At 35.1% G+C, this 112,552-nt stretch overlaps 2 protein-coding genes across 6 annotated transcripts; one reads left to right on the top strand and one right to left on the bottom strand.

The window, feature by feature from the left end:
* The first annotated feature begins 10,152 nt into the window (after positions 1-10,152).
* On the top strand, positions 10,153-41,378 carry LOC145668584 (cytochrome P450 6k1-like). The gene is made up of 5 exons (XM_081736594.1): positions 10,153-10,309; positions 19,215-20,176; positions 30,015-30,248; positions 39,975-40,226; positions 40,746-41,378. The coding sequence occupies exons 2-5, from the start codon at positions 19,261-19,263 to the stop codon at positions 40,913-40,915; spliced, it is 1,572 nt and encodes a 523-aa protein (XP_081592720.1). The 5' UTR covers positions 10,153-10,309; positions 19,215-19,260; the 3' UTR covers positions 40,916-41,378.
* Positions 41,379-47,533: 6,155 nt separating this feature from the next.
* On the bottom strand, positions 47,534-84,489 carry myd (stromal cell derived factor mayday). Of its 5 annotated transcripts, none has more exons than XM_081736593.1 (7): positions 84,288-84,489; positions 71,025-71,486; positions 69,533-69,672; positions 63,226-63,339; positions 61,161-61,310; positions 58,275-58,447; positions 47,534-53,182 (listed from the first exon to the last, which is right to left on the bottom strand). In XM_081736593.1, the coding sequence occupies exons 2-7, from the start codon at positions 71,378-71,380 to the stop codon at positions 53,006-53,008; spliced, it is 1,110 nt and encodes a 369-aa protein (XP_081592719.1). In that variant the 5' UTR covers positions 71,381-71,486; positions 84,288-84,489; the 3' UTR covers positions 47,534-53,005. The 5 variants fall into 5 exon arrangements, with proteins under 5 accessions (XP_081592719.1, XP_081592715.1, XP_081592717.1 ...); XM_081736589.1 differs by lacking the exon at positions 84,288-84,489 and adding an exon at positions 78,132-78,271; XM_081736591.1 differs by lacking the exon at positions 84,288-84,489 and adding an exon at positions 78,168-78,242.
* Between the last annotated feature and the right edge of the window lie 28,063 nt (positions 84,490-112,552).

Raw genomic sequence — 112,552 nt, 5'->3', positions numbered from 1 at the left:
TTTGATAGATAATACAAAGCCAATCAGGAAAGAAACCATCTCCGCCTACGGACCCCTCTATTTTCACCCGTCACTATCCTGTGCCGTGTGAAAGAAGTAACACTTGGAACAAAACGGGCTTACTTCCCTCTCCAAAGGAGAATTATTCGAAATATTCGGGTTATTCTTAATCGCCGACCTTTTGATCGTCGAGGAGACGGAGAAGTCCCCCAGGGAGCAGACACCCGTCTGCTACCCTTTGGGTTATTCTCTATTTAGCTCCTTGGACGTTCGCAACGAATACTTGTGCTCTCCGATCTCCAAGCGCTAGGACGAAAATTGTAAGAGTCTCTTCAACCGTACTTCGTCCGGGAGACTAAACTCTTACCTCGCATCGAGACCGCCCTTGAACTTGCTTTCTTCGATGTCTCGTGCATCTTCTGTCATTGAAGTTCTTTTCGTCCTGTATAGTCGCCGTACCGACTAACTACACCCTAAACGTCGGGATTTACATCCTAGTGGTGACTGTGTTGAGATACCATCTTTCTCAACTAAAAGAACGACTGAGTGTGTGTTATTCTCTCTCCGCATAACAGTGTTCAGTTATTTCACCGATACTCTCACTCCACGTTCTATGTACTGTCCATCACTAAGACTGACTCGTGTTAAACACCTTCGATTATCCATTAACTCATCTGTTTGGAACCAACGGCTTCCTTGATCGTATCACAGTGTTACTAAATTGCCTCTTAGTTCAATTACGATCCCATGCCGGAAGCGCTTGTTTTGTACCAAATTAAAAGACTGAGACGAGTCATGAATAAACCTTCTCTCAATTAGAACTTTGTTTCACGTCATTCCAACACTACTAACCCTCAACCGAATCTCGCCAGTTTTTCTCTCTCTTTTTGGTTTATATCTAATCTAAATTGGAAGCGTCCATCGGCGCAGAAACATTGCTGTCTAGTGGATGACCAGACTCCCGGTGAGACGTTCTTCATTCGAAGCCCGCTCTAACCTGGACCTGACTCTTCCTTTCGTCACACACTACGACTTTTGACATCTATCCAGAGAAGACCAGCGTGTGCGATGTCAGAATACCAAGAAGACATCTAACCCAGTACGAAGCCTTGAAGATCTCTGTTCGTACGCCCACTTGGGAATTTCGTCTCTCTCTCGCTCCACTTCGTGTTTCAGCCGCTCGAGACACAAGTGCGTAAATTATTGTTTTAGTGTGATCTATTAGTGTTGTTCAATCCTGCGAGCAGGTGTGTGTATGAAACGGCTGCAGTGGCGTCGACACAACCCAAGGGAACTCCGTCATCTGGTTCTTTGAGCGACTTGTGGTAGGACATAGTTACTCAGGTGGGTTGTCATTTAATTAATTACCTTCTAAGCTATTATCACTCGCATTCGTATAACATCTCAAGTCTTAACTGTAAAGGGGATCACCTCCCAAGTGATGCTGAAATTATAATGTAACCTTGTTTTATTTTACAGACGTAATTCATGTGAACGGTTCTGAAAGCTCTCCTTTTCTAGTTATTGAATTTGTTTAATCTCTTAGAATATTAAGTATCTCTTTTGAATCCGAGCGATATCATTGTGATTTTATTGTAAATTGTATATTTGAACTTGACTGGCCGATAGCAGTGGTATTCCAACTGTCGACGCCCTTAATTTGACTTACTATATTTGAAATCCAATTAGCTCTCTAATTTACTATTGTATTAATCGCTCTTGACTTGCATACCAACAACGCTCGTCTTTTGTACCTCTAATCGCCTCTTATTCTAATTGTATTGTCAGGACTTCAACTCCGTCCCTGACGAGTGTTAGTTTTGAGATAGCCCTACATTGTAGATGACATTGGCACCTCCTATAATTTAGATTTACTGTCACCTCAATTGAATTATAACAACTATTCTTTATTTAGAGCCTTACAGCTCGTGGATGTTGTTGGACTAAGTTAAGTCCTTGTATAAACAGTCTTTTTCAAGACTATTAGCTAGTGTCAATCCGGACTAAGTTAAGTCCTCATATAAACAGTCTTTTTCAAGACTAATTGCTGTGTTTTTTACTTTGTTGCTTAATGTGCAACCTCGCGACATCATTAGGTGGTACTGTTAACAATACCACTTAGTTAGGTGACTGATCGGTGACAAACCATCTCTCTTTGATAGCTGCATTATTCAGTAGCAGCGTAGAAACGAAACATAAATAAGGTGCTAGTTAATGGATGACAACCTCCCCACTAATCAATTGTGGGCTCGTAGTGTAATACGACCCTAACCAAACAACAATTGGTGACCTTTACCTGGCGGTACTTCTATTCTTTTGTTATTGGCTATCCTCCTTTTGGCGACCTAACGCCCTGTTGGTATGCCCTTCAAACAGTTAAGCATTCTCAGTCATAAATAATTAGATTCTGATATACGGTGAGCTTGATCTATTCTTGTAACTTGGGAGTGTGACTAACTATTCCGTATCTTTTGAATGCCAGTGATAGGAGCAGTATATTATTCTCTCATAAAAACGAAATTCATACCAGTCGGACACGAAGGGCTTGTTCCCCGAAGCCTCTCCTTCGTGCCGCGACGCGACAATACGAAAATGCTCAAAAACCGACTTTTATATCAACAATTTTTAAACAATTTCCTACAGGAGAACTCCCGAACAACCTACTCAACTAAGGGACATTCCAAACCCCCGGACGGTCCACCCCACAGCAGACAATCTCTAAATCCCCCATTCTCAAAACATATCATTTATATGCATTAAAGGAAGAAGACACACATACATAAGAAAAAAGAATTGGATATGGCACAACAAAATATAAAACCGGATATAAACTAGGTGAACTTCTTTGTAGACACCGCATTTTTAAAACAAAAGGTAGGAAAAAATAACAAAAATGACGGTGTTGGCATCTTAGAAATTATTTCTACATAAGAAAGAGCATACTTTTACATGCGAAGATATTCGTCAATTACTGTGTATAAAAAATGGATTTATTACGAGTATATTAGTATCCACTTTTCAGTAACGGTATGTCTTGATCATTGAAAAACCAGAGTCGGTATGGCATACCACAGCATACCGTCTCACTTCGATCACTGGTCTCAGGTCATCCTAGCGTTGTCCTGTAACAGGAGGACCCCTTTGCGATTCAAAAGTTCTTGCTCCAGCTTTGAGTTTTTCTTGAACACAGCACAACTGCAGACAGTACACAGTTGCATTGATGCTCTGACCAGCTGTTAGCAGTTTCCAATACACGATGCTACGAGCAATCTACCAAACATCAGGAAGGCTTTCTTCTGGCGCAGTCCCAATTTCGGCTGTTTTGAAACTGGTTCATGGTATGCTAACCAATGATGACGGCACCGTGGAGCTTCGTACAGGACCCACTTCTCATCAGATGTCAACTCCTTGTCCACAAATGCTCCTTCCTCAGACGAGACAGCAAAGAAACACAGATTTCTGCTCGCGTTGCCTTCTGGCCCGGAATCAAATCATGTGGGACCCATCGACTCAACTTGTAGTCCTTCCTAAATTGATAAAGGTAGTGCCGAATGGTTTCTCCACTCACACTAAATTGTAGTCCCAGTTCCTCATATTTCTGACTACTGTTCGTCTCAATTCATTTGAAGATATTCATTTGAAGATATTCATTTTGTCCATACTTGGTTTTCCGGCATGTGATACATCTTCGAGTGTTTCGTCACCGTCCTTAAACTTGTTAAACCACCGCTGCACTGTCCGCGTAGTCACGACACCCTCACAAAAATTCTGGCATACCTTCCGCCCAACTGCAGCGTGGTTTGATCCAGTTTGAACTCGTACAGAATACAAGTCCTTATAACGCTTTGTTGAGGTCCCATGTTCACTCTGTCCTTCAGCAAGTTCACGGTGTAACTGAACTGCCACAACCAGGTAGTATGTTGAATATACCCGCACCAAAACTGACCTTCGCCTTATCTTCATTCGCATTCAGCTCACGGTGTGAGGGCCAATTGAAACAGACTTTATCGGAAGCCGGATTACTTTGTGATAGCCACGGCATCTTCTTGTCCTTAGGATGGAAAACTGTCGCAAGATGAGGATGAACCACATGGTGGTCAACGGCATGGAGATGTGGAAGGAGAATAGGAACACTACATTATTTTTTTCTAGAAAGGACGAAGAAGGAGAATAAATACAAAATTATTGTTCTTGCAGAGGTAAAACATTCCTGAAGTCAAATAGTAGTTCGGATCTCCGGGTGAAACTACTCCGAGAAGAGTCGTCAGAGGAGAAAATAATGATAACTTTCATTTCAGCATAGGAACCTGGAACGTAAGAAGTTTGAGTGTGAATAAACTCGAAAATTTAAAAGTCCAAATGAATAAGTGTAAAATGAACATAGTGGGTTTGAGTAAAGTGAGATGGGCAGGAAGAGGTGAGATATTATCACGGAATTACACAATATTCTATTCGGGTGCAATTAAGGTCGATAATGGTTTAGTGATAACAATAAGGAACGAAGTAGCAAGAAGCGTATCCAAAGTGGAATGCTGAGTGACCGCTTGATATTTGTAAAGCTAAGCGCAAAACCATAGAACATTGTGATAATACAAGTGTATATGCTAACAACTGACCGTGAAGACCGTGAAGTAGAAATAATATATGACGATATTAATTATATATTGTATCAGGAAGAAAGAGGTAAGATCAACATCATAGTATTGGAATACTTCAACAGCGTAGCGGAAGCTGCGAACAAGATGGTGCAACCATTTGGACTAGATAGAAGAAACACACGGGGTTAAATGCTTATCGACTTCTGTAGGCAACATGATATGGTGGTAATGAATACGTGGTTTAAGGAAAGAAAAAACAAGCTGCACACGTGGAGAAGTCCAGGAGATAAGGCACGCTACCAAATCGATTACATTCTTATCAAGCAACATTTCTGGAAACAAACATTGATTCAAATCACAATCTTCTAGTGGTGGAAGTGCAAATCTAGTAAAAGTCAATCAAGAAAATGGGAAGAAAATCGAAATGGAGCTTAGATCAACTAAGAAGTATGAACAGTGATGTGAAGGAAGAGGTTGAGAAAAATTCTGTTAAATGGGCGAGATGATAGACAATGTAGAAAATAATTGGAGGAAAAATAAACAGAGATACTCCACAATACCATTGGCAGGAGGAAAGAGCACCGACGAAACCATGGGTAACTGTAGCAATGCTTAAGAAGATGGAGGAACGCAGAAGGGCGAAAACCATGAACATCAATGAATACAGAAGGCTGAATAATGAATTGAAAAGAAAGACGGACAAAGCCAAATGAAGTATATGAAACAGATATGTGAAGAAATAATGAAATTTCAACTTTGCGGCAGATATGATCGCACAAGAATTAGGAGGGAAGACAAACAAAAATATATGCAAGTTTCGAATCGAAGATCAACAAGGTTATATAGTCATTGGCTATCAAAGAATTCTTAGAATCTGGAAGGAATACATAAAGGATCTGTATATTCAGAAGAACTGTTCAAAAGATATTGTGATCGAAGCAGAGGAAGAGGTGGGTGGTGAAGAAAAGGGATCCAGTATATTGAAAAGTGAAGTAGTACAAGCCATAAAAGACATGCGAAGGAGGAAAGCCAGTAGAGACGACGATATACCAGCTGATTTGCTCAAGGGATTAAAGGACAATGGAATGAAAGCGCTGATTCATTTATTAGCAAGATCTACCTGAGTGTAGAATGACCAGGATTTTCTTGATGTTACAATGGTTGCATTATCTCAGAAAAACAAACAAAAACTGCAATGATCACAGAACCATTAGCCTTATTTCCTACATTACAAAAAATATTGCGCGCATACTGAACAGGCAGCTGAAAAAAACCAACAAACCATACATAGCATAACAAAGACAGTCTATGTTCTGCTTTCACGTCCCCCGACGAGAATGAAACAATTGTTAATATTTATGGTCATGCTATCGTAATCCTCTCCCTGGAACTGTCAGTGGTGACAAACAAACGTCTCTCAGAATATCATACTGTATATTGTTCCGATATCTTGACTTGAAGGCCCTTATTCCAATCAATGTTCCTTTACAAAAGAACTTCGAGCTTAATAACTACTCAAGCACGACACCAGTTTCAAGTAAACTGACGGAAGGGAGAGTATTTGTAGTTTGGACTCTTCAGTCAAAAGGTCATTGGTATTTAGTCACCTAAGACAAAAGAGCGAATACAATAACCTGAATTGATTAAAGACAGTCAATATTGTACAAAGAAAAAGATTGTGAATGATTTCCGTGATTTCCTGAGGAACTGTTATCAAAAGAGAATAGGGCAACGTATGCTCATTTTCAAAAACCGTAACAAACCTTCACAAAGTTACAATCCTGATTGTAGTGGTTTTGTTATGTCGATCTATCAAATCCTGCTGTTTACAAAACTGCTGTCCTAGTCGAAGACATCCCTGAACATTCGTACTTTGATAATTTACAAAATAATATCTGTAAATAATTTCCCGGTATCTCAGCTTAAGGAATTAGTTCGTACTGAATAATGTTGTTTTGATCTGACAGAAACTCTTCAATGAAAAATAATAATTTTTCATACAACTTCTTGAAATCTATAGTATACTTCATAAATTTTGACTTCGTTCCCTAATTGGTCTCAAGCTATTTCTGATTTCCTCATGTTTGTTTCCCACTTCCTTGTCATTTTGCTCACAAACTTTATAATTAGGTGAGCACGCTATTAGCATACTGACAAGGACCTGTGACATAAAACTGCAGTCGAATCTCACCCGACGGAACACGTTCCAGTTATGTGTTCCTCGATCCTAGTTTAGCAAATTTTTGTTACACTTAATGTGTTCTGTTATATTTTGTAATTTAAAACTAGAGGTATTTTATTATTTATTTTTGAAATATGTCTGATCTGAGATTTTATGTAATATTAAATTCACGTCTCAAGAAGTTGTTCGAGCTCCCATGTAGCTATGTGAATAGCATACGCGCCCATGGCGTTGAGACCCGAGTTCGATTCCCGGCAGGAGCTTATGTGGTTCGGACCCCATGTTAAGTTGTAGGTCCACATGTCGTGCTAAACTCAAAAAAAATAATTTAAAAAATAGTTAAATATAATTTCCATACTTTTATATTAATAAATAATTGAATGATTATAGTTCAATGGGTACGTCAGCAGTCACACTATTTTTCTCTCCTTACGATAAGGTCAATGACCGTCATATACTGTACATTAAATATTCATAATAAAACTTAATTTAAAAATATGAATCATAGTACTACAAAATAAGACATTAAAAGAGAAAAACTATAAATTAATTAAAAGAGAGATCATAAAAAGACAAATAGAACAAAATGTAAAATATGTAGAAAGAAAAACATTCAAAAACAGCAATAATTCAAGAAAAACTGTTATCACTTTTGGCAACTGAAAGCAAGACTTATTAATAACACAAAACACGAAAGAAAAACTAGTAAGTTTTATGTTAATATAAAAGTGAATCATTTAAATCAGTGAATCATGTAAGTGTATTATCTATTGGATTTAATCAAATAAATTTAATATACAATTTCGTATCAATTTCGAAAACAAGTAATTCTTTTTAACTTCGCTCTGGCAATACTCTTCGAGCATTCTCAACTGGTTAATCTTATAAATTTTAAAAAAAATGTTCAAATTTTGTGACATTGATCAAAATAGAACCAGACTAACAGGTCAACTCAGTATATATATATATATATATATATATATATATATATATATATATATATATATATATATATTGTTCAAATGGCATTACGTCAAGTTATTACATATTTCAAATTTACATATCAAACGAAAAAGTTATACCACCCTTATTGGTCAATGTTGCAAACAAAGCAAAGTACGGTACAACATAAACAACGAAAAATATTCAAACTTTGGAATCCTGTATATGACAGTAATGACGCAAGTGAGATGAACGGAACAATGCGACATTAGTGCCGAATACTATGATCGTTATATAAAATATCTTAAGTAAACATGAACAAAGGTACAAGGGTTAGAAAATTCTCCTTTTTTTTTCAAAAAGCTTTATCTCGATAAAGGACCATAAATAAGTAACACAACCAACAATATGGATATTTTTTTAAAAAGAGATAAAGATCACAGTCCTATTATAGCAATTTGATATCTCAAAACTTTCCGGAGGTACAGTGAACATTAATAAAGTTTGAATACTACTTAGAAGCATGTAATTCGGAGAACTTCTTGTAATTACAGTTACTAAAACATGTTATTGTAATGTCAAAGAAACAAACGAAAGCATGCACCATTTCAAAAATTTCCCATAAATATGCCATTTTAAGCAGTATAGCAATCTCTCTCTCTCTCTCTGCCCATGGTTTTAGTCGGTTGTTTTCAACAGTTAATTTGTTATAAAATAAACTATAAGGAATAATATCGGGAAATCGTTACCTGCTTTCTCTTTCTCATTAGAATTGGAAGTTTTGCTCCATAAAGTAACTTTACAGTAAACAGTAATTAAACAACACAAAATAAAAACAAATATTTGCAGTTTTATAACATCATTTGTAGGAAGAACACGCAATGAATATGGATTTGGGCATCTTCATTGCGAAACTATATATATATATTCATAAGATCATTACAACGAACAGTGCTCTTTATATCTAAATTATTGTTCGTCACTTGGTGACCAAAGTCCAAATCACAAATCATAAATAAAATCCAATTCTAGATAAGTAATGAAATAAATTAAAATTACCTACATGTCCAAACAATAGTTAGACGTCTTAAATATACTGTAGTATTTGCTTGTTACCCACATTTATATACAGTAAGATAAATAGTTCTAAATGTCGAAACCAAAAATTACTTTTATGCACTAAAAACATAAATGAGCTTTTCAAGTAACTTGTTTCACTGCCGTGTGCTACTATTTATAGTAAGCAAATCCCTTGATAAAATGGCTTCAGGAGGGCTTTAGGTGCAATGTTCCTTGGTATATCCTTTTCCCGGAATGAGCGATTTCCAATACATGTTACGGAACATCAATTCATCATCATCTTTGTGTTTTACGTCCCACGGTTATGCCGGTTAGGCTAAAGGAGACGGTGATGATGAGTAATGAATGAAATGGTGGAATAAAGAAAGTGGGAGGAAACGGGAGAACCCCGAGAAAACCCACGCACGCGGTGTTTGTCCACCACAAAGTTCACTTGGCAACATCAATTCGAACATACATTGCATAGTTAAATATAATTTTCCCATTTTTATATTAATATAGGTAGTTAAAAAAACGTTCGTCCAAAACATAAAGTTGCTGTTCTTATGTAAAATCAGCTGACTGTAAATGTGTGTGAAACCGTCAAGTTCTCAATTAAAGATAAACTAATCGCTGGGCAAAGCAAACCAATTTATTATTATAAAACTAATAGCTTTATTATAGATAGATATATATATATAGATAGATAGATAGATATACGTATATATTTGTTCCTTTGTTCAGAGATTAGTTTAGTTTTAATTGTAGTAGATAATAGGCAAAGCTGGTACAATGGAGAACACTACAAGTTCTCACTTAAGTATTTATAACGGAATATCTCACAGTCTCCTGGTATATTTCATAGTTACACATTAATAACATTGTGATAATTTTTAGTCTTTGTACTGGTAACACTGTTTCTTTTTTTTAATTATCTGCTGGCAAACTTTTGTCAAAATCATCCTAACCATAAGTCTTTATCATCTTCTCTAGATGACCTCTGGTAGGTTGCAATTTTACCAATAAATCTGGATTGGTTGGTTTCCTCTGCGCGTCTGTCGAACAAGAAAACATACATCATATGACCTTCATCTTTTTTTTCTTTTTCCTATGATACGCGTTCATAATTAGCGATACTTGAACAATTTTATTGTTGTTGATACCTATTGCTAAACATAAAATTAAATGAAATTGTGCATAAAAATTAATATCTCCAAGAATTGGTCCAATTAGTTAAAATAATGTGTTAACGGCGTGGTTTTGGAAATTGTGTTCCTTTAGGTGATAGGATGACTTTGTATAGCACTGATTTGAAGGGCATACACCCAAATAGATAAGCTTCGATAACAAGATTGTTTGTAAAGAAACCACTAATAAGAAAACAACAAAATCTTGGATAGTTGCTTACTTAGTTAAAATTAGAATTGTTTGCCAAAGTGTACAGTTCAGTACATAATTCATGTTAGTGCTGTGAAAGAAAAATTTTTGGAATACTCTTTTTACGTAATTTTTAGAATTTATCTGCTTTGTAAGTACATATTATTTTTTAAAAAAGTTATATAATCAATTAAATTTGATAACCTTTTACCAACGTTACTACAAAAAGGGAAAATTAGTAAAAGATACATTGGTTGCTAGATACAGAATAAAATAGTCACAAGCAGAAAGCTGTATGGTATGTCTCGCACATACTCTTAGTCGTTAGCTAGCCCTGACTTGATTCTTTAGTCAAACGTAGTTCAATTATTAAGTATCTAACTATTGTGCCAGTCACAATGGATCAAGTTGTTTGTCAAGTTGATAAAGTTGTCCTGCTCTATAATCAGAGCCGTAGCTAGAGAATTCGGCGCCCCTACACTCACTTTCCAAGATTTTTTAAAACTATAAGTAAAGCAGCTTTTGTTGTTATGCTATGCTGAATTCTTATCTAGCTGCTTGGGCAGACCATTGAAACAGTCAAAAGAGCTCATTATGTATTCTTTCACAAATAAGAGCTGTTTTCAAGAAGCTTATTTTTGGACTTTTTGTTAAATCTAACAAACCTGTCTTTGGTTGTATACAAATCCACTTGGAGAACAGTTAATGAAATTTACAACTATTTACAACGTTTCATACTATCGATAAGAATAGAAATTTTAATACATTAGAACTAGTGCTTTTAAAATGTCCGAAATGGGTGACAGCATTAATTTCCAGTAATAATTTTAAATTTCTCTAATTTTATTGTGTGCGCAACCACACAAATAGCATTACAAGTTCGATTCTTTTAATTTTTTTGTGAAATGTAACGGAAATTCAGAAGAAGCCTTCTTTCTGAATTACTCGAAGCCATCATTCTCACCGTCATAATTTATCTGATTGAGTAGAAAAGCGTGATTATTTAAGCAAACTCATCAAAACACCGAACAGGTATTTCAGACTTTGACCGCTTCTGATTTTGAAAACGCTTCTGTGTAGACTATAAGTCATTACTTGGCACCTTGTATATCACACCGTCATTAGTAAACAACATACAATAACTTTTTAAGGTAATGAGTAAAAACTTGTTGTGACTTTTATTGAAACGTTTGGGTTGCGAGAGGAACGAGCAAGAAAATTTTTACCAAATGTATTTCTTTGCAAACCGACAACAATATTGATTTAATAGGGCGCCAATTCTTTTTAGGGAGATACGCGTCGTGTACTCATTTCCAACACTTTTTCTTTCTCCTTGCTCAATCGGCGCCCTCTTGCTATCAGCGCCCGGGGCAACCGCTCCCCCCCCCAGCTACGACTCTGTCAATAATATCGTCTGTATGTCTAGGTACTAAGTTCTTAGTCTTCCACTTTTCTCTTCCCTGAGTACTTAATTAAAGGACTAATCATGCTACTCCTTTTTCACTATCGTGGCAAAACGAACGTGGACTTTTTTTTCTTTTGGTTCCTTTACTAATCATAGTAATTAGATATAATTTCGTTCTCTTGTTTTGCACAATTTCCTTTACTCGGGAGGTGGGATTCTTCGAAATCAAGGACGAGTCCTCATTATCTGAACTACCGATTCTCTAAAGTAGTACTTCTATAACTGTGGTCCTCCAATGTGTTCCTTGTGATCATGGGCGGAGTTAGGAAGTGTCTCCTGTGGAGCAGACCTTTTTTCTGCTGGGTTACACGGTAAATACAAATGAAAATGGAAGGATCTTATAGGTGGCATTTTTATTTTTCGTCAAAAAGTTGGGGAGGTAATGTCCCCCTATGCCCCCCTCCATATCTCCGTCTATGTTGTGGTCCTCTTGGGCTGAAGAGGGGCCGCGGTGGCTCAATAGTAGAGCGTTTGCCGCCTCCAGTGCTTGGAGTCTCTGGTTCGATCCCAACTAGCGCCAAGTGGGCTTTGTGGTGAACAAACACCGTGATTGTGGGTTTTCTCAGGCTTCTCTCGTTTCTTCCCATTGTATCCATTCAACCATTTCATTTATTTCTCATCATCACCGTCTCCTTTAGCCTAACCGGCATAGCAGTAAAGCTAAAAGATTTCATTTCTTGGACTGAAGTTAGCCGAAAAAGACTATACTACTACTACTACTACTACTACTACTACTACTACTACTACTACTACTACTACTACTACTACTACAGAAGAAGAAGAAGAAGAAGAAGAAGAAGAAGAAGTGAATTGCATAGACTATCACACGTTATTGTTGAGAATCGGAAACCGGTATGGTTTATACAATTAAATATGGTAACAGGTTATTTTTTGTTTCTCAGATTAAAACATACGGTAGACTCCCAAACAATGTGAATTCAATACTCAGACTTGAAGTAGTACATTTATAACTACGGTTGCAATAGGCCCATAAGATCAAAGACAAAACCTGTTCTTCGGACGTTGAATCCATATGAAGAAACCTTTAGACCTAACCCGCTATCCCTTACTGCTTTTCTTCTGCGGCGATAAATGTTGAAACCGGAAATCGTTAATTTGAACTACTTTCGTATGAATAAAGGGTTAAAAGAGAAGATAGAACCTTTTCTTAAGACGCTGTATCGATTGCCAAAAAAAAAGTTACTTCTTGATATTTCTTATAGTTTTTGTTCTATGGAAACCACTATTGAAACCGGAAATACTAGTAAATATCGACCACTTTTCGTTTCGGCGGAATGTTGCGGGTTGTCAAAATATATTCTCTTGAGACGCGAATTCGATTGCAGAAAACTGTTTGTCGCAATGTATTACCGTTTGTTCTATTGTAGTAAATGTCTAAACACGAAATAGTTAATTTGAACAACTTCCAGTTTAATTAGAGGGTTAACGAATGAGATGGAACCTATTCTTGGGACACTGAATAGGTTGCAAGAAACCGCATCTCGACGTCTCTTACCGTTTTTGCTCTATGGAAATCAGTATTCAAACCAGAAGTAGTAGTAAATTTTAGATACTTCCGGTTCCATAGGATGTTGGGGTTGTGACGATATATTCTCTTGAAACACTGATTCGGTCGCGGGAAACCGTTTGTCACTTTTTTATTACCGTTTCTGTTCTATGGCGGTAAATATTTAAACCGGAAATGGTTAATTTGAACCACTTAACATAGAGGGTTAACGGAGGTAATGGAATCTATCTTTGGAACCTGAATCGATTACAAAAAATTGTGACTCGATATGTCTGGCCGGTTTTATCCTATGGAATTAGTATTGAAACCGGAAATAGTTGTAAATTACAAACATTTCCGGTTCGGTAGAGTGTTGTTGGTTATGACGACAGTTATAACGGATTCAAAAGTTGTAAATGGATTCTACTGGGTTTCGGTTCTGGATCGAAAACCGATTTTCTCAGAACCATTTTTGTGATAAAATCGGTTGCGGTTCCAGAACTTACATTCTCAAACATATTGGTTTAGTTTCCAGAACCAGAAGCGTTTTTAACATATAAAATCTATTTCGGTGAGTTTGTGTGAGATCGAATAATGTAATAACTACAAAATCAATTAAAGTACTACTTGGCATTATTTTCAATCTTAGACTTCCCAAGGATCTAATGATATTACTTTGACAATTTTCACCATGAAGGTTGAGAGGGATGGCAAGTGTTATCATGCAAAATTAATAGAAAACGACCGATATTAGTGTCCCAATCCATAGTTTTCGAAGATACTGAGATTAATAATGATGCTCCATATAGTGTTCAAGTCCAAATTTATCCCCTATCGGAATGAGTGGTGGGAAGTTGAGGGTGGGAAGGAGAAACGTAAAAATAATCGAAAGAGACAGATATTAGTGTCCAATCCATAGTTTTCGTGGTTGTTGAGATGAATAGTGACACTTCCGATGACGTTTAATCCGAGTTCAGCCCCATTGGCAGTGGAATGGGAAGGGGATATTACGGATTTGTCAGTTAATATTGACGACAGACTTATAAAGTGTCTACTTTGACGACAGTATTATTTGATACTTTGAACTCCACTCCCTGTGGGAAGGTCATTACTCATTAGTAGGTTTGTTGATCTTAAGTTTAGAGCCATTTTTCAGCATCCAATTCGTAAAATCATCATCCTGTACTTCATTTCCAATAATAATAATAATAATAATAATAATAATAATAATAATAATAATAATAATAATAATAATAATAATAATAATAATAATAATAATAATAATAATAATAATAATAATAAATTCCCTGACGTTACAGCCCCGAACTATGGTTTACCAAACGATTTTCAGGTGAGCAGTATATGGTGAGCACAACGACCCCAAACGGGATTTTTACTGGATTTCTAGAATAACCAGATTGCATTTAACTTAGTTAAATTTTGTATATATCACATTGCCCCAAACGCGATTGTTACTGAGATTCTAGGCCTACCAGAATGGTTTTAGTTGAGTAATGTGTGGTCAACATATCGACCCAACGCAATTGTTACTGGGGTTTCTCTGCCTACCAGACGGTTTTTAATTGAGTGATGTGTTGTCAGAACATTGTTACTGGATATCTGGTCCTACCAGGCGCTTATAGTTAAGTGATATGTGGTCAGCACATGGGCGCGAATTTGATTGTCACTGAGGTTTCTAGGTATAACAGATGGCTTTTAGTTGAGTCGAGGAGGGACCCAAAAGAAACCGCATTGAAAGAGCGCTGCCGTTCCTAGGCGTAGTAGAGTTCTCCTGCTAGGTGGGTCTAGTAGAGACCTTCCCAGATCAGTTGGCCAAGCGGCGTCTGCGTAGGAGGTTAATGTTTGATCGTATTATTGTTTTTCTCAACTGTTCTCGTTTGCCGCTTGTGAAATCGTTATGTCAGATTCAATGGAACAAGGAGTGTGTTTGCTTCCTACTTGGAAAATCGGAAACGAAAACTTACCAAATACTTCAACAGGGTTTCAAGAAGGATACTATGAACCGCACACAATTTTTGAGTGGTTTGGGCGCTTTAAGTGTGGTGAGATGAGTGTTGAAAATCATGTTCGTTCTGGGTGCTCATCATCATTTCGAAACGACGAAAACGTCGAACAAATCTGCCCCAAAATCAGCGAGGATCGTCGTTTCATGATCGATGATATTTTAAAACAGACAGGAGTGAGTTGGAGCTCGTGCCAGCGTGAGGTTTTGCAAATGAGACATGTCGCCGCTAAGTTTGCTTCTCGCCTGTTCACACAGGATCAAATCATTCGTCTGAATTTGAGCCAGGACTTGAAAAATCAGATTGAAAGTGATCCAAACTTTTTGACCAACAAGGATGACATTTTCCGAGAATTAAACAAAATCTAAAAGGAAAATGTTTTGATGGAGTAGAGGCTGTAAAAAGATCTTCGCAGAGCGCATTGAACGATATAAAAGTTCCGAAGTTCCAGAGGTGCTTCAAACAGTGTGAAAGAACATGGGAGAAATGAATCGCATTTAACGGAGAATACTTTAAAGGTGACTGAAAAAAAAATGTTTAAATAATGTAATAAATTACTTTTTTAGAACGAAAGTCCGGTTTCTTTTGGGTCCTCCCTCGTATGGTCCCTACATCGACCCTCAACTTGCTTGTTACTGGTTTTCTAGGCCTACGAGAATAATTTTAGTTAAATGATGTGTGGTCAGCACACTAATCCTAATGCTTTTGTTACTGAGCTTCCTAAGTCTACCAGATTGCTTTCACTCGAGTGATGTGTGCTTAGCACATGAATCTCAACTACAACATAAATGGGCTTCTAGGTCTACCACATGGTCTTGGAAATTAGAGAAACCATCCATTTTACACTATCACTGTCTGTTCACTGCACACTGACGTGCTACTCTTCCTTACGTAATACGAGATTTGTCCTAACATACTACTACCAACAGCCGCGACCGTTGCCAACCCAAACTTTTGACGTGTTTAAATTTCTAGAGTATTCAATCATATATACGAGGGGTATGACAAAAGTTTTTAGACACTTTAAAAAATTAATTTATTTACATAAAACTTTTTACAATTTCTCAAAATAGTCCACACAAGCATCAACACATTTTTTATATTTTTAAAAACCACGAGTCAAATATCTTTAAAAATTCGTTTTGAGGAATTTGAGAAATGTCATTATTAGGCGCTGCGATAGCCTCTTGTTTAAAAGCGGCGGCGTTGAAGCTTTTTCTTGAGCTTTTGGAAGAACGCAATCACACGGTGCTAAATGTGGAAAATAAGCTGGATACAGTAAAATATGGACTCCGCTTTCCTGTAGAAACTCCAAAATTTGTTGCTGTGTGTGGCTGTGCACTGTCGTGATGATGAAGAAAGTGAGACAGTGGAGACTTTTAGTGGGCAGATCTCCAGGCTTAAAAGACACTCGGAAGGGAATAAGTAACGTACCACTCTGCTGCCACTGTACATCGATCATCTAACTGTGTACTTGGTAATTGCCGGTCCTAGAAAAAAAGATGCCACCATAACTTAACCAACGCTCCGTGCTCGTTTAACTTTCGAAAGTGGACTTTCATTTTGAAAACACCATACTATCGACTGCTGTTTTGTTTCGGTGTCATAGTTGAAAATTCATATTTCGTTATCTATGACGATATTATAAACGCCTTTACTTTGCTCCTGTGAAAATCGCTTAAGCATATATCGGCATCACTCCACGCGGCCATCTTTCTGCTCAGGCGTAAACACATGTGGAACCCAACGACTTCAATGTTTGGAAAGACCGAGATATTTTTTTTATTATTATTATTACTATGGACTGGGCTGCAGTTGATCCAATCTTCAAGAAATGACTGAATTTCTTCGTGTGAGATATGGCGATCCTCTATCACAAGATTTCTTACTGCTCTTACTGTAACTGTGGTGTTAGGGCGTCCAGAGCGAGGCTCATCTGTGAGGCTTTGTCAGCAGCATTTAAATTCCGGCAGCAAGGGAAGAAATTTTACGAGTGTCGTGGGCAAAAGTAGTTCACCCAAGTGTGTTTCAATGTTTCATAAACACTGTAAATTGATCAAGTTATTATACGAACGCTATGAAGAGCATGCATCAACGTTTAAACACATGCAAGTCATTACATGTCCGTCGAGACTAATTTCCTGAAATCAGCAGGGTTGAATTTAACTATAACTCTAGTTGAAAAAAAATCAAATTTATAAAATTCACCGGTGTGCGAATTAAATATTTTTCCCAAGAAGGATAAATATGAATGTTAGCCAGCCTCATACACAGACATCATGTATTGTTATAATATTAGTATTATTATCTTCATGTTACAAATATATAGATGTTTTAGGTGACACTAGATCATTACCCGTTTGAGTGAATGTTGTGACACTGACAGACCATACGTGGATACTTCTCCAGGAATTGCAGGACTGAGCATTTGGTAACCTTTCCATTCCGTTCGACCTCTTTAGCTTGTTCCTAAGACAAAAAATGTTCTTCCATTTAAATAGATAAGTATTTCAAGAAACAAAAATGTATGATTCTAAAGACTACAGAAAGGTTGAGAAATGATATGTTTTATAAACTTTCAAATCAAATAACAAAATAGTTTGGCTACACTAAATAAAAGTTTTTCCCTGTTGCATGACCACTCGAAAAATAAATTCTAGAGGGAGAAAAAGTTGCCCATTTCAAAGATGAAAATTCTTTTCTCCAAGAGGGATAAAATATTGTCAGGGAAGGGGAAATCCCCAGCATCTCTCCCGTCAATTCGCACTCTAAAACACACAAGGAAAATCTCAAAAACCTATCAAATCTTTATCAAATACAGAATTGTCCTTGCACTTATCACTCGTATATTTCTGCAAACAATGATAATAATGCGTTTCCTCCCTATAAGGTTTGGCTTCAAGTTGCGGGAAAATAAAGGACATAATGTCATTAAAATTCAAATCAAAATAAAAGAGAAAATTACAAGAACCCGTCCTATTTAGTTAATTAATTCCACTCCAGCAAAATCGGCATAGTTTGATCTTCATATTCTTATAACAGAAAGATATGAAAACAAAGTCTCCAGGGTAATGTGATAAAGAGGCACTACTAGTACGTAACATAGTAACAATGTTATTTATTTTTTTAACCGACTTTTGCAGGTTCCAAGAAGTTTGATTAGGATCTGACTACAGTTTTTGGAGTTAGAACATGAAACTCCTCAAAAGATGATAGTGTTAATACCGTCTGTATAGGGCCGGATTAAAGGGGGACCGTAGCCCCGGGCTTTCAGGTGGACAGGGGTCTCTACTCTGATAAAAATCTCAACTGACTATTTAAAAAGAATCATAAAGATACAATCGTAATCATAAAATAAAATATGACCGAACACATGAAGCATATTCCCTTAACTTTCCAACTATACTTTCACAGAAAAGTATTAAGCGAAGTCAGCAGGGGCCACATATTTTTTTCTAGCCCCGGTCCTCCAATGAGTTAATCCGGTCCTGCGGCTGTATGTGCACGTATAATTCGGTAACGCGTATAGACCGATTAATATAGATGAACATGCATTTATCGTAACCCGACCCATTTTATAGGAAGTTAGTGTCTTCATTTAGTTTACGTATCTAATTAAACTACTGGGGTAATGAAGAAATGGAAAAAAATAATTAAACTTAAAGAACAATAACGGACTTCAAAAACACCCTAAAAAGCAGAAAATAAAAACTTTAAAAAACAATATTAACCGACTTGAACACAAGCACCAAAAGTATGTAGAAAATTATTTTTAAAAAGCGCTAAACGCAGAAAATAATAGTAATAAAGAGCTTAAAAGGACAAATTTTAAGTCTGTGCCAAATCAAACAACCTAATGCCTCATAAAATTACTAATTTTATATTAGGCATTAATATATTTGGCTTAGCACATACTTCATCTTTTTAAATATACAATAATAATGAATTATTTTCAACTTTTTATCGCTTTTATCATCAGTCTATATACACATCAAATTATATTGTAAATTGTTCGAAACTTAAATTACTCTTCACATTAACAGTTATTCTTTCATTCCAGCTCTGATTCGCCAAATTTACTCCGCCAACTGCGTGAATCATAAAACATGATTGATCTTCTAATAGGACTTACAGCATTGATCATCGCACTATACCTGTATCTTACATGGAATTTCGACTATTGGGCAAAACGAAACGTGCCCCATGACAAGCCTGTTCTTTTAGCTGGTAGCTTAAGTGATGTTATGTTGATCAAAGAATCAATTGGAGAGCATCAAAAGAAAATATATGACAAATTTGAAGGGCATCCCTTTGTTGGATTTTTCCTATTTAGACAACCAGCTGTTCTAATTCGAGATCCTGCCCTAGTGAAATCAGTTTTGGTGAAAGATTTTGAGCATTTCTTTGACAGAAACTTCGAGGCTGACGAAGATAATGATCCTTTAGTGGGAAGAGGCTTGTTCGGTTCGAAAGGAAATAAATGGAAATATCTCCGAAGCAAACTTACACCAACTTTTACCTCTGGGAAAATGAAGATGATGTTTCCATTAGTGGCAGAGTGTTCAGAGGAGTTTGGTGACTTAATTCTGAATCATGCCAAGAATGGTGACATCGTAGAAATAAAAGAAATAGCTGCAAGATATACCACAGATGTAATAGCGACTTGTGCTTTTGGCATTCAGTGTCATAGCTTAAAGAATCCAAATGCTGAATTCCGTGAAATAGGTAGAAAAGTATTGGCTCCAACAATTAGAAACATATTAATTGGCATTATACTCACATTTTGTCCACAAATAGGAAAATTCTTCCGTGTGAAATTTATCTCGACATGTTGTGAGACATTTCTGCGCTCTGCTTTCACTGATACAATGGAATTTAGAGAACGAAACAGCATTCATCGACCAGACTTTCTTCAGCTTCTTTTGGAATTGAAAAACAGAGGAATTGTTGATGATGATGGTCAAGAAGACAATGACAAAGAAGAAACAAATGATGTACAATATTCAAAGATTAATGGAAATGGTAAGTACCTAGTTTGATTGTTGGAGACGAGATATGGCGAGTGGTAGTGAGAAAGTGAATTTAATGAACATATTATAAGTTAAATAAGAGTTAGTGGTGCAATTTCATCACTTGTGCAGAAAAAACTGAACAGTTTGGTGAGATCTGTCCACATTTCTTGCAAATGTGGTTCTTTTAATCGACTTATGCTTGTTAGTTGTTATATTTAGGTGTTGTTATAAGTTAGGCCTAATTTTATTGATATCAATTTCTAAGTATATGAACAATTGTTCTTCTTCATTAGAATTCTTCATTAGATTCTTAACTCTCCTGAAATCATGGATATTTCTAACGAGGTTGAAATCTCCAATAATGACACTCAACCTCAGCAGGATTCGGAAACGGTACTTATAGATAACGTAAATAAAGGTAATTCTAAGGACATTCCACTATATACAAAACATCAAGATTATGAGGTTAACCTCTATGGTAATCATCACTCTGCATCGTTCTTTGTATTTCTGAAAGGTAACAACATGGAAATAGGAAAAAAGCATATTATGACAATAAGCAGGAAACTTTACTTAGCAGAAATTTCTGGTATCACTAAAATACAACCAATAGGTAGAAACCTCCTCAAAATCTCATTTAACACAGCTATTGAGGCAAATCAATTTTTAACTCATCCTATTCATAAAATGCAAGATTGGTCATCATTTATACCTAATCACGCCTTGTATTCCACGGGCGTAATCAAAGATGTGGACATAGACATATCTACAGAAGATTTATTGCAAGATCTTGACTCTGAAATACCGATAACATCGGCGAGACGAATTCTTCGTAAAGGGGAAAATGACACAAGAATTCCTACTAAAACAATTATACTCACTTTCAATTCTAGACAGTTACCAGCAGAAGTCAATCTTTATTTTCTCAAACTTCCAGTAGAACCATATATACCGGCAATCAGACAATGCCTAGGCTGTTTAAAATATGGTCATACGATACGTTCGTGTAAAGCTAGGATCCAATTATGCATAAATTGTGGCCAAAATCATACATCGAATGAATGCACCAACTCCCTACAATGTTACCATTGTAAATCGAATCATAAAGCAAATTTTGATCAATGTCCGGAACGACTCCGACAGAAAAGAATTGTACAATTAATGGCTAATTTACATATATCTTTTAATGAAGCAAGTACCTTAACAACTCTTCCAAAACAAACTCATACTTCTACAAGTGTCATGTCACATCATACACTTTATAGTGAAATGCTAAGACAATCTGTTGTTGACAATGTATCTTCAACGCCTAACAAAGGAATTACAAATCATTCATCTGCTTCTTCTACCGGCTCCGAAAATCATATTCATCCAAATTTTGACTCCTCCTCTACTACTTCAGCACCGCCGGAAAAAAGACGGAAAGGCACTAATAATGAACAATTTCCGCATTCTCAATCTAATTTAAACAGTAAAAGAAGTCACTTGCTCCCTGCAACGGTGCCTTCTACCTCTAATCTTCCATCTTACCATTTTCCACCCTTGAAGCATAATTCATCTAAATTTATATCTGATAACAAAAGTTCCTTTCGCATAAAAGGTAAAACACCTTTTCGCAATCTGCACGTACAAACTAGTCCGACTGAAGTAGTACACTCTGTTGACAATAACATTGTCGGTATTAATACTTCGGAATCTTCATCTGGCACAATTAACAAACGTCAAAATCATAGCACTCTTACTGAAACGGAACAACGTGCTCAGTTAGAGAATCGGGAATTATCCCGTCTTAATGACATTCTCAACAATCAAATAAAAGCTATAAAACAACTTCTTACAACAGCCTCTCTTAGTTTTACTAATGAACCTAATCCTAAAATATTGGATAATTTAATACAACAAGTTACTAGTATACTCAACACTAAATAACTTCTTAATGGCTTTACAATATTTTGAAAATCTATTACTTCTTCAATGGAATATGCAAAGTGCAAAAGGGAAGGGTTATGCATTGAATCATCTCATAAATTTATTTCATCCACATTTATTAATGTTACAAGAGACCTGGTCTAAACCTCATTTTATGCTACGTATTAAAAACTACCGGATCATCGAACAACTTCGTGAAGATGGGTATGGAGGTATTGCCATTGGCATCCGTCATGATATACCCTATACTGAACTCCCAATACATTTAACTCATAAACCTCATACCGTCCAAGTTTTAGGATTACAAGTACAAAATTTTAATTTTGCCAACATTTATATTCCTTCTTCGGTCACTGTTCAGTTAGATTTCTGGCAAGAACTATTTCATAATAATAATTTTGATGTCATAACTGGTGACACCAATACCCAAGGAATATGGTGGGGTGGAGTCCGTACTAACACAGCTGGACGACAATTAATCAAAGCTTTATCAACAAGTGATTATCTTCTTCTAAACGATGGTACACCTACTCGCATCTCGTATAATTTAGCTAGTGCTCCAGATATTTCCCTTATTAAAACAACTCATTACATTCATTCCTCATGGTATGTTTTTTACGACGCCCTAGGAAGTGACCATTTTCCCACTCTAACGGAAATATCAAGTTGTAAATTACCTTCTACTGAAATTAATCACATGTCTCTTTTCAAATCGAAATTATCTTATATTACCACAGCTGTACATTGGTGTTCATATGGCGAGTTTATTACTTCTTATTTACAAAACAATCAGTTGGTTTTCAATTTTCTTTTAGACAAACAGAAAGCAGCAAGAAATTTTGATAGTCTCCTTAAAATGGCAGTTTGTCATTCCAAACTTCAGTCAACAAATTCTTCTAAATTATTGCCTATTCGACGTCCTCTAACCAAACCTCCTTGGTGGACATTAGAATGCCAACAATGCATTAACCTCAGACAAAGAGCCTGGAAAACATTTCTGCACACCAAAGAAAAAGTTCATTTTATAGAATATAAAAAAGCGAATGCACTTACTAAAAGAATACTTCGTCAAACACAACGTCAACATTGGCAAGAATTCTGCAACAACCTTTCTTATCAAACTCCTAAAACTAAAATCTGGAAATTTATCAAACACTGTAAAAAACAATCTATTTCATCTGCACCAAATAAAATACAGCTCTCAGGAAATGCTTGGATCGAGGAATTTCATCAACAATTGACACCGCCTTCTGTGAATAATAATCGCCTCGACTTAATAACATATTTTTCTTCTCGCTCACACTCTATATTAGAACAGCCGTTTACAATGGAGGAACTGATTTCAGTTCTAAAATCATTAAAAGCAGACACAACCCCAGGTCTGGATGGAATTCATTTTAAACATTTAACATCTCTTCCTCCCGAGGGAATTGCAGCATTGTTGGAATTATACAATATAGTTTGGAAAACGTCACAAATACCGACCATGTGGAAACAAGTTTTGATTACTCCTATTAAAAAACATAACAAACCCATTGGCAAAGCAACTAGTTACAGACCGATAGCATTACTATCATGCTATTTAAAAACACTAGAACAGCTGATCCTCACCCGCTTACAATGGTATCTGGAACACAACCAGCTCTTACCCTCCAATATGACTGGTTTTAGAAAACATATATCAACAATAGATGCTATCAGCCCACTTATATTAGACATATGGACTACTTTCCAACATCGTCAATATCTTATGGCTGTAAGTATAGATCTTCAACAAGCATACGATTTAGTACAACTAGATATATTGATTAAAAAAATGGCACATCTAAACATTCCGGCCTCATATATCCGATTTGTGCACAATGTTCTTATAAATAGACAAATATATATTAAAATGAACAAGACATATAGTACCTCTAGACAAACTTCTCTTGGCCTTTTACAAGGCAGCAAACTCAGTCCTACTCTATTTAATATTTATATGGTGGACTTACTTCAAGCTCTCACAGGAATTGTTTCTGCGTATCTATATGCGGATGACCTACTTGTTTACGTAATCACTGATAATTTGCATAGTGGACGAAAAAAGCTGGAGCATACGTTGGGAAAAATTTCAGACTGGTGTCAGGAAAACGGTTTACTAATTAATTGGACCAAAACTAAATATATTGTTTTCACCAGAAAAAAAAAAAATAATAATAATTTTCCACCTCTACGACTTTCAAATTTTGAACTACATAGTACAACATATATCAAATATTTAGGATTATATCTTGACTATAGATTAACTTGGAAAAATCACCTTACTCAAGTTCTACAAGAATGCAAGAAAGTACAGGACATTCTTCGCAGCTTAAGTTCGAAAAAATGGGGCATTCATCCACATACATTATATACCATTTTTCAACAATGTATTGAAGCTAAGATTCTCTACGGAAGTATTATTTACTCCATTACAGCACCTCAGTTCTATATAGCTCTAGCAAAACTGCAGCATTCCACATTAAAAATCATACTTGCACAGCCTCAATTCTGTCCAAACAATGTTATCTTGGAAGAAACAAGTAGGTGAGAGGGGGGTACATTTGAACATCTGTTTTCGAATATTCGTTTTTGCTTCCAAACACTCAGTAAATTTCCTTATAGAACTGTAGCAAAAGCTAAAAATAATATACATTATATTTGCCACAAAATAGAGTAATTTGTTTGATCTTGTCATTCTATGCAAGGGCGCAGGGGGTGTCGTTCAAATGTACCCCCTTGGGGGGTAGATTGAAACAAGCATGGGGTAGATTTGAACATACGTGGGGCAGTTTTGAACAAACCATTATTTTACTACAATAATCGTTATTTTCAGCATTAATTCGTTTACGAACAACAAGGCTAATGTAACAAAGCAGCATTAACGGTTTAAGGTACAAGAATTAACCAATCGCGTATGGCAAGGAAATAATAATAATAGTAATAATTGCTGAAACATGTGTGCAGGCCCGTATTTGTATATTGTGCGCCTCTGTGCTCTAAATAATTTGCCTCCCCCTTCGGAAACACATCTGAATTAAGCTGAATTCATAGTTTTTGGGGTCGCTGATGTGAATAGTGACAGTTTTAATCCAATTCAACTTCAAGGTCATACTCAACTCCCGCTTGAGGCGGGCGAGAGTTTAAAAGTAATCGAAAACGACAGATATTAGTGTTGAATTCATAGTATTCGAGGTCGCTGAGTTTAACGGTATCAGTTTTCATGATGTTCAAATTCATCCTCATCCCTTTGGATGGAGGCGGGAAAGGATGACTTTTTTAAAATAATCAGATAAGCTAGCTAATTAGTAACTACTGTAATTAGAGCGAATTAAACATTTTCTCGCTTTTGCGCGGGACTCTGAGTGGAGTAGTGTTAAATATAAATTTATTGTGAATCTTAAAAAAAAAAATCCAAAATTTTGCCGCCCCCTAAATTGTGACGTTCTGTGCTCGAGACAGAATAGCAGTTACCTAAATACGAGCCTGCATATATGATGTACGTTATACGTTACACACACACATACATAAAAAGGATATGTGGACAACATATCTATAGGCGTAGGTGTGAAGAATTTTTTTTTTTAAATATGATCATCGAAGCATATCTGTGAAAATATGATTATGATTCACTTTTTAATTTAGCTCGTCATACCTGATAGGCTTAATGGAAAACCTATTACTACTAGCAATCTAAGAGATCTAAGAAATTACATTTTTTTCACTACTAACCGGGTACTGGACACAAAATTTATTCTACCCTAAAATTCTGCAAATCAACATGAAATGTCAGAATTTTTGCAGTACGCTTTGTCTCTCCAGAAGTTGTAGGGTTAGAAAGTCTACACACAATATCAGCAGTTGGCACTGAACATTTGTCTTCCTTGTCTGAGAACACAAACATGTTGCTGGTACTTATAAGTTTCAGAAAAGTATAGGTAGAACAATGTTCAAATGTGCCCCCTAATTTTTGTTCAAAACTGCCCCAACCGGCATGACCAAGCGCAATTTGGTAATACCCAGATAGTACAAACTATTGTGAAATACAAAGGGCAACATTAGATAAGTAAATTAATGTACTTGTTTCTGCAATGAATGGGAGATAATATCAAAATACAGGCTTCTGGCAAAAGTCTTACAAAACTTCAGAAAAATTCCAACTTTCCATCCCATAAATGTAAGAAAGTACTGCTGTTCATCAACAGTTACACTAAAATTGCAGATAACAGTTGACCGTCACGCAACGCAATTTAGCCAAACTAAAAATTTTGAAACCACCAGATATGCTATTATTTCTAGCCTGTTATCTTAAATGTTCAAAGGTACCCCTTGTTCAAATGTACCCCCCTCTCCCCTACGCTTCTTTTACCTATAAAAATGTTCAAATTGGCATGTAAATATCTTTTACTCAGACTCACTATTACTAATTCTCAGCTCTTCAAAAAATTGGACAAATTAGAAGTACAGAATAAACATAACAAGCTACCATATGGCTCCAAACTACCATGGCTCTATAAAGCTTTTCTATTTTTAAAAATCTTGCGTTCGAAAATTATCAAGCTTCCGAATCTACCATGCTTCAGTTTTGCATATGAAACCAATACGACTACTATCAAACCTATTTTTCCACCTTATGTTGATACTAAGAATAAACAGCTCTCTCAAAACTTAAATAAAAATATCTGGTATAGTGTTATAGATCGGTTTTCACCGAATATTGTTTTTCTACACAGATGCATCAAAAGTTGAACATAAACCTGTTGGTGTAGCAGTTTTTATTCCTCAACTAAAAATCACTAATCAACTGAAACTTCCAGTTTCAACAACCATTTTCGAGGGCGAAGCCTTCGGTATACGGCATGCATTATTACTGATACAACGTCATAATATCCAGCACGCATGTATATGTACGGATTCTTATAGTGTGTTGAAGGCACTTTCTTCTATTCATTGGAATATCAAATCTACTTGGACTTTACTTAACATCAAATCTATTTATCGCAAATTACTATCCATGGGTTATACAATAGAATTCATTCACGTTCTCAGTCATATAAACATAAAATCAAATGAAATCATTGATAACCTATCTAAAAAAGCAAGAGACTCAGGAATTATTGCCAATATCAAACTTCCCCCTTTAAATTTTAAATATTACATTGATCAGATGATTTCTGAACAATCAGACATATGGAAAAACAAAAACCGAACAGGTCCTGGAACTTATTATTGGGAAATTAATCCTGTTCGCTCTAACAAGTGGAAGGACCTGCGTTCTTGGTCTAGATCCAAAATTATTCTATATTATAGACTCAGGTTCAATACAGCAATCACACCTTACCTCTTGTACAAAATTCGTAAGAATACTTCACCTTTATGTTGGTGTAATGAACAAGTAGGCACTTTGGATCATCTTCTCTTTCACTGCTCTCTATTATCTAAACATAGGACAATAGTTATGAAAGTTTTACATCAACGCTATGGCTACGGCCCATTCTCAATTAAACAACTTTTGACAATAAATGATTTAGATATTTTACACTACATCATAATCTTTCTTCAAGATAATGGTCTTGCACTCTGAAAAATTGTAGTATGCTAATCCGGAATCTAATAGTAAATATTATAATTCAACATATAAATGTTTAAGCATTTTTTCTTCCGGTGGAAAAAAAAACGCTTAATTACACTGTACAAAGACTTATATTCTTACAAACATAATAGCAGAATTTTATTAACAAAATGAACCGTTACCCAAACTTATTCTCTCAATTTCACCGGAAAAGGCCTAATAACACACCTTGCAACTAACAAGCATAATTTTACATCGTTTTCTATATTAAGGACGTGGGTGAAACAGACTTAAGTCTGCACTCTTCAATTTTTAACACCTACTGTTAGGTGAAGTGGAAGTGGAAGTGGAAGTACCTAGTTGAATCTGTCATAAGAAAAAGAAATGTGATATTTTCGTGGAAATTGAGCTAAAGTTGTTTCTGTTCTACGTAAATAAGTGCATTTTTCTGTGTACAATATAGACAAGTTTAGAACCAGCACGGTTACCGAAGTGTAAGTGTTGCCAAGTAATTTTATATTTAGCTATGAGAAGGGCAAGTCTTTACTTTAGGCAAGGCAGTGACAACAACCGCTTCATCTGAACCGGTTCCCGCAGTTACCGTTACAGTTCTCAAGAATGAAAGGCAGAAAACAACATGCCCTGCGGGGCTCTAACCCGCTTTCACTCACTGACGCTCGCTCGGCAATACTATGTACGATCAGGATATGACTCCCTTGTCCAAAGTAAAGAGTTACCATCACGGGTACTCGTTCTTTGCATGGACTGAAGAATATACAAGAACACAGTGTATTTCGGGTTGTCTAACTTGGAGGGGTTCTGAGATATCCTACACTTGAAAGCAAATATCTTCCAGCCATTTATATCTACCGGATAAAATTAAAACTTCTAGTTCGTGATTCTTTTTGCTTTGTAACTACCAGAATTTATTATTATTTTCTGCTGAATTCAACAGACTCGATTTTTTATGATTATCTTCAGGGATTCTAGCGAACAGGCATAGTCCACAGAAATTGACCAAAAATTTCTCAAAGTAACAAGTCTTGTAATATATTTCTTACTAGTCGTAAATTGTCATGAACTAGAAATACTAATATAATAGTAAAAGTCATTTCTAAATACTAATGCTGATACCTCTAACTTCTCACGATTTTATGATATATACAATTGTACAATATCTGATTTAGAAAACTTTTGCACTAGTATTACAAGACGTCAGGGGCAGATCCAGGACGGACTTCTGGGGGGAGGGCGGTGGATTGTAATACTGCTACTTAGAGCCACTTTTAAGAGTTCCAAACTCTGAGATGGGTTTTATTAATATATAAAATAAAAAACTTTCGAAAGTTTTGCAATCGCCCCGATCGCCCCCCCCCCTGGATCCGCCACTGAGACAAGTAGTTTTGAGAAATCAGCTCCAGAAGAAGTTACAGCGAGAAACATCTCGTCAAAGAAAAGCCGGGATCGATTTCTATGGAAGTGCATATAGTTTAGATCCCAGGTAAAACTGTAGCTTCAAGTCCCATGTCGCCTCGAAGCTATAAAGAGAAGTTAAATGTTTAAACAAACGAGCAACCAAACGAAAGCTACAAGGAATAAATTTTCAAGTGTATGATGTTGTTTAACTCCATTTAATTAGATACGAAGCAGGCGTGGACTGACTCCATGAGAAGGGCGGTAGCACAGGTATTGAGAGGGTGCCATGCCAATTGGTCAGAGAGAGATATTATGTCATTTATACAGCGTGAATCATTAATACATACAAAAAATTTAAAAGTGGGTGCCTGAGGTGAAAACAAGGAGAGCAATCCTCTGCAACTTTACCTGTATCGGCATAGTTTTGGAGCTACAAGATGCTGAAAGCTTGGGAAAATGAACTTTACAGGTGTTTATTTCGACTATCAACAAATGCACTGCTAGCGGTCACTTAAATTTATAAAGAAGTAATCCTCCTCTTTCCAAAAATGCTCATTATAATATTAAGTAATGTGGAATAAAGGGATTCCCTAAAGGAAGGGAGAGATTCCTGGTTATTTTTTCAGATAAAGGTAGGTCGAAATGAGCTTGTATTGAAGCTCACAACACAACAGGCAACACTAATTCGTTTGAGCCAACTCGATATTTGAAATTACATTCTGGGATTTTTAGGATTTTGTGTCGTGTTGTGTATCGTTGCATAATTTTCATTAACTACGATACTCAAGCTTTTAACAAATGCGTGTGCCCCCTTTCTATTATTGAAGATATACTGTACATAATTAAAAATATATGTATCAAAGTTGTAATATTTATTAATATCTATGTCTTTGTTTTCTGTAAATATTAGCAGATACAACAAAACTGCAGATAGATGATCTTTTAGCACAAGCAGTTGGATTCTTTCTTGCTGGCTTCGAAACATCTTCCATTACAATGTGCTTTGCTCTCTACGAACTAGCAATTAACCTTGATATTCAGAAGCGTCTTCGACAGGAAATAAATACTGTTTTGGAAAATCATGAAAATAAATTATGCTACGAAGCCATTCAGGAAATGAAATATTTAGATCTTGTTGTTGCAGGTAAGAATAGTATATATGTACTTAGGATGTATAGAATAAAATGAAAATATGACTTACGAAGAAATTTGGCAGAGCATAAGTTATTGTTTTCGTAGTTGAAAACTTTTTCTGAATCAGATTTCAACTTTGCAAAAAGAATAAAATGTATGGGGCCATCCCATTAAACTCTTTCCCTCTCATTTCTTATATTAAATCATGTAATGCATAATTATAGTATTACCAAAACATATACAGGATGTTTCAAATTAATGTATACACTCTTAAAAATAAAATATGCCTTGTATCACTAATAAAAGCAGACAAGTATACAACCTCTGGTTGAAGTGAACCTTACGAACGTAAATGTTCAAAATAGCCATCTCTCACCGCAACACATAGTAGATAACGACGTATACAGAACAGAACGACAAATTGATTGTGTTCTCTTGATACAGCATCACAGACCTGCTCAATTTGCTTTCTAATATCTTCCAATGTTTTTGGCTTTCCGCTGTGCACTGTGTTCTTTACAGTTTTACAAAGTCTAAGAAGATAAAATCCAGAGATCGAGTAATTAGTCAGCAGGACTGCCTCTTCACTCTATCCATGTACCAGCAGGGATGTAATGGAGGGTATACGCGGGTATACGGCGTATACCCACCTCCAAGTTTAGGAAACTATCGTATAGCCACCTACAACTTAGGAAGTACGTGGGTATACGCTAAATTCGACTCATAGTAAACTGACTCAATTGGAAAACACTACTACTTTTCATGTGCTCTATTTCAAAACAAAAAATTTCACTGAACAGCTGGTCGTCAGGCTGTGGTCGCGAATTATGTCTATTAAAAAAAAAGTTTGCGTTTTCGGGGTGTGGGAATCGAGTTTTCTGATAATCCCTTCTATAATGGAAAATATCACTCTGAACCTGCAGTGGTTTTTACTCACGATGTCACATGTGCTGTCCTTACCTTCTGAAAGCTGACCTCTGGTACTATAATAAAATAAAGCCAAGCTCTTTCTAAATGTTTTTCTTGGAAACTCTTTTGTTTCTAAAGATCAGTGGGAGATAGAGTTGAGTGGTGAGGAAGATAAGGAGTAGGGCGTATAACTAGGTGGTGACATTGACGTTGTTCTATTTTGACATAGCAATGACCACAGTTTTCATGCCCTCTATAATCCAAATTCAAAGTCTACCTCTTGGATACAATTTGTGCAAGGCAATACGGCATGGAACTAGTTCATTTCCAATCTTGTAAGGAGGTTCCTAAAAAATGAGTCTTTACTTTAGTTTAAGGGTTAAGAGGAAATTAAATGAACATATTTGCACCAAGAAATCGTTGGCTCTCATAAAAATAACAGAACAACGTAACCTATCGTCAGTCTAGCTGAAGCTTTCACCGTCGTTCCCAATACCATCAAATACAACAGCGAACTTCGGATTAGTACTACTCATTTGTAGCCGCAATTGACATCGAAGAAAGTGGTGATTGATTTTCATATATACTCAGCAGCTAGTACTAGTAGTAGTTTTTCTGCAATCTACCGGGCAAAACAACAACAACAAAAAAGGATGGGGCAAAAATAAAAATGTTTCTTTGTTGTTTCGTTTTCGTTCAGATAAAAAAAAAAATTGAAGAAAATTTGTTAACAGGAGGGGGTAGAAAACAAAAGTCAGGAAAGACCTAGCGTATGAGCATGTCAGAGCAATCTTCGAACATTTCAGGAGAGCCGTCACTTGTAGTAGCCGAACTTCATTTGCTTAATAGTGTTTAAACTTGGGGGGGGGGGGGTTGGCGAGTGCTAGAAAATTGGTTAAAAAGGAAGACAGGCAATAGCTGTGTGAATTCCGTTGACGATAACGTAAAAGCAAAGATATCGAGAAATAGGGAAGAAAAATCCAAAGAACAAGTTAATTTGCTAACTACTACTTCAGAAAAAGACGTAAGTACATTTATTTATTAATTTATCGATTTCACATTATAAAGGTTGTTATGGCATCTCCGACTTGATGACGAAGATGTCAGAGGGATAATGTCCTTCGTTAAAGACATTGCAAAGGAGACTAATTGGGACCTATAAGTTAGTTAGGCACTATTCCGATATTTGCGTGGTGCGAATGAAGAAAATACTTTCAAGATAGCTGATCTGCAAAGGGATTACCACACCTTCACCGATTTATTATTATTATTATTATTATTATTATTATTATTATTATTATTATTATTATTATTATTATTATTATTATTATTATTATTATTATTATTATTATTATAGGAATTTACAACTGTGTGAACGACCCAGTTTTAAATTTAGCTAGAAACAACTGTGCGAGTAATTCTATTTTTAAAAAAAATTGATAGCCGGCCATCCTTACTGTTCTTTCCAAGCTTTTCTTTGACAGATTAAGTGAATGCTGGAATAGTACATCAGCTTATAACTTCGGGCAGCATCCTTTTCAAATCCTTTTGTCTGACAGTGTACTCAAGGTTTAATAAGATGTGAGACTTATCAATCTGAGAAAATGTTTGATCACGGAAATTGTAATCTACCTAGAAAAGCCAGACTTGTGGGTTTTCTTATTTGCTTCCTCGGTTTTAATTTAAAAAAAAAAATCTTAAAAATTCTAATTTGAATTTAAAAAGTGGAAAAGCTCCCATTTTTTAGTTTACAACTTTATTTCTTTTAGGAAAGACTTTTAGGAGGAAAGCATTTTTTTGCCTTTATCTATTTTTCGTTTTTTTTTCCCCAGGGTGTATATTTATTTTATTTTATTTCATTTATTTAACAATCACCAGATACAGCTAAGAGGCCATTTTATATTGGATACCTAACAACAATAACAACAATGGAAAGGATTTGGGAAGATATTGGTCATGGCCTGTTTAGTACGTACTATCCCGGGATTTGCCTGGTGGGACTGAGGAAAACCAGTCAGGATGATCGACAGTGGGAATTGAACCCACGACCTCCCAAATGCGATGCGAACGCTTTAGCAGTTGAGCTATTTCGCTCAGCAAAATTGTCGTTTGTGATTTTTTCTTTTTGAATTGCTCCTGCGGAAAACTTGAACTTCGACCCGAAAGAAATTACTGGACTAAAGTTTTAGATGGGTATATCGATACTACCCGACTCTTAACTTCGGAGGAGTTTTAGATGGGTATATCGATACTACCCGACTCTGGCATCAGGGCTTAATTCAGCCATACATTGGCTTCGAATTGGAAGAACAACCATTTCTACAACCTGACCTACTTCCGCAGAGTTAGATACGGTCTTAAATTAACCTATGATACTGTAAGTAATCTTTTTCTTAGTCCCTGGTTAGTAGGTTAAATGGCTCGATAACTATTCTCCAAAATGTAGCTCTCCACCCAGATTTTTATTTTTGTTACTTCATATGCATATTCTGCTTGTTCAAACCTTAATAGCGCAAAGGCAAATAAGTGTTAGAGAAAGCGTTGTGGTGAATTTAAGATAAAACCACACCTGTCAGGAAATACCAAATTCAAGAGTATGGAGAAAGTAGATACAGTATTTCACAAATTAAGTTAAGGTCTCATACATAATTGTGGATTAAATGGAGCAAGGTACAGTATTTCACAAATTAAGTTAAGGTCTCATACATAATTGTGGATTAAATGGAGCAAGGTTTAATTAAGTCTTGCGTTATTTCCCGAATATCTTGAATGTGGTATTTTTCGAAAATACAAGTATGGTTTCTCCTGAAATTCACCATACTACAGCTTCTTCTAACACTATTAATATTTGAGCAATTAATGCTCAAAATTCAATTTTCTGCACTTTCCGGCGCTCGTAACTCGAAAAGAGCGCCGCTTTCGACTTCGGGGTAAAACTTCCTTTTTGCTTGTTTTCGTGTCTAGTTTCAATCCCCAAACGCTGTAATAGAAATTATGAAACACCCTATATTATATATATATATATATATATATATATATATATATATATATATATATATATATATACGAGGGCTATCCAGAAAGTAGATTACGTTTTCGTCTGTGTCCGCTAGGGGCGGGGCTAGCGCGGCCATCTTGGGGTCAGAGCGTTGCGCAGTTCAGTCGGCATCTAGTCGTGCTAGTGAGAGGTTCGTGCTGTGCTCCGTTAAGATACTGTGACGGTTTGAAATGTCTGCGTTAATTGAAAATCCCGCGAGCTGCGAGGTGCGTGCAGTAATAAGGTTTCTGACAGCAAAAAACTGTAAACCGATAGAAATCTATCGGCAGCTGTGTGAAGTGTATGGGGACAACATTATCACTGAAGGTGGAGTGCGACAGTGGGTCATAAGATTTAAAAATGGCCGAACCAATGTTCACGACGAAGATCGAAGTGGGAGACCCAGCAAAGTGACTGCCGAACTTGTCGAAAAAGTCGATGTTAAAGTCCGTGAAAATCGAAAGTTCACAATAACGGAACTTTCTTTGAGTTTTCCACAAATTTCGCGAAGTTTGTTGCACGAAATCATCAGCGAAAAGCTTGGTTACCACAAGTTTTGTGCAAGATGGATTCCAAAAATCTTGACAGAGGACCACAAAAATCAGCGAATGGCTGCAGCGTTGCACTTTTTGGACGCCTACAATAAGGATGGTGACTCTTTACTCGATCGCATCGTTACTGGTGACGAAACATGGGTGAAACACGTGAACTGTGAAACGAAATTGCAATCAATGCAGTGGGGGCACACAGGTTCTCCCCAAAAACCCAAGAAATGCATGCAAACAATGTCGGCAAGGAAGATGATGGCGACTGTTTTTTGGGACAGAAAAGGTGTGATTTTGGTGGACTTCCTGGAAAGAGGCACTACAATAAACGCTCAAAGGTATTGCCAAACTCTGCAAAACCTCAGAAGAGCAATTCAAAACAAGCGCAGAGGAATGTTGAGCTCTAAGATCTTGTTGATTCACGACAACGCCCGGCCCCACACGGCAAATGTCACGCGTGAAGTTCTTGAATCTTTTCAGTGGGAGTTATTTCCTCATCCGCCGTACAGTCCCGACCTGGCGCCGAGCGACTTCCACCTATTCCCAGCAATGAAGAAGTGGCTGGCTATGCAGCGTTTTGATGACGACGAACAGCTGCAAGAAGAGGTAACGAAGTGGTTGAAGTCGCAGGCGGCCGAATTTTTCGACGAAGGAATTTCCAAGCTCGTACATCGCTACGATAAATGCCTTAATTTGAATGGTGACTATGTCGAAAAGTAGTATTTGTGTGTGGCTTTCATCTGTATATAATAAAATTTGTTTCCTATACTTTGTTGATTTTTTATTCCAAAACGTAATCTACTTTCTGGATAGCCCTCGTATATATATATATATATATATATATATATATATATAAAGTGTGTGTGTGTGTAACAAAGGATGGAGCGTATACCCATCTAAAATATTAGCATTACATCACTGTGTACCAGGAAATGTGCCGTCAAGAAAATCTTTCACATCAAGATAAAAACGGAGTAATGCTCCATCCTGTTGAAGGTAGTACCCATGGTGGAAAGACTACACCATGGTAGTACCTATCATCACTGTCAAAAAAAAAAAAAAAAAGAATTGGTGTCTTTAAGGTATACAACACTACAAAAATTGTATACCTATTTGCTTTAATACCGAAATATTCTGTTTTAAATAGTGCATACTTTAATTTGAGATAGCCTGTATTTATGAAATGTAAACAAAATTACAATAGTTTCTGGAAATCTTAGTCCGAATAATGAAATATTGAATTTCTGAAATATTACCAAACACTGAATAATCTGCGATGTGTCATCCAAAATCAGCGGAGAGGGATGTTACGCTCTGAAATTCTTTAATTCATGATAATGTCCGCCCAAATAAAGCTGCTCGTACTGTTGAGATAATTCAAAGATTTTGATGTGATATATTCAATCAACCCCCCCCCCTTACAATCCCGACCTTCCCCCACCGATTTCTTTCTTTTTCTTCAATTGACCAAGTGGTTTACATCGAAGCAAAGCAGTACGTCAATTCTGGACTGACTGCACTCTCAGACGGCAGATTTTTACACAGAGTGTATACGAAAGCTTGTGCCACGTTATCATAAACGTCTGGAAGTTCATGATGACTGCTTCGAAAAATAGTCAAGTTATGAACTTGTATATCAACCACAATAAATGTCTTCTATCATTTTCTTATTTTTAAAAAATGGCCATTTTTCTTGACATGCGACTAGTATTAAAATACACCAAACAGTTCACTACATAAAATCTAAAATGTGTTTAATTATATTCATCATGAAAGCTTAAGTAACATGGTATCTTAATAAATTTACAACAATAGCTACCAACAATAAGTTTATATATTTCATCCAAAAAATAATGCACATCATCAGAACAGAAGCTAAAATAAATAAACACATCCGTATATATATTAATGAAAGCAGGAAACAACCGCTTTATTTTACACGTCACAATCTTCTGTAGGTGCGAATTAAACAAGTTACAAAGAGTGAAAAAGTGGACTGACTAGACCCAGACTCGAACTCGGAAATGAAATGAAATCTTTAAGTTTTACGTCCCACGGTTATGCCGGTTAGGCTAAAGGAGACGGTGATGATGAGAGATGAGTGAAACGGTGGAATGAAGAAAGTGGGAGGAAACGGGAGAACCCCGAGAAAACCCACGAGCACGGTGTTTGTCCACCACAAAGTTCACTTGGCGGGGGCTGGGATCGAACCCGGGACCCCAAGCACCAGAGGTGAACGCTCTACCACTGAGCCACCGCGCCCCCCTAGACTCGAACTCGGGATCTCCGGCATACCCAGTCCGCGGTCTGAATAGAGAGCACCGACCGCAGGAGTGAGAGTGTGTTTGGCTGCTCTGGGAAGCGTAGTGGTTAACGCGTCGGCACGGTATGTCGGAGATTCCAGGTTCGAGTCCCGGTCCAGTCAGGCTACGTTTTCACTCTTAGTAAGTTGTTTACATCTGTATATACTTGAGAAAAAAAAGACAGAAAAAAAACGAAACAATTAGGGACTCAAGAGAAATACTTGAATGCATTGCGTTAAGATGAACAGTTCATTATTTTTACATCTAAGATCAAATGGGCAACTTGGGTGTCAAGTGGTCTAAGGCCGAAAAATGGATTCGCTTCTATACATGGGGGCCTTTTGTAAAAGGTATTGTAAACAGCAATTTATTACACCACAAACTTCATAATTATGAATCTGATTGTCAACATAACAGAAATACGAATTTTCTTAAAATGATAGACTTCAAATTTCTCTCCTGGAAAAAAATTCCAGTTTTGGACTTAGGCTACTTTGTAATGAATCGTCTTAAATAGTTTGAAAAGCTCGAAATATATGAGCCTTTGCGTGCTATTTTGGTATGCTTATTGCGCTTCGTCATTCCTAAGTAACTGATTACACTCGCGCATTATCTCGTATACCCAAAACTCGACCCAGTGGATCCATAAAATAATAATAATAAGAAGAAAAGATACTTTTCACTTTCTTCAGTAGCCGGCATACTCATATATATATCTATACATAGGTTGTTTCAAAACAACACCGACAACGTTTGGGAGTGACACCAAGATAAGACAAAAAGTATAGACCAACTTGGGTGCGGGTGCACAAATGCTTCCTTTCGGAGTTATAGGCTGCCGAAAACATGAAAAAAAAAAAAAAAAAAATGAAATTTAAATGTCTATAGCTCCAATGCTATGGGACCTACCGCAATCGGGTCAAGACTACACTTAGAAATTAATATGTGCGCTATCCAAAAATATTTGTTTCGGAATCCTTAGGTACTCGTGCAAGAATTTTTATAGAAGCAGTTTGGCTACAGGCATATAATTTAAAGCACTCACTAACTACCTTTATAAAAAGTTTTGCGAAAGTACTACAGGATTCTAAAACAAGGATACTTGGATAGGGCACATACTAGTTCCTACGTGAAGACTTGACCGACTACGGTAGGTCCCATAGTTTTGGAGCTATGGACCTTTAAAGTTCATTTTTTCACGTTTTCGGAAGCCTATAACTACGAAAGGAAGCATTTGTGCACCCAAGTTGGTCTATACTTTTTGTCTTATCTTGGTGTCAGAAATCACCTCCCAAACGTTGTCGGTGTTCTTTTGAAACACCATATATATATATATTAATTCTGTAACACTCTCAAGCAAGCTATTAGGTAAGTTGTTATTGCGAACCATGTAACATACAAATACAAAATCTGGAACTAATGATAAGGATTCCTTCATCTGTTGCGACTTCTTTAGTATTTCAATATCATAATCACTCTTGGAACCAACCTCAAGCAAGAACTCAAATGCCGTGGCCAGATTTTCGTACTCGAACAAAGTTTAAGAGTTTGTTACAAGAATTTCTTAATATTGGCATCAGTGCCTTGCTTGCTTGAGTGTTACAGAATGAATATATATATATATATATATATATATATATATATATATATATATATATATACATGGTGTTTCAAAACAACACCGGCAACGTTTGGGACGTGATTCCTGACACCAAGATAAGACAAAAAGTATAGACCAACTTGGGTGCACGAATGCTTCCTTTCGGAGTTATAGGCTGCCGAAAACGTGAAAAAAATGAACTTTAAAGGTCCATAGCTCCAAAACTATGGGACCTACCGTAGTCGGGTCAAGACTTCACTTAGGAACTATTATGTGCCCTATCCAAATATCCTTGTTTCAGAATCCTGTAGTACTTCCGCAACAACAATAAATTGAGAAGCAGCATGATGTGCTATATAATAGAGATGTCTTTTCGGTTAGTTTTGGTGTTAAACTTCTCGTTCTTCTAATCATTTGTAATATCCAAAAGATTGGAGAAAGTTCCCATTTGTTAGGATGTAAGAACAGTAGATATATAATTTATAATACACATTTAAACAGAAATAGAATATCATCGGCATATCACAAACGATGGATGAACTTAATTGTTTTTGCTTCCAATAACTGCCACTTACAATTATATAACTGAATAATAATGCATAATATCTAAGACAAAATAGTCTTTATATCTACGTCTGTTATAATGATTCTCCCATTGCCAATCCATCATAATGTTTATAAAACATCACCTTAGGTTTTTTTTTTTTAAAAAAAAATAAATAAAAGTATCGAACCTCTAACAACTAATTATTTCAAAAGCCGATCTCTTACGTTATAATAGGAGAGATAAAGTTCAATTGAGGCCGACTCTAACGGCATTGAAAGACATTATTACTAACCCAGATCATTTAGATTAAAGTTCATTAATGATTCGGAAAAGTAAATTCTATTTCCATCTATTAGAAAAATACTATTACGGTAACCACCTCTGAACCCAGAATCATGCCAAATAGCACACAAATAAGTTGCTGTTATACTTGTGCTTCTCTGGGAAAAAAAAAAAAAAAAACTTCTTTTTAGTTTTTATTCTTCGTACTTTTGTCTTCCTTCTTTCCTAAGGATAAGCATAGATTTTTGCCAAAATATGTTGGCTATGGTGTTATTTTAAGTCTATTAAAAGACTATGTTGTTTTGGTTTCATCATTAGTTTGCGTCTTTATATCACAATGCAACTTGACTGCCTCACACATTTTACTAAGAATAACAGTCACTAACATTTGTAAGTACCTGGGATTTTCCCAATGCACACAATTAAGATTAGGGGTTGCTAATATTGACTGAAATATTTTTATGTGATTTTTTCTCTTGATAACTTCTTTCATATTTATGTTTATGATTACAGAAACCCTTAGGAAATATCCACCACTTCCCTTCCTGGATCGAGTATGTACGAAGGATTACAAAATCCCTGGAAGTAAAATTGTACTTTCTAAAGGGTTTCCTATATACTTACCTATTCTTGGAATCCATTTTGATTCTAAATATTATCCAGATCCTCAAAGATTTGACCCTGAAAGATTTACTGAGGAAAACAAGAAAACCAGACCCAATTACACATATATGCCTTTTGGAGAAGGGCCTAGGAATTGCGTAGGTAAGTTTTTGTTGTTTTCTCATGATGCAGCTAATACGCGTTAAATTTAGGAATATTAACCAATTATTTTCGAGTTTCAATCTAGAGGTCTTAGAAAGATTATTGATCCACGTTTGATTTCGCAAATCTTAATTTCAGGATTGCATTTCGTAAATATCCCTATTAAACAATGAGGAAAGAAATCTTTATAATTAAAAAAAAAAAAAAAAAAGTTTACGTGTAAGTTCTGTTAAAATTAAAACGATTCATTTCTTCTAATGTACACAATCTTCTCATAGAAATATTACCAGTATCAATTCTTTGTTTCGTAGTTTTTTTTTTTTTTTTTTTTTTTTTGAAAGATATATTTCTGTCAGTATATCTCAAATTACAAATGTTACTTACAAGGTAATAAAAATCTATAAACAGTATTGTGATTTCAATATTCCTTAAAAAATATGATGAATGATAAGTCAGTAACTAATGACAATCACACATGATTAAGTAAGCGATTTACCCTTTGTAATTGTTTCTTATTAGGTAATCGTTTTGGTTTGATGCAGACCAAAGTAGGACTTGTGAGTGTTTTGAGAAGATGTGAAGTCGTGATGAGTCATAAGACTCAGAAACCACTTGTCTTCGACAAAAAATCATTTTTGTTATCGCCTGAGAAAGGATTATTTCTAGGACTTAAACCTCTAAACATTTAGTACATAAAGACTTTTACAATCATATTTCAACTGAATTTGAATCTCGCCTCACGATGTAAAGCATCCTACTTATAAGTGTATATCGGACAGCGTGAGTATACACGTTTGACTGTAGACCCAAACTGACATAGAAGGAACATATTGGTATAGGATATATATCCAAGGACAGTATCACACATAGGAAGAAATGGATTCAAGTGCTCGACTATCATTTGAATAACATTTTTTGATGTTACAATAATTTCATTTTACATCGGTTTGCAAGTATATATATATATATATATAAACCGAAAGAAGGCGGAAGTTGAACTCCGAAATCCAGGTCCTTTGAGTGCGATCCTATCATAGGACAGTTCTATTGTCACAAAAACAATTATGACTACATTACAACGGAAATGTATAAACTAGAATTTGTGTGTATGTGATAATATTTTGATGTACAAATAAAATTCATGTTTTGCAATTTTGTTTATGTAGGAGTAAATACATCAAATATTAAAGTTATATGGTCAAATCAAAATACAGCAACATTTACGTCACTTTTCGAAATTAGCATCGTTTTTTTTTTTTTTTTTTTTTTTTTTTTTTTTTTTTTTTTTTTTTTTTAAGTTTAAATCTGTGCAAATAATAAATACTAATTAAATGTAACTTAAAGACTTTTCAAAGTACTATTTCTTTCTTTAAGAAGCTAAACTGACGTATGACAAGTATTAACTTGGACTAAGCTTGGTATACGTCTATCATTGCCAAAATTTTCAATGAGAACTTTAATCTTCCTCAACAGTGTTTTCTTAAAGCACCGCCTTCAATATTTGGCATCAATTGTTATAGTAAAGAAGTACAAAACAAAAACCTTTCTTCTAGAAATAAAAATATATACCTCGCCATTATCAGTATTAAAAGTTACACTCTCATATATCTGAACTTTCATAAAACCACTCTCAATTTATCCACTAAAAATTTGGCCTTCAACTTAAGGTATCAGTAGTTTTTCTTTTCTTATTTTTGCGATGTTCATTTACCAAATAACAATTTGGTTTAAACATTCTCTGTTTTACAGTTACAGACAAATACATGGAAAAATGACTTTATAGGCGTTCCAATTAACACACTGTGTAAAATAACTAGTGGAAGTGTATCACCAATTATATCATGTGTTAAGTGAGGAAAAGGAATATTAGTTTGTCAATATAAAAGCAGTAGGAAATCTATTGAAATAGGAGTGCATCACACTATTCACAAATGGAAGATTTAGTACTGTTTATTATTCTCAAGGTTGCAACGTATAGTACATCTGCATGAATTTGAAAGTATAACTTTTACAGAACCACTCTGAACTTCTTATTGAAATTACTCAAAACTTTCAAATTCAGAGGAATTTGCATATACAAAGTGGATACAAAGTTGTTTTCTTCAATATGTGAAAAAATGTTTGTTTTGGGGTATGCGACTTTCTGCTCAACCCGTATTTTTATATCAAGAAGAAAAGTTTTTGTGTGATACTTCTATACCATAACGATTGATGCCATGTAATGTGATTAGGAGATTGGAGGCAATGTTTCAAGCAAATGCCACTGAATAAGATGGAGTTCCCACTGGATATTTTGGCAATTATTAAATGATAGACGTACATATCAAGGTTAGTCTAAGTTAATACTGTATATTCCTGTTTTGGAATATACTACTTTTTTGAAAAAAAGAAACTGCCACAACTAAATTGGTCATAGTAAAAACAAAATATGTGACAGTGACACTATCGCAGGAATTTAGCATCAATGGATTTAATTCTGTTTACTTACCTAAACCAGGGGTTTTCAAACTTTTTGCAGTTGAGGCTCCCCTCAACCACCAAAATCTGAACGCGCCTTCCCAGTCTAAAACGAAACGTATCAACAACATAAATACATGTGTCCCTAAAAGAAAGATTATCACTATGATAAACTATGTTTCATTTGTTAATCACTAATGGAAATATCTCATTAGCACATTGGAGATATATTGTACACTGACTACATTTTTTAATGTTATTAGCCAGTGTTAATAATTATAAATTGTGGTTAGTCAAATATTGATGTTAAAATTGAAAAATACGAGCAGAGAAGGAATTTAAATAATAAAAACCGACACATTTAAATGTTGAGCAAAGACAATGAGATGTATGAGTTTGTTTTGAGTCACTCAATTTTGGCGTATATTTTGAAATGTCAAGACGCAAGACGGCTTCGACCAATGAAAATAAAACAAATAAGACTATTTGTGAATGGCGGTAGTACTTTAGAAAGGATTAAGACTCAAGAATCACCCCAAAAATAATAACAGAAAATTACGAAAAAGAAAATATCAGCTCTCATGGCGTCATGCGAAATTTCAGAGACATACTATTCTACAGAGAGAAACTAGATGATCGTTAGTGGCCATCTAACAAGCATTATACACGTTTAAGCTAAAGGTGAGAGGGTCATCCCTGATTTTATGTGGAACAGAGGTGATACAAAGAGGGAGATACACTATGTATTACTAAAGAAGAAGGGTGTAGAGTTAAGTATGAGTGTTGCATTATAAATATGTTCCTTTGTAGAATCTGTTTTAAAAGTCCTCATGCCGCCCCTGACAGGGAGGTGCGCCGCACAGTTGGAAAACCCCTGACCTAAACAGATGAATTTTTCAGTGTTAGTTTTTCTGATGTTAAAACACTATTTTTCATACACTTGTCTGTCTGTTCACCGCTCGCTAGTCGTTCCAAATAACGTCTGCTTAGTGATCGCAAATACTCCATCGTTAGTTATACGTTTTATCGAAAATGTTTACCAGACAAGTTATAGATGCTGCTCATTTATCTATAAATCTATTAAAATAACTGTAATGACTGAGAAAAACAAAGTTTTGTTTTGTTTCTGACTGAAAAAAAAAAAAAAAAACAATCTGGTAGGATTAGAATTAGGGATTTCTGGGTTTTCGACATCTATGACCATGTTATCCGTCACACTACCCGGGTAATTCGGAAAAAGAAAGGAATGGGGAAGGAAGGAAGCGGCATGAAACCATTATTAGATACCATCCGGGTATTTGCATGGTGTGAATGAGGAAAACTTCACTCAGGATGACGCCTGAAAAAGCGTTTCACACTTTTTCGACTGTCCCCCCACCGGAATCGAAGCCGGGACTGCTTGCACCAAAGGACAAAGCGTTAGTGATTACGCTACGCGTGACATTTTGTAACTATTGGAATTCTTATACAAGATTGGAATCGCATATATATATATATATATATATATATATATATATATATATATATATATATATATATATATATTACTTGAAAAAAACTGGGCATGCTTCTCTAATTTAAAATAAGATTTGTTTAATAAATTCCACACTATGATACACCGGTAATTCCGGTGCCTCTCCAAGATTTTTTTAAAAGTAATTTCTCCTAGCGTAGCGTCTTCGCCCGTAACGTTGAGATCACGTTTGATTCAGGGTTGTTAATGGTACCGCAACCAATAGGCGTAAAAGGTTCTACTGGGTTTCGATTTCTAATCGAAACCGATTTTCCTGAAAGAAAAACGATCCTCGGTGCGGAACAAAAACAATTTTCTGATTTTTTTTTAACTATTTCGAACCTAGTGCTGAAACCAATTTTCGGAGAAAATTTGCCCTGGTTCTAGAACCGAAACCAATATTGAAGTGAAAGTAAAATTACCGAAGAAAGAAAAATAGAATTTCTAACAAAAACCACTGAAGATCGTTCCCTTGAGTTACTATTTCACAGTTTTCAACATCGTGTGCAGCTTGTAACATTCTCAGGCTAAAGGTATTTGCGAATGGTGATGTCAAAATGTATTTCAGTTTTCTTCTCTCGAAACACATCGAATTATAGTGTTTCTGTTCCGTGAACACAACCGGTATGTTGACATGTATTTCGGTTCTCTTCCCACAGCAGACCGGAACACTTTTCAGTTTCGTGACAAGAATCAATATGTTGAAATATATTGCGGGTCTCTTCCCGGAGCAACCCTAATTAAAATATTTATTTAGATTCCTTTATCATTAACAATCCTAGTTTGATACCTGGCGAATGTACGTCACGTCTCATGTTCAGGAACTTCAATAGTAAAAAGGAAATTATAATTAAGCAATCAATCAACTTTCAAAGAGAAGGTTGGTGGCTAGATTTTTTCTTTAAAACATAACTTGCCATATACAAGTGCTATCGTTTAATATTCTTCATATCTAAAAGTAATTATTTAATCAATAAACACTTGTAACAGCAAATTGATATATTTACAAAATAAATCATTATCCTCAACAAAAGTTGTAAAAATAGAAATATAAAGTAATAAATAGCTCTAATACAAATATAACAAAATACCAACACTTTTCAATAGAGAAACAGTACATTTTGGTTTAAAAAATACGCAAGCAGTAGTATACAAAAAATATATGCATGAAGATTTATACAATTAAATAACAGATTAAAACTAAAAACTAATTCAACAAAATAGTTCGTGGTAACTTAAAACTTCGTGTTATACACAGTCCTGATGTCTGATATGCAATTATACAGGAAAAAAGTAACATCTACATAGTGTGATGAATCAAGTCTTCCCCAGGCCATTCGTGTTCGCGGTGACTATTAGCCTTTTACTTACATAATTTCTAATTATTATCACCGCTAGCAATATAGTGATAATATTAGTGTTCATGTTTAGTTTTGTATTGCAATGATTGCCTCTTCTTTAGTATTTGCTCTGTGAATGCACATAATCGATAATGAGTAATTTGTATTAGCTTTCAATGATTTCATTTGAAACTCCAACCTATCACTACAACTAACTGACTTGTAAATTACTTTTGCACACAGCAGATCGTGATCTACAAACAAAATTAATCAAGCTCATAAGACAAGCAATAAAACCTGTTCATAATTAAAACACTTAACGTATGCTTGTATAAGATTCTATATAACTGGCGAGAAAAAAGTAATTGTTCGTTAAATATTCTAATATTTTAGATATTAAATATGCTTCCTATATTTCCAATATTAAATTAGTGAAGAATCATCAAAGGAAGTAAAGAAATTAGTGAAGAATCGTCGAACTACCTTCAATTAAAACATTTTTTTCTTTAATATCCCAATGGAGCTTTTTAAAAAGGATTTGACAGAGAGGTAATGGTGTTTTGCTCAAGAAACACTCTACGTTTCAAGTCCATAACTATGTAAGATTTAAATAAGAAATTACTTCAGTTTTCAAACTAACAACTGTAAGCTAAAATTTTCTGAAATATTCAAAAGTACCTCCGCCAAAAAAGAACAAGCGAAAATCTTCCTTTCCTAAACTACTATTTAATAAGCGAGAGAAACTTACGTAACTCAATAATATCGCAATTAAAACCATTTCTACACTAATAAATGAGTTTATACATAGCTTAGTATGTTTTAATATTATACCAAAACGTACATATTATGCCAATGGATGACAACGGCACAAAAATTCTATTGATTTCGCCTACCGGAAATATACAATGTAAAGTAAAATAATAGAGGTAGCACTCGATTAAAAAAGAATTTAGCTAAATTACCATCAACACTACTCTAGTACTGGTCTTTAACAACTTATATCTGATAAAACGATCAGGTTAGTTTCTTCTACTGATATGTAAACAAGACATCACAATAGCTCTTAATAGATATACACTGAAATTAGTAATAATAATACGGATTGATATTAATAATGTGATGTACAAAAGGCAAATAAATAAATATAAAATGGATTTGATAACTAAAAATATAATAAAAGTAAAAATTGCATCATATTTTGTAAGAAGTTGCAATTCAACTATCATTACCAATACCGAGTCCGCCAGAAAAATGTACACACTCTCTGTCATCCAGTATCAAGATACTGGCATTGACAATTGTTCTGAAATTTAAGTATATTGTAGTATGTTTTATCGCCCATCACATGTTGGCATTGTCAATTGTTTTCAGTTAAAATTGTTGTTGTAGGTTTTTTGCTCAACAGATGCCGGGACTGTCAGCACGGTTAGTGAGATACAAAAATGGCAGGTGAACGCTTGACGTTCGATTGTTAGGCGGGTTGGTGGTTCAGTACCAAACTTCACTCTCTACTGACGCTGAACTTCGATGACAGCGTCACCCAAACCTGATAAAACACTTCAAAACATACTTACGCTGCCATTTTCTTATCACGTACAGTATCAGAACAATTGTCAATGCCACTCTGCTGATACAGGATAACAAAGAATGTATACATTTTTTGACGGACTCTGTATGTAAGTTAAGAAAAGATATATTAGATATCTACTCTATGTGAAATGAAGTTCTTCTATCATATTCCTTATCTTACCAAAATTATAATTACTTTCTTATGTCAGGAGTTCGAGGGTCAATTGAATTGTTTCAGACTTTGGTTTACAATGCACTGAGTATGACAAAGGAATCTAGAATTATTTTCTATCTATAGTACCACATTACACAACGGGTAAAAAGTATAATATATATACATAAATACATTCTGCTCAACACACTATCTGCCAATTTCAAAATTTACTTGTACATCACAACCATGGTATTCTTATAATAAAACAATGAAACATGGGAGATGATTTATTCAACTTTCAACATCCAAATATCCTCGACTAGCTCTTTCTTTTGTCACTCCTGAACAGGAAGCTAATTACAATCATTATGTGTCTTCATTTAATTAATTGTTTACCTTGAAATAATAATAATATAAGCAAAATACATTACACAAATACAACAATTTCACGTGCCAAATATTGGCTACTAAGGACAGTTTTTTAATGATAATACAAATCATAGACACTTAATACATTCGACAACACAATACAATTTATTCATCACATTTAAGCCTGTTCTTAAAATATATATGGCCAAATGCTTCTACAGACGCTCATAAAAACAGAATTAGACCATTCAACATATTCACATGTTTACTTATGATAGTAAAAAATAATTTGCTGCACTATCTAAATGACATCCATAAAAGAGAATACTAATATGCAAACTGCGAGAAAATTGCATAAATATATCAAAATTTCATATTATATACTTTTTGTTTCCCCACAACCTTACACTTGTGTTTGTACTAATGTTAATCCCACCCTACTCTCAGCATGGAATTATCACAGACTTTCTGCTATAAGGACTTGTGCTGGAAAATTGACATATACTGCATTATGTGCAACAAGTCTTATTTGTGCTTCGTGAGTATTAAGAAAGAAAAAAAATCCACAGATCTGGAATTAGGGTAAGTGCAAACGGTACCTCTCACAAGCTGCCAAAACAACCATTGAATTCTTTTCTCATTTAATTATTTGAAAATAAGAAAGCTTTCCAAATGAGCTCGGGAACGAAAGAATTTATAAACTTCAATTTATGAGCTGCACACGAAACTCTCAACCACCTTGCTAGTTGAATACGTGAAACCAAGAAAAATGAGAATACTATTGAGCACCATTCTCCCTAAGTTCAGACCTGAGCTTATCTTTTCTATACACAGAGTGATGTTTATGATTTAATGAAAGAATTCAACCTTTATCATACTTTTTCATTTAGCATAACACATTTACACTACCCTTCCTATTAGGTTGAAGAAAACAGTGATAAATATACTGCGGAAGGAATTCATTTGGAACTAACGATTATAGTTTCGTAACAACTGTAGCAATGTAGCATACCAGCCACTTACGAAATCTACGTAAGTCATGAAAAGAGATCATAGTTGTTGCACTAATACATGTTCACATGAACAAATTGGTCTCATAATATTCTGCCTTACTACATGAAAAACGAGTTGTGAACAGTAAAAAAGTCTCTCCCGAAATATAAATACCAAAATTAAACTAATAGACTAAAAGATAAGTTAAACTAACATATGGTATGTGAGTCATTACATTAACGATACAAAGTTGTCATTTACATGGTGGAGTCACTTATTATATGACTCTTGCATTCATAAAGAACTAGTTACTTAAGGTTAAGTATACCAAAAAAAAAGCTTCTGATACGGCTGTAAACGTAAGTCAACATTTCTTGCAACACTCATGCTCATTTAACAAAGGAATTACAAAATATGATAAAGCATACACACGAACAAACAATAATGCTACGTAATTTGTGAAGTTTCTAAGTAGATAAACATTGATAAATTGAAATGGTTCTTGGTAACTTACTTGTATTTTATTCAGCTTTATCCATTTCACTGACTGACAAAATAAATCTGTTTATATACAGACTAATAGCAGCATAAGTTGGATTTTCTATTTGGTCTTAACTTAAAACACAGTTTATACTATTGTGTCACAAAATAGCACGTACTTCATCTAAAACTATTATTCAAAAATGAATAGCATAAAATCTAAATGGCGACTGCTTTCCATTTGTTGTTTACATACAGTATATAAAGAAATTAACAATAAACTGTCAAAAGCAAAGCAGCTAATATGTTGATTTTCACCCAGAACTGACGTAAACATTTTTCTTTCTTTAAGATTATCAAACTGGAACTTTTTCTTCTTTCTCAGTATTTTGTTTGCTAGATATATGAAAATGATGAGGAATTGCTCACAGGTGTCAAATCTTGATAAGATGATTTTAAGATGGTTGTCCAAGGGATGCTATTGTCAAGCAAGCGACGACCCCATGAATGGTCAGGAAATATTGCAGAGATCGTTTGATGTAGAAATGAATGAGTGTTTTTTAAGGTATTGCACGCTATTTTTGTATTCGTCTATCTCTGAATTTAGAGAGCTATTACTGAGTAACACTAATCAAGGATGAAGAAAAAATTTAGGAGCACGCGGTACTTATAAAACATTTTGGAAATGAGAAAAACCGTAACATATTTATCCTCTCATTAAGAAAATTTCCATCACCATTTCCTTCTACTTATCACTGTCTTCTTTAGCTTGGTCATTAAAACGTATGCGTCTGTGCTTTGGCGAGTATATTTTTTCTGATTATAACACCGAACGTTAAATTAAAAATGTTATAGTGATGAACGCGAACAGCAAATATTGTACTCATGTTCTCCAGTGATATATTACACCGACCTTCTGGAACAGATCTAAATATTAATTACACAATAACTAAATTACAGACATTGGTTCATTTATATTGAGCCGAAGTCAATGTACAACTGTACTCCACCTGCGCAACCGATTGCCGTGAGATTGCCACGAGGCAAGCAACAGCATCTCGTTAGCAGTGTGGTCGAACGTAGTCTGATGCAGCCGAAACTGAAAAGATTCTGGGAGGGGTTCATTATTGCCATTTCCAACACTAAGTTCACGGTGTCGTTCATTGTAGAAATGTGTCATGTGCGAAATTTTCGTGGTCGTGCCACTGTGAATCGTATTATACGGAAATATACGGTACAGAATCCTGGGTCCACCACATCGACGCGAGCAGCTAGAAACCGGCGTCCTGTGAAGAGGACCTCGCCACTCTTATGTGTAGTTCGGTGTATGGCGACCTCCGAAAATCCCCACACATAGCGTGCGATAGTCAGCAAATATCGCATATCGCAGGCAACAATAAACCACGCCATTCATAGGAATTTACGCCTAACGATCGTTCGCAAGAGTAGTGTGCACACCCTGAAAGCATGTCATGTGGCTGAGCGAAGGAGGAGTTGAGTTGAGTTTATTTTGAGTTTAACGTCCCGTTCAGCAGCAAGGCTATATTAGACGTGGACCTACTGATTAACGTGGACTCCAAACCACTTGAGCTCCCGCCGGGAATCAAACCCGGGTCTCCCGCGCCAAGGGCGCGTACGCTAACCGCTTAGCCACGAAGGAGCTCTCAACGAAAAAAAATTGCAGGAAGCTGTATAACGTAATTTCGCAGGTGATAGGTGGAAGTTTGTTGTTATCCTTGATGAGAGTACATTTACCTCACAGACTATGGTAAAGTTCGTGCCATTACATACGAATCTGTTGACGCGAAGGACTGGAGACACAAAGTTTCTCAAAAGGGTTCATGCTTGTAGCCGGCTTCTCGTAAAGGGATAAACTGCATCTCCGAAAGATGAAGCGAAACGTAAAAATCGATGAAGCATATTACCAGATCCATGTCCTGACTGAAATATTCCAATATGGAATCCCAATACGAACAAGACGTGAACCAGGTTGAACTGCACTAAGCCAAGACATCCAGCCACACGACGAAAACATCGCTGGAATTCTATCACCGTATGAAACAGGAAACTGGAATTGCGGCAATCCGCTTCTCTAACATTCCTGTCAAAAGTCCACATGCCAGCCCAATGGACTATTGTGTGCTTTTGGACTCCTCAAGCGGCGCCTATCCCATTGTCGAGCCCGCACCGTCTCCAGCTTATGGAAAGCCTTTAAAGAGGAGTGGGATGCAATATCCATGCTCCACATGCAATAGAAATTCCCATGCCATACAACAGCCAGTAGAGGTGGCCTGTACACCGAACACAACCAGTGATGGAAACACGGCTTTTCCTAGATAAGCGGCATATTCAAATTCAGCTCAATATAAATTAATCACCCTCTATAGACTCCTCAGGTTTACGGATAAATACGAAAGAAATATTTTGTAAGTTTATCTAATGTAACTAAATTTTTTTAAATCTAAAATATTCCAGAAAAAGTGTATCATTTCTTCACAAATGCAAGGATTTTAAAGATTTAAAGGATGTGAATATAACATTTCTAAATATTTCATTAGAAAAAATCATCATAATAAGTATTTGCCATTATTGGCAGCTCAGTTGCCGCAACTGAGAAGTTTCCATACCTCATGGCCTTCTGCTATCTCTTTGTCTTCATGTACTTTTCTGTTTTGATATCATACATCAATTGTAGTCTCCTTCGTCTCCTCCCTCTCTTTCCTACCATCATACCCTTTAGCACGTCCCTCATAATGCAATTCCTTCTTAGCCAATGTCCCAAACTCATTCTTTATATTTATACGGAAATATCAATGCAAAATGAGATTATTCAAGTGCTACGTTGAACTATGTGCAGTTCAAGCTGTTTTATTTTCTACTTATTTATTTATTGTTATTTAATTATTTTCTTAATATTCTTCTATAAATGAAAAAGTAACTAAACTAAGCTCCGCGGCATAACAGCCCACGGCCTATCAGCTGGGTTTGGCACTCGTGTCTTGGGAATGATGTCTGGAGAAGTATACGATTCTCCCTCGGTGTGAATGCTAGTTTCATAACTGGAAAGGGAAGAAGTATTTTAGTTTTATGATTAAACAAATTCTTTACAATAAAAGATCTTTCAAATCTTTATATTAAAATACGTAACGCTTAACATACATATACTCAATTTCTTTTTCATATACATACATAAAAATGTGTGGAAAATAAGTTCCCACGTAAAAATTTATAAATAAATAAGCTAAACAGCCTTTAAATGAAATACTACTGAACTTGTATCCGTAAAAAAGTTAACCTCTTTATTAAATTGATTTAGCAGTCTCTGCTACTTTCTCCAGTAATTTCTCGAACTGCTACTGCTACACTAGAACCATTGTAAATTTTACAGCGTAGCGTGTCAAACTGAAGCATAGTTGCCTTGGCTTGCAACCAGTCCAAATATTTGTTTGCAGTTCAAGAGGTTACTGAAGAAAGTACCAGAGACTACTGAAATAAATATTATATATATATATTCAGATACAAGATTAATAGTATTTCATTTACAAACATGTATTCTATAGCGTCCATAAAATTAGTTAATTTATAATGTAAGTATGTCGAAGTTAAATTACTACTTTTAGTATTATTTTTCAATTCCTCAAATATCACCTTTAAAATGGCTCATTATTTCGCTAGCAAATAAGCAGCAGTTATATAGTTATAAAATACATCAACAAGATAAAAATTTATCATATATTGTAGTAAATGCTATGGATGACAATTTCCTGGTACGCACATACAAAAATACATTTATTTTACATAAAGTACAGTGCATATAGAAAAATAATTGTTAAGCACGAGAAAACTGGTGAGAAAAATTAATATAAATTAAAAATTATTGGGAGATCTTGTTTGGACGTGTGATTCAGAATTCATCGTGAAAACTTTTCGCTGTGTTGACCATTTTACTTCCTAAGAAAAGGTCCATCTTATTTAGAATCTCTTTCAAAGATAAGTTGCCATCATGATCTGTATCTGATAAAACCATCAACGTTTCAGCTTCTTCTTTCGCATGGCGTGGATTTCGGGGATCAATGTACATCTGAAAATATATAAGAGTAGACATAATGAAAAGAAGAATCAACTAATGCTCTTACAAAAGAATCAATGAAAATGTTCCTTATATTCTACTTTACAACAGCTACAAATAATGAGGATTGTTTTGTGAAATCTCCAATAGTCACAGAGAGGAAACTGGATTTTGGCATTTGTTTTTTCAACAAAAATATGATTATAAGTCAGAGTACGCAACTGACACATGTTGCATATTATGAAAATAAAGATACGCTTACGTAACGAGTTGTTATTTTGAATCTGTTCCGAAACAGTTTCGACGATCACTTCTGTCTTTTTCCACCAGCAACTCTTCATGTTAATAGTATCCACATTCCTCTTCTATATATTTATCTATTTGTTTCTATTGTACATTGTTTGCTTAATGTTATATGCTAAGTCAAACTCTTCCCTAAAATAATGTATATTAGAGGCTGGAAATTACGAAATAAAAATTACATATACAAAATACTACGTACACGTTTTTTACTGCTGCACCTAGCACAGATATGTATACTACCCGTCGGATATCAGAGTTGCCAAATCATATTCTAGGTAGCAGTAACACGTGTAAACAATATTTTGTGTATATATAATTTTTGTTTCTTAATTAAGCTCTATCTGTCGTTAAACAAGGCTACTAACTAAATCCAAGCGAAGAGAAAGAACGTTTTTTCCTATAAAAATGTCAATCATAAAACATGCGAACTAAAATGAATCAAAAATTACAATCTCCTCGGAATACTAAAATAGTTCAATTGACACAACAAAACGCACTGAAAATCAACTTTCTATTAAATTTTATGTATTTAGCATTTAAAAAATCTTGCTTTTTTATATTAAAAAAAAAAATTAGTTTAAACGGGTTAAATCAATACTTCTCAACGTGGGCATTAACGCCCCCACAGAGCGTTCTTGTTTCAACAGGACATGCTAAAACAAAAAGGGGCTATTAGACGACGATATATTATTTAGGGGGCGTTTGAGATTTCACAGATCTACTGCTACTTTAATTTGTTTTTTTTTTCCTAAATTTATTTATTATTATTTAATATTTAACATGCAAAAATTGTGAACAGTAGTTTGTGCTTCAGTATTTCTTTTGATCAGCCGCGTAATATAATCTAAATTTCTGCTGCATTTATAGCGAATTTTATAAATTTTGTAATGATGAAAGACATCCAATCGACATGAAAGTTCGGTTATTATAATCAGTAAAAGAAATACTCGTTGGCCCCTGTGTTTTGGAAAGTGACGTGGACAAGTGTATATTAAAAAAATAAATAAATAAAATAAACGTAAATGCAAATAACTGCATCTTCTCGTGTAAAATGTTAAGGAAAAGACGGCAAATATAAGACAAATTATAGAAAATAAAATTCCTTTCACTTCATATATATATATATATATATATATAGAGAGAGAGAGAGAGAGAGAGAGGACAAGTATCAAATGTGGAATACCACTTTGGTTTCGGATTGCATTTTCTATATTAAAATTGTATACCACAAAAAAAAAAAAAAAAAAAAAAATGTTAACACAGTAAACATTTGCGTGTTATGAGGAACTGAGAAAGTTCACGCAGAAGCGATCTTTCGTTAACAGTGCTGACTTGTGTGAAATCATGCGTAACTGTGAGTCCGAAAACTGTATACACAATGTGGAGTACCTTAAATATGCTTGATATATTAAATGTTTGAACTATTAATCATCAAAATCACAAATATACACTATCCTTCTCGGCACTAAATAGTCAACGTGACTCCAGCCATCGTACAAAATACATTGTACCCACTGTTCTCCTAGAACATCATTAAAGAGGCCACCACAGAACAGAAAAGTAAATCTTTGTCTTCACTTGGGTTTCTTGTGCATATGGTAAAACCTACCACAATCATCCACTACGAAAAGAAATGTCAGATCTATTTTCTCCCGATTGCTGCTGATTAAGTACATAATCAATTACGATAATCACCCTATTAAGGACAAAGATCACATAAGAACTCTTCAAGTCTTGAATAGCCAACGTGACTCCAGCCTTCGCAGGAAATACATTGTACCCACTGTTCTCGTTGAGTATCTTCAATAAAGAAGCCAGCACAGAATAGAAAATGCACACCTACATCACGAGAAATACGTTTCAAAAGTAGAATATGCATTTCAATTACATTCCTGAACTAGAATACTAGTATTCTACTTTAGAGACAACTACCATATTATTTTTCGGCATGCACTTACGAAGTAAAAGTAAGTTTACGATTCGTATCATTACACAGAGTTTGATGATACTGTATCTCATCTAAACCATTACAATAAACTGGTAGTTAACTAGCTACATAATAGTACTGAAGCGTTATAAACATATCGCTAGAAAACTCCATCAGATGAAATATCAAACGAACACAATAGTTTCCTTCATATAGCACCAACAAGCTGCAACTAATTGGTAAATATGAAAGAGTATCATCTCTTTACTCACAACAACTTCATGCAGGGTTTCTAGTTCTCAGCGGAAAATTATTGTGGTATTCCACTTCAAGTACGTATTCCATATTCCACATTTGGGATTTTTTTTTCTCTTTCTCTCAATATATATACGCGTATATTATAATCTATTCTGCCTGTTGGCAGGTCCTGGGATTAATACGAGATGTCTCCTCCCCCCGCACTCTTCGTTACGTTAGGGCCTGGAAATCTTCCTTCCACGTTTCTCGAGCTTCAGCTGTCCTCTAACTTCCATTTTTATATATTCTTCAATTTTAAGTTTGATTTAAGAGTTGAAGCCTCTTTCCAGTTCTTAACTGTTTCGTCCAAGTCTTACGTTCAGCCTTGTGCATGAGTGCATTGAGTTTAGAGAACGGGGGGCACTTAGGACAATCGCATTCACCCAAGGGGACGCTAGGCTCGAAAGACTGAGAACCACTCGTTCAAATCATAGTGATTTACACCACTGAACAATGCACAGCAAATCTTTAATTTAAGTAACAATCTGGCAGTGTAACTAAAAAAAAAAAATAATAAAAAAAAAACATCGTTCTCAACAAAACTCAAATTCGCTGAACTCACAGACGGCGACAGGTTAAGTCGGACAAAAAAAAATATATAAGGACCGATCTTTCGAGTCCAAACTGAGAATTCATGTCTTTATACACAAGAGGTAATCATGTAAATGGTTGGCAATTCAGGAATCTCAGACGATAAAGTTGTAATCCTAATCCTACAACTCAACTGTTATATTTAATGACCTTGTAATTCGATAAGTACAGATTTCTCATAAGTTTACTTACGAAATGAAATGAAATTTCTCGTTTAACGCCCCACGATTATGCTCGAAAGCTAAGGGAGATGGTAATGATGATTATTAGGGTTAGGTTTAATATTGCTCTAAAAAGTGCTATGGAGTCTTAAATATCAACATAACATTACTCATAATACTGTGCCTTTATTTTCAGAATTATAGTTTAAAAAGAATATTTATGAAAATCGATTCAGTACTCTTTTGTATTATTATTTTTGTGCGGTGTGTATGGTGCAGCGTCCGTTACAACTAACAACACATTTTCATACTGAACGGAATCAGGCCATAAGAGATGCATTGACTTGTCAAACAATTTGCTAATGGTAAAATAATTCATCAGAATGTCACAGTTTAGAACAAATATTTTACCAGCCCCATGATGTTGCATCACACAAATAACATTAACAATATTGAGTCTTAGTGAATCAAATGTTTCATTCACAAACAATCATATTCTCATTGCTTTCACTTATGACTAATATTCGACATTGTTTTTTCATAAATCCTTTTCACGTAATTCTTCTTTAATGTCCAAGAATCACGGAAGTACTTAGAGATGTTTTCTTATATATATATAAAAGCAACTTTACATATATGCAACACACAAATTTTCGAAACACATCTAATGATATGATGTACCACATTGCCCAAGAAGTTTATATGTATTATTTTGTAGCTTAAGTACACGTTTATGTTTCTCCCTCTGCGCATGCTGTTCCAAAGTAAATTTTCTCAAGCTGGAACTGCCGTATCATACACTTTACAGCAGAGAAAAGACTCATCCGTGGCAAAAACTTTCCCGCCAACAAATTCAGAAACAAAACGATTTAGTTCCGAAAATGTACTCTCTTTAACTTTAGGCATTTTGCAATACCAAAGCTGCATGCTGTACAAAATTGTCTGCTTCAATAGTTAATCTAGCTCACAAATGATCTAAAAATTTAGAAGATATGCAGTTCAAATAATAAACAAATACTTAAAATACATTTATAAACAGAAATTGGTTTAAAAAGTGCTAAAAAATCTAGCAGCAAATAAGTTTTTAATCACTCAATTTTTAATGAAACACGTTTATATTGTAATGAACAACGTTTCTATTTACCTGAGAAAACGATGTACAATCATCGAAATCCTAACCCTAATGATAATCAACGAAATGGTAGAATGCAGATTCACTTGCGCAAGCTACCATCGAATACCACGCATTTCGGACTTCGCACAAACTAGAAAAAGTACACAAACTACTTAGTCAATCATGTATGAATATCTTGTTTTAAAGGCGGTATTGGCCCGAATGTAACACATTTTTAGTATAAAAACAGTTTCATAAAATCCATATACTTTATTATAATTGTAGCCTAGCCCCTATACTTAAAAATAAATAAATAAAATCACTACGCAATACTGTACTATCTTTCATTCTTTCGCAAACGTATTTTGCCGCTGCATGACTCGTCAACGTCAAACGTATAAAGGAAATAAGTAATGGTAACGCATCACGTTATGATTCGATTTAACTGAACCTAAGATTTGCTACTAATATATTTTAACTACGCTTCCACGAGTGGGCTTCAATTTGGTAAGTTTCCTATTATATATTTCCACAGTGTGCATTATTTTTTACCGGGTATTTCATTTTTCCATTAAAACTCAAAACTTGGGAGTTACATATTCGAGGTCGTACTTTATTCTGGCCAATCCAATATTTTAAGTACTATTATTATTATTATTATTATCTCTCTCATATTAATTTACAATGATAATTATAGTATTTCTATCTTACCAGTAATTCTTTTCTATCTGCTTTGCCGTCTGAGTTTAGATCAATTGCTTCTCGAAATTCCTTCCTCCTTTCTTCCTCGCCTTGGGTTAGAGTCTCTCCCTCTTTATCATCATCTCCATCGGCTTGGAATCTGGCAAATTCATCTTCTGTCAACAATGTGTCTCCATCTCGATCTGAAAAATCAATAATATTTATAAACATTTACGCTTAACATTTCAGGAGTATACTGTAAAGATATTCGATTGATCCGGAAATCAACTTCATTTGGCTATTAGTTTCCAAGATTTTTGGAAACATTTATTCATTTAATTCAAAACGATCACTTTATTTTAAAACTTTTTGGTAGTATTGTACTCACGCAGTTTAAGTATTTGTAACATAATCTTCTTCGTTTCGTCTTTGTAAAATAATGGAAATGAAATGTCAGACTAAGTCTTTTCTCTTCTCCAACTGCATTCTATTGCAATACACGTCTATTCTCCCCGGCCATAGAGCTCGGAAAGGTAACTGAACTTCTACGAATTGATCAGAGCTGTCGCGGGTAATTGTGGTTACATTTCTAATGAGTACACAGATCCACACTTTCACCCTTGGAGACAAGAGATTGTCTCCCGGCTGAAGAACCGCTACTAGTTTACTTCAAGGTTTAATGGCGCAGAACCAATCACCTCTGATGTGGGATCAAGCCAGATTAAGTTTCCACAACTAATATACGATAAAATATCGTTATCAGATGTGTTGACACAATGAACCGTTTAAGTGCCATGATTTTCAATTGTATCGTCGAGATTTGAATGCCATCCATCCAGTCGTAGCCACATCGCCATCTTCTATGTTACTGAAGAGGAATCAAGGATCAACATAAGGTAAAGAGGTACTATAGTAGTTATCCTTCTCCTATAGTTAATTACTTCTTGTTATTTCACCCTTAACCATTCTAGGGTTTTTTAAGTGTTGAGTTTAATTTATGCATCACCCAGCATAATATCGTATTATTTAAAATACAAGAGAAATCTGTTAGCTTTTATCCCCAATCGATCCTCTTTGCTACTGAGTTGCATCTGAGCCTCACGCGTTGGCAATCTCTCCGCTGCACAACATATACTTTAAAATACTTATTTTTCAATATTTTCTATTGTGAGTTTATGTTTTGAAATCTTTAAGCCACAACCCTTTGTTCTCTTTTCAAGAAAATTGCAAAATTAAAATAAACCAAATAATTTTACGTATCTTTGTGTAGTTTTATATATTTAGATCCTAATATTTCATAACTTTTGCTTCTGTGAACTTCTCCAGAAGATTTTATCTTCTGAAACTTATCAAACTACGAAGCACCACAAATATTTAACAAGACGAAAGTTAAAAAGTACACAATAATTTTCCTTACTACAAAAGATTTTTTCCAGCAAGTCTTCACAAATGGAAATATCAATTAAATATAGGGATTGGCTATTATACATTAAAATGGTAAGTGCACTTCATAAATGAGTGTTGAGGTTCTCAGGAGATTTTGCAGAGACTTTAAAACCTTGCTTTAAGAGATTAAATAAGTAACGTGAATTCCCACTCGATTTACGTTTCAACAGGTGAAATCCTTCGAAGAACTCACAGAAGCAAAAGTAAGCGGAATATTAGGGTTCAGAGAAATAAAACTAAAGCAAAGGAACGTAAAATTATTTTCTTTTTTCTTTTTCCCCCTTTTTTTTTTATCACATATACAAGGTGCGCTCATAAAGAAACCGAACTTTAAAAAAATAGTCTACTACCTTAAAAATGTTATTGTAGTATAATCGCACTGGAAAGAGCTATATCTGAGTTTCCTATTAGTGCTTGTTTAAACTGGTTTCAGGCAGTTGGTATCTGGTTAAGCCTGCGACAAACGCAAATAGTGTGAAGTAGTCATATGAAACACGCGCATCGAAATAGAACGACGTTATAACACGGAGTTCCGTTACAAACAGACAGTTTATAATGCTGCATTTTCAGGAACCCAGGTGTATTATTGATACAACTATTTCAAATATTGTGGATTATCACCATTTTTAGTTTCCGAAAATGTTAAAGATGGCCCGTCAGAACGCCCTTGAATGTCAACGAACGAAGAAAATATTTGGAAACATCGTGCATCGGTAAGAGCATCGGTAAGTTTTTTTTTCTTCTTTTTCTGTTTAGTTTTTTCTGTAATGGATAACTTGGTAACATATCTGAACCTCACTATGTTTAAATAAATGGTGCTTGGTTAGATACTATAAGAATGGAATTTACTGGGTTCCAGCACTAGAATTTCATTTCTTAAGTACATATATGAATAAATGAAAAAATCTCACTGTATTTGCATAAACCAAAATAGTTTGAATCCAGGCAATAGACTTCCTATACCCCTGAAGAACGGAGAGTTTTATCAATTCATCTAAACTAGCTTCAAAACTTCAGAGCACAGCGGGAATACTCAACCATCAATACCAATAACATATTCTATAGACAAGGAAATACATGGATAGTTTGTCCATGTTTTTAGATATGAATCATTATTACAAGTACTGCTGGTAAATTTGAAGGTCACTGCTAGGATTACAGGGATAATTTAGAAAGTGATGTTGTTTTCTTCAGCTTCTCGTACAGTACACTGTGAAAAATTGACCTCTGAGGAAAACGTATATACGGGGCGCTAAGGGGTCTATTTTTATCCACTATTAACACGACACAACCACACGTCTTAGAAGAATGAGTCTTATAAGCTCTAATCCTTACAACAAGCAGTGGTTCAAAAACCATCTGCAAACTTTATAACGTCTCTTCTCTCTGGAACAGAGAGACACATCTTATTTCAATAATGCATTAGACATTCGTCAAACATTTGTAAAATATTTAACACATATTACTTACCAAATTTATCCAAAAGCTCCTCAACGAGGGTAAGTATTGTAGCATGACTAGATTCAGGATGTCTAAAAGCAAGGAATTCGTCTAAATTAAGTGCATCTGGATCACTTCGTGCAGCTTCTGACCATGCCGCTCTATCTCTCATTATGCTCTCTGTGCAAAACAAGGAAAAAGTGCATTACTCAAGAGCAGTATTTCCTTTCATTTCAAATAGCTAACATGTATATCTGAGGCCTTCCAAATTATTTGAAATCCAAAAAACAATAATTAATACAGTCAAACCTCGATAAGCGAATTTCTTACTGAGCTGGTTGAAACAGCGAATATGTCACTTACAAAGGTAACGTTGAAGGAAAAGATTCCTAGTAACAGAGACTTTCAAGTTATCCAGGTCCCACTTATCCAGATTTGACTGTAAGCTATAAACCCATTTCTATTCTTTCTTTTCACTATTACAATATGTAAAAGCAACTTATATGGCTGATTTTTTTTAAAAAAAAAAAAAGAAAGAAAAGAAAAGAAAGAAAGAAAGAAAAGAAAAAAGCTTTACCAATCACTATGCTTTAAAGCAAGGAATTAAGAATTATTTTGTGAGTTTGTTCGAGGTACTCATGAAATTATTTAAATGATACGACAATTATTTCGATGTTAGAAAGCATATTCCGCCCAGACGATTATAGACCATTTCTTACGAAGCCTTGACTAGGAATTAAATAACAGATATGGTGGGGCTGTACCTGATATACAAAAATTTATTAGTACATGCAAAATGTTACAATTATTAAGACTTTCATTTGAGGGGAAAAGAAATATACTATATGAGAGCTCTCCGATACACAGAAGCACCATTCACTTACAAGAGTTTAAGAAATTACACCCCGAAGGAAGAAGGAATAATTCAGTTTTTATTAGATATTTTTTGTCAATCGTTGATCATAAAAGCACGAAATTTCGTATTTGAAGACTTTTAACACTAAAAACACGAATTTTCATTCACTAGTATATATTTTGGAAATATAAGTTTGAAGTAAATAATGACTGGAGGAAACAAGAATATACCTCGTTGTCAGCTAGATGTATCCTGTTGCTGATAATTGTTACACATTGTTTGATTAGGATTCCCGAAAGAGTGGAATGAAAGTTTATTTACATTTTATGACATCAACAATTTGGACAATATAAAAAATATTATTTGTATGAATCATGTGAGAATGTATTTTTAATAATGAGATAATTTACTACATAAAATAGAAACGCTGCGAATACAGTTTGGTTGATTGAACTGGAGTTTAGTGTCCCTTTCAGCATCACGGCTATAGGAGGCGTGGATCCACACCTTGGCGATGGGATCCGAACCATATGATCTCGCATCAGGAATCGAACCCGGATCTCCCCCGAGCTGGTCAATGGAGTCTGGTTCCCATTTGTAGGCATGATTATACTTAATGGATACATGATCACTAGACACATTATACGTACATGTATAATTGTCGAAGTTAGAAATAGTATTGTGAAGGTCAATTAATATTGTATTGCTGCAGATTGATTTTGAGGGTACCAGATCACTGCAATATTGTTTGAATTTTTTAGCGAAGACAGAGAGTATATTTTTTTCCATATAACAATTATTATTCCTTCTGATCAGTTAGATGAAAAAAAAAGGCACCAATTTTGATTTATAGATGCTTATTACTTCACAGAACATGAGTTTGTCACTTACCTACATGAACGCAAGGATCGGGATGCAATATTTTGACCTCTGTAAAGCGGAGACATTAACTAGTAAATAATAAACTCTTATGTTTAAACAGTTCGGTAAATTCTGCAAAGCAATAAGTTACATATTCGCTTTTTTTCAGTTTTTTAAGAGTAGCCTTGGTTAAAATTTTAAGTTTCTAGGAAGAAAACTGAAATTTTGATTTTTATCTAACGGATATTTATATTGATTCTGCGCAATGGCAACGGCGAAAAGACAAAAAGTTATATGCGAATAGAATATTATGAATTACTTTCCCTGAAAGAAATCTCAATTTTTGTGATATACGGTAACAGCAGAGTGAAAACCTACCTTTAATTGATCTACTTAATCCTTTATGTTTTCTGTCATGGTTTTTCACATAATCTTTACTAAGTCCCTTCTGCTTTAAAAAGAAAGCATGGTATTCGTCCCAAGAAACCATACCTGTAAAAGATTAATGATATTAACTATTATGTGAACTATATGTCTTTAAAATATTTAAACGAGGGTAAATCAATATATAAATAACAAAATTGTACGGAAGTGTAAAACTTTAACCGAAGAAATTGGGTTTATTTCTCCATATAATCTTCATGTACATTTAGGCACTTGCTCCAGCGTTTCATGAGTTCCTCAAAGCCAGCAGTGAAGAATGTTCCTGGTTAGTATATAACCCAACTAGTAATCTATCTATTGACCCCCGCCATATCCTGGAGGGAAACTACATGGAATGAAATCTAATTATGACATCGAAAAATCGAAAGTCATGGGAATATTCCGTTGGAACGCGCCCTTACGGGTCAGAGTAGAACAAAGAGAACTTGAAGAACTCAATAATATTAAGTATGTGGGAAGTATTTTGACGAGAGACGCTTACTTCACCAAAGAGATCAGGTCAAGCATTCAACATACCCAAAGAACCATTCAACAAGAAAATGTCACTCTTAACTTGCACGTCTAATACTGGACTAAGAAGCTAGTTAAGTGGTATAACAGAGTACTGGACTATATGGTTCAGAGACTTGTACATTACGAAAGTTAGAAGAGAAATATTTAAATAGCTTTGAAATCTGGTGTTGGAGGAAGATGGAGACGATAAAACAAACAGAGAGAGTAACAAACGAAGATGTTTTAAAACGGATAAGAGAAAAGAAGACGCTTTTAGCCAGTATCCTTAGTAAAAAAGCCAATTGGATTGGACACATCTTGCGAAGAAACTGTCTTTTCCATACCGTCATAGAAGGAAAGAGGGAATGAAATTGAGGAATAGGAAGCACACAACTGATTGATAAAACTAGTCAACAAGATTTTGGCATAGAAATGAAAATACCTGATTCTAATAGAACTATTCATGTAGAATTCGAATCTGCAATCAGTTTTTCTCCATCATCCTCAGTTTTCCCGTAACAGAGGGATTTTCGGGAAATTTCCCTTTTTTAAACCATTTTCATACCTGTAGCTCGGATACCCTTAGGTATATAAACACACAAATTATATTGTATGTTAGCTTGATTTATACTTAGTAAGCCCTCTAGGTTTCATAAGAATCGCATTATTCTTTCTAGAGAAATAAACATATTTATATAAAAATATGCTATGTGTACTGTTTATTTTACCATATTCATTAGTGCAGATAAAATCACATAACTTCCACGAAAATTACAATATAAGCACGGTTTATACCTCATTGGACTTCCAATAACACATATTTTCAATGTTGTGTACACCATGTCGCCATTTTTGTATGAGGGAATTTCTAGAGGGATTTTGTTGGAAATTCCCTCCAAAAAGTAGTTTATAAAATTTTTTGTCTCAACTTGCTATTTGTATATATTGATACAGAAACAGGAACTGTACTAAAACATAGTTTTATGTCTACTTAATAAATAATGTTAATTTTATATGAATCGCATTATTCTGTCTAGACATATAAACTATTGTGTCTATTTCTAGGTGATAAAGAATATACTATGCAAGACTTTTACCAAACACAAAAACCTAACGTTGACGTATTATTGTCAGCACATAGATGGATACTCAAATACAAGCACAAATACACTCATGCTTTCTGTGGAAAATAAGTCACTTTTTAATATTTTGATCTGGCAACAATGCATAACAAAATTGATGACTCACATAGCCTGATGACTGTTAGTAGCGTTGAGTGACGTGTTTTAGATGTAAGTTGAAGTGTTTGTGCATTGTGTAGTTCTAATAGGTTGTGTTGTGTGGTGATGCACTGAGTTAGATTACGTTTGTGCTGCTTCATGATTGATGGAGTGTAGATTCGTGTTTGTGATACCTTACAGGATACAAGATGCCGAGGAAATGTGTAAATCACCCGGACAAATTCTGTTATGTATGTAGGGAGCTGACATTTATATCGCAAAGTCGATGTTTTACTCAACTTGGGAGGAAGTGTTATCAGTTATATTTTGGTTGCTCTGTAGGAGACCAAGATAAGAATTGGACTCCTCACTACATTTGTTGTACTTGCGTGAAACGTCTGACTGGGTGGGCAAATGGTGAACGAAACATGAACTTCGCAGTACCGATGATCGGGAGGGAACCAAAAGATCATTCTTCAGACTGCTACTTTTGTATGACACAGATAAAAGGAATAACCAGAAAATCTAAGCACACAATACAGTACCCTAATTTGCCATCAGCAATTAGGACAGTTCCACACAGTGCAGAATTACCTGTACCAGTACCTCCTGCTCATCTTACGGTAAATGAGGATTACGTACTTGAGGCAACTACTGAAGTTCCAAATGAAGAAGATGATCCTACTTATGTAGGAAGCACATCTACATTGGATCTCCATCTGATAACTCTGGGTGAACTAAATGACCTCGTACGGGATTTAAAACTCTCCAAGATACAGGCAGAACTTCTTGCTTCTAGACTTAAAGGCTGGAATCTGCTCTATCGTGATACTAAAGTGTGTATTTTTCGAAACCGTCATACAGAGTTTCAAAACTACTATTCTCAAGAATGTATTGTAATAATGTCTGTGCTGTGATGGATACACTCGGACATGCACATATAAGTACAAAGTGGAGATTGTTTATTGACTCTTCCAAAACTAGTTTCAAGGCTGTCCTTTTGCACAATGGCAATATATTTCCTTCAGTGCCTTTGGCTTATGCAACTAATTAGAAGGAAACATATGAAAACATCAAAATAGTGTTTGAAAGAATTTAGTATGAGAAATACAACAGGACCGTTTGCTGTGATTTAAAAGTTATTTCTTTGTTAATGGGTTTGCAGCTTGGTTATACGAAATGTTGTTGCGAATGGGACAGCAGGAACAAAACAGAACATTATATCAAGAAGGAATGGCCAAAGCGTGTATTAACTCCTGGACAGAAGAATGTTGTTTATTCCTTACTGGTGAGCCCTGACAAGATAATTCTACCTCCTCTTCACATAAAGTTGGGGTTCTTCAAAATCTTTGTTAACGCAATGGACAAAAGTAATACAGGATTTTGTTACCTCAAGGAAAAATTTCCTCGGGTTAGTGACGCTAAAATCAAGGAAGGGATTTCTGTAGGCCCCCAAATAAGATGTTTGATTCGTGATCAAAAATTTGAGGATCTCTTTAACTCCGGTTGAAAAAAAAAAAAAAAAATGGTGTTCATATAAATGTTTAACAGAGAATTTTTTAGGGAACCAGAAAGCCTCAAATTTCCGTAAAAATGGGTTGCAACATGTCCTTCAAAGTTCACTTTCTAGACTCCCACCTGGATTTCTTTCCTGAAAACCTTTGTGCATGGGGAACGTTTTGTGTTAGTGATGAGCATGGGGAACGTTTTCATCAGGACATTTCCTCCATGGAGATGAGATACCAGGGACAATGAAGTTCACAAATGCTAGCTGATTACTGTTGGACACTCAAAAGAGATGTTCCAGAAGTCAAACACAGAAAAAAGTCGACAACTAAAACATTTTAGTTAAGGTAAGTAAGTGTTCATTTATTAAGAAGATACCACTCACTTCTTTTGTATTATTTATTAAGTAGACATAAAATTATGTTTTAGTGTAGTTCCTGTTTCTGTATCACTATATACAAATAGCAAGTTGAGACAAAAAAATCTTATAAACTACTTTTTGGAGGAATTTCCAACAAAATCCCTCTAGAAATTCCCTCATGCAAAAAATGGTGACACGCTGTATACATCATTGAAAATATGTTTTATTTCAAATCCAATGAGGTATAAACCGTGCTTATATTGTAATTGTCGTGGAAGTTATATGTGATTTTATCTGCACTAGTGAATATGGTAAAATGAACAGTACACATAGGATATTTTATATAAATATGTTTATTTCCCTAGAAAGAATAACGCGATTCTTATGAAACTTAGAGGGCTTACTAAGTATAAATCAAGCTAACATACATACAACAACATACAATAATTTGTATGTTTATATACCTAAGGGTACCCGAGCTACAGATATGAAAATGGTTTAAAAAACGGAAATTTGAGGGGAAATTTCCCGAAAATCACTCTGTCACGGGAAAACTGATGGTGATGGAGAAAAACTAATTGCAGATTCGAATTCTACATGAAAAGTTCTATTAGAATCAGGTAATTTCTTCCGTGTGCCAGAGAAAAAGTTTTTTTTTTTCTTTCTTTTTTTCTAGTGTAATTTGAAAAACGGAAGGAAATATTGGGAGTTATAAGGGAAAGCTGAAGATCGAGAAACATGAAAGAAACATTTTAAGGTCCAAATATTAAATAATAATAGTAATAATAATAATAAAATCATTCATTCTTTCACTACTCCTTCGGTTATGCTTGTTTAGTCACTGAACCTGATGATTCCTCTCTGAAAGTTAGTTGCGATTTAACTTAATCCCGCTCCTTCCAACTCCCACATCTTGGGTGAATCCTTTTATGCCTCATTCAAATCTTTTCGAGCTCATTTACTCTCTTATAACACATATACGTAGAGTAGACCATTTATCTTGAAATGTCCATGTAACTTTTCAACTAATACATAGAAAACATTGCCATGCAAACATCGGCAAGGGAACTTTGTCTGTCATACTTTGGAATATCATCAGATTAACAGAACCCAACATAAAATTGTATGTTTTAAAAGGCACTTCGTCAGATTATTACACATTTGAAGTCTCCATATTAAACGAACACATATATTACCACACTTATTATTTAGTTTTACACACTGAAGCGCTATAGTATCATAATCATCTAAATTTTGGAGGCTTCTACAACGATACTAACGCAAGTGAGACGACCTGGGAAAAGTGCCAAATACTATATGATGATTTTGAATAAATAAGAATAAAGTTACAAGGTTTGAATTTTTTTAAAGGTATTATTTTGAAAAAGTGCTTTAAAAGTATCAAATCCAATCAGTAGGCGTAAAAGTCGTTTACAGCAATTTGATATATCAGAGATATAATAAACCTTATTCAAGTCTGCAACATTTAAATGTAAATGCAAGAACTATATATATAAAAAAGTTTTAACGCCAAAAAAACAAAGGAAAACAACAACCAATTTTAAAATTTCCCCACAAATACATCATTTAAGCAGTATAGCAATCTCTACTTGTGTTTTTCACATTTTCGGAACGGTCTGAAATATCGAATTGCTGTAAACGGAATTACGATCTTTATGTCTTTTCAAAACCACCTACCTGAGTACTTTTGATACTCACTTAACCTCATTTTCGAAACAAGTCAAATTTTCAATTCCTTGTAACTGATTTATTCGAAATATCTCTTATCACGATAGCAGTATTCGACATTGAGATACTTTGAGTGATAACTGTTCAGTCCGTCTCATTGGACGTTCGCGGGTGATTGTGATGGTGCAGCGTCTTTAGTTTGCAACATTGAATTATAAGTGTGATATTGTATATTTTCGTTTAATGTGTAGATATGAAATTTGTAATAATCTAGCGTTGTACCATTTAAAAAACCACAATTCATATTAGGTTGTGAACAGTGTTAATCTGGTGATATTTCAGAGTATGTCAATGGTCAATGTCCACCTGCTGGTATTTGCATAGTTTAAAATTCCAACACTTTTGTTCATTAGTTTAAAAAATGCAAAAGTGTTTCCAGATGAATAGTCCACTCTGTATAGATATACAGAGTGGACATACATATAACACATATATATATATATATATATATATATATGAGTATATATAACTTCTAAGATTTCAGGTTCCTTTATTCCCTATATACATATATTTCGCTTTTTTACTTTAATTATTTTGTCCCTCCTTTTGTAACAGCTTAACATGATGATGTCAAGAGCTTAAATTGGCGAAAACTCGAAGACAATTGTATGTTTTTCACATAAACAAAAAAGATCCATTTTCATTTTAATAATCAATTCCGTGCTTACACATATACACCCAGTCAAAAAATGCAGCTTTTAGTAAATAATAATTTTGTTCTATGCTGGAGAGAAAATTTCCGTTAATCAATGGCCATTACAACTATGTATCATGTTGAGAGAGGCTTTTGATTCAGACGAGAGTGCTTGTACTATTCATTATTTGAAAACTTACTAACTAGCATATCAGATCATTTTATACAACAGATTGGAAGGCAAATAAATTCGATTATAAAGAAAAGAAAACAGCTTACCGTTCCTTGGATCATTATCAATTGAGGCAAAAAGTAAGAAATTTTCTTGTAAAGCTTGTGTTAAATGCTCCTGAATCTTCAAATTAATCCAAGTCGTCAGCTCCTCTGCACTTAACAAAGCATTTCCATCAGCATCAGCCCTGTTAACACGAATTATAATGTAACAAAGTAACTCATATTTAAATGTTCAATTGCAATCTTAAACTAAGCCACATATCACATTATATCAAACACACCTTAAAACAAATTAGAATCAATTGTTACTACAAAATGGTTTAATCAAAGGGTTTTAGAAAATATTGCTTTTAAGGTGTAAAAAACGGTAAGTTTATGTGTACCTACAAAAAAGAAAAACAAACATTGTGTTTAAATGATAGGAAGTCAATACGAAAAAATGTCATGTATATTTTATAGAATCAGTTACATTAATTATTTCCAAGTTTCATGTTTGACAAAAGACATACACATCTACGGAATCTTAATAATAAAATAAGCACAAAATAGGAACATATCAGAAACAAAAAACATACCAAAACAAACAACAAGAAGTAGTAATCTTTATTGCCACAGGAAGGAAAATCGAGTAGTTTTCAAGATATTGCAAATGTTCCTATTCAAGATATTGCAAATGTTTATGCAATAGTTATCTACAGGGAACATGGAGTTGAGTTGATTTTTTTAAAAGCGACATGAATGGAAAATTGACTACCCTGTATATATATATATATATTAGCAGAATACCCGTTCCTCGCACGGGGAGAACAGTTTCATTTTGGACATAAAGGGCAACAGAGGCTAAGTTTGGATTTAATCAGACTCGGAAGTGTTACTTTTCGCTTCAGCGACACCGAAAATTATGCAATCGATACTAATATTGATCATTTTTATATATCTCCCCCAACCCTCAAATTCGGGGCTGAATTTGGATGTAAGCGGAATCAGAAGTGTCAGTATTCACCTCAGCGACCCCGAAAACTGTGGCTTTGGCAATAATATCGGTTATACCTCCCCTCGCCCTCCCCCAAGGTGCAGGGATGAATTTGGATTTGAACCGCATCGAAAGTGTCACTGTTCATCTCAGCGACCTCGAAAACTATGGATTCGACACTAATATCGGTCATTTTCGATCGCTTTTAAATAAGTTCCCTCCTCCCTCTCCCTAAGTTGCACCGTCAAATTGAAATGATAAAACCCATCCCAGGAACGAACTTCATCTATGTTGAAAATTTGATCGAGATCGGTCGGGTGGTTCAAGAGTTATTAAGTTCTATTTATTTTTATATATCTGTTCTCTCCCCTCCCCTCCCCTAAGGTCTACCGTCAAAGAGAAATGATAAAAAATTTTCCCAGGCCTGCACCTCATCTATGCTGAAAATTTGATCGAGATCGGTCAGGTTGTTCAAGATGTACGAAGTCACAAACACAGTGACTTTCAAATTTATATTACATTATATTATATATTTATTTATTTATTTTAGATAAGTTTCCTTACCTTTTGAACACATCTTCGAGAACAGCTCTTGGATCCTTACTGCTCTCCTCCTCTTCCTCTTCTCCCAACAAAACTTCTTTTCTAAAACTTTTATTAATGTCCCCGTCACGCTCAATTCGCACCGCGTCTAAATGCTCTTGTTCTTTGAGATCACCCGTCAAAGGAACATCCACCTCCTTCTTAGGGTGGGATGAAGTGTGCCCAGAATGCAATGGAAGCGAGAGCATCCAGGCTACACTGAAGAGTCCTATGTACAGAAGGAGTGGCACAGCGATTACACGATTGCACAAGCAGCTGCATGTCTGCTTTCCATTAAATAAAATATTCTGTAATTTTATCACAAATGTTGCAGTCATTGCACACGTTACTATTTACAATGTTTGCTAAAAAAAGCATGTCCTACAGCCATCTGTAACGTAGAAGATATTCCTCTAATCTTCACATCTTCTTACAAATACCATTCTGTGAAGAAAGCAAAACAGAAAAAAAATAAATGTTACATAATAAATTTGTTAAAAATCTACCACAAAAGTCTGTAAGATGCTTCTTTATATATCAAATTTTAAAAATATGGAAAAAGCATATGTCTCCTGTCAGTACTATAAGCTGTTCGAAGTGAATCAAGAAGAAATTAGAATAACTGTTTGAAACTCGCTACCTTGAGAATCCAGGTACTGGTACAAACAAATTATAAATAACTTTGTGCGAGCGGTCCCGGGTTCGATTTCCGGTGAGAGAACACAGTCGAAAAGTGTAACAGCTTTTTCAGGCCAGCCACCCTGAGTAAAGTTTTTCTGGGTTTTCCTCACTCACACCACGCAAATGCCAGGATGGTGTTACCGTAACAGTTCCAGGCCGCTTCCTTCTTTCTCTACTGTTTTCTTCCTCCTCAACTGCCCGGGCACTGTGATGATCGAGGAATCTCTCGTGTGTGACGGGCTAATATAGCCATAGCTGCCGAAACCCCAAAAATCTAATTCCTAATACTGATAAATAATTTAGTACACCTTAATTAACACTCAAAGGTTTGAAAGAAGAGACACTATCTTATATACGCAATTTACGAGAGTTGTTACAAAAGTTCTAAGCCAACCTATGAACGGAGCAACAGAAAGTTTATGGACGTAGTCCCCTGATAAGTCAACAAATTTTGACCATCAATGTTCAAGTGCGTTAATGCCGCTGGTTAAAAAAAAAAAAAAAGAAAAAGAAAAAAAAGAAAGAAAAAGAAAAAAAAGAAAAGAAAAGAAAAGATATGTCGAAGACGTGTAAAATTTCATCTACGACATGCATCACGTCATCATCTGTGTCAAAATGAGTATCTTCCAGCTTCTTTTTGAGGTTTGGAAAGAGATGAACGTCAGGAGGTGCCATATCAGACGAGAAAGTTGGGTGGAACCAATCCGTAGCCGCAATCGTGAATTGCTGCCATTGGGATGACTGACTTGTGGCTAGAGGCATTGTCTTGATGGAGAAGCATATCTGCTGTCAGTTTCCCACGACGCTTCTGCCGAATATTATCACGTAGCTGTCGTAGAAGACCTGCATAGTATTCCCCAGTTACTGTTCGCCGCTTTGCAAGATAATCCACCATTACTATCCCTTCTGAATTCCAGAAAACTGTAGCCATCACTTTTCCTGCTGAGGCCACTGATTTGGCCTTCTTCGGTGGGGAATGAGGGTGTTTCCACTGCTTGGAACTTTGTTTGGACTCTGGTTGATAATGGTGGGCCCAGCTTTCATCTACTGTTATGAATCGAGTGTTAAATGCATCTAGATTTGTCCGGAAGACATGAAGATTGTACCTTGAAATGTTGCGTCTCGTGAGCTTTTGATCACGTCAAAAGTTTTGGCACCCATCTCTAGGAAACCTTGCTCATTCGGTCAACGTTTGCAATAGATAAGTCCACTGTCTCAACAATCTGCCTGATGGTAATTCGCTGATCATGCATGATGATTTCATGCACTTTGTCAATGTTCTCCTGAGTTAGTGTTTCCACGGGCCTTCCTGATCGAGTGTCATCTTCATGCAGGTTCTCCACCTCAAATTCGGCTGCCCATTTTTTCACTGTGGCATATGAAGGGACACTATCACCTATAGTAGCAACCATGTCGGCGTGGATCTTCTGTGGCTTTAAATTTTCTTGTGGAGATATTCAATTGAATATTCTCGTCTTCAATTTCTCCGTTTGGTCAGAGTTTGCTCACTCTTGTCTCTCTGGATCTGTGACAACAGAATAAAAGACGATATTAATACGAAATTTGATACATCATAGGAAGGTTCAATAAATACGGCCTAACAGTATTACATGTTTAGTTATAATATTTCTTAGTTAGGCTTATAATTCATGTAACAACCCTCGTCGTACGTTTCGAGCTCAACAATGGAGTTCTTTTTCCACCTTACCAACCCATTAAAGACAAACTACAATCTGGATCTACAACAACAAACTTCAACCTATTAAAGTTAGTGGTTGTAACTTTGTATTGTTAGTAAGGTGGAAGTTCTGTTCAAATTCTAGTCCAAGTGTCATTCAAGTTTTTATTATTCGATTTGAGTTTCGCGTCCCGTTTAACAGCAAGACTATATGAGATGTAGAACTGTAACTTAACATGGGATCCGGACAACATGAGCTTCTGCTGGGAATCGAATTCTGGTCTTCCATGCCAAAGGTGCGTACGATATCCACATAGCTACAAGGAAGCTTAAGTTTTATACAAATAATCAAGTCTACGAATTCTGAGGTACCTACACAACGAAAAGATAAGGTAGGAGTTCTGGAGAATTTGCAGTAGTTACTCAAATCATCTTTTTAAAATTAATCTAGTTAGTACAATAACGGTTCATAAACATTCAAATGAAACTAACAAAATCTTTAAATGTCCTACGATTATGCCTTTCGGGTAAAGGAGACGAATGATAGTGATGATTATGAAAAGTAATGAAAGTGAATGATTATGAAAAACAATGGTGGAATGAGAACGTGAGAAAATCGAGGGAACCCTGATAAATCCACACACATGATGTTCGCCACAAATTCAAATGACATGGGATCGAAGCACGGAACCCTTAGCACCAGACATAAGCGCTCTACCACTATGACCCCATATACAGCTTTTCGAATGCTTGTGTTAGGTTACATGTTTTCATGCAGTATGCTTTCTCGAACTACTGATTTCTCGAATTTTCAGGAGCTTACAATTCTGAAAGACACACTTTCGATTTTACATTTAAAGACACATGCCTACCTAAAATAACATTTAAGCATTCATGTTCTATTGTACACATTTAACTATGAAATTCTATTCTCGCACAAAGGGAATACGTAAAATCACATCCGTGTTTTGTGGGCCACACTTTGAACCATTCCCATATGCTTATATTTCGATTTCACTTTTGCAGAGTACCAAAAAGGTAGGTAATTCTACGTACAGAATAAGAAAAATATCCTATATTACATTCAGGAGTCAAATCCCTGGATCAGCTATCCTGACTGAAAGTTCCTTTAGTTCCCATCAAAATACACCATGCACATACAGAGATAATACCTCATGTGGCTATATTAAATAGATGTTTTTTTTTTAAAAAAATAAGAAGTCGTCTTTTTCGGAAGAACTAAAATGTTCGAAACTTTTTTTTTTATAAATAATTCTCATTTCCAGTTGCCAATTTGATTTCTTACAATAGAGACATACTCCGCGAAATACGCAACAAGAATTCGGGAATTTCCCGATCTACTTTCTGATTTAATTTTGAGCTTAGCGTCTCTTTTAGCAGCGAGGCTATAAGAGACGTAGACCAACGGCTCAACGTGGAATCCAAAACATGAGAGGTGGCCCCGAGTAGCGTAGTTGCTAACGGTGCGAGCGGTCCCGGGTTCGATTTCCGGTGGAGACACTCGGTCGAAAAAGTGTAAAACGCTTTTTCAGGCCAGCAACCCTGAATGAGGTTCTCCAGGGTTTTCCTCATTCACACCAGGCCAATGCCGGGGTGGTACCTAACTTTAGGTTCCAGGCCGCTTCCTTCCTTCCCCCATCCTTTCTTCCTTCCCTTTTCCCGGATTGTGTGCTCGCCGAGGGACGTCATCGCTCAAAACGTGAAGGGCTAAATGGCCTTAGATGCCGTAAGCCCAGAAATCTAAATTCTAACCTAACCAAACACATGATCTCAAGCTGGGAATTGAACACGGACTTTTCAAGCTAAAGCCACGTACGCTAACTGCTTAGCCAAAGGGGAGCTCCAACTTTTTTAATGCAACTTTTTTTTGTTTTGCATACAATAGGTGTAGACTTGACAAAATATGAGTTAGATCTTTGGGAATTTCCTTTTATAAGTGAAGCGCTTGCAAGATCTGATTTAAAGGGTATTATTTAGTTTCTCCCCAAAATCACTTTGTACTGAATCTGGCTTACTTAGAAGTGATTACGGTTCGTTATCAGTAATTGTAATGAGTATAAATAGTGTGGATGTATGGCATAAAACTACAGTGTATAAAACACGGCTTAAGTTCCAAAGTTGGGCGACCGTTTCCATGAAAATTTTTAAAATTTACAGGAAAGATATGGATAATTTAATCGTTTGTGTGCTTGATAATACATAAGGGTCTCGAAAAATATGTTCATTTGTTATATATAAGCGGTTATAAACATGGGACTATACGGCGAGCGTAGGAACTACTTGGCGCAAGGTAACCGAACAGTTGCATTGTGGGAAAGTAACGAGCATTTATGTTATCAACATGGCAAATGTACAAGAGCAATGAAGTAACAGTTTTAACATTAGTGAAGCAATACGTTGATAGCGGGCAAAATCTTTTAAAAGTTTGTGAAGAGTATGGATTAATGAACCTAACAACAAATTGCAGAAAATGTGGAAAAGATATAACAGCGAAAAAACGTGGCGAAAGCGGACGCCTAACTTCGGAATAAATGCCTAAAACACGAACCCACTTGCGCTAGATGGCAGGGTTGGCAAAAACCATGGTTTTTATTTAAAAAAAAAAACAAAAAAAACGGTTTTTTTGGTTTAAACCAGTTTTTATGGTTTAAATGATTTGCTCTATATATTCGTATCATATATGGACAGAAATAAGTTTGTTTCGCCTTGATGTTATTATGCAACAACCGGGTTATGCTGGAAGGGTTCACATAAGCTTAAAGGGGAATAAAAACCGCTTCTCGAGTTACATCCGAGAGAAATTGTCCTCCATTTGAACTCAGAACCAGGACTAATTGGCCACAAATGCGATACGTCTGCCGACTCACTCACGAAGGAATCCTGATAAAAAAAAAAAATACGTTGTACTGATTTCTACATGCTTCTTAATATAACTGTCAAGAGTTATTTCAGAAGGACAAAAAGATAAACAGTTGCACAAGTGAAACCATTACACAGAATTACATATGAACAATTTCAAAGTACTACGGAGTACAGAAGAACTAATTTAGTTCAAGTTAGTTAACAACGACTTTTATTGGTCCAAATTAAAGAAATACACCGACTTAATCTGCATATCAATAAGAAAAGTGAATAAAGATACGAATTATTTGAGTCCACTTTGGCTCAAACTCATTTATACATAAATAGATACCAAAGATACTTATTTCACTAAATTCCTCTCGTGGGGTCTGTATGACCCCCCCCCACACACACACACACAAAGTACGGCATTTTCGATGTATTTTATCAATAGTAAACATTGAAACGAAACAATATTTAGATTTTTTCTTCGATTGCAATTACATAACAATAATAACAACTACAAAAAAATAAACATTTATAAACTTGTAAAAAGTTCTTTTGTAGTATAATCTTTTTGAGTAATGAATGGGGAATTTAGGACTGAATATAATACGAATAATATACGGGAGTGAAACGTGATAACCCACAAATGTGTGTGCATCAAGATTTTACAAACACTTACACATTTTTTTGTTTTTTGGTTTAAACCAGTTGGTTTTTTTGAAAAAAACAGCTGGTTTAAACCAGCCAACCCTGCCAGATGGCCACTAAAAAGCACGAATGCTATCCAATCGAGTTAGGGCAGGAGCGCAGCAAGGGGGTCCCTGCGGTATCGAGGGGGTAGCGTCAGCGATGGTGAGTATACGCATAAACGAGGTGGTTTACAACGGCTCACTATAAGTCAGTTCCGGTTCCGGAGGCGTTGATGGATTTGGGAAGGATACTAAATGTCATCCAATTTAAATTATGGTATTACAAAAGAAAAGTCAGATTTGTGCATATGTAATTATCATAAGGATATTTTCACTGTTTAATGCAATTCTTTGTTTCCTTTCTGTGTGTGTAATTATCCAAAAAATAGTACTGAGAAAATAGAAATATATCTTAAGTCATTTCCTTGAGTGAAGCGTTAGGGCTTGAAAAAATTTGCATGCAAGTACTCGCCAGCTGAAAGATCCACTTGTCTGATCATTTTGCAGTAATAAAGTTTATAGAACAAAAAAATCACTGCCAAACCTACGTACGAAGTAAGGGAATGAAACAAAACGAACCCTAACCTATCCATAGAGCATGCTGAAAATCTGTCGGGGGTTAACGGAATAAAGCACTAATCTGCACCTTAAATACAATGAACTTGACATGTAACACTGGTAAATTCATTTGCTCACCGATATACTACAGATCTTCTTTGCTACAGGTACAGTCAAAAATATACGGAACAACTACACTGCAATGCCTTCGTATTCTGTGCGCTATCACTAAAAAGTAATAGTGTCCTAATATATAATTATAGGGCAAGTAAATTTATTACTCCTTGTACTCAAGATTCCTGTCTTTATCTTACAACTGCTCTAAATTTTCTAATCCTTTTTAATGAAATGGAACATTAAAACGTCCATCCTATAACTGTAACTAATAATTTATCAATTAGATCAATAGTCGATTAACTATTAATTCAACTCATATTATTAATATAATTTATGTTAGTAACTAACTTACCCAGCTGTCATCAGGACACATTACAACTAATACATTTACCATACACATCAACAGAGAAAGGTATATAAGACATAAAATTAGATTCATATGTTGGATTTTCACCCAGCATAACGCACATAGACATATAGTATCACTTTCCTACTAACCTACTTTCATAAGAAAGTTGTATTTAATTTCCATACCGAAGCTTGCCAATATCTACGAAGGTCTTTCTTTCTTTCTTTCTTTCTTCTTCACCATTATCGGTGATCCTTATCAGCATCAGCTATTATAAGCTAGTATGCTATAAATGTATGTAATTTGTTTGTTCAGCCAATACATGTCTTCCTTATTACAATTGAATGATTTTTTTTTTTTTGAAGCTATATTGTTTATGTTGTTATATTAGGTTTTTATTTTATTTATTTATTTTCCAAATTGCCATTGTCCAAATTTAACTTGAGATTTACTATCAGATGTGTTGGTTACATTTACCTTGATCATAATATAGCTTCATTGAATTTAATTTTCTTCTTTTTTTTTTTTGATATGTATTATTATTATTATTTTTTTCCTATAACATAATTCTTCTTCTCGGGTAATGATGTTAATTTTCATAAATAATTGTTGATTCCTGTATTCTTATGGCTGTATAGTTGATAGTAAGATATGAATGTTTTTTTTTTTTTTTTTTTTTATAAGTTGATACCAGTTTCCATCAGGAATTTTATAATCAGTTTTATTGAATTCCAATTATGAGATGCCAATATAAATTTATATGAAAGTGGAGTATTTTCATGCATTTTGATCAAAAGTTCATATAAGTTTTTTCTTATATTTTGGTACAATTCACATTCAAATAATATATGGTTCATAGTTCCAATCCCTTTATCACACCAACAGTGGTAGGTTTCCTTTTTTTTAATTTGGTATAATTTATATGGAGTCAACGCAGTACCAAATAATAATCTATAGTATATAATAACTTCTCTTCTTGACCAAGATTGTAGAATTTGATGGAAATTTTTATCTCTGTTATAATATATACTCCAATAAAGCTTTCCTGGCAAATTTGTCTGTTGATTCTTGTACCTTTGAATTTCATTTTTTACTATGTTTTTTAGTTCTGAATTTAAATTTTGATGGTTGATCTTTAGTGATATTATGATTCCTTCTGTACATGATTTCTTAGCAGCTAGGTCTATTGTATTGCTATTTTTTATGTTTACATGAGCTCTCATAAATAAAAAACGTATTGAGTAGTTCTCTTTGGTCAAAGATGAATAAAGATATTTTATATTGAGAATAATCCATGAAACTTTAGAGTTCCAGTGAGTATTACCTAGAGCATTGATTACACTTAATGAGTCTGTGCAAATTAATGCTTTGCGTATATGATTTTTTTTAATATATAATAAAGCTTGTCGTATGGCAAATGCTTCTCCATCAAAGATTGTAAGATATTTTGGAAGTTGAAACTTTTGAGTGATCTCTCTTTCTTCAATGTAAACAGCTGCACCTACATTCATATTTTCAAATTTTGAAGCATCTGTATAAATTAATGAATGTTCTTTACCATATTTATCTATATAATATTGCCAAATATTTTGGTAAATACTATTTTGTACTCCCACATTCTTAAAAGTGCCATACGGTGGGATTATCGATTTGATTTGTACCAAATTTATTGAATATTTCCATGCATAACATGGGATTGATGGTATCTTATGAATTATCTGTTCATATTTTTGTAATTTAATATATGATGTTAAAATCCATGGTTTGTTGTTCTTGTAAGGCGTATTAGTTTTTCTTAATTTCATATTAATTTTTTGTAAGTTAGCTATAAGAGATGATTTTGATTTACTGAAGCTTTTTATAATAAATTTATCTGATATCTTGGAAGTTTCTATTGAAAAAGTAGTATATTTAGATTCATTTATTATCGCCAATTTTGGGCAATATGAAGGTTGTGAGAAGATGATTTTTGCTATGTTGTATACTATTTGATCCATTTTATTATTTATTTTAGTGTTGTTATGAAGGAAAATACTCCCATATAATAGTTTTGCTTGACTAGTTTGCTTCATTATTGATAATAGTGTTATTGGGTTAATCCCCCATTTTTTTGCTGAAAGGCATCTAAATAATTGCGATTGTTTTTCTATATTTCTTATTAGCTGAGAAATATGTTGATTCCAATTTAGCTTTCTGTCTAAATACATGCCTAAGTATTTGATATAAGGTTCTGACTTTAATTTTATATTATTATATGATATTTCCTTTTGTACATTATGTCTTTTTCTAGTAAATATAATAAATTTGGTTTTACTCCAGTTCAGATCAAAACCATTGTTTTTCATCCATGAGACCAAGTATGTAATATTGAATTCTAGTGTGTTTATTCCGTTGTCTATTGAAGAACTGAGATTATATAAAATTACGTCATCAGCAAATGATATTATTTTACTATCCTTCCAATTATGTTTTATTAAATCAAGTACATATATGTTGAATAACACTGGACTTAATTTGCTGCCTTGTAATAAACCTAAAGAAGTTTCTCTAGGTTCCGAGTAAGTGTTATTTAGTTTGATGAAGACTTTTCTATTAATGAGAGAATTATGAATTATACGAATTATTTTTCCTGGAATTTTGAGGTTTGCCATTTTTTCCATTAGAATATCCAAAATTACATTGTCATACGCTCCTTTTATGTCAAATGAAATTGTTAACATTGACCTTCTGGTAATGAAGGCTTTATAGATATCTGACGTAATTAAAGCTAATGCATCATATGTAGATTGATTCTTTCTAAAGCCAGTTATATTATATGGGAAAATTTGATAATATTCTAGAAACCAATTTAATCTATTTAAAATTAAATTTTCAAAGATTTTATAGGCGCATGGAAGTAGCGATATTGGTCGAAGATTATCTGCTGTATATGAAGTCGCTTGTAATTTAGGAATAGGTATAATTAATACCTTTTTCCATTCTGATGGAATATTACCTGTATTCCATATTTTATTATAGTATTTTAGCAATAATTGTTGTCCTTTTTGTGGTAAATTTTTATAGTGTTTGTACCCAATTCCGTCAATCCCAGGAGTAGTATTCCTGTGGATGTTATTAAGCACTAATTGTAATTCTTTCATATTAAATTCTGAGTTTAAGTCTGAAGAATTATTACTAAATAGAAATTTTGTTAATCCAAAACGATTATTATTTACTGAGCATGGAGTAAGTTTTTGATGGAATAATTCTAGCCAATCTAAATCTTGTAAATGTAAAGATAATTGTTGTTTTGAATGATAATTTCGAAATTTTCTCCAGAATGTCCAGATTTTATGTGTCGAAGTACGATCAGATAGGGAATCACAAAAAGATTGCCAACAATATCTTTTATTTTGATTTATAGTTTTCCTTAGTTGAGCCTTCTTTTGTTGATATTCAAGAAATGTTGTTCTATTCCTATTATTTAGGAAGTTCTTATAAGCTAGATGACTAGCATTGGCATATTTCTGGCATATTTGGTTCCACCATATGGGTTTTTTCTTATTATGTACTTTGTGTATACCTGTATTCTCTTTATTTTTATTTATTTGTTTATTTAATTCCGTTGCTGTACTCTTTATAATTTTAAAGATATCCTGAGGTGATGATAAATTTGATATTTTTCTTTCTATTAATTCTTGATATTCATTCAAATTGATATTTGTTTGTACATGTTGTAATTTGGAATTAAAGTTTTTAGTTATTTGTTGTGAAGATAAATCCAAATTTTTGATGTAATGTGTTTTAAATATGATCGGTAAATGATCACTGTTGCAAGGATGATGATAAGTACACCAATCTGTTTCAATATAATAAGAATATTTAGTTAGTGTTAAATCCGGTGCACTATAAGAATTTATGCTGATTCTAGTAGGAGAGCCATCATTGAGATAGATGTAGTTCGAATTAGTTAAAGCTTTTAGCAAATCATTGCCAGATTTATCATTTTTGTTAGCTCCCCATAATTTTGAGTTGGCATTGTAATCTCCTATGATATAATCTATATTATGATTCGAGTTTAATAATTCATCCCAAAATTTTTGATTTGTTTGAATTTTTGGAGGAATATATAAATTAAGCAGTTTAATATTCTGAACTGTTATTCCTAGAGTTTGAATGTGAGGATGAACATGACTGAAATCTATCAAAAAAGATTGATACTTAATATTTCTTTTAATGCAAATAGAAATTCCTCCGTAACCATCGTGTCTTATTTGATTGATGCAATCATATTCTTTCAATTTTAAAGGTATCCTAAAATTTAACCATGTCTCCTGAAGGAATATTATATCCGGTGAGAATGTATTTATTAAAAATTGCAAATAATATAATTTTCCATATATACTCTGAATATTCCATTGAAGTATGGTGAAACGTTTATATGCGATTTTACCCATAGAAGAATCTATTGAAGGCATGATTGAATATTTGATAAAATTGTTTCTAGTTGAGGATTTGGGCTATTATCCAGAGCATTTGTGAAAAAAGGCATTAAGCATTTTTTTATTGCTTCCATAATCTTGATGTTGTTTGGATTGAATCGTTCCTGTGAACGTTGATCCAACTTAGTATTTTGTGATGTAAACTGCTTATTTTGATTCGATTGTAACTGATTTATTGAATGACTTGACCTAGGGATCAACCTCTCATTTGTTTCTGATTGGTAGGAGTCTTTCTCCATGGATATTTGTTTTTGCTTTTGAGTATATCCTATAGATTTTCGTTTGAAATGACTGTCTTCTTTTATAATATTTGAATTCTGAAATGATTCTGCCAAATCAAGCTTTGGATATGAATATACGTTTTTACTGTTACTTGATTGAAAAGATGAACTTTTCTGAGAGTTTTTACGCGAGTTGGAGTCTGAAAGAAATAATCTTGAAAATGAATTGGCATCTGATCTATTGAATGTATTGTCAATCTGACTACGTCTTCTTTTTTCCGGAGGAATATCCGAACTCTCTAAATGAGGAGTAACTAGTGGGGGCATATTCTCAAATAATACCGCTGAGGCATAGGTTTTAGTAGGTGATATGAAATTATTATTAGATTGAATTTGGCTACCTCTAGTTGAATTTCTGCCTATTAGTTGTGTCGTGATAGGATCATTAATGCTTTTCTTGCCTAACATTAAGTTGGCCTCATTAAAAGATAATTTCTCTCTAGCCATTAATTCCATTATTTTCTGTTGACGAATGCGTTCTGGACATTGAGGGTTATTAGCTGCATGTTCATTACCACAATTGACACAGTGCAAGGGATTATTGCATATTTCTGGTGAATGAGTACCTCCACATTTAATGCAGGTGGACTTTTTTAGACGGCAACTAGTCCGTCTATGCCCAAATTTATTACATCCATTTACACATTGACGTATTGTCGGTATGTAGGTATAAACTGTTCTTTTGATGTAGTATAGTTTAATTTCAGCAGGAAGTGTTTGTGAATCAAATGTAAGAATTATTGTTGATGTCGGTTGTAATTCTGATTGGTCTGTTTTTCTATATATTCTGCGTGCAGAAGTTACTGATACATCACATTTGATGTCATTTAGCAGATCTCCAATTTCTATTTCTGGATCTACTCCCTTTATAACTCCTGTAGAGTAAATAACATGGTATGGTATGTAAGCGTCCCAATCATTTTGTTTGAGTATTTCATGTTCTAAAAAATTATTAGCTTCTTCTCCTGATCTAAATTGTACTTTAAGAAGGTTTCTACCTATATTATCTAATTTCTCAATACCTGGTATTTCTGCTAGGAATAATTTTCTACTAATACTCATAATATGTTTTTTACCAATGTCATCTTTCGTTGATTTTAAAAAGACATAATACGGTGCTAAATGATGCGACTTATATTTTACCTTTTCTAATTGGTAGGTATTATTGTTCGTGATGTAAACACTTTTACGGTTAATATTCATCGAAGTCGATGCTATATTTGTATTGTTTACACTTGGATTAACTATATTATTATCTATGTTGGTTTCCGTACTTGCTGAAATATTATTTTCTATTTCCATGATTTCTGAGGGATAAGTTCTCTCTTTACTGTCTTCGTTTGGTTCATCCATTTTCTTTAACTGTATAGATTGATACCGTATCTATACATTTCCATTATGTAACTTGTAAACATAAACTTATACACTAACACAAATATTATTAACACTAAAACAATATACAAACAACGAACAAAGTGAAATTCTTGTAATGCACAGAAACAGAATGGAAGAAGAGTTAAAATTAAATATGGAATAGTCTCACCCGCTCTTCCAGAAAGTTCCAGTTTTCTCGAAACGAGCAAACCTATTTAATTTTATGGTTCTAATTATCAGTTCTTGAGCTTTATTTTGCTGTATCACACCAAGATACAATTATAAAGTTTGTTATTATTGTATCAACAACACTAAATATATAATCTTCAAGGCATGTACATTTTTTCCACACGGATTAATTCCATTTTAATAAGCACATCCCCAGCAAACTCGTTGTTCCCGAATCTACCTACGAAGGTCCATTGTCGTGATGTCGTCTGCTAACACGGAATCAACATCAGTGATGCCAATTCCTTCAGAGCCGTTTTCGCTTCACAAGCTTCAGAATTTCCCTTTTCCGGACAAAATTCCCCTTCATCCAAACCGTTTAAGTACTGTATTTAATAAACGTATTTTTAATCGTTTTCGCTCCCACCCCAATCTTATAACCACATACAAGCAGATACCTGACAGCCTTCCTTTGAGCTTACGCAGAATTTGAACTTGATTTGTTGTTAGTTAGTGTTAGTTAGTTAGTAAGTAAGTGTTAGGATAGGGGAAGAACTGACGGAAGAGAGTGCAATTGGAAGGGGAGTTCGACAAGGATGCTGCCTCTCGCCAACACTGTTTAATGTCTATCTAGAAGAAATAGTGAAAAAGAGCCTACATGATGATGATGGCATTTCGGTAGGAGGTAGAATGATTAGATGCATAAGATTTGCAGACGATATGGCCCTTGTTGCAGAATCTGAAAAGAAAATCAATAAAATGTTAGAAAAAATGAGAAGGGGCTTTAAAGAATATGGGATGAAAATAAATGTTAGAAAGACAAAAGCCATGGTGATTGGAACGAAGGGGTCTGTGTCAAATATAAAAGTAGGAGGGGAGAAAATAGAACAAGTGAATAGTTTTCGATACCTGGGTAGTGTTCTTAGTAATAACATGAAATGCGAACGTGAAATAAAAGCAAGGATAGGAATGGCGAAAGAAGCCTTTAAAAGAAAGAAAAGTCTGTTTTGTGGGACCTTGAACAAAGAGTTGAGAAAAAGACTCATAAAATGCTTCGTGTGGAGTGTTGTGCTATATGGGGCGGAAACGTGGACATTGCGTAAGGGTGACGAAAATCGACTGGAAGCCTTCGAAATGTGGGTGTGGAGAAGAATGGAAAGAATTAGTTGGGTAGAGCGGAAAACGAATGAGAGAGTGTTAGAAATGGTGGGTGAGAAAAGAACACTTTTAGATATTATTAGGAAGAGGAAGAGAAACTGGTTGGGACATTGCCTAAGAAGAAATTGTATCATGAGGGACGTCCTAGAGGGTATGGTGGCGGGAAAGAGAGGGAGGGGGCGAAAGAGACTACAATTAATGGATGATATTAAAACAGAAAGATCATACGCGAAGACGAAAAGGTTAGCGGAGGATCGTGGAGCATGGAAGCTTCTCAGCTGCGGCAAGTGACCTGCCAATAAAGGCAGAATACCTATGATGATGATGTTGTTTAGGTATCTAAGGCGTCACGATAGAAGAGGGGAAAGGATATGGAAAGGTGTAGGCCAGGACCATTTGTTAAAGGTGCAATCTCTGCATTTGCCTGGTGTGACTGAGGAAAAACCCTATAAATATCTCGATCAGGACGGACAACCTAAATAAATCATAAAAAATATACAAAAATATTATGTAAATTTAATTTTTATCCTAGATATCATGATAGATTTTAATATTAATGTAACCTAAGGTACAAAGAAAATATTCAGTATATATTTAGTATGTACTTACTTAAGAACAGCACTCCCATATTTACTGAAACGAATACGAACAGTTACAAAGAAAACTAGCTGCTACTGTCTTTGGCTGTACACGAAGAATGTTCGTAAGCACAATACAAACCTAATCAAAGTTTAGAGATGCGGAATTCTTAAGAATTTATAAGTCTCTGCGCACAGTCGCCAGAAAATTTGTAAACTTACACAAACGCACATACCTAATGACCCAGTATTCGTCCATATATACATATTTACATTCACGACACGCGGATTTTCTTCTCTTACATTGATTAATCCTCTTCACAATCAATTTTCTGGTTGGAAAAAACATCTTCTGATTGGAAAAACCAAACTGTTATAATAGTTGGAGTGATAATTTAATTGAGAAATATTTCATCTAAAGCTTAAAATATAAAAAACAATAATCTTGCCTGCTGTTCTTTATGGTTGCGAAACATGGTAGCTTACTCTGAGGGAAGAACATAGACTGAAAGTATTTGAGAACAAGATCCTGAGAAGAATATTCGGACCCAAGAAGAACGGGAATGGGGAATGGCGGAAACTTCGTAACGAGGAACTACATAATTTATACTGTTTACCCAATATTGTTAGGGTCGTCAAGTCTAGGAGGCTTAGGTGGGCAGGTCATGTAGCTAGAATGGAAGAAAGTAGAAACGCTTTCAAAGTCTTGACTGGAAGACCCATCGAAAAACGACCATTAGGAAGACCTAGGCGCAGATGGGAGGACAATATTAAGATGGATCTCGCAGAGATTGAAATACAAAGTAGAAACTGGATCCAATTAGCTAAGGATAGAAGTTAGTGGAGAGCTTTTGTGAGCACGGCATTGATCCTCCGGGTTCCATGGCCGTAGAATTAGTTAGTTAGTTGGTTAATATTTCATCTTATTGCACTGCATTTAATTCAACAATGGGAAGATCAATTTTGATAAAAATTTTAAATAAGCATTGTTGTAATGTTTCGAATTTAACTGAATATGTTGATCGATGTGTAATGTTGGTAAATATTAACGAATGCAAAACAAGATAACTTGTGAGAATTTATGTGAAATATGTGCAACGGATTATGTTTGGAACAAATAGGATGTTGAATTTATACTGAATTTTAATTAGATTAATCAGATACGTAAATACATTCAATCTAAAAATGATTGAAGAGAGGTTCAAATTTCCCTGCAATATTGAGAGATTACAAGCAATTTCCCTTTTTCCCTTTTCTCCAAAATTTACTCAAAATTTCCCTGCGCCAAGGGAAATATTCCTTCAATTGGCATCACTGATCAACATTCAACTGCGGATATTTCTAAATTCATTTGAGCTTTGTACCACTAGTTTCGCACCTGTATTCACAGTCACTTAATTTGAGCAAAACATGCTTATTTATGGATTTCACTGACAAGTGAGGAATTGAGCTTTTCCATATCTGTTTGTGTCAACGCAAAGCAAAAGTTTCGTTGTAGTTAATGAACTAGATATCAAAAGTTGATATTGGACGATATGAGTGACGCAAATTTTGCATTTTGGAATCATCTGTTCTCCGCATTCTTTTTTCGCATATTCGCCCCCTAAAGTTCTTAACGCATATGTAGCACTGCATTGCAGTTCGCATTTTACGTGAAGACCAGGGATTCCGCCACTAAACTTCCTGTAAGGCCGCGCCTCCATTGCATCCGAATGCGACTGCGAACGCGAATGCAAATGCGAACTGCGAATTCATGTGCCTCTACTACATCCGAAGTTTTGTGAATCCGAACCAAGTTGCAATATCTCTTTCAAACCTTCAATGTGAAATATTTTTGCTTGAAAATTCATATCTTAAAGTTTTCAAGGCAATAATAATAATAATAATAATAATAATAATAATAATAATAATAATAATAATAATAATAATAATAATAATAATAATAATAATAATAATAATAATAAAAATGATAATACCTATTAATTTCTTTTGTGTGCAAATTAGAGTGAATGTCGCTCCTGTTATTATTATGCTTATCCGATAACCGCTTTTTTCACTTTAAAATAAATAAACTAAATAAAATTAGAGATTGCAAAATCAACCAACTTTCTATTAAGAAAATTTTCTCTATGAGTAACCTGTTTTTGCTATTTCAAACATATTAGTCAATAATTGCATGTATTCGTAAAATCATTATTTGGGGGACAAAGAGGAAATATAAATTGAATAAAAAGTTGCGGTTCATGTATTAATTAAATCTTCATATTTTAAAGAGAAAACAAAGAAAATTATACATATCTTCCACTCCAAGTTCTTTACTTACATCTGCCATTAATTTGTTCACGACGTGTCGTTTGTGGTAATCTGGATGAGCTTGGATCCACAATGGAACTTTATCAAAAACACAATTTATTAAAACATCAACATCTATTTCCATTTTTATTTTCATTTTTATTTCCGCACCTCGCAACGTCGTCTACTTTCACGCAAAACGAACTTTCTTCTCTCCCGTAGCGTTCAATTTCTCTGCAGACGACTCTCCATTCGCACGAATTCGGACGAAAAATCCCAGCACGTTGGGATCGTTCGCATTCGCATCTTTTCGTCGGTTTTCGCAATTCGCAAGTCGAAACTAGTCGAGGCACTCCAATTTATTTACAAGTGCTGGGAAATTCGCATTCGCATTCGCAATCGCATTCGGATGCAATGGAGGTGCGACCTAATACCCCTCCAAACTTCTGCTTTCATCCTAGTCTGAACAGGGAATTTTTCACATATTTCATGTTTTGTGTGAAGAAATCCAATTTGAATATAGAACTCTCAAACGATTGCAAGAAAAAAAAAACTGCACGCTTTCTTCAACGGATTTCTTAGGCCGCGCCTCCATTGCATCCGAATGCGACTGCGAACGCGAATGCAAATGCGAACTGCGAATTCATGTGCCTCTACTACATCCGAAGTTTTGTGAATGCGAATCAAGTTGTAATATCTCTTTCAAACCTTCAATGTGAAATATTTTTGCTTGAAAATTCATATCTTAAAGTTTTCAGAACAACAACAACAACAACAATAATAATAATAATAATAATAATAATAATAATAATAATAATAATAATAATAATAATAATAATAATAATAATAATAATAATAATAATAATAATAATAATTTCCTTTATGTGCAAAATAGAGTGAATGTCGCAAGTGCCGCTCCTGTTATTATTATGCTTCTGTGGTAACCGCTATGTTCACTTTAAAATAAATAAACTAAATAAAATTTGAGATTGCAAAATCAACCAACTTTCTAAGAAAATTTTCTCCGTGAGTAAAAAAACCGTTTTTGCTATTTCAAACATATTAGTCAATAATTATATGTATTCGTAAAATCATTATTTGAGGAACAAAGAGGAAATATAAATTGAATAAAAAGTTGCGGTTCGTGTATTAATTAGATCTTCATATTTTAAAGAGAAAACAAATAAAATTATAAATATCTTCCACTCCAAGTTCTTTACTTACATCTGCCCATAATTTGTTCACGACGTATCGTTTGTGGTAATCTGGATGACCTTGGATCCACAATGGAACTTTATAAAAAACACAATTTATTAAAACATCAACATATATTTCCATTATTATTTTCATTTTTATCTCCGCACCTCGCACCATCTACTACTTCACGCAAAAAGAACTTTCTTCTCTCACGTAGCGCTCAATTTCTCTGCAGACGACGCTCCATTCGCATCAATTCGGACGAACAATCCCAGCATGTTGGGATCGTTCGCATTCGCATCTTTTCGTCGGTTTTCGCAATTCGCAGGTCGGAACTAGTCGAGGCACTCCAATTCATTTACAAGTGCTGGGAAATTCGCATTCGCATTCGCAATCGCATTCGGATGCAATGAAGGCGCGGCCTTATCGAAACTTTCCTGTGCAGAAAATAAATACATTGGCGATATTCAGAGAGAATTCGTTAATGGAGGGTTAGTCTCAGACTAGTTGGTAAACACACTAACTCTTTACTAAGTCTACTTTGAATACAACTAATAAATTGTTTTGGGTATGATAAACTAATATTACCTCAATGCATCGGGTGAGAAAATAAATGCGGCAACTACGGAAAAGAAGATATGCGCATGCGTACTCTGTAAACATGAAAATACCTGAAATCCGAAATCCGAAATGTGTCGCACAAGCTAAACCGTGGCTAAAAGGGTACCCTCTGCTCTAGATTAGTCACATGTGATTAACTTCGTTAAGTACTACGTCCTAATCAGAGACTCTAATATATTTTTGATGACCATCCGTTAGTCAAACCCGTAGTATGTCATTAATCAGACTTCAAAACGACTCTGCATAAGGCGAATTGGGTCTTATCGCATTCGCAGAGACGTTCTGACGAGTGATTAGTGCTGCAGTCGTCAAGCCTTTAGGATGACACTAAAGATATACCACATTGATTTGATCCTTAGTCTTCCGTTGCAAGCGCTGATATCGGTTGAAGGAATTCCACTCGCTTTCTCTCGCTTAGCAACAGCTGAACCGTTATTGGCTCAACGCGTGGGCGTGTGATGGTGTGAGCTTCAGTTCGCATTTTTGCCACGGCTCAAGACATTTTGGCAGCACAATAGTCTTACGTCAAAACGACTCTGCATAGGGCGGATTATGTTTACTAATTTCTCAGCTCTGGCATCAAAACTGCTTCTTTCAAACGGTACCTCTTCAGTGGAGAGATAATTTTAGACAATGAATAGAATTTTATCTTTGGTATAGTGCCGGCTCACTCCAGAACGCGTTAATGATTTGATAGTGACCTTGGAGAGACCTTGTTTACCTGATGTTCCAAGTAAAAATAAAATGTTGAGGCTGATTTCGACTTTTTTTTTTTTAAAGTAGTGCATACGACAATTGAGAAGTCATATACCAGTGGCATCGGTTCATTTGCTCCAAGGGTGAATCAAAATAAATGAATTTGCATTTCAAAGAAAATTAACCCTTTTAAATTATGGCTTTTTCTTAGGTATTTTGTAGACTTTCACTCAATCATCTATTGCGTCAAGACTATTTATCGTAGGAGCATGGATCATACTCCGTTTTGTTTCTAGTAAAGCAGTGTTTCCAACTACGTCCGTAAAATTTCCCTAAAGTGTACCAACTGCGGAAAATTCCCGCTCAAGGTGGGAAAAGGGATTTTCTTTTTTAAAAATCCCTTTTTTTATTGCGAATATCTCCCCTTTGGTATAGGATACGATCATGCGAATGCTACTTAAAAACTTTGCTTTATGGTGAAGAGAATGAGATACAAAGAGTGGCCCTGGGATGAATAGTTTTGATGCTACAGCCGATTTACATATTTTCCCTTGATAATACCTTTTTAGTGAATTTCTATACTATCATCATCATCATCAAGATTGTTCATTGTAGGAACATGAATTGTACCTCGTTTTCTTTGCCATGAACCAGTCTTTCAAACGGTACCACTCACATGTCTCTAGCATGTACCATAGTGGAACAAATTCGCGAATCGGGGAAAAAGGGATTTTTGACAAAATTTCCCTTTTTTCGAATTTTCTCCACTATGGTACATGCTAGTGGCATGCGAGTGGTTCCGTTTGAAAGAATGGTTCTTTCCAAAGAAAACGAGGTACGTACCATGACTTTAGAATAAATAGTAAGAATACTGTAGACACTTTACTAAAGTAATTGACTAAAAATGTGTAAAAAATGAAAAAATAAAGAAAACAAGATTTTTTGACAAACGTATGCTGACTAACAATATGACTCATACCTCATTTTCTTCAGCGTAAGGCAGCCTTTCAAATGGTACCACTCAAATTTCACTATCGTGTACCTGTGAAGAGAAAAATGGGAAAAGGGAAATTTTTCCTTTAAAAAATCTCCTTTTTTCCATTTTGGACAAGATTTTCCCGCTTCTGGTACACGATAGGGATTTTGAGTGGCACATTTCGAAAGCCTGTCTCATAACGAAACCAACGAGGTACAAACCATGATTCTAGGGTAAATAGTAATGTGTCAGTGATTTTTTTTAAAAAAAACTTCTCAAATAGACCGATACCTTTTTTTTAAACCCATCGTCCATGTTTGTGACGCCACAGCCCCCAGACAGAGCACGCGAGGCGGCAAAATGCCCATAAAATATGTTGTATGATGCTTTCCTATTTGAATGAATGCAAAAATCCGGTTTAAAAAGCTTTACTAGAGACTTATAAAACAAATTCCGAAGGTCGACGCCATGGCACAGGGGTTGTGCCATCATAATTTAAAAGGGTTAAGGAACTTGGAACAGTAATTTTTAATTTTTTTTAAGACCGCACCGCGGTTCACTAGCATGCTTGTAAATATATTTCCAATATTTGTTCTTTGATTAGGAACAAAATAAGCATTTAACTTGACTATTAATACCCAAATGAGGCATGTATAGGTTATAAAGTGGTGTTACAATATGTTAAAATATGAAGAAGCCTAATGACGGTTCAGAGGAGGGTTTGTCAAACTATTGTAATGTCCAACGTGATATAGTGCATAAACAATTCCCCACGCCAGTGTTTACAAACACCACCACGTGGTTTGGCGCAGAAGATTTCACACCAGATGGATCTACAATCACTTGCAGACGACGGCTTATAGCCCCTCCCACGGAGCAGAAGACGACATCGGAGCAGCAGTGCCACTGCCACCCAAGGAACCCTATAAATTGGATGGACCACAATTCTGTACCAGTTTTCTCGTGACCCTCCTATTGTTTGCTTCGGAACATTAGGAGTAACCTAACCCAGGGCCTCTAGTCTGCTTCGGGACTAAGCCTATCCTTTCTGGGCTCTGTAGAGATTCTGTCTGCGACCTCATGGTCACAGACTACCTGTAACTTACCTTGTAAAATTAAAGAGATTGCTTCTATAGTATTTTGTAAAAATACTTTTATAGTGAGAATTTTTATAATAAAAGTTGGTAGTGGGAGTCGATTCCGGACACTCTTTTTTATTAACGCTCTACCTATACCTATATGGGACAAAGTTTTACACTATGCATAATCATCAAGACTATTAATACATTCGTGAATATGAGCTCCTTCGTGGGTAAGCGGTTAGCGTACTCAACTTTGGCGTGGGAGACCCGGATTCGATTCTCGGCGGGAGCTCATGTGGTTCGGATTTCAGGTTAATCAATAGGTCCCGTATCATATAGCCTCACTACTGAAAGGAACGTTAAACTCAAAATCAACTCAACACAACTCATTCGTGGATATATGTCACATTGGTAAGTACAAAATTTCAATTGGCTATAAATTTTAAAGAATTAATTTACCCCTACAATAGTGCGATAAATGTGCAATATCTGCAATTAGCAATAAATGTTCTATTATATCATGTTGTTTTAGCACTTCAGATATCAGATTGTTCATCTAACCAAACTTAACCACTGACTGACCTCAGTCGTGAAAAATGCAGATTTTTCATTTTAGGCAGGGCAAATAGAAATCTAAGAATGAGAAGAGAAGTGGTAAATTTAGGAAACATCCGACGTTTATTTTCCCATGCATAAATTAATCACGAAAACTACGACGGATTTTAGTTCAATATAAGTTTAGTGAATTAGATCGTTAACATTATAACCAGTGGCGTATTTAGGGGGGTGGCTTCCGGGCTTAAGCCCCCCCCGAAATCTTACTTAGTATAGTAAAGTAAATGAAATATCTTGCAGAATTTTCACATTTCCAGGCAAAGCCCCCCCTGAAAGTTAGCAAAGCCCCTCCCGAAACAAAATCGTAAATACGCCACTGATTATAACTTACCTTGATTGTAATGGGTATTCACGCAAAATAATAATAATAATAATAATAATAATAATAATAATAATAATAATAATAATAATAATAATAATAATAATAATAATAATAATAATAAAATCAAGAAACGAAAAGGCCAATTCAACATTTTCTACTTTGTTGAAGTTAGGGTTGCAATGGAAAGGTGTCATTTTTCTTGTTATTGCAGACTTTAAAGGTAATACGAGAAAAGTAAAAATAATAATAAGTTAGCTATAAGTTTATTGAAAGTCAAGCACTTACACACCCTTAAATTTTTAACACCCCTTCGATTTTGAAATCCTGGCGGAAACCCTGGTGAAGACTGATACAGAATGAGATCCTACCTATCAGTTCCAACCTAGTTGTCAGTACTAATAATAACATTATCCTATTTATAAAACAAAAAATATCTCTCTATAAGTAACACTAATATGTATAGCTCAAAACAATTTAGGATCGCAGTTTGCACCAACATCTAAGCGAGAATGTTTAGATTTTCTCAATTCTTATTGTAAACGCTGAAAATTATTCCGAAGTTGGTTATCCGCCTAGTTTTTGACTAAAAGCATAATAATTGGTTCCTGTCTGTACCAAAGTTTAATATTTAATTCACATAGCATTGCCGAGCGAGCGTTATCGAGTGAAGGTAGGTTAGAGTCGACCTGTATATGTTGTTTTCTGTCTTTATTACAGCTAAGTGGGAAGGTGGACCTGTGTTCTAGAACCTTGTTGGTTATATTATTTAACGTTACATAGAAAAGTATAACTTTCTGCACGTTTCTTTACTGTTATTTGCTTAGCACATTTTCTAAAATTTATTTTTAGATTTATTAAACCATGACTTTTACTTACTTTTAATCGATTTTTCTGATTATCACCTTATTGTTTCACAAACTGTAATAATGTTATTTCATATCTAGGTAGGGTCGCCAGACGTCCGGCTTTAAGCCAGACCATCCGGCTTTTGGACATAAAATTTGATGTTCGGCTTTATACCCAAGCCGGACGCGCCTTTGTCCTCCTTTTCGAGTTTGGAGACTAATTAATAAAACAGGTCAACAAAGTTTCAAGATGCATAAAATATCATCAGATATGATAAGATAGGATAAGTTATTAGTACCATTAAAAGTAGTTCTAGGTAGCACTATTACATCCGCCCTGGTTATGCCATACCTCTCCAATTCTTTCAATATATCTCAGACACTTTTCGCACCTACATCATCATGACAGACATAAACTTTCATAGTCGAATGGCCCGCCAAAAGGTACAATTTCTAGATTTAATTCCAACCGAAACATCCGGCACATTCCTTAACCTGACTCATTCTACCCGACCGATCTCGGATACCACTCCAGACGTTGTCATCACTTCTGCCAGTATATCTGCACGTTGTCACTTACCTCCTGACACTCGTACCACGTTGCGCTTCGATAAAGCTGATTAGCCAGGATATCGAAATTACCTCAGTAGCACTTTTGCCAACTCAAATCTACCAGAAACAGAGGAAGATCTTTATAATTCTTTGGATAGACTAACTACACTACTCCATGACGCAACCAGCCCTTTTATACCTACTAGTACATCCCATAGTTACCACTCAACGCTCCCACTCCATTATTTACCACTTACCAGACGTTCACCAACACTCTACAGAGATTACAAACGTACAGAAAATCCGAAGTCATTGCACTTACATCGTCAATTTCAACGCATAGTTCACAATTATGTTAAAGCATATAAACTCCGTCAATGGATAAAAGCTTGCAATAATTTGGCAGACACTGCACACTGATCCAGATACTGGCACCGTTTCCGCATGCTTACTGGTCGCAAGATCCACATTACCTATCCACTCATAGAAAATGAAAATCATCTTCAGATATATAAAGAAAAAGCAGACGCCTTTGCAACCTATCTACAATCTATCTTCACGCTATCTGAAGCTGCCATTCCTCGCAGGCATCCCACACATACCTTTAACATAAATTCACCAGAATTTCAACCCAGCACGTTTCATGTTTTACCTGACCATCCTCTTGCTAGGCATATCACTGTAACGGATATCAACTCCGTCACAGCTCACAAACACAACACTGCCCCTGGTCTACTGTAGACTCAATCACTTATCGTTATGTCAAAGAAGCGCCTGTCGTCTTACTACACTTTTAGATCCTATCTTTACGTTTATTTTCCGCACAGGTTAACAGGTTATCTTCCCCCTCAGTAGAAAACTTCCAAAACACTCATGTTTGCTAAGCCACGCAAACCACTGAATACCGTATCATCTTACAGGCCCATACAATTAACTCCGATTTTCGGCAAAATATTGGAACGCATTCTTGTCAACAGACTTCACACTCATTTAACAGCGACAAATTTGCTACCTTTACATCAAGCTGGTTTCCAATATAGTATTAACGACCAGGATATAGTATTAACGATCAGTTACTTCGCCTCACCAACATGATCACTAATCATTCCATATCTTCCAAGCCTGCCTGCTTAGTTTTCTTCGATCTCGAAAAGGCATTTGATAAAGTATGGCACATGGGACTTCAAGCTTCTGTCTTTCCGTCTTCCTATCAAGTACATCCGCTTCATTTGTAATTCCCTTACAAACCGCCTGGTTTACATCTACATCAATGACAGTGTCTCTTATCCTATTTTTCTTCATAGCGGCGTTCCTCAAGGCTTTGCCTTGCCCTTACTTCTGTATCTGCTTTACGTCACTGACATGCCGTCGTTACATCAAAATATTCATACTTTTCAGTACGTATCTCTCAAATAAACACTGCGATGAATGAAGCTATCCATCGGTTTAGCGATTCATGTCGAACGTGGCGCTGAACAATAAACGCTACCAAAACTCGGGCTATTGTCTTTTTTCCACCAAAACATCGATCACAAGTTTATCCAACCCAGCTCGTCTTGCCCTGTGAGCTACTTGGGTATAACATTTGATCACCATCTTACATGGCGTCTACACCTCGCTACCGTCGTGAGCAAAGCCAAAACTAGATTAAATTTACTTAACGTCTCACAGGTACAACGTGGGGTCTGCATTCTTATACCCTCATCAACACTTACAAGGTCGTCCTCGGTCCCGTTCATACGTATGGTTTCACCTCATGGATATCAGCAAACGCAATACATTACGAAAAACTGTTAATAATGCAAGACATGTTCTCCGCCTAACCTGCCGCATTAATTACGGAGTCCAACACGTGAACTGTACGACCGCATCACATTTCCTCACTTTCTTTATCATATCGAAGCTCTTCGTATTAAATATATCACTCAACACTATGACAGCGAACACGCTCTCTTTTTTGAAACTGTTTTCAGTGACGCTCCCCACACTCAAAGCCATCACCACACGCCTACACCTCTCTCATTAATTTTTTTATTATATAAATATATAGTACGTCCAGATCATTCGGACTATAAGACCATCGGTATCCTCGGCATGTCACATATCCCCGCCCATATCTCACCTTCACATTCATGTTAGTAAACCCGCTTGTTACTAACAGGGCCTCCTCCTGTATCTCATCACGTCCAGAATCGCCCCTAGACAGAAGATTATAACCCAGCGTTTGTCTTCCGGGTTTCACCAGTTCCTTTGTGTTGTGTCGTTGTGCAGATCTTCATCCTCATTTCATTTCACTCATCTTGTAAAATAACACTGAGCCCTAACGGGGTTTGAGGCCATCTAGCGTCGAACCTCGGTTCAGCCCAAAAAAGTGCTACTCAGGCGAGAATCCGCTCTCTAGGCGCGCCAAAATTTTTATTTCCTCTCCTACCTCACTCTAAGACGCACCCTTCTCCAACGGATTCCAGGGTTTTAGAGAAAGGAAAGTCTTGAGAGTGGAGTAAAAAATTGTTGCAAGTACTAACCAAAATGCTTTGCTTTGCTCCAGATCTTTTATAAAACACATGCTGCATAGCTGAAAAGTAATCATTAAGGAGGTAATCAGAGTGTTTCAGAAATGGATTATTATCATGAGCGTTGAGCTAAACGCTCTCGTCTCTGATAAGAATACGCACTAATAATAGGGCATAATAATAATAATAATAATAATAATAATAATAATAATAATAATAATAATAATAATAATAATAATAATAATAATAATAATAATAATAATAATCTTTATTTTAGTGCCGCGAACAGCTTTTGGCAAAAATACAGCACTTGGTATCAGAGTATGCGATGGAATAATAATACTACTAAAAATAAATAATAAGAAAGGAAAAACAATAAAAAGAAGGGTACTAATACGAGGGTTGCTATATATATTTCTGGCCTAGGCAACACTAAGTGTTGCCAGGTGCAATCTGACATTTCCATTGGAAAGTTTGACATTTTGTAGCATAAATGTACTCAGAACTTTTTGACTTACGACAATTTTTTTTTCTTTTACAGGTACTTGAAGAAATCAACTTGGCAAAAAAATGGAATTAACTCGTGAACATTTTCGTGCGATCATTTTTCACAACTTTCGACGTGGATTATCACGACAAGAGTGCATCGATGAACTTAAATCTTTGTATGGCGACGAAGCACCATCCTATAGCACTGTGAAAAACTGGTACAACGAATTCAATCGTGGCCGACGCTCGCTCAAAGACGAATTCCGTGAAGGTCGTCCAAAAACAGCCGTTGTGCCAGAAAACATCGATGCCGTACGTGAACTGATAATGCAAGACCGTCATGTGACTTACCGTGAGATAGAGGCATGCCTAGGCATTTCTTCCACCAGCATACATTCGATATTGCATGAACACCTGGCCGTAAAAAAGGTTTGTTCTCGTTGGATCCCGCACAATTTGACAATCGCTCGAAAGAAAGCTCGTGTGGATTGGTGTAAAGAAATGCTGAAAAAATACGATCGCGGTGCTTCAAAAGACGTTTATAAGATCGTCACAGGTGACGAATCATGGATCTATGCGTATGAGCCCGAAACAAAACAGCAATCGACCGTGTGGGTCTTCCAAGACGAGCCAAATCCAACGAAAGTTGTTCGTGGAAGAAGCACTTCGAAGCAAATGGTCGCCTGTTTCTTCGGCATAACTGGTCATGTGGCGACTGTTCCGCTTGAGCAACGTAGGACGGTCAATTCTGAGTGGTACACCACCATTTGTTTGCCTGAAGTCTTCGGAGAAATTCGAAAAATGAACAAGAGAAGACGAATCATTGTGCACCATGACAATGCGAGCTCTCACACATCGGCTCAAACCAGCGCATTTTTGACCGGCCAAAACGTCGAAGTGATGGGTCATCCGCCGTACAGCCCTGACTTGGCACCCAATGACTTCTTTTTATTCCCACACATCAAGAAAAAAATGCGTGGTCAACGATTTTCGTCGCCAGAAAATGCTGTTGAAGCATTCAAAAACCATGTTTTGGAGGTGTCTCAATCGGAGTGGAAAAAGTGCTTCGAAAATTGGTTTGAGCGCATGCAAAAGTGTATAAATCTTGATGGAGAATATTTTGAAAAACAATAAAACCATTTTCGTTGATAAATATTCGTATTTTCATTATTAGGCCAGAAATATATATAGCAGCCCTCGTATAAAACACAATGTAGATAAAAGTCAGTTAAGCAGAAATAATTCCTTGTCAACGCAGTAAAGCTTATCAAGTTTTCCATCCATCTAAAACAACAAGAAGCTAAGAACAGCAATCATAAAATTACATTTGGCTTAATGTTTCTAAACGTCATTGATTAAAAACTATCAGTCAGATCACATAAAACTTTCACATTGTTTAATACAATAAGTCTAAAATGAGCTTAAAGAATATGTCAATCTTTTTAAGATTTCACATTTCCAATTCAGAGGAACTAAAATCATGGTATTTCTTATGCTATGGTTTGGCACTTTAAAACCTATGTTTTGTAAACAATATTCACTGATATAAATGTTATCTAGTATTTTTTGCATGCATACTCTGTCGAAATTTTTTCGTCTATTCATAAGGCTTTCTAAACCCTAATAATCAATCCAATATTCATAACTATGTGAGTAATAGCTCATTTTTATTTTAAAACATAGCAGTCGAATAAAACATTTTTGCACAGATTCAATCTTGTTTGTCAAAGTTTTAGAAATGCTGTTCCAAATTACCGAACCAAATTCTAATTTTGGTCTTACAAGTAATTTATACAGAAATACATACGTTTTATCTCTTTGAAATACAGGCCACTGTTTAAAAATAAAACCTATTATCCTTCTAGCACCTTGTATAATACAATTTATATGATTAGAAAACTTTAACTTACTGTCAAATGTAATACCTAGGTCTTTAATAATGTTTACTTTCTCAATTTGTACACCGTTGACCTCATATTTACTGACATAATATTGAGTTTTATTGGTGTATGTCATAAATTTTGTTTTCTTATCATTAATTTTTAGAAAATTATTTCTGCACCACGTGTTTACTGCATTTAAGTCTTGTTGCAGTAAATAATTATCGAACTCATTGTTGACTAATCTGAATAACTTCATATCGTCAGCATATAGGAGAATTTTAAAGTATTTTATTTTTTCTGTCAAGGCGACCCTTGTGGTATTCCGTATTTTACATAGCCTACACTAGAATGTACAGGTCCGATTTTAACTTCGTAAGTTCTGTTTGACAGATAGCTTTCAAACCAGTGAATGTACAAAGGTGACAAACCAATATTTGATAACTTGCTAATGAGATACTTATGACTGACAGAGTCAAAAGCTTATGATATATCTATGTATATTACATCGACTTGCAATTTATTTTTCAGTGCGTTATAGGTAAAGTCTGTAAAATGAATTAGATTTGTTACAATTGACTTGTCCTTATAAAAACCATGTTGAGACTCATTTAAGATATTTCTTACATTAAAATATATGTGTTTATGGACAATTATCTTCGAGAATGCATTGACAAGAGTTATTGGTCTGTAGTCTATTACCTGATTTATATGCCGGAAGAACATATACTTGCTTCCACATTGAAGGATATACACCTGTACGTAATGAAACGTTAAATATATTTGCTAAATTAGTTGAAAGTTCAGTTGCACAAGCTTTTATTACATAATAAGGAATATTATCTGGACCTGGAGTAGTGTTCGGTTTAATTAGTTTAATTGCTTCCATTACATCTAAATCAATAACGGTAGGAATTCCGATTAGAGCACTATTACTAACGATATTCTCAGGCAATACCTCTTGACCTACTTCTAAGTTAAAAGCTTCATAAAATACACCCTTAAATGTTTCAGCAATTTCGATAGTGTCTTGAATTAGCATACCATTACAATTTATTTGCTTTGGTACTTGTTTACAGTCAGACTTTTTAAAAACGTTCCAAAAATATGAACTGTTCTTATAAATACTATTTTCTAAACCTGAATAATAAGATTTTCTTGCTTCAATGTATTTCTTTTTTACAAGTTTCTTTAGGTCTGAATATCTCTGATATCATACGTCATCATTTGTTCTTTTGGCTTTTTACAAAATATTTGGTTTTCTTGTTTATTAGTGCTTTCAATTCTCGCGTCATCCATGGATCCTTATATTTTTGTTTACAACCAATTGACTTCTTAGATACATGCTCGTTAAATACAGAATAAATTAAATTATATAAATGGTCAGTGGCTTCATTGACACTGTTACTGCAATTATTTATTAAGTTAATTTCTCTAATGCCCTTGTAAATACCTAGGAAATTTGCTTGTTTGAAATTATATGTATCGTACTGAGGAACGGGACAATATTTGCCACTATCTATAATTTTCCACTCAAACATGAATGGGGGATGGAAGCGATCGACTTTAGTCAGTAGTGGAATGTCAAAATGCATAGAACTGTTATCCAAATTTGGCAGCAACAAATCTAATAGTCTTCCCGGATTACTATGGTCATATGACTTGTTTTTCTGGTTTAAATTTAAAATATTGTTTAATTCAAATATTTTTCTGCTTTTTTCTTCGAATAATAATTATCAGTTGTTATGTTACCTGAAATCCAATCTATGCCTCCTGCGTTTAAATCTCCTAATATAATTACATTAAAATCTTTCGTCAATACAAAAGAACATAGCCAATCACAGTAGTTACTAAAATCTTGAAGTAACATGTCAGGAGGGAAATAAACTAAACATAAAATCAATGGGGTACTGTCAGGAATTAAAATTTTTGCTATAATAATGTCTAAGGATTCGTCAGGGGGGATTAAGGATTTCATAAGAATATTCATTTTTTATTAAGAGTAAACACCCTCCACCTTTAGACTTATTTGTGAGGGTTAGATTTCTATCTTTTCGTATCACACTGTAGTTTCTAGAGATTTGAGAAAGATAACAGTTTTCCTTTTTATATCACGTTTCTGTTATACAATAAAAATCATAGTTCTCACAGTTTATTTCATCTGTAAATTCTTTTTCTTTTGTGTTCAAACCATTAGAATTTTGATAGTATAGTTGTAAATATCTCGTATGCATTGATTATGTATTAGTTACATGTTAGTCAATGTTTGCTCTTTTCCATTCCGATCGCTTGCCGACGTGGGTACCACTATTTCATCCTTCAAACGTCCCATGAACCTTGTAAACAATACTCCTTCAGGCCACATGTCTGAATTGCACACAGTATCAAAATGTTTTTCATGTACACTAACGTAAAAGGATGAATAACTGTCGTGTTTTGTTTTTAATTTGGCACACTTTACAACCTCAATGTTTGCACTATCTTTAATAAATGCACTAAACTCATTACACGAAACACTAGGATCAAGTCGAGTCACAAACACTGAGGATACACGAGGTGTTTTTTGTTTACCTTTAGTTTATCAGTAGTACTTCTTCCCTGCATTAGATTTGAGCTTCTTATAGGTTCGCGTGATTCATGGTTTGTTATGATTCCTGGCTGTTTTGCTGGATTAATACGCCTGGAGCGTTGGCTTACAATCTTCCATTCACTATTGTTTGTATTTTTTGCAACTCGCTCATATGGCATGTCGTTCGCTTCATTGACCTTGACATTGTTTTCATTCGAGCACCCTTGCACTAGAACATGTTCAGGTGTCGGTGGACTATTTACAACTTCTGCAAATATTTTAACTCTGTTCTCACTACTTGCTTTCACTAATTCATTTAATTTGATGTTTTCTTCCTTTACAGAAATTAATTCAGCTTTCAATGCCTCATACTTGTCACTTATTTCCTGTAATATAGATATTAAATGGTCTAGCTTTTCATTCACTACACTACAGCATGAAACACCTTTTGAGTTGTTATTTGAACAAATAGTATTTGAGGATTTGTTTTCCTCATGTTCTAAATTTCACCATCACTAGAATCACCATAATTGTCTATTTGATCAGTGTCTACGGAACTTACGTGCTTCCTCAATGTAGGAGTAACTGTCGTGTTGTCGTCTCGTTGCCTTATGCAGTTTTGACATTTATATGTTGAAATTCCTTTTTCCGAATACATTTCGTATTCAACACGTCCAAATTTGAGACAGTTCTTTACATGATATCTATTGTTGCATAGACAACGTGCTAGAATCAATTGTTTTCCAAAAAATGGCTTACGACGCGAAAATGGATTACGAAAATTATTATTATTATTATATTATTATTATTATTATTATTATTATTATTATTATTATAAATGTACTGAAAGAAATTTTGAATATTTGAAGATCACTCTTACTACACACTTGTAATGCAGATTTAATAATGTATTCTAATTTTCAGTCATGAAATGAAATGGGTGAAAGATTGGCATACATAAATGAATAAACACCCTTTTTGATTAACAGCCAAATTGAATGTGAAAATTTACTTTCAGAGAAAGGCAATTTGAAACCGGATTCAACAAATCTCACTTTTATATATATGAATTTGAAATTTAATAAATTTGAAATTTAATAAGCAAATTGAAGTTATCATAACAATGCACTGAAAGAGGAAAAGGAGTACTGAACCGCATTTAGTAGTACAACAATAATTAATATAGTAATTATTAATTTTGGATTTAAAACATATTCTGGCCATGAAAGGATTTAATGTTGGTAAATATTAAAAGCTGATTCAATCGCCCTTCCTCCTTTCCGTGCTTGAATAATTATTATTTAGAATGATTTTCTAACAAACCACATATAGTTTACAGCATTTAAATAAATAATGAAAGTACACAAAGGGTGTAATCTTGTTGGTAATTTTAAAAAAAACTACTTTTGTTGGTTCTAACCTGGAATTTCCCGCTTTTCTCCTGAATTTCTTTTAGTCACAATTTTTTTCTTTAAAGAAATGTAAATTTCTTTTACATAAAAAGCAGTTAAATCTATCTAAATTATGTTAACAATGGTTTAAACAACCAGTTGATTTATTAGAATTGAGGCTACGCACTTTCCTTAACACAATTTAAAAAATGGGTGTGAGTATATTATTGTTATGTGTTTGTCTTCTATTTTCGCGGAGTTGGAACTGACTGATTTCTCCCGAGTGTTTCTTTTGTAATTTTTCTTCTTTTATTTTTAAAGTGCAACCTCGTCGTTGTATTAGTGGTTTGAATCCTCCTTCCAAAAGTCCGTCGGAAGGATGGCGTTGTTTCGACTAGATGACAGATAGTTCTGGAGACCACTCTCCACTTTTCTGCTTCTTTTTTTAACTTGGACGGTGTGCTTTCTTCATGGCCAAAGTGCGAAGAAACGTTTCTGGCCTTTTTCAGTTATGTAGGTGGTCAATGCAACCAAGAAAAAGGAATAGAACAAACCAACCGACTTTTCTGCATACCCGCTGGCAAACGGTTCTCAGAGATTAAGAGAAAGAATGTTTAACTCGTAAAAAATTTTCCTTTCTCAAATAAACATACAGAATAATTGCTCAGTGGAGTGATTGTTACAACTACTCCCTCGTAAGATGAAGCTTGAGATGCAAAATCTCTGTAGCTCTGCTCCATCACATAGATGGCTTTAAAAAAATTTTACTTTTCAAGTAAAGTGGAAAAAATCCTATGCATAATTTCGAATTGTGTTTGCAGCTCTGCTAGTAGATCCATCTAGAAATAGATTATTGTTAATTTTCTTGATCCATTCTTCTTTCTTCTCCCGAGAGTAATGCCACACCTTGATGGTTTCCACGTATTGGGGAACCGTTTCCTTACCATTGCTGTAATCAATTAGTACGAATGTGTTTGCTGCTGCCTTTCCTATGACGTAATATGGGCCGTTTTAAAGTTCACAAAATTTCTGGATCTTTCGTTCGACTAAGGTACTGACCTTGTGAGACTTCAGGAAGACGAACTCTCTTGCTGTGGCTGCCGGTCCTTTCTTGGCAAGCTTTCGGTTGCGCTCTTTCTTTAACGTTTGATTTCTGAGCGCGGCATGAAGTAATTTGTCTTCACAGGCCTCACACTCTTCCCGTGAAATTCCAAAATGTTCTAGGATTGGATTCTGCCTGACGTTTCCCACGAACAAATTCTGCAGGCGAGTATGAGGAAGACTCACTCACTGCATGATTTAACAGGATTATCAAACTAATCAGATGATTTGCCCACGAAGTGTGGTTCTTATTGCATAACACTTGAAACAAGTAAATTACTTGCATTCTCTCAACTAAATTAGATTTGGGATGATATGGAGGTGCATACAATATTTTGAAGTTGTGTCTCCATCTCCTCCTTCCAGCGCTGACAAGTGAACTGAGGTCCTTGGTCTATCAGCATGCTGTTTATCACGCCAATAACTAACAATACATAGCGTTGGAGGTACTTCAGGACCAAGTTTGCTAAGATGTTCCTTAGTGTAAAGGCTACTAGGCATCATGTACATCCGTCCATGACTTTAAGGATTTATTTTCCTCCTGTGGTTGCTCTGTGAAGGGGACCTACCAGATACATGTAGTAGATGTCTCTTATCTTGTTGCAACATAGCTGATCAATGTCTTTTCAGGAGGGTGACGCTCTCCTCTGGATCTGACACAGATCTCGCAATCTGCAATCCAGCTTTTAAGATCTTTTCTCATTCCCTTCCAGTAGCAGAACTGAGTGTCTTCCATGACCTGAAGAAGTCAAAATGTCAAGTGGTGTCATGAGCATCTTGCACTGCTTTGTTGACAAGTGTCCTTGGTAGGCATATTGTCAGAACTTTCAGAAAATCTGATCTAATATCTGGTATCTGCTACTCCAGTTTCTATTGCGTTGGACGGTATTTTCTTGGCCACCATTCGTCAGGAATTCAATAGCAGCCTTCCACTTGTCATCTTCTCGCTGCAGCCCAGTCAGTTCCTGTCTACTGACTTCTAGAATCAGGGCGTATGAAGCGTATTTACATTCAGGGTGCTAGCAGGTCCTTCTTCGTAATACCTTGATAGAGAATCTGCTACAGTGTTGTCACTTCCTTTGCAGTACTCCACCTCAAACGAATAGTCTTGAAGTTGAATACTCCATCTGCTGAGACTGCTATTCCAGTTCCTGTTCCGATGCAACCACTGTAGACTTTTATGATCCATTATGACGGTAAAAATGTCTTCCCAGCAGGTATATTGTAAATTTCAGGATGCACCATAGAATAGCTAGACATTCCAGTTCATGTATTCAGTAATTTGTTTCTGCTCCCCGCAGACATCGGCTGGCGTATTGAATTACGCGTTTCTCATCACCCTGCTTCTGATACAAGTAACCTCTGATTCCAGATAGGCATGCATCACACTGGAGAAAAAATGGCTCACTGAAATTGGGATTATATAGCATGACATCCTCTGCTACGGCCTGCTTCAACCTTTTTTGATTTTCCTAAGTCTATTTCCATCCCCTATTTTTCTTCAACAGCTCATATAATGGTTGTGCCTTCTAAACACATCCTGGGATATACTGACGATGGTATCCTAGTATTCCTAGAAATCTTCCCACTTGCTTGACCGTGCGGGGCGGTTGCAACCTCAGAATGGCTTCGACTTAACTGCGATCCTCAATGATTCCTGTTGAAAATATTACATGTTCAAGAAACTGAATCTGGGATAAAGCGAATTCGGACTTCTTCAGCCTTACGGTCATTCCTGGTTGCTTCATCAAATTCAACACGGTGTCGATGTGCATTAGGTGCTCTTCTAGTGTCCTTGAAAATATTAATAACTTGTCCACATAACACATTCTAAAGTCCTGAACAGCATCTCCAAGTATCAAATCATTGTGTTTTTAAATAACTGTGTCCCATTGCACAAGCCAAAATTCATTACCTAAAATTCATACAATTGGTTCTCAAATAGAAAAGCTGTGTGGGGTTTCGAGCTTTTGGTCAATTCGAGCTGTCAGAACGAGGAGTTCATATCGATCCGTGCAAAATATTGAAGACCGCGAAACCTCTGTAATATCTCCTGGATTTCTAACGGTCGTGTCTGCGACTTTATTGTGGTTGTTGAGAGCTCGAAAATTCACACATAGACGTAGAGTCTTGTAATTCTTAATTACCACCAACAGTGGATTCAAATAACATGACTTTGATGGTCAAATAATGTTCCATTCCAACATTTGTTGCAATTGTTTTCGTACCTCTGTCTGTGCGCAAGTACGACGAGATAAATTTTGGAAACATTAGTTTCGTTGGTCTCCACCGCAATTTCGTGCTGGTACACTCGGCAACGTCCTGGTCTCTCCGAAAAGAGCTCACGGTGCTTCTGAAGTATTTGTTCCAGCGCTTCTTGTGATGGCAATGTAGTGCTTTTTAGTGGCCACCTAGCACAGGTTGGTTTGTGTTTTTGCACTGTAGTTTTTATGCACCTAACGTAAAGTAATGTCATATAACGTACATTAATGTAATTCAACAAAATATAACCGGATGCAGTACGTTTTGGTGCTTCTTTTAGTTTTCAAACTAGTTCGGCGATACGGCACTAATGGCGAGTGAATTCCCAAATTCACTCCTCAATAGGTAAGGATCTCGGTATATTAAAATCTCGACAAAGCTCTTATATTAGTTCCTCAATTAAGTGATTGCCTACCTCTCGCGTATTGTCGCTGGCTTGTAACCAACATAGAGATGAAAAGAAATCAAGAAAATATATAGTAAAGAAACAGTATATCGTAATTGTATGTAACGCATTATGCATACAGAGATTTCAGTTGAAATGATGACTCCGGACTTCTATTCAGGGTTGCGCACCACTTAATAAAGATGGTAACGATGAGTGTAATAAACTGATAAGGATGTAATTAGATAAAGGTATAATGAAAATTGTGGTTTAGAGATCAAAGTGACCATTTTTATTGTAAGTTAGAGATTAAAAATAACTGAGATACCAAAAGGGCACTAACTGGAAAAAGACCACAGCTTGGTGGAGCCGAGAGGGTAATGAAACAATACTATCTTTCAAGGGAATCGCAAGCATTTCAGGGTCTGAAGCAATCAAGGCCTCACCGACTCCGGTGTGCTAGAATATATTAACTAAATGATGACACGAAATTTTAGACTTGAAACTGTTATCTTCCTAATTAATATTTACTAGTAATTGTGATTGCAACTGAACTTTGCCTTCTATCGCATTCAGTGTTGAATTCAGATATGTTCAAGGTGGGATGGCTTTAGAATATATGCGCCCCCCTAGAATATCTATATACATACATTGAAATATTTGTTTTCTGTTTATTTTTTCGGAAATAAAAGAGTCTTAAATGCAAAGATTTTTGAAAGAAAATTAATTTCTTCTTTTGCCAGGCCCGTAGCTAGCCTGACTTATTAGGGGAGGCAGAAATAAAGACTGAGGAGGCAATGACAAACACATCAAAGGACTCCATAAAATTGTATGTATTGTATTATTTACAGTATATGTATTTTATTTTAAAATTATCGAAACCGTATTTTTTTGTTTCATTCTTGTGCACTTAATACAAGCTCTTTGCGAGGTACTTTGTTTCATATTAATAATTAAAATTGAAGTACTTATTTTTAAAACATTAGAACAAAATTATATTACAGCAATTTTAGATTATATCAATACAAAGTAGAAATATATGTTTTATTCAACGTTTGCACTCAATTTACCACCTTCCAAAATAAGCGAGACACTACAGTTTATCGATATTCACAACTAATGTTGTAGACTATGATACTGTTGTTTGGAAGTGTACCTGGACCTGGTATTCTTGGATGCTTGTCATTGTCTCAATAATAGGGTACGGTTTGAAATTCTTGGAATTGGTAAAGGCAATGGAAAATGTTTGGTGTATCTAGTAAGAAACATAATTTTACATTGAAATTAGTAGAATTCGCAAAGTTGAATTTGTTAAATATAATTGCAAGAATTTCACTGGTTTTGAGTCAGTTTGAAAATTCTCTTTAGCCTTATTTTATAGAGGGGGCAAAAAATAATTTGGGGCAGTGCACCCTCTAGACTCTCCCTAGCTACGGGCCTGTCTTTTGCCCAACTTAATTTTTTCTAATTAACAAACCGCGTTCTCGTATTAAGTTGAAGTTAAATAAAATCCTGGAAATTAGATATAGACGCACACCCACAAACACTTTACAACGTTAGTTAGGAAAAGGGCAATATGCTGATTATTGCAACCAACCAGATATTAAAAAATGGAAAGTGAAGCAATATGTAAGGACTTGGTAAACAAAATAAAACAGCCCCGAACAAGGTTTAAATTAGCCTTCATACCCCTGACTTATTCTCCACATATGTATTTTTTGCGTAGGTTTCGAGATGTGCTGTTTTAGAAGCCTTCTAGCACTGTTGGGACCAAGAAAGGAAAGGAAAAAGTTAAAAAAGAGAATATGTAATGTGAAGGTTTTCCAAACTGGTTTTTGAAGAAAGGTTTCTATGTTTTACACTTTTTATGCATTCCGACATTCGCCTTGTGAGACTAAGGAAATTCTTTGGAAAAATTAAAGTTAGAATTTCCTTGCCGGACCAAATCCGGAAGTGATTTTTTAAATGTGTCCCTTAAATTTTTATCACCCCTTGCGCAAAAGTCTGAATTCAACAGTAATCGCACTGAAGGGTTGAAAAATCTGTTTGACATGTCTTCAGCGTAGCCAGTAAATTCGTTCAGTACTGATCATATATTTATTTTGCTACCAAGCATATAACAGGCACACTCACTAAATGACAAAAATTGAATGTGTTTATAATGTAAAAGTTATTTACTATTTGTGTAGTTTTTTTTTTTTATATACAGTTACCATAACACGAACAGTATATAGTGAAAAAATATTTGTCGTGCAACTTCATTTAATGAAAGCAACATTCTGGACTTTTTACAACTAAAAAGAATACAAGGCAGAGTAAGTAAGGTTAGCTGAGTAACCAAAATGTTATTACATACAAAGAGGTTCAGGCGAAACGTTAACCATAAGATTTTCAGAACTTCAAACTTTAATTAACATTTAGACCTTAACATATAAATCGTGGGCTTATAATTTTCCAACACGGCTAGCATTATTGTTTGGATAGGTAATGAAGCAGAACGATTTTCAGTATATGTTTCAATTTTAGTGTTTAAACTCATTTTGTTCATCATCTCAATAACAATGCATGAAAGGACAATGCTTAGAGAAAATTGTTGTTTTTCCTACAATTTTAGCTTTGTATTGAAACAAGTGAGTTTTCTTTCACATTGTAAAACTATGGTAGACCTTCAACTATGGGAACCTACAACTGAAACCTGTTGTACAGAAGTAATACATCTATAACTTCCAGTTGTATTACAGGGATAAGATTAGAGATAGCACTTAGGGAAGACCGGGACTATTTTCAAAAAAATGAAACGACGTTGTTTAGAGCTTAAATAATTAGGTCATAATCTACGTATTAGTACAACATATTAAAGTATAAAGAACCTATCAAATCATGGAAATTCAGTAAAGAAATTTAAAATAGAAATAGCTGAATTCGAAACTAGTAAAAAAAAATCAAGGAGCTTTTTTGGGTTTGCTCAGGTAGCTTGGGTTTTTCGTTATTTCAACATTGTTTTCAATAATCACATTAGAGTTAATCTATATTTAGCGTTTCGGGAGAACTAAGTAGAAACGTAGTTTGCTTCTTCTTCGCGAAGAAACGTTTCATATTTTTTGTAGTAGGCGAAGAATTTGAAAGAACACCGATATTCATTATGATGGTGTTGCTGATGGACATTCTTCATACTTTAATACTAGGTTTGAAGAAGAGGGAATCTATCTCTGTTCTGGTTTTAACTACTGCTGTTGAGTTTGAATCTGTATTTTCAGGTAAGTCGAGACTTGTATGCTCTTCTGTTTGCTTCTAATGCTTCCAGGATTAGGTGGTTGCGTAGACAGAAGTTCTTAAACCAGTCATCACCAGCCTTGTTATTGGTAAAGGGAACTTGTAGGTCATTTATTGTAACAGTTTCGCACAATAGAACACCAAATCTTTAGAAAGAGCAAAGCCCTACTTTGCCATTCTTTTGAGGTCTTCAGCAATTCACTTTCCTGAATCACAATTAAAACTCTTTTACGTCCTTGTCTCTCTGTGTTTTTGTGGTTTAATCTTCTGGATACAAGAGATTTGTCAACACAAAAATGTTTAGCAACAGCACGCAAAGAAAGATGTTGCATCTTCAATGACATGCTTTAGTGCTTTTCATAGCGTTTTGATTTTTTTTTTTTTTTTTTACATAATTTCAAGCCATGATCATTGATGTTTGTCCGTAGGCCACTAAACAGTTCAAATATGATTCTCATAATACTTGGGAAACAAACGAACATCATAACTAGAGGTACATAAATATCTTATTTTTACTCATGGGGTGTCTCATATTTTCCCAAAATTCTGTCTCATAATTATCGTGTGGATTTACAAAATTATACCCACAAAAACAATGACAAACTATTATCTTCCTCAGAAATATTGCCCATAATCTCAGGATAACCCACGCAAAACCTAAAGAATCTGTTATTTTATTACGATGATTTCTGAAAAGTTTTATCATGTCACTACAAAAGTTTTGAGGTAAAAAATAAAAATACTACGAACATTCATAGCACAAATTGTGAAGTCATAGGAGAGCTTTAGTAAATATGGTTTTGAAATGACTAGGAAAGGAGCTTATATGTTATGCAACAACTATTTTCATATCATGTGTACTGCCCTAATAATGCAAGTGTCTCATATTTGCCTCAACTTTGAGGTGGTGGTGAAAAAGAACTATTATAAACAATAATCAAAACATATTTGTAATGAAGAACTAAAGTTCTTCACTAAAGTCACTCATTTTAATGATACAATGATATAATGATAATAATATAACGAAGAAGAAATATTAAAAAGAGAATGAAGATAATGAAGAAATATTAAAAATGTGGATAGTAAGCCAGATACTGTAATATGTACTATATGCTATTAAATAAATTGAAGAAATTGTTTATATGCCAGAAATTTGGAAACTACAATTTATGACGTCCTAATTTTTTGTTAGGCATGAAAACTATACACTAGATAGAAAATTTTGAAAAGATTTATTATTCATAGTAGCGCCTTCTGAACTTTTAATATTCATCAACGTCTTTACGGTATTCACTAAAATTTAAAAAGTGGGAATGAGCTTAGACAAGAAACGAACTTACGTTCTCTTTTCATTGACTTCTCAGTTTCTGAGCGAAAACTTTCTCGCTTACGAGAATGCATTTGCATTGTTACCGTACTGAGGACAGAAAGAAAACAATAGAGTTTACCTGTTATGCATGATGGGGCAT

The sequence above is a fragment of the Thermobia domestica genome, chromosome 13, assembly GCF_964235325.1.
Source record: "Thermobia domestica chromosome 13, izTheDome1.hap1.1, whole genome shotgun sequence".
Taxonomy (NCBI): Eukaryota; Metazoa; Arthropoda; class Insecta; order Zygentoma; family Lepismatidae; genus Thermobia; species Thermobia domestica.
This window is presented reverse-complemented; position numbering and strand designations above follow the sequence as displayed.

Bases quoted from the DNA above. Each gene is read 5' to 3' on its own strand.
- LOC145668584 (XM_081736594.1), top strand. From the start codon at position 19,261: ATGATTGATCTTCTAATAGGACTTACAGCATTGATCATCGCACTATAC. The intron at 20,177-30,014 runs GTAAGTACCTAG...TGTAAATATTAG, and splicing joins TTCAAAGATTAATGGAAATG to CAGATACAACAAAACTGCAG. The intron at 40,227-40,745 runs GTAAGTTTTTGT...GTTTCTTATTAG, and splicing joins AGGGCCTAGGAATTGCGTAG to GTAATCGTTTTGGTTTGATG.
- myd (XM_081736593.1), bottom strand. From the start codon at position 71,380: ATGACTGCAACATTTGTGATAAAATTACAGAATATTTTATTTAATGGA. The intron at 61,311-63,225 runs GTAGGTTTTCAC...TGTTTTGCACAG, and splicing joins ATTAAGTAGATCAATTAAAG to AGAGCATAATGAGAGATAGA. The intron at 53,183-58,274 runs GTAAGATAGAAA...ATATATTTTCAG, and splicing joins CAGATAGAAAAGAATTACTG to ATGTACATTGATCCCCGAAA.